The following is a 127,078-nucleotide window of genomic DNA, read 5'->3' as shown; positions in this document are numbered from 1 at the left end:
CCAAGTAAACATACGTACTATGAACGTACTTCCGTCTGTAACGGAATGTTATTCTATGAACGCACATCCGCCACCTAAGGGGACCGTTACATTACTTTCCCTTCGGAGAAGACTCATCCAGAGTCTTACTCTTGGAATTGAATGGGTAAGGCAACTCCGTTCCGGCAGTTGTCATCATCCCAACGCTGCCACAATTTATAACGTGTGACTTTAAACAAGACCAGCAGATCCCTTCAGAGAAAAGCATGCTCGATCCTGACGGGTCCGCTGGTCTTCATATACAGTAAATTTTCAATCCACACAGAGCCCGGGTTTTGCTAATCTGCATATTACAAAACAAGTAAACATACGTACAATGAACGTACTTCCGTCTGTAACGGAATGTTAAACTATGAACGCAGATCCGCCGCGTACACGTGATTTTCGTGGTAAACTAGTATCAGACTGATTATGTTTGCATTAATTTGTTTGCTGTTTTGCGAGACGTTCGTGCTTCATCAAAAGTTCTTACATTGATATAAAGAGTAATAATTTAATGAGCACATATATGAATTGCTATGATAGTTTACAAGTGTATATGGTAGGTAATTTTGCATAACAAACACGCGGTACGTTCGGGTAACAAATTGCATCTTGTTATAGATAATAACATGTCATAATACAGCCGTGCCTTAATTACACTTCTATTAACGCACGCTTATTCTGATTCTGAATCACACAAAATCTGCATGAAACTTCCTCGTCCAACATAAAATGTGTTTAAAGTTTTAAACATTGAAACATCTAAGTGCACTAACCGTCGAAATTTTTAAAAAAAATGCCAAAATTCAATAGAAAAATGGTACAAGAAAGGTGCACTTTGACTAAAAACACAGTTTCAAGTCACGTAATTCTATTTGCACGTTGTAAACAAGCAATCGTTCAGCTTATACATTCAATAACCTCTTTGTTAAGGCATCTATAAACATAGGTTAAAAACTAAGAGAAGCTTACACGTTTGGCCTCTGGGTAGGCGTATTTATATTGCACGAAAAGTGATAAACTTACTTACCAGGTGAAAATATCCTCCTAAAACACCAAAATATCTTCGAACACCGCCATTTTAATCCGCATCACACATTTCCCTCACTTCAAATTCGGAAAACACAAAACACGTTGGACCCCCCTGGACATTGTTCTGTCAAAATGACGTAGTACCCGGATGGCCTTCGTCGATTAGAGAAAGCGGCCGAAGGACGGGACCCTTCGGAAAAGGGTTGTAGACTGTTTAACTCGACAAGGATACCAACAAATACATTACTTTTTAAGTTGAAACTTTTTTTTTAATTGCAGATTATGTCATATAGGTGTATACATTTATATTGGAGGTGCTTTGAAACACAACTGTGGGACCAATTAAAAATAGCTTCAACAACAATAAACGTGAGGCTTTATTGGAAATAATATGGAAAACAAAAACAGCAATATTGCAACTTACTTAATGTTTTAATGAAATTTTAAATAAACTCGACCAAGTGCAATAATAGACATATATCAATAACGCATGTATGATAAATCTTAAACTAAAAAATAAAATAGAAGAGCAAATCGCGTTGAAAAGTAATATGCACGAAGCCAACAACAGAAAATGGGAAATTCTGAATAACGTGAACACATATCTACAGACACAAGTAGCTATAACATATATTATTATTTTTAATTTTATTTTTATAATATATAATAATTTTCGTAATCTATACCAAAAAAAATATCTCCATTTTAGTGTGTGTGTGTGCATGTGTGCGTGCGTGTGTGTGTGTGTGTGTGTGTGTTTAACCATACTGAATCTACAGTATTAGAACCGACTTGAAATAATGAAAGTAACCACTGCTTCGCTATTTCAATTACACGTTAATCGTATGTCAAACCTTATGTTGATAAATTTTGTTTACTTCAACAGAAGTACCCAATTTCACCAATATGCATATCTACCTAAGTAGTTGCTCCCTGGTTTCGTCTTCTCCGCCACATAGCTCGCATGTTTAAGATGCAGCAGTATGATAACCGCTAAATTTCACCACGGAGTTTTTCATACAATGATTCTTTTTAAATTTTAATTTCCAATATCATAATTCGAGAAGATCCCGTAGTTTTGATTTTGATGTGTTTTTTTTTTTAAATTAAGCAGTCTTTAAAGTTCATGGATATATAAATTGTATTTCCTTTTTGTAGAAATGATAATGTATTTTTCTGCGATATTATGACCATCATCGTTGTGTTGTTCTTAGCTTGTAAAAGTGGATGTATTTTTAAAATTTAACGGAACTAACATGGATGATGGGAACCAGCTTTGCGCTCATTATTACTGTCAAACGAAGTCATGATCAAACCAAGACAGTTAAAGTACTACATGGAATGTATCTTATTTGCTCTTCCAAATGATCATCCTTCTCGGTTTTTTAAAGGTCAGAAACATTCAAGTACTCGCAATTATTCCAAGCCTCGAGGTGGCACCATGTGCAACACAAAACGTGGCTTAATAGAGGACAGTTCATCACACGTGTAAGTGTTTCAGTTAGTTCATGACCTAGCTTTAAGAAGATGACGAATATGTTTATATGTTTATTTTTTCATGGACAGCCCAAATAGTCAAATATTTAGATTTAGTTACTCTCCACTCAAACAATAAAACAAAATGATATTTGAACCTGACCGAGATATACTGCCCATACACATTTAACCAAATTTGATGATGATTGGACAAAGGCTTCTAAAATATGATTAGACAAGACCAAATTTCGGTAATTTCAATAATTAAAGGGCAATAACTCTTGTGTGAAAAAAAAGCTGTATGGCTTGTTAAAGGACATTCTGACCGAATTTGGAGATGGCAAAGGTGGTTTTATTTTATGTTTTGTTAACAGTATGTTTTACAGAAGGCACGAATTAATTGATGATTTTAAACGTATGAATTTTATCTTATAAATTTCGATCTAGCTGACCAAACCTTTATTTCCAAACCAAGTTATGTGCGTGAGTATTTGATCTTCTGTCAATAAGATCCAAAAAGAAAAGGGCAGTAGTTTCTTGGATTTCGACCTAGATATTTCCGGACAAACAATTCGTAATCCTTAACGTTAATCATTCAGCTACGGATGAATACATAATTATAATTTTAAACTGATTATCAGACAGAGGTAACCATCTCCAAATTTGTCACGAAAGAGACTGGGAATGCACGAATCTCTCTCGGAAACTGACATATCCGGAATAATCATATAATAAGCAGCCAGGTCAATATTGTAGGAACGATAATCCTGTTTTACTGTCAAGCCTTTAAGACATTTTAAATTTTGCATTAGCAAAGTTTTCGAAACGGAAATACTGGCTCTCGAAAGAAGTAAAAAGTCAACTCAAATTAACAGTTTAATTATCGCGCAAAGTTTAAAAAACAGTTAAATAGACATAAAAAACATCCACAGATTTCTTAAACAAACTATATAAGAGAAACTTTATGCATTTAAATTAATTTACAGGGTCATACAATGGATGTTTTCTTTTTAAAAATAAGGTATTGAATTGTATGAAAATTAATTGAAAAGGTACATGTTTAATGTTAAACTGAAAAATAACTTCACAATCATAGAACATAAAGAGATCATAAGGGGTACCGTACAATGTTTAAATATTGAAATAGTAGAGAGAAATATTATGTTAATAATTATGTATGACCAAAGTGCAGATGATCTGGAGTATTTTAGTATTTGAGATCAATTTATCGTGGAAAATGATGAAAAGGCAATTAAAGTCAGTGGGAATTTTAGTATAATACTAAATCAAGAATATTAAAAGAAAGGGATAAAATTATTATTAAAAATTATAATTGAGTGGTTATATGGAGGGTTAAACATCCAAATAAAAAACAATTTACATGACACTCAAATTATAAGCCCCTATTTTTAGCAGACTTCATTACTTCCTGGTTTCGACCAATATATCAAATAATATTTCTGAGAGTAAAATATCAGCTGGCAATAATATCAGTCATTCATTCGTAACTTTTGAATTAGATCTTAACATCAACGAAATTAATTAGAAAGAAAATCCAAACAATTTGTGGAAAACTATCAAAGGGTGTCATTAAAAATGGCACAATTTAATATTGCATATTAAAAACAAAAGAAACAATTAAGAGAGAACAGAAACTAACGAAGGAAATTTACCAAAAAGACATACAATAAGCAAATAATCCTAACAATCGTTTAAACAATATGTCAAAATGAAAGAATAATCACTAGAAGACAAAAACAAACAGCAAGCTTAAGGCCACCTTATTAGATCTAAATCAGAATATTTAGAAGGTTTTAACGGTTAAACGAAAATATTTTGGATTGACAAGTCGTTTCATTTAAATTCCTTAAATTATCCATATATCAAAAAAGCAAAGAATAACTAATTCAATACCATACAAAAAGATAAAGACGCTTCATCTTTATTAAAAATAGATTAAAAGATTGGCACAAAATCTATAGCGAATAGAATAAAACTAGTTATTCAAAGCGAAGTTCATAACTCTGAAACAGGTTTCATGAAAGGCAGATATATTGGGGATAAATCCGATTTATATATGATATTTTAGAACATGAAGATCAATCCGATGACACGTGCCTTCTACTTTCTGCAGACATTGAAAAGGCGTCTGATAGCATTGATCATGAGTTCGTGTTTAAAACTCTACTTTAATTTTGGGAACTCTTTCAATAAATGGATTAAATCATTTTATTATGATAAACATGCTTGTATAATTACAACGGTAATTCGCAGTCTTTTTACAATAATTGTGTTTGCCTTTTGTAAAGACAAAGGAAAACAAGAGCCGTCGTAAGACAGCGCGCTCGACTACTCCGCTTTGACTTAGAATACAATAAACATGTAATAATACCAAGCTTGGTCTTTTTATGTCAAACCTAACTAAACTTATTCGATACATAAGGTGACTTTGATGCTGCCCTCCCACCAGCCCGCCCAAACAATGACGCAAGTCATTCAAATAAGTTGATTTCCCATTATGAAAATGTGGTTAAGAATATACAAATATGCCTTTCAAAGGAAATTAAAAAAAAATAATTAAAAAAAAAATCAAGTGCCATTATTTGTATTTAGGCTTAAAACGGAGTTATGTTTCTTGTTGTAAGATGGTCGTAAATAATTTTGAAATTTATTAAGTGCATTTAATGAACGTTATAGAAGTTTTTTTTATTAAAATCCCAACTTGCCCTTAACTTTTACTTGACTAAAACTTAAACCTAAGTCAATCAGGGGCCATAACTTGAATTAAGGATATGGAGTTATGTAACCTCATTAGGTGATGGTCCTGAACAATTGTGTGAAGTATTTAGTCAATTGAATGAAGCGTATAGAAGTTATTAAACAATATCCCAACCTGCCCTAAAACTTTAACCTAAGTTCCATAGTCAATCAGGGGCCATAATTTGTATAAAAGATAATATGGAGTTATCTAACCCCATTATGTGATGGCTCTCAACATCTGTGTGAAGTATTAGGTCAATTGAATGAATGGTATTTGAGTTTTAAGTGAAAATCCCAACTTGCCCTAAAACTTTAACCTGCCCTAAAACTTTAACCTAAGTCAATCAGGGACCATAACTTGTATTTAGGATAATATGGAGTTATGTAACCTCATTGTGTGATGGTCCTTAACAACTGTGTGAAGTATTAAGTCAATTGAACAAAGAATATAGAAGTTATTAATAAATATTCCAACTTGCCCTAAAACTTTAACCTTAAGTTCCATAGTCAATCAAGGGCCATAATCTGTGAAAAGAATAAAAATGGAGTTATCTAACCTCATCATGTGATGGCCCTGAACACCTGCGTGAAGTATTAAGTCAATTGAATGTAGGGTATTGGACTTATAAGTGAAAATCCCAACTTGCCCTAAAACTTAAACCGGACGCCGACGCCGACGCTGGGGCGAGTAGTATAGCCCACCTATTCTTTGAATAGTCGAGCTAAAAACAACATTGACATTGTTTGGAAATATATATGTTCTGTGACAGGTTTCGAATTTCGGAAAGAAAATATTCAATTTGAGATTTTTTTTCTTAAATTAATGCCTAAGGCAAAGGAGTTGGTATTAGTCAGAAACATCAAAATTTCAGTTCAAGGTAGAGTGGATTTGTCATAAGTAATTTTAAAGTAGTTAAATCGCCTGAGGTGTTATCTGACGATTGACCTCTAAGTTAGACATTCACATTGAATGTAGGTGGCTGAAACATGTGCTCTGCAAGTCAATCCATATGTTTCACATTTGAGCAAAGTTACTTGAAATCATTTTACCAGTTGAGGAGTAAATGAGCGGCAATGGATAGGTGATGGGCAGATATAAAAAACAGGGAAGCACGTGCTTGCATGGAATTTTATAAGCATTCTTGCAATGTGAGAATCTTGCTGGACACATCAATCTGGTAAATAATTTACAAAATATATCTTACCTTGGTGTTTTAAACTATATTTATATGACTGAATTGTATGATTAATTTGTTTACATAATGTCACATCTTTACCTCAGCTATGGCATATGTATTAATCACTACAATACTGTCAGCATGTAAAATCACACCTGACAAAGCATCAGTCCTCATCAATGATGATTTCATTACATGTGTATCAAGTTCCAGGTTTAGTATTTTTATTGGCAAAATGAAAGTTATGCATGACGGCGCCGACGGTAACGATGACACCAAAACAATATCAATACTCAAAAACAGACAAATTATAAAATGTACTCAAAAGCACTTCAATACCTAACACTGATTCCCCCAGCAAAGTACTCATCAAAGATGACGTGATACACCGTGTTGACCTCCACCTCTGCTGGGTGGATTCCCACGATCGTGCCGCAGAGACCAAACGGTACAGAGAAACCCTGCCGCGTGTTCACAACTCGGTCAAACAGCTGGTACTCTGTGCTAGAGTCAGGGATCAGGGAGCCGCTTGTTACTATTGGCTGAAAGGGTAATGAATATTTTTAAGAAATGTGAAGATATAAATATATTTATATAAACATACTTTAAACTTTGAAAGAGCACAATTTAAACTTAAGTAAGGTATCATAAAAGACTCTGTAGACCATTGTGTTTCTTAACCTGAATTTCGCCATACTACATAACTACAGCAGTATCTTTTCAAATTATTCACATACATTTTAAGGAGCGCAACCAATAAAGACCAAACCCCTTGAACAGAAAATTTGGCTTAACCTGCATCTTCACATTACAGACAACTCACCCTGTACAGTAGATGTGGCTTAACCTGCATCTTCACATAACAGACCACTCGACCTGTACAGTAGATGGGGCTTAACCTGCATCTTCACATACCGGACCACTCACCCTGTACAGTATATGGGGCTTAACCTGCATCATCACATAACAGACAACTCACTCACTACAGTACATGTGGCTTAACCTGTATTTTCACATAACAGACCACTCACCCTGCACAGAAGATGGGGCTTAACCTGCATCTTAACATAAAAGACCACTCTCCCTGTACAGTAGATAGGGCTTAACCTGCATATTCACATAACATACCACTCACCCTGTACAGTCGATGGGGTTTAACCTGCATGTTCACATAACATTCCACTTACCCTCTACAGTAGATGTGGCTTAACCTGCATCTTCACATAACAGACCAATCACCCTGTACAGTAGATGTGGCTTAACCTGCATCTTCTCATAACAGACCAATCACCCTGTACAGTATAATGTGGCTTAACCTGCATCTTCACATAACAGACCAATCACCCTGTACAGTAGATGGGGCTTAACCTGCATCTTCACATTACAGACCACTCTCCCTGTACAGTAGAAGGGCTTAACCTGCAACTTTTCATAACAAACCACTCTCCCCGTACCGTAGATGTGGCTTAACCTGCATCTTCACATAACAGACCACTTACCATGTAAAGTAGATGTGGCTTAACCTGCATCTTAACATAACATACCACTCTCCCTGTACAGTAGATGTGGCTTAACCTGCATCTTCAATAAACAAACCGCTCTCCTTGTACAGTAGATGGGGCTTAACCTGCATCCTCTCTTAACAAACAACTCTACCTGTACAGTAGATGGGCTTAACCTGCAACTTTTCATAACAAACCACTCTCCCTGTACAGTAGATGTGGCTTAACCTGCATCTTCACATAACAGACCACTTACCCTATACAGTAGATGGGGCTTAACCTCCATCTTCAAATAACATACCACTCACCCTGTGCAGTAGATGTGGCTCAACCTGCATCTTCACATTACAGACCACTCAACCTGTACAATAGATGGGGCTGAACCTGCATCTTCACATAACAGACCAATCAACCTGTACAGTAGATGTGGTTTAACCTATATCTTCACATTACAGACCACTCACCCTGTACAGAAGATGTGGCTTAACCTGCATCTTCAAATAACAGACCAATCATCATGTACAGTTCATGGGGTTTAACCTGCATCTTAACCTAACAGTACACTCACCCTGTACAGTAGATGGGGCTTAACCTGCATCTTTACATAAAGTACCACTTACCCGGTACAGTAGATGTGGCTTAACCTGTATATTCACATAACATACCACTCACCCTGTACAGTAGATGGGGCTTAACCTGCATCTTCATTTGACAGAACACTCACCTTGTACAGTAGATGGGGCTAAACCTGCATCTTCTCATAACAGACCAGTCACACTGTACAGTAGATGTGGCTTAAACTGCATATTCACATTACGGATGACTTACCCTGTACAGTATATGTGGCTGAATCTGAACCTTCACATAACAGACTACTCACCCTGTACAGTATATGAGAGTTTACCTGTATCTTCACATTACAGACCACTCACCTTGTATAGTAGATGGGGCTTAACCTGCATTATCAAAAAACATACCACTCACCATGTATAATAGATTGGGCTGAACCTGCATCTTCACATAACAGACCAGTCACCCTGTACAGTAGATGGGGTTTAACCTGCATCTTCACTTTACAGACCACTCACTCTGTACAGTAGATTGGGCTTATCCTGCATATTAACAAAACATACCACTCATCCTGTACAGTAGATGTGGCTGAACCTGATTCTTCACATAACAGACCAATCACCCTATACAGTAGATGTGGTTTAACCTGCTTCTTCACATTACAGATCGCTCACCCTGTACAGTAGATGTGGCTTAACCTGCATCTTCAAATAACAGACCAATCACCCTGTACAGTAGATGTGGCTTAAACTGCATCTTCAAATAACAGACCACTCACCCTGTACAGTAGATGTGGCTTAACCTACATCTTCAAATAACAGACCACTCACCCTGTGCAGTAGATGGTGCTTAACCTGCATCTTCACATAATTGACCACCCACCCTGTACAACTGATGGGGTTTAATTTCCATCTTAACATAACAAACCACACACCCTGTAGAGTAGAAATTGCTTAACCTGCATCTTCTCATTACAGACCACTCACCCTGTATAGTAGATGTGGCTTAACCTGCATCTTCACAAAATACCACTCACCCTGTACAGTAGATGGGGCTGAACGGCATCTTTACATAATAGCTAATGACCCTGTACAGTAGATGGGGTTTAACCTGCATCATCACATCACAGACCACTCACCCTGTAAAGTAGATGTGACTTAGCCTGCATCTTCACATTATAGACCACTCACCCTGTACAAAAGATGTGGCTTAACCTTCATCTTCAAATTACATACCATTCACCCTGTACAGTAGATGGGGCTTAATTTGCATCTACACATTACAGACCACTAACCTAGTTCAGTAGATGGGGATTAGCCGTGAATCTGCAGATTACAGACCACTCACCATCTACAATAGATTGGGCTTAACCTGCATCTTAACATAACAGTACACTCACCCTGTACAGTAGATGAGGCTTAACCTGCATCTTCACATCACATACAACGTACCCTGTACAGTAGATGTGGCTTAACCTGCACCTTTACATAACATACCACTCACCCTGTACAGTAGATGGGGCTGAACATGCATCTTTATTTGACAGACCACTCTCCCTGTACAGTAGATGTGGCTTAACCTGCATCTTCACATAACAGACCACTTACCCTTTACAGTAGATGGGGCTTAACCTCCATCTTCACATAACATACCACTCACCCTGTGCAGTAGATGTGGCTCAACCTGCATCTTCACATTACAGACCACTCACCTTGTACAGTAGATGGGTCTTTTCCAGCATCTTCACATAACATTCCACTCACCCTGTACAGTATAATGTGGTTTAAGCTGCAACTGCACATAACATACCACTTACCCTGTACAGTGGATGTGGCTTAACCTGCATCTTCACATAACAGACCACTCACCTTGTACAATAGATGTTGCTTAACCTGCATCTTCATATTACAGATCACTTACCCTGTACAGCAGATGGGGATTATCCGTGAATCGGCAGATTACAGATCGCTCACCATGTACAGTAGATGTGTCTTTACCTGCATCTTCACATAACATTCCACTCACCCCTAACAGTATAATGTGGTTTAACCTGCATCTTCACATAACATTCCACTCACCCTGTACAGTAGATGTGGCTAAACCTGCATCTTCTTATAACACACCAATCACCCTGTACAGTAGATGGGGCTTAACCTGTATCTTCACATTACAAAACACTCACCCTGTACAGAAGATGGGGCTTAACCTCCATCTTCACTATACAGACCACTGACCCTGTACAGTAGATGTGGCATAACCTGCATCATTACATTACAGACCACTCACTTTGTACAGTAGATGGGGCGTAACCTGCATCTTAACATAACAGTACACTCACCCTGTACAGTAGATGAGGCTTAACCTGCATCTTCGCATAACATACAACGCACCCTGTACAGTAGATGTGGCTTAACCTGCACCTTCACATAACATACCACTTACCCCGTACAGTAGATGGCGCTGAACCTGCATTTTCATTTGACAGACCACTCACCCTGTACAGAAGATGGGGCTGAACCTGCATCTTCACATAACATATAACTCACCCTGTACAGTAAATGTGGCTTAACCTGCATCTTCACATAACATACCACTCACTCTGTACAGAAGATGTGTCTGAACCTACATCTTCACATAAAATTACCCTCACCCTGTACAGTATAAAGGGTTTAACCTGCATCTTCACATATCATAACACTTACCCTGTACAGTAGATGTGGCTTAACCTGCATCTTCACATAACATACCACTCACCTTGTACAGTAGATGTGGCTTAACATGCATATTCACATAACAGACCACTCACCCTTTATAGTAGATGTGGCTTAACCTGCACCTTAATATAACAGACCAATCACCCTGTATAGTAGATGTGGCTTAACCTGCACCTTAATATAACAGACCACTTACCCTGTACAGTAGATGGCGCTTAATTTGCATCTTCACATAACAGACCACTCTCCCTGTACAGTAGATGGGACTTAACCTGCATCTTCACATAACAGACCACTTACCCTGTACCGTAGATGGGGCTTAACCTGCATCTTCACATAACAGACCACTCTCAATGTACAGTAGATGTGGATGAACCTGTATTTTCACATAACAGACCACTTACCCTGTACAGTAGATATGGCTGAACCTGCAACTTCTTATAACAGACCAATCGCCCTGTACAGTAGATGGGGCTTAACCTGCATCTTCACATTACAGACCACTCACCTTGTACAGTAGATGGGGCTTAACCTCCATCTTCACTATACAGACCATTCACCATGTACAGTAGATGTGACCTAACCTGCATATTCACATTACAGACCACTCACCCTGTACAGTAGATGGGGCTTAACCTGCATCTTAACATAACAGACCACTCTCCCTGTACAGTAGATGGGGCTTAAACTGCATCTTCACGTAACAGACCACTCACCCTGTACAGTAGATGTGGCTTATCCTGCTTCTTCACATAACATACAACTCACCATGTACAGTAAATGTGGCCTAACCTGCATCTTCAAATAACATACCACTCAACCTTTATAGTAGATGGGGCTTAACATGCATCTCCACATAACCGATCAATCACCCTATGCAGTAGATGGGGCTTAACCTGCATCTTCACATAACAGACCACTCCACCTGTACACTAGATGTGGCTTAACCTGCATCTTCAAATAACATACCATTTACCCTGTACAGTAGATGGGGGCTTAACCTGCATCTTAACATAACAGTAAACTCACCCTGTACAGTAGATGGGGCTTAACCTGCATCTTAACATAAAATGTAACTTATTCTATACAGTAGATGTGGCTAAACCTGCATCTTCATATAACATACCAGTCACCCTGTACAGTAGATGGGGCTGAACCTGCCTCTTCACATTACAGACAACTCACCCTGTACAGTAGATGGGGATTAACCTGCATCTTCATTTTGCAGACCACTCACCGTGTACAGTAGATGTGGCTAAACCTGCATATTCACATTTCAGACCACTTACCCTGTACAGCAGATGTGGGTGAACCTACATATTCACATTACAGACCAATCACCCTGTTTAGTAGATGGGTCTTCACCTGCATCTTCACATAACAGACCAATTACCCTGTAGCGTAGATGGGGCTTAACCTGCATCTTCACATACTAGACTACTCTCCCTGTACAGTAGATGTGGATTAACCTATATCTTCACATAAAAGACCATTTACCGTGTACAGTTGATGTGGCTGAACCTGCATCTTCTTATAACATAACACTTACCCTGTACAGTAGATGGGGCTTAACCTGCATCTTCACATTACAGACCACTCACCTTGTACAGTAGATGTGTCTTTTCCTGCATCTTCACATAATATTCCACTCACCCTGTACAGTATAATGTGGTTTAATCTGCATCTTCACATAACATTCCACTCATCCTGTACAGTAGATGTGGCTAAACCGGCATCTTCACATAACATTCCTCTCACCCTGTACAGTATAATGTGGTTTAATCTGCATCTTCACATAACATTTCACTCACCCTGTACAGTATAATGTGGTTTAAGCTGCAACTTCACATAGCATACCACTTACCCTGTACAGTAGATGTGGCTTAACCTGCATCTTCACATAACAGACCACTCACCTTGTACAATAGATGTTGCTTAACCTGCATCTTCATATTACAGATCACTTACCCTGTACAGCAGATGGGGATTATCCGTGAATCGGCAGATTACAGATCGCTCACCTTGTACAGTAGATGTGTCTTAACCTGCATCCTCACATAACATTCCACTCACCCTGTACAGTATAATGTGGTTTAACCTGCATCTTCACATAACATTCCACTCACCCTGTACAGTAGATGTGGCTAAACCTGCATCTTCTTATAACACACCAATCACCCTGTACAGTAGATGGGGCTTAACCTGCATCTTCACATTACAAAACACTCACCTTGTACAGAAGATGGGGCTTAACCTCCATCTTCACTATACAGACCACTCACCCTGTACAGTAGATGTGGCCAAACCTGCATCTTCACATAACAGACCACTCACTTTGTATAGTAGATGGGGCGTAACCTGCATCTTAATATAACAGTACACTCACCCTGTACAGTAGATGAGGCTTAATCTGCATCTTCACATAACATACAACGCACCCTGTACAGTAGATGTGGCTTAACCTGCACCTTCACATAACATACCACTCACCCTTTACAGTAGATGGGGCTGAACCTGCATCTTCACATTACAGACCACTCACCATATACAGTAGATGGGGATTATCCGTGAATCTGCAGATTACAGACCACACACCCTGTACAGTAGATGGCGCTTAACCTGCATCTTCACATAACAGAGCACTCACCCTGTACAGTAGATGGGGCGTAACCTGCATCTTAACATAACAGTACACTCACCCTGTACAGTAGATGAGGCTTAACCTGCATCTTCGCATAACATACAACGCACCCTGTACAGTAGATGTGGCTTAACCTGCACCTTCACATAACATACCACTTACCCCGTACAGTAGATGGCGCTGAACCTGCATTTTCATTTGACAGACCACTCACCCTGTACAGAAGATGGGGCTGAACCTGCATCTTCACATAACATATAACTCACCCTATACAGTAAATGTGGGTTAACCTGCATCTTCACATAACATACCACTCACTCTGTACAGTAGATGTGTCTAAACCTTCATCTTCACATAAAATTACACTCACCCTGTACAGTATAAAGGGTTTAACCTGCATCTTCACATTACATAACACTCACCCTGTACAGTAGATGTGGCTTAACCTGCACCTTCACATAACATACCACTCACCTTGTACAGTAGATGTGGCTTAACATGCATATTCACATAACAGACCAATCACCCTGTACAGTAGATGGCGCTTAATTTGCATCTTCACATAACAGACCACTCTCCCTGTACAGTAGATGGGGCTTAACCTGCATCTTCACATAACAGACCACTTACCCTGTACCGTAGATGGGGCTTAACCTGCATCTTCACATAACAGACCACTCTCAATGTACAGTAGATGTGGATGAACCTGTATTTTCACATAACAGACCACTCACCCTGTACAGTAGATATGGCTGAACCTGCAACTTCTTATAACATACCAATCACCCTGTACAGTAGATGGGGCTTAACCTGCATCTTCACATTACAGACCACTCACCTTGTATAGTAGATGGGGCTTAACCTCCATCTTCACTATACAGACCATTCACCATGTACAGTAGATGTGACCTAACCTGCATATTCACATTACAGACCACTCACCTTGTACAGTAGATGGGGATTATCCGTGAATCTGCAGATTACAGACCACTCACCCTGTACAGTAGATGGGGCTTAACATGCACCTTAACATAACAGACCACTCTCCCTGTACAGTAGATCGGGCTTAAACTGCATCTTCACGTAACAGACCACCCACCCTGTACAGTAGATGTGGCTTAACCTGCTTCTTCACATAACATACAACTCACCATGTACAGTAAATGTGGCCTAACCTGCATCTTCAAATAACATACCACTCAACCTCTACAGTAGATGGGGCTTAACCTGCATCTCCACATAACCGATCAATCACCATATGCAGTAGATGGGGCTGAACCTGCATCTTCACATAACAGACCACTTACCCTTTACAGTAGATGAGGCTTAACCTGCATCTTTACATAACATACAACTTACCCTCTACATTTGATGAGGCTTAACCTTTATCTTCAAATAACATACCACTGACCCTGTACAGGTGATGAGGCATAAACTGCATCTTAACATAACAGTACACTCACCCTGTACAGTAGATGTTGCTTAACTTGCATCTTCACATAACAGACCACTCCACCTGTACACTAGATGTGGCTTAACCTGCATCTTCAAATAACATACCACTTACCCTGTACAGTAGATGGGGGCTTAACCTGCATCTTAACATAACAGTAAACTCACCCTGTACAGTAGATGGGGCTAAACCTGCATCTTAATATAAAATGTAACTTATTCTATACAGTAGATGTGGCTAAACCTGCATCTTGATATAACATACCAGTCACCCTGTACAGTAGATGGGGATGAACCTGCCCCTTCACATTACAGACAACTCACCCTGTACAGTAGATGGGGATTAACCTGCATCTTCATTTTACAGACCACTCACCGTGTACAGAAGATGTGGCTAAACCTGCATATTCACATTACCGACCACTTACCCTGTACAGTAGATGTGGGTGAACCTGCATATTCACATTACAGACCAATCACCCTGTTTAGTAGATGGGGCTGAACCTGCATCTTCACATAACATACCACTCACCCTGTACAGTAGATGTTGCTGAACCTGCATCCTAACATATCACACCACACACCCAGTACAGTAGATGTGGCTGAACCTGCATCTTCACAGAACTTACAACTCTCCATGTACAGTAGATGTTGCTTAACCTGCATCTTCAAATGACATACCAATCACATTGTACAGTTGATGTGGCTTAACCTGCATCTTCACATAACAGACCACTCACCCTGTACAGTAGATGTGGCATAACCTGCAACTTCACATAACAGACCACTCACCCTGTACAGTAGATGGGGCTTAACCTGCATCTTCACATAACAGACCACTGACCCCGTACAGTAGATGTGGCTTAACATGCATCTTAACATAACACACAACTTACCCTGTACAGTAGATGTGGCTTAACCTGCATCTTCACATTACAGACCACTCGCCCTGTACAGTAGATTAGGCTAAACCTGCATCTTCACATTACAGAACACTCACCTTGTTCAGTAGATGGGGCTAAACCTGCTTCTTCACAAAACAAACCACACACCCTGTACAGTGGATGGGGCTGAACCTGCATCTTCACATAACAGACCAATCACCCTGTACAGTAGATGTGGCTTAACCTGCATCTTCACATAACATACCACTCACCCTGTACAGAAGATGTGGCTTAACCTGCATCTTCACATGACAGACCACTCACCCTGTACAGTAGATGTGGCTGAACCTGCATCTTCACATTACAGACCACTCGCCGTGTACAGTAGATTTGGCTTAACCTGCATCTTTTTATAACAGACCATTCATCTTGTACAGTAGATGTGGCAGATTCTGCATCTTAAAATAACACACCACACACCCAGTAGATGTGGCTTTACCTGCATCTTCACAGAACTTACAACTCACCCTGTACAGTAGATGTTGCTTAACCTTCATCTTCAAATAACATACCACTCACCATGTACAGTAGATGGGGCTTAACCTGCATCTTTACATAACAGACTACTCATTCTGTACAGTAGATGTGGCGTAACCTGAAACTTCATATAACTGACCACTCACCCTGTACAGTAGATGGGGCTTAACCTGCATCTTTACATTACAGACCACTGACCCTGTAAAGTAGATGTGGCTTAACCTGCATCTTCACATTACAGACAACTGACCCTGTACAATAGATGAGGCTTAGCCTGTATCCTAACATGACATACCACTCACCCTATACAGTAGATGAGGCTTAACTTTCATCTTTACATTACAGACCACTGACCCTTTACAATAGATGGGGCTTAACCTGCATCTTTACTTTACCTGCATCTTTACATAACATACCACTCACCCTGTACAGAAGATGGGGCTTAACCTGCATCTTAACATTACAGACCACTCAGCCTGTACAGTAAATGTGGCTTAACCTGCATCTTCAGATGATAGACCACTCACTCACAACAGTAGATGGGGCTTAACCTGCATCTTCAGATGACATACCACTCACCATGTACAGTAGATGAGGCTTAAACTGCATCTTCACATTACAGACCACTCACTTTCGATAGGTTAATAATTAGAAATTGATTATGTCTACGTACGTGCATTAGTCAGCTGACGACAAAGTGATCAATGAACCAGTGTTAAATGTACCTGTGCTCAAAACGAAATAGGACACTTCTTCATTAAAACAATATTTTTTTAATATTTAAGCATATGACTTTATGACTTAGCAATTGTTGAAATCTTGAACAGATTTTTTTTAGGAAAAGTTTAAATGGGTAAACCAGAAACTCCAAATTCCAAATGTTAAAATAACTCTATTCATATTACAATCAGATCAAGGTCATGTTTAAAACAACTTCCACCTCTTTTAAGTATATCATTTCGCGACATATCAAGCATAGAATGAGTCTGGTATTGAGTCTGTCTTTCTTTTCAATGTCACTTAAGCATATCGTCATGATTTTGTTTTGTCAATATGACCTGTAGTAGGATTGGTTATATACCAAATATAATACACTCGACAAAATTTATCTGATCCTCATGACCACCATTAGAATAATTCAAAGCTGTATTACTTTCAAATACATCTTCCGACCATTTCGTACTGGTCTTTTCGATGAAACATTTGTTAAAATCTTGGTCATTTACATACAGAGGAAAATGCTTGTTTCCGTGTACGATCGTAATATATTTCACCGAGTGAGCACCTGAAAATGCATTTCACAAGTGGCGTAACCACGAGCGAAATAATCCCTTTTGGTCTCCATGAGGTGAATTTTATTGCTATCTTACACTGAAACAAACTTTCTTCTTTTTATTTTATGCCTAAAATCGGAGTCACTTATTAATAAGTCATTTAATTCCATTTTTAAGGAAAACGTGCCGCACGTAACGTCATTCCGGAAATGACGTCGTGAAATTGTGTCCCAGCTCTGTATGCGCTAATGTTTGATTGGAACAGAAAGAACATAAAAGGGTTACCTGGAATCCAACCAGGATATTTCTGGACAAACTATTAGTTATCATTAACGTCGACAACTCAGCAACGGACGATTACTCAATTATACCTTCGAATTGACGAAGGCAACCATCGCTAAACGTGTCACGAAAGTGACCGGTAATGCACGATCGCTCTCGGAAAGTGATATTTTTCCGTAAAAAAAACTTATAATCTTTATGTATTCCTGTCAAGCAAACGATCCAGTTTAAACCATCAAGTCGTAAAGATTGTTTTGGCAGTAGCGAAGTTGTGCAAACGGAAATAATGGCTCACAAAGGAGGAAAAAGTCAACTCAAATCAACAGTTTAATGATTTCTTAAAGGTTATAAAACAGTCAAATGGACATAAAACTATCCATAAAATTTACTCAAAAAGGCTAGCCAACTCAATGGCTGTGTCTTAAACAACCTATAAAAGTGAAACTTTGTACACAGTCAAAACATTTTATTTAACCTAACTGCGTTGTACAATGGAAATTCTCAATGCAAAAATAAGATATTAATTAGTATGAAAATTCATTAATTGCACCCAAACATATATTACTCTCATCAATACTGCTAAGAATTCCTTATCAATAAACAAATAAACTGATTTACAAATACTAGATAAACACATGAAACACTACAAAACAATAATAAGACGGCTAGAAACACACTTACTTTCGCCTTAGCCATGCAACTGGCTAAACATGGCCATTTAAGTACTGATCGCATTTTTACTTGCGTTCATGGTGAATGAACGCAGTAGGGCACCGGAGCAAATTTCAGAAAGCACACTTGCACTTCTTGGTAATATGCTCGCTTGCTCTTCTGCGTTCATATAGCATAAACACTCCTTTACACTTTTAATTATTATTCGCTATGATTTAAGATTAGCCGTTTCTTCTACAATTGAATATTTGTTCTAAAAGAAATGAAACTGAAAATATACATGTGTATAAAAGAATATCTGATATTTGTAGCGCCGTATATCATTGGTTAAATGATATCGCGCTTATCCAATCGGAGCGCAACATTAAAATAAAGAATGACGTCATGAACTTCAAACATCATCTTTATAAAGGACAAGGCAAATGGAAAAATATTGCCATATTAGGCATGCTTATAGTCAGCCATGTTTTTAACATGCTTTTTTGGTTCAAAACAAACGTTAAAAACATTGCATGATAATGGCACAGACACAAATGTTATGAGGATAACTTGATTTTTCCTCTAGATTTAAAAAAAAACCCATAAACTATCAAAATATTTGTGCAAAAAGCATTAAAAAACACAACTTTATTGATGAACAAATCAATGTGATTAGAATTAGGGCTATTACTTTTAAGCAAACTTCCATCCTGAGGAAGGCACTTTTAGATTGGACAGTCACAAGTTTATTTAGTTAGAAGCAAGCAAAAAACGAACATGAACCTCCCCAATAAAATTACTTTATTCGCCTTCATGGGGTGGGGTGTATGTTAAACTGGAAGAGGCGTAAACATAAAAGATGAATATGTGAACAGGCGGTGTTTTTCTCTCCATATTATGAGTTTTTTTTATACAAGAACTGAATTCCTTTTTATTTGTATTCATAAAATATTTTCTACTTGTGACAAAAGTAGCACTTCTGGATCGGACTAAGTAAATGATAAGTCTTGATATATGTAATTACCTGAATTGTGCGACAATTATTGCATATTGCCAAAGTTAGTAGCTAATCTCCTTTTAGGCTTTTTTGAAGAGCTTCCTGTTGTTATAGGTGGAGTTGTCTTCTCTTTGGGTAGATTTTTCGGACCTCCTTTTGAAGAGTCAACTGTCCCATGAGCTGAACCACCTGCTAAATCTTGGCTTACATTTTCAGATGTTGAAACAGAAAATTTTGAATCTTTATTTGAAGAGTCAAGTACACTTGGTTTATCTTCCTTTGCTATTTTTTCCTCCTCCAATTTGGAAGAGCTCTCAAGTGATGCAGAACCCTTCCTGTTTTTCTGTGGTTTCTGTTTACGGGTGACCTGTAAAATCATAAAACAGTTTGAATGAAAGTCTTAACTCTTGTACATTACTGGAAAATATCTTTCATGGTTATGCAAAGAGAAGAGTGACATGTTCAGACCAACAGCTGCTTGTAATTGATAAATAAACAAATTGACTGTTAACAGTTAAAGGACATTTCCAAATTCACATTTAATCAAAAAGTGATTATTCACAAAATTGACGAAATAACATGCTGTCGTTACACGGTGTAAGTCCCAAACACTGACAGGCCTATCACTCCTGCTGGCCTGAGAGAAAAGGGACTGTACGTCTATTTTTGTCCCCGGTTCAGGAGATTGACCTCCCATGTTTTGAGGGACAGGGGAAGGTACTGTGGTGAGGATAGCGGCAGCATGTGAGAGTGATGTCCCTTGTTTATCTGTTTCTGAGCCCTCTGGTGGCATAGAGGACTGTTTCCACATGCCCTCAAACTCTGTGTTGGCTGCAGAGTTGTTCTGGTTTTGTCTCTGAGAAAAACACAACAACAACAACAACTCGTTACAACAATTGTGAAACAAAAGTGTCTTATTCCTTTTCACCAATATTATATTTTAATAAAATGCAAGCATTATTAATTCAATAAATTGTTATTGACAAGTCAAACTGAAATGCATAAAAGAAATAAAGTCGTGTCATAGCTAGATTTGTAATTTTCTTCGTTTGGCTATTTTTCATTGCATACCATGTTAAAGTCTTCATTACACAGGACGAATTAACTAATATTTATAAAGAAATCAATGAAATACATTTCCTACCTGTGTATTGGCTGCCTGAGTCTGCCTGACCCCTTGTACACCTCCACCATGACCCCCATTCTTTGCCAAAACCTTGGAGAGACGGGGAGCAACAATCTTGGGGGCGATGTTACCACCGTTAAACACACCGCCCTGGTGGGCCTTGCTAACATGGGTCTGAAAATGATATATGGTGAGATGAATATACAATCATTAAATACATAATCAAATTGTCATGTTTTGTTCTTTTTGTTTTAAAGAACAGACAACAATGTCTCAAAATTTTATAAAATGCTTCATCTATGCTTTTGTGTCCTTACTTTCAATGCATGTTACCAATAACAAATAATTATTTCAACCAATGCAATCATGCCCCGGTAGGCTGTCAGTCAGTCCGTTTTTTTGTGTGTCTCGGATGAACCTTATCCAATTCAACCTGAATTTCTCTCAAACTGCAACCAAATGTATAGCAGCATGGGAAGGTGTTTTGCACATAGCATTTATGCTCTGACATCGAAAGTCAAGGTAACACTTCAATAAGGGATCAGTTAATACCTATACTGACATGGCTAATTCAGGGGGATTAAACATGGTCCTAAGGCAACTATTGTTTAGGATGTTTTTACTTTTCTGCCTTAATCTTCCTTAAACTTTACGTTAAATTATCTGCCCCTGTCGTTCACTCACTTCAAGCTGTCGTCCATACTGCTGCCCCTGTTGCTGCCCCTGTTGCTGGTGGTAACCACCCCGGTTCTGACGGTCATATTCTGTGTTGCTGGTCTGGTGACCACGTTGACCGCTGTTGTTACCTGAAACAATAGTGCAAACAATTGAGGAAAAGTTACTGTCAGAACTATGTCATGTTATAAACTGCCTTTCATTTGTTAAGTCACAAATATTCTAGTTTTCAGAGTATTGACTTTAGATTGCTTTCAATACAATAACTCTGATGACATCAGCCAATTGCATGCCATAAAGTTTTAACTATAACAGGCAAACAGAATTTCAGGACATTTTCTATATGCATGCAACCCAAAGCAAATGGCAGGATATTACAATTTTAAGAAATATATTACAAATATAACTCATGTTCATGTGTTTGTTTCTCTTTTTTGTGTTCAATGCTATACCTGCCCTGTTGTCATGGTAACCCTGGTTTCTCTGGTGACCTTGACTCTGATTGCCTCTGTTGACCCCAGACTTCCCGCCCCAGGCATCAGTGTACCTCAAATCACTGCTTACATTCATGAAATGATAAAAGAGTTGTAAATGTAAGTGATTATTTCAAGTCCCCCAAAAAAGAATATTTCATACACTTTATCTACCAATTGTCCAAAATGAATTTGTACAATACAGTTTAATGTTCTGTTCTAGATGGGAAACCATTTCGTTTAAAGCTACAGAAGCAAGTGTTGGAAAAGAGCCATTATTGAACTGAAACAACTGTGAAACAAAATAACCTACCTGGCCTGGTTCTGTCGGTGAATCTGTCCCTGCATCTGTTCAGCTGGCATCTTTACCACTGTGGACGGCCGCGCCCCATTTTTCCTCTCCCCGTGAGTCAGGTTGAGCAGTGCTGAGGGAGGCATACGGTAGCCTCTACTTGTTGAGTTCCTATGAGATGGTGAAATTATGCAACACTTTAGTCGAGGTTTTAACCAGGGTAGGGTGGCCTTTTTACAATAATTGTGTTGGCCTTATGGAAAAGACAAATACAACGTGGCCATCGTTTAGAAAGATGTATGCTCTACGACAGGTTACCTACCTTTCAAGGCGTTTCTTAAAACTGATGGTTATGCATTAGGCAAAGGAGTTGGTTGTGGACAGAAAAAATAAAATTTCAATTAAAGGAAGAGTGGATTTGTGTCAAGAAATTTCAAAATTCTTTCAATAACTTCAGTAGTTATCTGACATTTGACCTTCACCTTAAAGGTAGGCAGCTAGAATGTGTGCTCTGCAAGACAGTTGATATGTTGAACATTTGTGACAAGTTACTTTGCAATTGTTTCATTATTGGGTTATGGAACGGCAATGAAAGAGGGGATGTTCCATCTCTGAAAGTCTACAAGCGTTCTGCCTTGCTAATTATTCATAATGAGAATTATTTGGACACATCAAACTCATAATCAATTTTCTTGACATTAGTATAAAGGATTGTGTGATTAATTTCTTGATGTATGTACACATTATCATTTCGGCTATTACACGCTTGTTTTTAATCACATATAATACTACCAAGGAATCGTTTGTAAACACGTAAAACCACACCTGGCATGTCACTAGAAAAACTACTTATCAAAGATGACCGCATATAAAACGTGTATTAAGTTTCAGGTTAATATTTTTTCATATTTTTATTGCCTAGATGAAATCAATGCATGAAGAAACTCCTTTAATACCAGACACGTACATGCACTCAAACGCAACGCCCTACCTGATACTGATTCCCCCAGCAAAGTCCTCATCAAAGATGACCCCATACACCGTGTTGACCTCCACCTCTGCTGGGTAGATGCCCACGATCGTGCCGCGGAGACCAAACGGCACAGAAAAACCCTGACGCGTATTTACAACTCGGTCAAACAGCTGGTACTCGGTGCTAGAGTCAGGGATCAGGGAGCCGCTAGTTACTATCGGCTGAAAGGGTAACGAATAGACTTGAATAGTAAATTAAATGCAATGGGGAAGACATATAATTAAGCACTGTCAAATTCAGTACTTCGAAATTGTATAATTTAAGCTTAGGTATGTTATCATCAACGGCTTTTTACACCATTGTGTTGCTTAAACCTGAATCTTGACTTACTTATCTGATGGATTAACCTTAATCTTGGCTTACTTATCTGATGGATTAACCTGAATCTTGACTTACTTATCTGATGGATTAATCTGAATGTTGACTTACTTATCTGGACGATTAATCTGAATGTTGACTGACTTATCTGATGGATTAATCTGAATCTTGACTTACTTATCTGATGGATTAACCTGAATCTTGGCTTACTTATCTGATGGATAAACCTGAATTTTGACTAACTTATATGATGGATTAACCTGAATCTTGACTTACTTATCTGATGGATTAACCTGAATCTTGACTTACTTATCTGATGGATTAATCTGAATCTTGGCTTACTTATCTGATGGATTAACCTGAATCTTGACTTACTTATCTGATGGATTAACCTGAATTTTGACTTACTTATCTGATGGATTAACCTGAATCTTGACTTACTTATCTGATGGATTAACCTAAATCTTGACTTACTTATCTGATGGATTAATCTGAATCTTGGCTTACTTATCTGATGGATTAACCTGAATCTTGGCTTACTTATCAGATGGATTAATCTGAATCTTGGCATACTTATCTGATGGATTAACCTGAATCTTGACTTACTTATCTGATGGATTAACCTGAATCTTGACTTACTTATCTGATGGATTAATCTGAATCTTGGCTTACTTATCTGATGGATTAACCTGAATCTTGGCTTACTTATCAGATGGATTAATCTGAATCTTGGCATACTTATCTGATGGATTAATCTGAATCTTGGCATAATTATCTGATGGATTAATCTGAATCTTGGCATACTTATCTGATGGATTGATCTAAATCTTGGCTTACTTATCTGATGGATTAATCTAAATCTTGGCTTACTTATCTGATGGATAAACCTGAATCTTGGCTTACTTATCTGATGTATTAACCTGAATCTTAACTTACTTATCTGATGGATTAACCTGAATCTTGACTTACTTATCTGATGGATTAACCTGAATCTTGACTTACTTATCTGATGGAATAACCTGAATCTTAACTTACTTATCTGATGGATTAACCTGAATCTTGACAAACTTATCTGATGGATTAATCTGAATCTCTACTTATTTATCTGATGGATTAACCTAAATCTTGGCTTACTTATCTGATGGATTAACCTGAATCATAACTTACTTATCTGATGGATTAACCTGAATCTCTTCTTATTTATCTGATGAATTAATCTGAATCTCTACTTATTTATCTGATGGATAAACCTGAATCTCTACTTATTTATCTGATGGATAAACCTGAATCTTGACTTACTTATCTGATGGATTAATCTACATCTCTACTTATTTATCTGATGGATTAACCTAAATCTTGATTTACTTATCTGATGGATTAACCCAAATCTTGACTGAATTATCTGATGGATTAACCTGAATCTTGACCTACTTATCTGATGGATTAACCTGAATCTTGACTTACTTATGTGATGGATTAATCTGAATTTCGACTTACTTATCTGATGGATTAACCCGAATCTTGACTTACTTATCTGATGGATTAACCTGAATCTTAACTTACTTATCTGATCGATTAACCTGAATCATGACATACTTATCTGATGGATAACAGTATTATCTTTTCATATCATTGCCAATCAATTTAAGGAGCCCAGGGCTTAGAGACCACTTACCCTGTACAGTAAATGGGGCTTAACCTGCAACTTTACATAACAGACCACTTACCCTGTACAGTAGATGTGGCTTAACCTGCATTTTCACTCTCTTTTGTCTCTTCTTATTCACCTCCTACAAACACAGATTAAAATTAGTTTAAGCCACGGTTTGTGCATAATATCATCAAACACACTCTTTCAATATTTGACACTTAATGCTTTAAAATGTTTTAGATTGACCAAAATCAAGCTACATCAAACAGTAAATATATATGAATATTTTGACTACTAGGTTAAACACCAAGAGTTGTCACTTTTATTATTAACGTAAACAAGAAGTGTTGAAGGACATTGGGCTTGACTATAATGCTGCTATGTCTTAGAAATGAAAACAATACTGATGCAAAAGCATGAAAAAAAGTAAAAATAGCAAATTAAACAAAATTGCCGCAATGCTACGAAACCAGATATAATTGATTAACTGAAGAACTAAAGCCTTCATTGTAAGAGTCAAAGTTACAATGTTTTTTTTCTATTTTAGTAACAGTGGCCTTGACCTTGACCTAAGTGGCCCTAAAAGCCATCCCAATGAAGACCTCCATAATCTCTTCCTTCATGTACATACCAATTATGATGGCAATATTTCAACTATGACTTAAGTTGTTCAATACCAAACGGTTATCTAGTTCTAGTAACAGTGACTTTGACCCTGGGAGCCCCAAATGTAATCCACAGAAAGGTCTCCTTGAACTCTTCCTATATACCAAGTTGGTAGCAATATGTCAACCTTAAGTTACTGTATTCAGAACCAATCATATTTCTAATTTTAGTAACAGTGACCTTGACCAAGACTCTCACGGCCGCAAACACAATTCCATTAAAGGTCTCAATAAACTCTTCATGTATACCAAGTTTGGTTGCAATATGATAAACCTAACTAAAATTATTTAATACCAATGGCGAAATTGACGCCCCCTCCTGGAGGCCCAACTGAACAACATCGTATTTCATTCGCAAAACTGGGTCTCACTGTGTTAATGAACAGTATTTGAAATCCGAGTTAATAATCAGTTGCCCAACAATTTTAAACAAACTTTTCCAGTTGATCAAGGGCCAAAATTTGTATTAGGGATAATATGGAGTTATGTCACCTTATTGTGTGATTGCCATAAACAACCGTATAAAGTATTAAGTCAATTGAATGAAGGCTATAGAATAAATTAGTGAAAATCCCAAATTGCCCTAAAGCTTTAATCAGACACAATGTGCCCTAAAACATTTACCTATGTTCAATCAGGGTTCATAATTTGTATTTAGGATAATATGGAGTTATGTAGCCCGATTTTGTGACTGTTTTTTTCTCTCTCAGTCAGACAAGGGCATAGCTCTAAAATCATTAAAGCATGAGTGATGGGCCTTGCTACACTTATGTACATTGTCTCTTGTAACATGTGTACCAATTTTCATATGAATATCTTGGTTTAATGTTTTTGCATGGCACTTTCGACAACAACAACAATCCTTTGATAATATATTGACTTTTTTTCTAAGATTTCTTTTAGAACTCACAGATTCAATGTTTTGTAAAAAAAATATTTTCTGTCTTGGAATGCCAATTTTCCCCAAAAGTAAATATGCTGAAAAAGAGATCAGATAGCAGTTTTTGATATTGGATAAGAAAATGGTTATATTTACAGTCATCGAAATTAGACTTTTGGATTAACAAGCCTGAATTCTAATACTATTGCTTGGCATCAAATTTTTTAACAAGCCCTACTATATAAAATTCAGAATTTGAGCAAGCCCGAAAGACATTTTTTACAGTGCAGGGCTTGCGGGCTTGTGTAAATTTCGACCACTGTATTTATGGCTTAAAGCTTAACAAATGCTTTAGGAACAATACGTTTTTCTGCAGTTTTCCAAACAATTGAACCTGTTCTTTTGTAAATCATTAATTATATGAATGAAACCGAAATCAGCTGATTCTGAGACGAAAACTAAGAAATTGTCAAAATTATCAATCTGTGAGAATGCAGCTTGAAGCCTTCCCGCATTTTGCATCAGTGACTAGTTAACAGAATAATAACAAATCAGCCAGTAACTTCAGTCACTGAATTTATCAACACCTACCACAGTCTTGTCCGTCTCTTCTAGTAGAGCTTTTATAACGCCCTCAGCCATGATGTCAGCTCCTGCCTTCTGGGTTTTCACATTCGTACACTCCAGACCCTTGACATATTCCTGGACATTCTTAAGCTTGTAGCCACTGAAACATGATATATGAACATTATTCACTGTCAAACTATGTTGGCTTCAACCAGTGAAAATACCATGAGGCTCAGCCAATTCAAGCCAAGTGGATGCTTACATTCAGTGGAAAGAAATCAGTCCTTTACATTCAGTTTGAGCAAACTAGGAAATCCAGTCAATACTGTAATAATATATATCAACATTATTCAGTGTTACATGTACATAAGAAACTAACATAATGAATTAACATGCTTGATGTCAGCTGCGGGCTTCTGTGGCCTGTTCACTCCAGTCCCTTGACAAATCTTGGATATTTTTAGCATTGTCTATGCTGTAATGCATTCAGATTGTAAATATATAGCAAAAACAAGTGACATACCTGCTCTCTGGAATCACTTCATTCTCGTAAAAATCGTTCTGTTTCCGATCAGATTTAGAGATGATGTCAAACATGTCAGGAAACCTGAAAAAACAGGAATCTGAATGTGAATTATGCTCAATTGTTTTAACTGAATTTTAATGTCAATAATTTGCTTGGTTGAATATTTATATGTCTAAAAATGACTCTCCATAAATGGAGGTAATAAAGATAAATATAATGCATCATATTCTGTGGCCTAACTTCACCCTTTCTTTCTGCAGTCCCTTTGTGTAAAACTTTGATAAGTTGTCCACAGGTTTTAAACATGACTCCTGGTGGTCAATAATTAAACCCATCACCAAGTTCTTTACAGTTTGTCTTAAACCAACTTACTTTTTCATATAATCCCTGAGGGTGTCTACACACTTGAAGGAGTAAGCCCATTTTCCGTCCTGCAGCCTTGTGTACCCTGGCACCTCCTCTTGTCTCGTCGTAAACTTTAGGTTCAAACCAACATTTATCCTGCATGTAGAAAAATCAGATTGGGATACCGAACAGTCTTTCCTAGCCTTATTACTGTGTCATATATTGACTTCCAGGCTTGTGATCTTATATTGTCCAGTTAATGCAGTGGTTATTGCATTTCTAACCGAGGTGCCCAAGGTTTGACTTTTAGTTTAACTCTCAGCCAGGGTGTTTATGAGTTTTGTTTGTCGCTTGACAAGTGGGTTTTCAAAGGGTACTCCTGTTTCCCCAACAAAAACAAGACCACACTATCACGTCACATAGATGGAAAGAAAATAATTTAATGCAATGGTAAAAAAATTAACAGTTTTAAAAATATGATGGTAGATTGATATTTAATCTAATATAATAGTAAAAAACATGGTCTTACATAAAGAAAAGAACAGTGAAATAATACTGGTATATGTAACTCTGGGGAATGGACCTTTAGCCAGTACAAATAAGTGTAATATAAACAGTTGTACTGTATAGTAGTAACAAATGGACTTTATGTACCTGTAAGGGTTCATTTGTTCCTTGGCAACCTCCTCGCAGCCCACAGTAACAAAGATGGTCCCTGTAAGTCGGGACAACAGGTTACTGCTGATTCCCAGTTTCTGAGCCCCCACAAAGGCAGAGACATACTGGATGTCAAAGTCCTTTATAGGGAGAAAAATATAGATGACAATCAGGAACAAACGTAACAATATCATCAATGAATTATGTAGATGGTCATATAAGTTGGAGGAGCAAGGGGCTACTGATTCTCAGCCTTGTGGCCACCACAAAACCAGGGATATACTGGACATCAATGTCCTTTAAAACGGAAATTCAGAAGCAAAAGATTTCCATTAATATGAAATGACCCACTTTCTGTTTGCTGGGCATTAAATTGAAATCTGTATTGCATGAAAGAGAATATAAGAAATCAGAGAAACATTTTTTTAGAGATGCTAGAGAGGTACCTACATCATATTGTTGAGGATATCAGCTATGCTTGGCTCCACTAAATATATTCTTACATCTTTTCTCCTTATCTGTGAGTCCACTTCACATGCATACAAGATACAACATTGTGCATTGTCCTACCTTCATGTTGTTAACAATATGCGCCAGGCTGGGCTCCTCCAGGATGGAGAGGTTGATTCTCACATGTCCGCTTTGCATGTCAGTGTCCAACACCTCCCCCTGACAGCCGTAGTGGGGCCAGCCCAACATGAACACCTGCACGTAAAATCAAGGATCAAATTTCAAAAATAATACAAATAACTATTGCATAAAATCATACAAATTATGCTTGAATAACGCTCATGCAAGACATATTACAAGAGTAACTAGGGTACTGGTTTCTATGCCACAAGTTAAAATATCTTGGCTCTGATTGGAAATCTGATGTGATCTGACCACAACATTTTACTCTGCTGAATTATTGGAAGTATCAAACTAACGGCTGAGCAATGACATATATCATTAAGTCCCATAATAAACTACAGTTTTTAACCAAATAAAATGACTATGATTTCTTTTCAGCTTAGCCATGTCCAAGATATTTTACAGGGTGGTAAAGTAACAAATGTATGATTCATTCAAATAAAAATGCTCACAAGTTATGTATGTTTAACAATGACTTATAATGCTCACAAGTTATGTATGTTTAACAATGAATTATAATGCTCACAAGTTATGTATGTTTAACAATGACTTATAATGCTCACAAGTTATGTATGTTTAACAATGACTTATAATGCTCACAAGTTATGTATGTTTAACAATGACTTATAATGCTCACAAGTTATGTATGTTTAACAATGACTTATAATGCTCACAAGTTATGTATGTTTAACAATGACTTATAATGCTCACAAGTTATGTATGTTTAACAACGTCTTATACTGCTCACAAGTTATGTATGTTTAACAATGACTTATAATACTTACAAGTTATGTACGGTTTAACAATGAGTTATAATGCTCACACGTTATGTATGTTTAACAACGACTAATAATGCTCACAAGTTATGTATGTTTAACAATGACTTATAATGCTGACACGTTATGTATGTTTAACAATAACTTATAATGCTCACAAGTTATGTATGTTTAACAACGACTTATGATGCTCACAAGTTATGTATGTTAAACAACAACTTATAATGCTCACAAGTTATATACGGTTTAACAACGTCTTATTATGCTTACACGTTATGTACAGTTTAACAACGTCTTATAATGCTTACAAGTAATGTACGGTTTAACAATGACTTATAATGCTCACATGTTATGTATGTTTAACAATGACTTATAATGCTCACAAGTTATGTACGGTTTAACTACGTCTTATAATGCTTACACGTTATGTACAGTTTAACAACGTCTTATAACGTTCACAAGTTATGCATGTTAAACAACGTCTTATAATGCTTACAAGTTATGTACTGTTAATAACGTCTTATAATGCTTACAAGTTATGTACGGTTTTTAAAAATGACTTATAATGCTCACAAGTTATGTACGGTTTAAAAATGACTTATAATGCTCACAAGTCATGTATGTTTAACAATGACTTATAATGCTCACAAGTTATGTATGTTTAACAATGACTTATAATACTCACAAGTTATGTACGTTTAACAACGTCTTATAATGCTCACAAGCTATGTATGTTTAACAATGACTTATAATACTCACAAGTTATGTATGTTTAACAATGACTTATAATGCTCACAAGTTATGTATGTTTAACAACGTCTTATAATGCTCACACAGTATGCACGGATTAACAACGTCTTATAATGCTCACAAGTTATGTATGTTTAACAACATCTTATAATGCTCACAAGTTATGTACGATTTAACAACGTCTTATAATGCTTACAAGTTATGTACGGTTTAACAACGTCTTATAATGCTTACAAGTTATGTATGTTTAACAATGTCTTATAATGCTCACAAGTTATGTATGCTTAACAACAACTTTTAATGCTTACATATTATTTATGTTTAACAATGTCTTATAATGCTTACAAGTTAAGTACGGTTTAACAATGACTTATAATGCTCACAAGTCATGTACGATTTAACAACGTCTTATAATGCTTACAAGGTATGTATGTTTAACAATGTCTTATAATGCTCACAAGTTATATACGATTTAACAACGTCTTATAATGCTCACAAGTTATGTACGGTTTAACAACATCTTATAATGCTTACAAGTTATGTACGGTTTAACAACGTCTTATAATGCTCACAAGTTATGTATGTTTAACAACGTCTTATAATGCTCACAAGTTATGCATGTTTAACAACGTCTTATAATGCTTACAAGTTATGTACTGTAAACAACTTCCTATAATGCTCACAAGTTATGTATGTTTAACAACGTCTTATAATGCTCACAAGTTATGCATGTTTAACAAGTTCTTATAATGCTTACAAGTTATGTACTGTAAACAACTTCTTATAATGCTTACAAGTTATGTATGTTTAACAATGTCTTATAATGCTCACAAGTTATGTATGTTTAACAACATCTTATAATGCTTACAAGTAATGTATGTGTTTAACAACTTCTTATAATGCCAACAAGTTGTGTATGTTTAACAACGTCTTATAATGCTTACAAGTTATGTACTGTTAACAACATCTTATAATGCTTACAAGTTATGTACGGTTAACAACGTCTTATAATGCTTACATGTTATGTACGGTTTAACAATGACTTATAATGCTCACAAGTTATGTATGTTTAACAATGACTTATAATGCTCACAAGTTATGTATGTTTAACAATGACTTATAATGCTCACAAGTTATGTATGTTTAACAACAACTTTTAATGCTTACATATTATGTATGTTTAACAATGTCTTATGATGCTTACAAGTTAAGTACGGTTTAACAATGACTTATAATGCTCACAAGTTATGTACGATTTAACAACGTCTTATAATGCTTACAAGGTATGTATGTTTAACAATGTCTTATAATGCTCACAAGTTATGTACGATTTAACAACGTCTTATAATGCTCACAAGTTATGTAAGGTTTAACAACGTCTTATAATGCTTACAAGTTATGTACGGTTTAAGAACGTCTTATAATGCTCACAAGTTATGTATGTTTAACAACGTCTTATAATGCTCACAAGTTATGTATGTTTAACCACATCTTATAATGCTTACAAGTTAAGTACGGTCTAACAATGACTTATAATGCTTAGAAGTTATGTATGTTTAACAACGTCTTATAGTGTTTACAAGTTATGCATGTTTAACAACGTCTTATAATGCTTACAAGTTATGTACTGTAAACAACTTCTTATAATGCTCACAAGATATGTATGTTTAACAATGACTTATAATGCTCACAAGTTATGTATGTTTAACAACATCTTATAATGCTTACAAGTAATGTATGTTTAACAACGTCTTATAATGCTTACAAGTTATGTATGTTTAACAATGTCTTATAATGCTCACAAGTTCTGTGTGTTTAACAACATCTTATAATGCTTACAAGTTAAGTACGGTTTAACAATGACTTATAATGCTCACAAGTTATGTATGTTTAACAACGTCTTATAATGCTTACAAGATATGTATGTTTAACAACATCTTATAATGCTCACAAGTTATGTACGATTTAACAACGTCTTATAATGCTTACAAGTTATGTACGGTTTAACAACGTCTTATAATGCTTACAAATTATGTATGTTTAACAATGTCTTATAATGCTCACAAGTTATGTATGTTTAACAACAACTTTTAATGCTTACATATTATGTATGTTTAACAATGTCTTATAATGTTTACAAGTTAAGTACGGTTTAACAATGACTTATAATGCTCACAAGTTATGTACGATTTAACAACGTCTTATAATGCTTACAAGGTATGTATGTTTAACAATGCCTTATAATGCTCACAAGTTATGTACGATTTAACAACGTCTTATAATGCTCACAAGTTATGTACGGTTTAACAACGTCTTATAATGCTTACAAGTTATGTACGGTTTAACAACGTCTTATAATGCTCACAAGTTATGTATGTTTAACAACGTCTTATAATGCTCACAAGTTATGTATGTTTAACCACATCTTATAATGCTTCCAAGTTAAGTACGGTTTAACAACGACTTATAATGCTTACAAGTTATGTATGTTTAACAACGTCTTATAATGCTCACAAGTTATGTATGTTTAACAACGTCTTATAATGCTCACAAGTTATGTATGTTTAACCACATCTTATAATGCTTCCAAGTTAAGTATGGTTTTACAATGACTTATAATGCTTACAAGTTATGTGTAGGTTTAACAACGTCTTATAATGCTCAGAAGTTATGCATGTTTAACAACGTCTTATAATGCTTACAAGTTATGTACTGTAAACAACTTCTTATAATGCTCACAAGTTATGTACGGTTTAACAATGTCTTATAATGCTCACAAGTTATATATGTTTAACAACATCTTATAATGCTTATAAGTAATGTATGTTTAACAACTTCTTATAATGCCAACAAGTTATGTATGTTTAACAACGTCTTATAATGCTTACGTGTTATGTACTGTTAACAACATCTTATAATGCTTACAAGTTATGTACGGTTAACAACGTCTTATAATGCTTACATGTTATGTACGGTTTAACAATGACTTATAATGCTCAGAAGTTATGTATGTTTAACAACGTCTTATAATGCTCACAAAGTATGCACGGTTTAACAACGTCTTATAATGCTCACAAGTTATGTATGTTTAACAACATCTTATAATGCTTACAAGTTATGTATGTTTAATAGCGTCTTATAATGCTCACAAGCTATGTACAGTTTAACAACGTCTTATAATGCTAACAAGTTATGTATGTTAAACAACATCTTATAATGCTCACAAGTTAAGTATGTTTAACAACGTCTTATAATGCTTACAAGATGTGTACGGTTTAACAATGACTTATAATGCTCACAAGTTATGTACGTTTAACAACATCTTATAATGCTCACAAGTTATGTATGGTTAACAACCTCTTATAATGCTTACAAGTTATGTATGTTTAACAACGTCTTATAATGCTTACAAGTTATGTACTGTTAACAACATCTTATAATGCTTACAAGTTATGTATGGTTAACAACGTCTTATAATGCTCACAAGTTATGTATGTTTAACAATGTCTTATAATCCTTATAAGTTATGTACGGTTTAACAATGACTTATCATGCTCACAAGTTATGTATGTTTAACAACCTCTTATAATGCTCACAAGTTATGTATGTTGAACAACGTCTGATAATGCTTACAAGTTATGTACTGTTAACAACTTCTTATAATGCTTACAAGTTATGTACTGTTAACAATATCATATAATGCTCACAAGTTATGTACGGTAAACAACGTCTTATAATGCTCACAAGTTATGTACGGTATAACAATGACTTATAATGCTCACAAGTTATGTACGATTTAACAACGTCTTATAATGCTTACAAGGTATGTATGTTTAACAATGTCTTATAATGCTCACAAGTTATGTACGATTTAACAACGTCTTATAATGCTCACAAGTTATGTACGGTTTAACAACGTCTTATAATGCTTACAAGTTATGTACGGTTTAACAACGTCTTATAATGCTCACAAGTTATGTATGTTTAACAACGTCTTATAATGCTTACAAGTTATGTATGTTTAACCACATCTTATAATGCTTCCAAGTTAAGTACGGTTTAACAATGACTTATAATGCTTACAAGTTATGTATGTTTAACAACGTCTTATAATGCTCACAAGTTATGCATGTTTAACAATGTCTTATAATGCTTACGAGATATGTACTGTTAACAACTTCTTATAATGCTCACAAGTTATGTACGTTTAACAACGTCTTATAATGCTTACAAGTTATGTACTGTTAACAACTTCTTATAATGCTCACAAGTTATGTATGTTTAACAATGTCTTATAATGCTCACAAGTTATGTATGTTTAACAACATCTTATAATGCTTACAAGTAATGTATGTTTAACAACGTCTTATAATGCCAACAAGTTATGTATGTTTAACAACGTCTTATAATGCTTACGAGTTATGTATGTTTAACAGCTTCTTATAATGCCAACAAGTTATGTATGTTTAACAACGTCTTATAATGCTTACGAGATATGTACTGTAAACAACTTCTTATAATGCTCACAAGTTATGTATGTTTAACAACATCTTATAATGCTTACAAGTAATGTATGTTTAACAACTTCTTATAATGCTTACAAGTTATGTATGTTTAACAACGTCTTATAATGCTTACGAGTTATGTACTGTTAACAACATCTTATAATGCTTGCAAGTTATGTACGGTTAACAACGTCTTATAATGCTTACATGTTATGTACGGTTTAACAATGACTTATAATGCTCACAAGTTATGTATGTTTAACAATGACTTATAATGCTCACAAGTTATGTATGTTTAACAATGACTTATAATGCTCACAAGTTATGTATGTTTAACAACAACTTTTAATGCTTACATATTATGTATGTTTAACAATGTCTTATAATGCTTACAAGTTAAGTACGGTATAACAATGACTTATAATGCTCACAAGTTATGTACGATTTAACAACGTCTGATAATGCTTACAAGGTATGTATGTTAAACAATGTCTTATAATGCTCACAAGTTATGTACGATTTAACAACGTCTTATAATGCTCACAAGTTATGTACGGTTTAACAACGTCTTATAATGCTTACAAGTTATGTACGGTTTAACAACGTCTTATAATGCTCACAAGTTATGTATGTTTAACAACGTCTTATAATGCTCACAAGTTATGTATGTTTAACCACATCTTATAATGCTTCCAAGTTAAGTACGGTTTAACAATGTCTTATAATGCTTACAAGTTATGTATGTTTAATAGCGTCTTATAATGCTCACAAGTTATGCATGTTTAACAACGTCTTATAATGCTTACAAGTTATGAACTGTAAACAACTTCTTATAATGCTCACAAGTTATGTATGTTTAACAATGTCTTATAATGCTCACAAGTTATGCATGTTTAACAACATCTTATAATGCTTACAAGTAATGTATGTTTAACAACGTCTTATAATGCCAACAAGTTATGTATGTTTAACAACGTCTTATAATGCTTACGAGTTATGTACTGTTAACAACATCTTATAATGCTTACAAGTTATGTACGGTTAACAACGTCTTATAATGCTTACATGTTATGTACGGTTTAACAATGACTTATAATGCTCAGAAGTTATGTATGTTTAACAACGTCTTATAATGCTCACAAAGTATGCACGGTTTAACAACGTCTTATAATGCTCACAAGTTATGTATGTTTAACAACATCTTATAATGCTTACAAGTTATGTATGTTTAATAGCGTCTTATAATGCTCACAAGCTATGTACAGTTTAACAACGTCTTATAATGCTAACAAGTTATGTATGTTAAACAACATCTTATAATGCTCACAAGTTAGTATGTTTAACAACGTCTTATAATGCTTACAAGATGTGTACGGTTTAACAATGACTTATAATGCTCACAAGTTATGTACGTTTAACAACATCTTATAATGCTCACAAGTTATGTATGGTTAACAACGTCTTATAATGCTTACAAGTTATGTATGTTTAACAACGTCTTATAATGCTTACAAGTTATGTACTGTTAATAACATCTTATAATGCTTACAAGTTATGTATGGTTAACAACATCTTATAATGCTCACAAGTTATGTATGTTTAACAATGTCTTATAATCCTTACAAGTTATGTACGGTTTAACAATGACTTATCATGCTCACAAGTTATGTATGTTTAACAACCTCTTATAATGCTTACAAGTTATGTACTGTTAACAACATCTTATAATGCTTACAAGTTATGTATGGTTAACAACATCTTATAATGCTCACAAGTTATGTATGTTTAACAATGTCTTATAATCCTTACAAGTTATGTACGGTTTAACAATGACTTATCATGCTCACAAGTTATGTATGTTTAACAACCTCTTATAATGCTCACAAGTTATGTATGTTGAACAACGTCTGATAATGCTTACAAGTTATGTACTGTTAACAACTTCTTATAATGCTTACAAGTTATGTACTGTTAACAATATCTTATAATGCTCACAAGTTATGTACGGCAAACAACGTCTTATAATGCTCACAAGTTATGTACGGTATAACAATGACTTATAATGCTCACAAGTTATGTACGATTTAACAACGTCTTATAATGCTTACAAGGTATGTATGTTTAACAATGTCTTATAATGCTCACAAGTTATGTACGATTTAACAACGTCTTATAATGCTCACAAGTTATGTACGGTTTAACAACGTCTTATAATGCTTACAAGTTATGTACGGTTTAACAACGTCTTATAATGCTCACAAGTTATGTATGTTTAACAACGTCTTATAATGCTCACAAGTTATGTATGTTTAACCACATCTTATAATGCTTCCAAGTTAAGTACGGTTTAACAATGACTTATAATGCTTACAAGTTATGTATGTTTAACAACGTCTTATAATGCTCACAAGTTATGCATGTTTAACAACGTCTTATAATGCTTACAAGTTATGTACTGTTAACAACTTCTTATAATGCTCACAAGTTATGTATGTTTAACAATGTCTTATAATGCTCACAAGTTATGTATGTTTAACAACATCTTATAATGCTTACAAGTAATGTATGTTTAACAACTTCTTATAATGCCAACAAGTTATGTATGTTTAACAACGTCTTATAATGCTTACGAGTTATGTACTGTTAACAACATCTTATAATGCTTACAAGTTATGTACGGTTAACAACGTCTTTTAATGCTTACATGTTATGAACGGTTTAACAATGACTTATAATGCTCAGAAGTTATGTATGTTTAACAACGTCTTATAATGCTCACAAAGTATGCACGGTTTAACAACGTCTTATAATGCTCACAAGTTATGTATGTTTAACAACATCTTATATTGCTTACAAGTTATGTATGTTTAATAGCGTCTTATAATGCTCACAAGCTATGTACAGTTTAACAACGTCTTATAATGCTAACAAGTTATGTATGTTTAACGACATCTTATAATGCTCACAAGTTATGTATGTTTAACAACGTCTTATAATGCTTACAAGTTGTGTACGGTTTAACAATGACTTATAATGCTCACAAGTTATGTACGTTTAACAACATCTTATAATGCTCACAAGTTATGTATGGTTAACAACGTCTTATAATGCTTACAAGTTATGTATGTTTAACAACGTCTTATAATGCTTACAAGTTATGTACTGTTAACAACATCTTATAATGCTTACAAGTTATGTATGGTTAACAACGTCTTATAATGCTCACAAGTTATTTATGTTTAACAATGTCTTATAATCCTTACAAGTTATGTACGGTTTAACAATGACTTATCATGCTCACAAGTTATGTATGTTTAACAACCTCATATAATGCGCACAAGTTATGTATGTTGAACAACGTCTGATAATGCTTACAAGTTATGTACTGTTAACAACTTCTTATAATGCTTACAAGTTATGTACTGTTAACAATATCTTATAATGCTCACAAGTTATGTACGGTAAACAACGTCTTATAATGCTCACAAGTTATGTGCGGTTTAAAAACGTCTTATAATGCTCACAAGTTATGTATGTTTAACAACGTCTTATAATGCTCACAAGTTATGTATGTTTAACAACGTCTTATAATGCTCACAAGTTATGTATGTTTAACAACGTCTTATAATGCTGACAGGTTATGTATGTTTAACAACGGCTTATAATGTTCACAAGTTAAGTACGGTTTAACAATGACTGATAATGCTTACAAGTTATGTATGTGTAACAACGTCTTATAATGCTCACAAGTTATGCATGTTTAATAACGTCTTATAATGCTCACAAGTTATGTATGTTTAACAACGTCTAATAATGCTCACAAGTTATGTACAGTTTAACAATGTCTTATAATGCTCACAAGTTATGTATGTTTAACAACATCTTATTATGCTTACAAGTAATGTATGTTTAACAACTTCTTATAATGCCAACAAGTTATGTATGTTTAACAACGTCTTATAATGCTTACGAGTTATGTACTGTTAACAACACCTTATAATGCTTACAAGTTATGTACGGTTAACAACGTCTTAAAATGCTTACATGTTATGTACGGTTTAACAATGACTTATAATGCTCAGAAGTTATGTATGTTTAACAACGTCTTATAATGCTCACAAAGTATGCACGGTTTAACAACGTCTTATAATGCTCACAAGTTATGTATGTTTAACAACATCTTATAATGCTTACAAGTTATGTATGTTTAATAGCGTCTTATAATGCTCACAAGCTATGTACAGTTTAACAACGTCTTATAATGCTAACAAGTTATGTATGTTTAACAACATCTTATAATGCTCACAAGTTAAGTATGTTTAACAACGTCTTATAATGCTTACAAGTTGTGTACGGTTTAACAATGACTTATAATGCTCACAAGTTATGTACGTTTAACAACATCTTATAATGCTCACAAGTTATGTATGGTTAACAACGTCTTATAATGCTTACAAGTTATGTATGTTTAACAACGTCTTATAATGCTTACAAGTTATGTACTGTTAACAACATCTTATAATGCTTACAAGTTATGTATGGTTAACAACGTCTTATAATGCTTACAAGTTATGTATGTTTAACAATGTCTTATAATCCTTACAAGTTATGTACGGTTTAACAATGACTTATCATGCTCACAAGTTATGTATGTTTAACAACCTCTTATAATGTTCACAAGTTATGTATGTTGAACAACGTCTGATAATGCTTACAAGTTATGTACTGTTAACAACTTCTTATAATGCTTACAAGTTATGTACTGTTAACAATATCTTATAATGCTCACAAGTTATGTACGGTAAACAACGTCTTATAATGCTCACAAGTTATGTACGGTTTAACAACGTCTTATAATGCTCACAAGTTAGGTATGTTTAACAACGTCTTATAATGCTCACAAGTTATGTATGTTTAACAACGTCTTATAATGCTTACAAGTTATGTATGTTTAACAACGTCTTATAATGCTGACAGGTTATGTATGTTTAACACCGGCTTATAATTTTCACAAGTCATGTACTGTTAACAACATCTTATAATGCTTACAAGTTATGTACTGTTAACAACATCTTATAATGCTCACAAGTTATGTACGGTTAACAACGTCTTATAATGCTCACAAGTTATGTATGTTTAACAACGTCTTATAATGCTTACAAGTTATGTACTGTTTACAACATCTTATAATGCTTACAAGTTATGTACGGTTAACAACGTCTTAAAATGCTTACATGTTATTTCGATTAATGAGATCTTATAATGCTTATACATGTTATGTACGTTTAACAAGGTATTGTAATGTTTACCGTACACATGTTATGTACGTTTAACGAGGTCTTATAATGCTATCATGTAATGCTTACAATATGCCACATCTAACTATGCCTTACCTCAGCCTTTTCTGGCATGTACTCTGACAGAGTTGTAAACTGACAGAAGCCGGGCTCATGTACTGCTATGTCCTGCAAACAAACAGCAAAACCATATCAATGGGAAAAACATGTAATGTAATACTACACATTCCCAATGTATAAATCTGCCATTTTCAGGCATGTACTCAGAGAGAGATTTGAGTACTGGCAGAAACCAGGCCAACATACAGCTTGTCCCAAACTGAGGCATAAAATATCCTGAAATTGTTTAATAACTGTTCAGTTAGTAAGGACAACTGAAGCATTTCCCACAACCCATTAGCACTGTCATTACCAGGATCTTTATTACTACTTGGAACACATGACTCTGCAAGCTAGCTCCTGAGAACCATTTCATTACAGGTTTAGATCATAGATTGAAATGTCATATTGTCCTTATTGATTGTGCTATGCATTCGCATAAATTGAACTTTTAACAAAAGTTGGAAACAATTACGGATACGCCATTTGTAACATTACTAATGATTTAAGGTTTATGAAAGAGAGGCCAAGGAGTCTGTCAATACTTGATCTTACAGATTACGAAGTCACAAATGACTTCCTGCTTGTACAGTTGTCTGAACCCAAACCTGGTATGGGCACACACGCAACATTGCCATAAACACAAATATAATTATTAAGGGTATCTATCAGGAGCACAGCATCCATGGTGCACTTGTTCAGAATTCCCTACCTTAACAGTTGCCTGTACCCTGGTTGGGTCCACACACAACAAGGAAGACTTCTCTAATCAATAAGGGTATCTACCAAGAGTAAAGTATCCTTGGTGCATTTGTTAAGGAATCCCTACCTTGACAGTTGCCTGGAGAGCAAACGCGACAGGATGGACCCCAAACTGTTTCTCCATGGTGGTTCGTCCATGGGAACCAAGAATGTACCTGGAATAATCAGTACAACATAATACACTTCATGTATAACAGTATATGTTGTGAACATACATGTATAAGTACTTGTGAAAAACTGCAGAAACAAGCTCAGTAGCCAAAATTTTAAAAATAAACCCCTTTAATGGCACTTAGTAAACGCCAAGACATAGAACGCACACAAAAAATTAACAACATCATACTACAAGAAAACCTCGGCATATTTTGCTCATCTCTCAGCATAATGACAATAATAATGACTCAGTGCCTGCAGCCAACTTCAATATGAAATATTTAACACCTTTGCACAAGCCGTAAATGAAAGACTTACTTTCTGCCTGTCATGGGCAGGGCCCGTAGCAATATGTGAGTCTGTCCAATCACCACACCCAGTCGATCATGGTACCTGCAAGGAAATCAACATACACATATCTTACATGTACCATACCAGTCCCTGACATTCATGTTAAACTGTTGTCCAAATGAAACTATAAAACTAGAGCTATCATTGGATGTGAGCATTACTCCCATAACACCACCTTCATGTAAGGAGAAGTCCCCTTGGGAGTGATTTATCCTCCTTGAATGCCCTATTTTGATGAGAAAGCAGCAATTACGTTTATGGTAGACATTCAATATGTGTTATCAATATAGCCAGCCTGAAGGACGTACAAGAGAACTGGACAATGTGATACCCATATGGTCCATACCACTACACGGTTGTGTGAGGGTATAATAATACCATAATTATTTTTTTTTGCTTCTAATGTTCTATCATAGACCACATCCTGTGGGGTAAAATCCTCTGGAATTCAGACCTTAATCCCCTGGCAAGCCTGTTAGAAATATGGCATGTATGGGCAGGTAAATGAGTTATTGGAAAGGACAATTGTGATGTACATGTAGTTATCTTTGCTTATAAAACAGTGCTTCAAGAGGGATTCAGCCACAAGATGCGGAGATGAACCTGGAATTGGTGTCTCTGACTTGTAAACATGCACCACTCATTCTCATCATAGAACCCCTCTTGCAGCACTGGAGACCTACTGCATCAAACTGATCCTACAAAAATACTAGAAATGGCTTCTTATTAAAACCAAGATTTAGATTAATTCAATCAACGCATTCAATTAAAACTTTTATATTAGTTCTTGAAATATTTGTCCATAAAAAAGTAGGGATAGTAGGGCTTTTTCAAGAAAAAGTAGGGAAAAGTAGGATCTTAACAAGCAAGAGCCGTCGTAAGACAGCGCGCTCGACTTTGCCGCTTTGACTTAGAAGTGAATACAATAACAATGTAATATTACCAAGTTTGGTCTATTTATGTCAAACATAACTAAAATTATTCAATACATAAGGTGACTTTGAAGCTGGCCTCCCACCACCCGAAAAATGACACAAGTCATTCAAATAACTTGATTTCCCATTATGAAAATGTGGTAAAAAATATACAAATATGCCTTTCAAAAGAAATTAAAATAAAAAAAAATAAAAAAAATCAATGACCATATAGTATAGCCCTCCTTGTTTTCCCTTTGTAAAAAACTGGTTAAGAATGTAAAAAAGTGCCTGTCAAAAGAAATAAAAAAAATATATATTCAAGGGACATTATTTGTATTTAGGGTTAAAATGGAGTTATGTTTCTTGTTGTAAGATGGTCTTAAATTATGTTGAATTTTATTAAGTGCATTGAATGAAAGGTATTGAAGTTTTTTTATTAAAATCCCAACTTGTCCTTAATTTTTACTTGCCTAAAACTTTAACCTAAGTCAATCAGGGGCCATAACTTGTATTAAGGATATGGAGTTATGTAACCTCATTGGGTGATGGTCCTGAACAATTGTGTGAAGTATTAAGTCAATTGAATGAAGGATATAGAAGTTATTAATAAATATCCCAACCTGCCCTAAAACTTTAACCTAAGTCCAATAGTCAATCAAGGGCCATAATTTGTATAAAAGATAATATGGAGTTATCTAACATCATTATGTGATGGCTCTGAACAACTGTGTGAAGTATTAAGTCAATTGAATTAATGGTATTGGAGTTTTAAGTGAAAATCCCAACTTGCCCTAAAACTTTAACCAAAGTCAATCAGGGGCCATAAATTGTATTAAGGATAATATGGAGTTATGTAACCTCATTGTGTGATGGTCCTGAACAACTGTGTGAAGTATTAAGTCAATTGAACAAAGGGTATATAAGTAATTTATAAATATCCCAACCTGCCCTAAAACTTTAACCTGAGTTTCATAGTCAATCAGGGGCCATAATCTGTGTAAAGATTAATATTGACTTATCTAACCTTATCACGTGATGGCCCTAAACAACTGTGTGAAGTATTAATTCAATTGAATGAAAGGTATTTGAGTTTTAAGTGAAAATCCCAACTTGCCCTAAAACTTTAACCTGCCCTTAAACTTTAACCTAAGACAATCAGGGGCCATAACTTGTATTAAGGATAATATGGAGTTATGTAACCTCATTGTGTGATGGTCCTGAACAATTGTGTGAAGTATTAAGTCAATTGAACAAAGGGTATAGAAGTTATTTATAAATATCCCAACCTGCCCTAAAACTTAACCTGAGTTTCAAAGTCAATCAGGGGCCATAATCTGTGTAAAGAATACTATGGAGTTGTCTAACCTCATCATGTGATGGTCCTGAACAACTGTGTGAAGTATTAACTCAATTGAATGAAAGGTATTGGACTTATAAGTGAAAATCCCAACTTGCCCTAAAACTTTAACCGGACGCCGACGCCGGGGCGAGTAGTATAGCCCACCTATTCTTCGAATAGTCGAGCTAAAAGGTAGGGAAAAGTAGGAAAAGAAGGGCCCGCTTGAAACCCTGTTAAATAATAATTCTATGTGAACCCTACACCCCAATTACATAATGTTATAAATCAGTTACCCCACCCACCTCTCAGCTATGGTGTCTTTCTCCTTGTACCAGATGTTAGTCATGTTGTCATCGGAGGTGTCACTGTGTATTTTAGGTTTACTTCCCTTTGCGCCATCATTTACTTGGCTGAAGCTAAAAAAGTGTTCAGATAGATTAGTCCTTATTGCTCTCCAGACACATTTCTCTGATCAGGGTCATCCAATGGCCAGAACATTTCTTCAATGGTTTAACAGTTAAGGGTATTTATATCAGTGGTTTGGAGTCATGTCGCTTATTACAATTATAATGATTCTCTCTTACTTAATTACATTTAATATTAAATGGTCAATTGAAAGAAATATAATACATTTCAGACATGTCTACTATGGACCACAGTATTTTGGTCAACACTGTACCTGTATTTGTCGTCACAGACGGCCACAACTTTAGCCTCATACAGGTGCGGCCAGCTGACATAAATCTCACGACCCAGATATTCCTGGGCAATCTGGTCAATCGACGGCACTGATTCTGAGGCCTTGATATGTAACATTGTGTTGAAGCCTCGGCTGTTGGCTTGGAACACTTTCACACCTTCTTTGCTCAACTCGGCCTGTAAGAAACATTTGTCATAAACATATGACATATAAACAACCATTTAAACACGAGGGTCAAGATGGCCCTATAGCACTCACCTGATCTGAAAGGGTTCTAAAGTAATGAATAAGACAACATACTGGATGACTTCAGCACATACGCTTCAGGTAAAACTATATAAAGCCCTGTTTTTCGTACAGCTAAAAAAACGTGAACAATTTGTATTTGTCTAAAATGATACCTGAAAAGCCATAGCTGCCAATTCTCTTACAGTGATGTATTTTGAAGACATACTTACCCTATGTGGTATATGTCTTAGTGTTGGGAATCCTGGGAAAAACACGTCCAGCCTGGCCCCGGGCAGTATGCCCATCTTGAGCCGGGCAGGGTCAATATGGTGGTCATCTTGATGCACCTTGGTTAACCTGGAAACATTGCAGAAAAGATACTGCATATCAGCTATGTAAAGCACAACATGTACCAGAAAGTGCAAACTGGCTATGTTGCAATGTACAAGACAGGGCTTACTGGCTATGTTACAATGTACAAGACAGGGCTAACTGGCTATGTAATAATGTACAAGATAATGCTAACTGGCTATGTAACAATGTACAAGACAATGCTTACTGGCTATGTAACAATGTACAAGACAATGCTAACTGGCTATGTAACAATGTATGAGACAATGCTAACTGGCTATGTAACAATGTATGAGACAATGCTAACTGGCTATGTAACAATGTACAAGACAATGCTAACTGGCTATGTAACAATGTACAAGACAATGCTAACTGGCTATGTAACAATGTACAAGACAATGCTTACTGGCTATGTAATAATGTACAAGACAATGCTTACTGGCTATGTAACAATGTATGAGACAATGCTAACTGGTTATGTAACAATGTATAACACAATGCTAACTGGCTATGTAACAATGTACAAAACAATGCTAACTGGCTATGTAACAATGTACAAGACAATGCTAACTGGCTATGTAACAATGTACAAGACAATGCTTACTGGCTATGTAACAATGTACAAGACAATGCTTACTGGCTATGTTACAATGTATGAGATAATGCTAACTGGTTATGTAACAATGTATAACACAATGCTAACTGGCTATGTAACAATGTACAAGACAATGCTTACTGGCTATGTAATAATGTACAAGACAATGCTTACTGGCTATGTAACAATGTATGAGACAATGCTAACTGGTTACGTAACAATGTATAACACAATGCTAACTGGCTATGTAACAATGTACAAAACAATGCTAACTGGCTATGTAACAATGTACAAAACAATGCTAACTGGCTATGTAACAATGTACAAGACAATGCTTACTAGCTATGTAACAATGTACAAGACAGGGCTAACTGGCTATGTAACAATGTATGAGACAATGCTAACTGGCTATGTAACAATGTACAAGACAATGCTAACTGGCTATGTAACAATGTACAAGACAATGCTAACTGGCTATGTAATAATGTACAAGACAATGCTTACTGGCTATGTAACAATGTATGAGACAATGCTAACTGGCTATGTAACAATGTTTGAGACAATGCTAACTTGCTATGTAACAATGTACAAGACAATGCTAACTGGCTATGTAACAATGTATGAGACAATGCTAACTGGCTATGTAACAATGTATGAGACAATGCTAACTGGCTATGTAACAATGTACAAGACAATGCTAACTGGCTATGTAACAATGTACAAGACAATGCTAACTGGCTATGTAACAATGTACAAGACAATGCTTACTGGCTATGTAATAATGTACAAGACAATGCTTACTGGCTATGTAACAATGTATGAGACAATGCTAACTGGTTATGTAACAATGTATAACACAATGCTAACTGGCTATGTAACAATGTACAAAACAATGCTAACTGGCTATGTAACAATGTACAAGACAATGCTAACTGGCTATGTAACAATGTACAAGACAATGCTTACTGGCTATGTAACAATGTACAAGACAATGCTTACTGGCTATGTTACAATGTATGAGATAATGCTAACTGGTTATGTAACAATGTATAACACAATGCTAACTGGCTATGTAACAATGTACAAGACAATGCTTACTGGCTATGTAACAATGTACAAGACAATGCTAACTGGCTGTGTAACAATGTACAAGGCAATGCTTACTGGCTATGTAACAATGTATGAGACAATGCTAACTGGCTATGTAACAATGTACAAAACAATGCTAACTGGCTATGTAACAATGTACAAGACAATGCTAACTGGCTGTGTAACAATGTACAAGACAATGCTTACTGGCTATGTAACAATGTACAAGACAATGCTTACTGGCTATGTTACAATGTATGAGATAATGCTAACTGGTTATGTAACAATGTATAACACAATGCTAACTGGTTATGTAACAATGTATAAGGAAATGCTAACTGGCTATGTAACAATGTATAAGGAAATGCTAACTGGTTATGTAACAATGTATAACACAATGCTAACTGGTTATGTAACAATGTATAAGGAAATGCTAACTGGCTATGTAACAATGTATAAGGAAATGCTAACTGGCTATGTAACAATGTATAAGACAATGCTAACTGGCTATGTAACAATGTATAAGACAATGCTTACTGGGTATGTTACAATGTTTAAGACAATGCTAACTTGCTATGTAACAATGTACAAGACAATGCTAACTGGCTATGAAATAATGTATAAGATAATGCTAACTGGCTACGAAACAATGTGTAAGATATTGCTAACTGGCTATGTAACAATGTATAAGATAATGCTAACTGGCTATGTAACAATGTATAAGACAATGCTAACTGGCTATGTAACAATGTATAAGACAATGCTAACTGGCTATGTAACAATGTACAAGACAATGCTAACTTGATTAGTAACAATGTATAAGACAATGCTAACTGGATATATAACAATGTATAAGACAATGCTAACTGGATATGTAACAATGTATAAGACAATGCTTCCTGGCTATGCAACAATGTATAAGACCATGCTTACTGGCTATGTAACAATGTATAAGACAATGCTTACTGGCTATGTAACAATGTACAAGATAATGCTAACTGGCTATGTAACAATGTAAAAGACAATGCTAACTGGCTATGTAACAATGTATAAGAAAACGCTTACAGGCTATGACAGAATGTAAAAGACAACACTTACTGGCTATGTTACAATGTACAAGACAATGCTAACTAGCTATTTTACAATATACAAGACAATGCTTACTGAATGTACAAGACAATGCTTACTGAATGTACAAGACAATCCTTACTGAATGTACAAGACAATGCTTACTGAATGTACAAGACAAAGCTTACAATGCTTACTAAATATACTAGACAATGCTTACAGAATGTACAAGACAAAGCTTACTGAATGTACAAGACAAAGCTTACTGAATGTACAAGACAATGCTTACTGAATGTACTAGACAATGATTACAGAATGTACAAGAGAATGCTTACTGAATGTACAAGACAATGCTTACTTAATGTACAAGACAATGCTTACTGAATGTACAAGACAATGCTTACTGAATGTACTAGACAATGCTTACTGAATATTCAAGACAATGCTTACTGAATATACTAAACAATGCTTACTGAATGTACTAGACAATGCTTACTGCATGTACAAGACAATGCTTACTGAATCAACAAGACAATGCTTACATAATGTACAAGACAATGCTTACTGAATGTACAAGACAAAGCTTACTGAATGTACAAGACAATGCTTACAGAATGTACAAGACAATGCTTACTGAATGTACAAGACAAAGCTTACTGAATGTACAAGACAATGCTTACTGAATGTACAAGACAAAGCTTACTGAATGTACTAGACAATGCTTACTGAATGTACAAGACAATGCTTACTAAAGGTACTAGACGATGCTTACTGAATGTACAAGACAAAGTTTACTGAATGTACTAGACAATGCTTACTGAATATACAAGACAATGCTAACTGAATGTACAAGACAATGCTTACTGAATGTACTACACAATGCTTACAGAATGTACAAGACAATGCTTACTGAATGTACAAGACAACGCTTACTGAATGTACAAGACAATGCTTACTGAATTTACGAGAAGATGCTTACTGAATGTACAAGACAAAGCTTACTGAATGTACTAGGCAATGCTTACTGAATGTACAAGACAATGCTTACTGAATGTAAAAGACAATGCTTACTGAATGTACTAGACAATGCTTACAGAATGTACAACACAATGCTTACTGAATGTACAAGACAATGCTTACTGAATGTACAAGACAATGCTTACTGGCATGAGTTGCCCATGTAACTAATACTGTATCCATGAAAAATACACTACTTGATGTCGTTACCTGGCGTGGTTGATAGCTATATCAGGGAACGCTTCGGGCAGTATGGAGGGATAGGGTTCTCCGGGCTCCTCTACATATTCATACAGCAGATGTGGCCCATGACTGTTACGGGCCTTTTCATCTGGGGTGAGCAGATCACACACGGACCGTATTGCCTCCAGCAGTCGGCGCTGGGAAAAAAGTCTCAATTTGTTGAAAACTACAAACCAGACTTTAACCTACCTTAAATGTAGCTGTTAAGTGTTCAGTGCCTAGAAATAGCCCAGTGGTCAGTTTCATTCAAGTTTCTGAATAGTTGTAACCTCAAAAAACTTTTATTATACTATTAGGAGCATAACAGATGTCAACATGTAGTTTAAAATTCATTCTTCCTTCACTTTGTTTTCAACTTAAATACTGGATGTGTTAAAGTTCAAATGAGCCAAATATTTAGAAAAATATCAAAAATATTATACAAGTAAATTTTATTACTAATTACGACAAAGATCTTAAATTAAACATGTAAGTGTGATCTATAACATTTCTTAGGTATTTCATTACTATTTGGAAATAAGACTTATAATTAAACGTGCCCCAGCACCTGTAAGTGGGATCTGTATCATTTCCTTGGTACAAGGAACAATGGTTAAATGCCTCATACCTCATCGATGAAGGTTATGAGCACAACAGCCTCCCAGTCCTTTTGTTTACCGTTCAGATCCGTCTCAAAGTCCAGCGGATAGAACTCGATCACTGGCGATGTGGCGTTAGTCATCAAGTTCTGAGATGGTAAAATAATAAAATATTCTCATGTTAAAGTTGTAAACCCAATGCTGAGTATCAAATAAAAGCACTGGCAATGCTTTTTCGGTGATAATTGTTGGGTCTTAATCCACAATTATCTGAAATGCGTCTAAATACAATCAGATTGAGCTTTATACAGGACTTGATACCCATACTATATCCATTGTGAACATGTCTACCAAATTACATAATTTACTATTAATTTGATCAGCAATTTATGTTTTAATGATAATGAAAACAAAGATGCAAAAGCAAAAACTTCACTATACACCTACCTGGTAAGGTACAGGCAACAGTTCTTTACTAGCGACAGGCAACACGGCCATCAGCTGCTCAAATGGATTGAAGGGTGTGCCAATGTCAAAGGTCAAATCCATGTTTACAAAGTCCTTCACGTCGCTCATGTAGGGCGCGTAGTGGTGTGGGTAAAACCTGTATTGAAACAGGAATTCAGTATCATTCTGTCATAAAATTACAAAATAAAATCATATAGGCGCCATGAAGGTTGTTCCAAGGTGAAACCTTAAATCCATGTGTGCACAAATATTCTACATTACTCATGTACGATGAATAGTGGTGGGTGTAAAACCTAGATGTCAACACACATCCAACAGAGCTGTTACTACAGCTCCCATGGCAGGGCTTTTTTCTAAATTACCCACGGGTCCAACTATCGGACCAATTTCCAAAGCAAAGTATATGATATTTTTCCCAATCTTCAGAAAAAAATCACAATCAAAAGTAAAAAACAAAAACAAAAAAACTTCTAACTGTAAAATTTCAAAATTTAGGCATATTTTGCGATGCAAATTTTCCCAAAATGTCTAGGGACTTCTTCCCAAAATGGGCAGAAAAAGCCCTGCATGGATCTGACTGTAAAGGACCAATTCCCAAAGCCAAATATAAGATATTTGTCTTAGTTGGACAAAAAAAAATCCCAATCCAAACTATCTGTGTAAGATTGTCCAATACAGTATCAAGGACATCCCCCCAAAAAACAACAACAACAACAAGAATATCACTGGACATTCCAAAACCTTGATGCATACCAAGCGAATAACATTTTTTCGGAAACTAGTTAATTTAAAACTCAAATTTTCTCAATTTATTTGTCGGTCTTTTTCCCAAAAAGGACAGAAAAAGCCCTGTCCAATATGTATCATTATAAATTCATGCGATCAAATGATATCAGCAGCATAAATGTCCAAGGTAAAATCACTGTCATTCACATTATTTCTACTGCTTGTGTACATCATGCAGTGTGGGGGGAACTAGGACCTTGGAACATCTTCGAATTTGTGAGACTGAAAAGCCATTTATTTTCCTATTAAAAGTCATTGTAACTGGATAAGAAATTCAAAGAAGCATTCAGTGTTTTTTTGGTCCTTTTTGAGGATGAAATTCCGACCATTCCACTCCTGAAGAAGTATATATATTTCCCTTGCCCAGGTAAAATAATACTCCTTAAAAAAGTGTGTTTTTCTAGGAGCATTGACCTCTTTACATTTAGCATTGTAGCAATATAGTGCCATTCATGAATATTAGGTTTGTAGAATAAAAGTTGAGCATTATATGGATCATGTTAGTATAATTATTTACCTTTTTGCTAAAACGACACCATTTTTCTATTATCAAAGGGCCAGCCAACATTCCCTTCAAAGTCTAAAAAACAGTGGCACTATGATGCATTAGATTATAAGACATCAACTAAAAGCACTGATCCCTACATTACAATTCGCGATAAATTACTTTTTATTACCGGTACTCAAGTCTTACCAGAACATGTGCATGCAATGAGAGTCTTATTTCAAAGAAAATACTACAAAAAAAAACAAGATACAAAGTTGCTTACCAGCTCCAAGATTGGACCCCTTGATAGTAGTAGAGCAGGATCCACTGTATTCCCCTCACATAGCCTTCAGCCTGGTCACGCAGTACCTCACTGGAAAATACACAACAATATAGTACATCAGCAAGGCATACTTTTGGGAATAGGATCCATGATATACCCTGTACATAGCCTTCAGTACCTCACTGGAAATTACACAACAATACAGTACTTCAGCAAGGCATATTTTTGGGAATAGGATCCACAATATACCATGTGTACATAGCCTTCAGTACTTCATTGGAAAATACCCAACAACACAGTTCTTCAGCATGGAAACAAGTAAGAAAGGAAATATCTGTAAGCCTTAAAGGTGTAGATAGAGATTGATATGTAGGAATACTATCCACCGTATTCCCCTTACATAACCTTCAGACTGGACATGTATTACCCCACTGGAAAATACACACACATTTACAAGTTCAGAAAGGTAATATTGCAAGTGATGTCAATAAAATGTTAAGGTGTCAATACATAATGAAAACAAAGGTTTGAGAGCAGGACCCACTTTATTCCTTCTCCGTAAGGTCCTCCTCCATTGCGTATGCCTTTTAAACATTAATATCATATGTTACCCAAATCAAGCTTTCTCATCTCCCCTTATACCTACAGCATGACTCTCTCATACCCAAGTTTCATCTAGTAATAGTGGCGTTTGGGGTGCCGGGATATAAAACCATCTCCCTCCCCCCCAAACTCCTTATACTTACGGCGTGACGTTCTTATACTCCAGTTTGGTCATGTAATAGTGGCGTTTGTGGCGCCGGAACTCATCATCCAAGATGTCCTCCTCTGAGTAATCTTCAGTGTCTTGGTCTTCTGGAAAACCATGTACATGTACAAGGATTGTTCAGGGACTTTTATTAGGTAGTCTGGATGTATAGTTGCCATGACAACAAAAGTATTATTGACTTTGATCAAATCTGTCGACTTTAGAAAAAATAAATTATATTTACCGCATGACAGCACCATACTTTGACATGCATTTGCAATGCATCTGAACACAAGCAACAAGAACTGATACAATCAAATAGATCAACGGACTTGCTTAGTATTATTTATATTTCAAGCTTTAAAAGTATTTTAAAAAAATAACAATAATATTCTTTCAAATGCATTTTAAATTGATGGGTAACATCCTATTTGTTAACTGTAATAATTTAGTGCAGAAAGATCTACACTTGCACACCAGGCTACAGTGATATGGAATGTAACAACAAAAAATTATATCCAATATGATAATCCGTAATTTCAGTTTAAATTATGCAATATTTAAATGAAAATTTAATGGGTATATAACATATGTGTGTGTTGTCAGTGGCAACATGTCTACCAAATAGAATTCAAATACCTTCAATGATGTTTGAGTTTTAGCCAAGATGATATATTTTGCTCAAAGAAGCAAACAATAACGCAGTATTGTAATTTTCTTTTTCAAAAAAGGGCCAAGTTTGGTTCCTAACAAACATACCTGAATAATCATCGAGCCTTGGTATGAGTTCGTTTCCCAGCTCCTCATCCTTCACTTCCTCCCTATTCAAAGTATTCAGGGCAAACTGGTTCCCTGCATGAAGACGTTCCACAGACTTTTGCTGCAATATGAAAATATGTTGAAAACATATTTCAGTTAGATTGTAACAAGAAAAGTTCCTTTTACTCACCAATTTAACTGAGGACACTTTTTCCCCTCATTCACGATTAATTGCAATATTTTTTAATAAATAAAAATTCTTGGCATATCTATTTTAAACCTGAGCTGGAGGTCATCTTACACAACACATCTTAAATTGTCATTGTCACTAAGAAGCTTGAACCCTTTCAAGCCCCTGTTATGTTCATGATTATTGTGTACCTGGTTTTTGCCAAGTTTCCTGGCCGCTGATAAAACCTCGGACTGCTCGGCACTGGCCCCTGCTTTCTTCCCTTGAAACCGCTTAATGTCTCCAGCTTGTTCGGATAATGTTTCAAAGTCAAACTGAAATATATCAATTTGAAGGAAAAGACAAATCTCAAGTAATCTATATAAAAAAATTAAGATATAAAGCCCTTGGTCAGTGTATTATCTAAACTGAATAAAATGAACTCATATGATGGTGATTCATCAGCAGTTAGAGCTTTCGCATGTCAAAAAAAACAACTTAATAATCATTATTAATAACAATATTACATGTTATCATTGCATTTTTCGTTTTACTGAAATATCCATTTTATATTAATAATTTAAATAGAAGGACTTTGTTTCTTTATTCTGTAATAAAATACCAGTATTGTTTAAACACCAAGGTCAAGTCAAGAAACTATTGATTGCCCTGTTACATTATATAACAAGAAACCACTGGTGTTGAAACTTACCTCCCTCAAAGCTATCAGGCACTACAGGGGTATAAAACTCACCTTTGACAAAGCTGTTAGGTATTTTTCAAATCTCTCAAGGTTCAATTTGCCTCCGTTGTTTATATAACCTGAAAATGGTTAAATCATGTGTTACTAACATACTGTTAGTATGTACTAGCCATAGGTATCCTACATGTTATAACACTTATACCATGTCAGAAAGCATTTTCTTTGTCTTTCTTCATTCATTCATTCCAAGTCATATCAGAACGTTAAACAGTAGGCAGAGCTCTTACTGTGCAATAAGAAGCATGCAAATACATTACAAGGATATTTAATTATATGCATGGTAATTATTGAACACTCTCCTTGAAAATATTGCACAAAAAAGTTTGTACATCTACTCCGCTCACAAGTTATACCACTTGCGCGTCACACTCATGTATAACTCAAATACAGTAAGTATTTGCAGTTACTACTCATTCAAATACACATGTATGATAAACAATTGGTTAACAATTAAAAAAGGTTCCAAAGATTCTTAAAGTTTATGCATTGCATTTTACTCTTAGACTCGAAAAAGCAATGAAAAATTATCCTCAATTGTTCCAGCATTCCTTTAAAAAGTCATATAGGCTATACATGCCTAAAAGTACAAAAATAGTTTAAAAGCTTTATTAATGTTCTGGGGCCTATTTCTATTAAGTTTTTTGTACGTCTAAGTCTTATTTTAAAATCTTATTTCCGTTTATTTGATACAATTTTTGGTGAAAAACCACTAGTCAGAATAAAAAATAAACACAAAGTTGATAAAATAAAAAAAAATCAACTTCTTTCCAATTTTTGTTTATTGCAGTTACTAAAAGCATCAATGAAACAGACGAAACAGAAGATACTCTAACACTTTCATCTTACCGCCACATTCTGGTAAAACCTCGATGTATGTCTTCCATAGGAGGGGTAGGGCATCTTGGTTAATGTGGAGGTTGGGAAGATGGGGTATGAAATCGTTCCCAACCAGGAAGCCCATCAGAACCCAATCGTCTATCACATTCTCAAGGTTGTACTCAAATTCTTTCAACCGTCCCTTGAGGTCGGAAAATTCAATGTCGAGATACTCGCGAAACAGGGATAGATGCAGGAGTTGAAAGGTCGTCTCCTCTGGTGTCTGAGGTCTGAAACAGGAAGAATAGAAATTGTCAATATGATTGAGAAAAAAGGTATAAATCGGAAGCTGGTATGAACTAAATCCAGCTTAAGTCTGTTTAAAAGGAGCATGGACATGAGGACTTGTGTCCTTTTTGTTAGACAGAGGGAACATTGTCCGTGGACCTCTTTGGTGAGAGGTAGAACTGGGAAAACTACTAGACAACTTTTAAAGAAGATTTATGGATGGTTATGCTACAGACTTCACACTTGTTATTACATCAACTTGTTGATCCAAATATCAAATATCATCAGGGGTAGAGAAATATTTTCACTGGCTTGAATTGTATCTGCCTTACCATTATTGTAAATAGTTTTTGTTGTATTTGATACCTGTGTGCGGGGTTGAGTAAGTAAGAAGTTGTAACACTTTACCTTTTGGAAGATCTTTGCTTGGACTTGCCTTCAAAACGGACCTCCTCTCTCAGCAGAGAAAAATGGGGCTCGTGCGTGGCCAGGCCTAACATTATCTGAAAAACAATACAGTGTAATATACATCCAGGTAGGGGGGCAGGTTCATTGCCACGCCTGACATTATCTGAAACACAATAAGTGTAACATACACTATATAAAGGGACTAATGTGTTGACAGGCATATTTTTATCAGAAACACAATACTGTGGGGGCTCGTGGGGCGCCAAAATTTACAGAGACTACGGTACTCACGAGATCAGCATCGAGCCCGTACAGGCAGTGTCGGGTGTTGGGGTCGTAGTTGGGATCGGCCCTCTCCGTCCGGATAAAGTCCATGATCTTGTGTTCACCCTCACCTGGGGTCTGAAATTCAATTCCATTACAGCAATATGACTGATTATATATGTTGGCCGTAAGGTTGTAAAAGATTGAAGAATACTTTACCTTGAACAAGGTTATAATTTTATAATCAAGAGTCACACAATATAACCAATATACATTATATAAACATAAATTGGCAATTAACAGTTCTGCTTTCTACTAAAGGATTAACTTATAGTATACAATCTTTGCTCCGTTTTGAACTACAGGCAAGCCCCAGCCTACCTCATGCCCGGACAGATAGACCCGTACACCCTTCCACAGCGGGTCTTGGCTCACTTTCTTCACAACAAAGTATTTCAGCTGCTCCTGTAGTTGAACCATGAATTCTGTACCTGCATGTTAGAGGGAATTTATTAGTTTGATAATCATAACATATCATGTCATCGTTGTACATTTTTTTATTCCATAAGCGACTTTTAAGTAATAAATAATTGTCTATCTGCCAGTCTCAAATTCAACTTTCTAGTGACATAAAACAGACTTCAATATAAAATACATCATGATTGAATTATGATTTTTGAGCTATTAATGTTTTTGTATAAAATGAAAAATATCACTATAATTTGTAAAAAAAGGATCCAGTACTCCGTTGCCATATTCACTAACGTCTGAAGTCTGAGTTTGAGACTCTGACTAAGGAAAACAAATTCTTAAATGTCATATTAATCATCTTTGATGTATAGTTAATTGTTCAAACAAAATATGTTTTCATTGGATTATGTCAGTATTTTTATGTGTTTCTGACAACCAGAAGTTCATCTCCGTGACGGAGTCTCCGTGATCAGAGTTAGCGATGATGATTTGGGCTCACATGAGAGAATGGGAATATGTAAATCTGGCTTTGATTTTGATGAGTTCGAGTGAACTGCATGATTTCATGACCGGGAGTATTTTTATTTAAACTCGGCAGGTCAGCTGGAAACAAAGCCCCGTGAATGTAGGGGAAAATAACGAGCATTGAAAAACGGACTGATGCTTTAATCATATACCATTTATCTCGCTAAATTACATGACAGGACCCACAAACTGTTACATTACATGTTCAATATAAGCGAAAGTGCGATAAACAAAGAAGGGGTTGACCTGAAGGGTGTACAATAAACAGTTTCGTCTGCGACTGGGATTCCACCCTGCTTCATGGGCGCACATCAACACGGCGACTCTGGTGGCGTTGCACGCGAAGTACAGACCTAACCACTCAGCCATGCCAACATTTTGCTGCTCAGAAATACACAGGTCATGATTTTTATAGTGGCAGTTAAAGATGGCTAATCTGCTGCTTAAGCCATACATGTGGTGTGGGGGTAGCAGCTAGAGGTAAATTGCCAATGGGAGATCAGCCATTCAAGACAGGCAACCGAACGTCTAGAATTGTTACCCCTAAAGGCCGGCAAAATTCATTTCGTTGCCGAGGCAGACCCTTTTTCCGACGTGTCTGCCAGTAATATAAGAAACCTCCAAACTCCAAAACCTCCATAAGATGAATTTAGCGCCAACACCCATTGATATAAGCAAGCTTCAATTTAATGCACAAGAGTGTGATGCAGTAAAATTAGACACTATATTGAGTGGTTTTATTAAGGGGTTTCCCCTGCACAATTTAGGTCACAGGTCATTACACAATGTTAGACATTTAGGATCAGCGTTAGCTCAGCGAAATATTGAAACCCCAAAAATAAATACGGAAACTTCACGGTTGCCAGGCATTTTGATGGACTAATATAGCTATATGGCAACAAATTTCAGATGACCCATCATCAATCTTTTCCGGCGAAGGAGTCGATTAACGGTTTCATTGATCCTACTTGATCCTACTTGACACCAGCTCAATACACAAGGGTATTGGTGAGGCAGTGCACATGATACAACGACTGGGAAAAATTGCAAATTGTTCAAAATTGACAGTAAAAATGTTTTCAGACTGTTGCTGCTTAGGTCAGATGATTTTGAACTGCTTGACTTTAGGCAAAAGGAACACTATTTTTAAAGTATTTCTTTTTTGCCGCATCCATCAGTTATAGTACTTTTGTTTTGTTTTAAAGTTATATTTTTGGAGTACAGGGTCATGAATCGAATGACATCAGGTGAATTTATTAATTGCCTTGACGATTTGCTTAGTCACAATCATTTCCTAAGGGGGAAAGGGCAGAACAAAACTATGTTCTATTGTTGAGACTTTTTCAGGATGTTATCGCTTATATCCGTGTACAATTCCGGAAGACAAGACTGTAGGACCCGCTGAAATTTTATTTTCTGGGTTTAGAGTTAAATTCCAATTATATGACGGATAGAATACCTCGAGAAAGATCGGTGATATCATAGAAAAAACCTTTTGTGCTTTCAAAAAAAACAACAACAAAAAAAACAACAACATTAAGAGCGATTTTGATGTGCTTGGATTTCTTTCGGTCTCAAGACTGTGTGTCTGTCTTTCACGATATACTTTGGGTGTCTAACAAGGATCTAGAGTTATTTTCTGACAGCGCTTGGGACGGATGCTTAGGTTTTGTGATATATTTTCAATAAAAATGGTAGCCAGTATTTTGGCACTAGACTGGTTTGACCAAGAACATCACATTGCTCGCACTTTTTCCAATTTTAGTTGCAATTTCCGTTTGGGAGGATAAGCTCATAAATACAAGTATACGGTTAAATTGTGATAATGAGGCTGATGTTCAAATATTGTCTGAAAGCATGTTAGTGGAAAAATTCAATTTGTGATGCGTTTTCACGCTTATAGCACGAAAGGTTTCGGCAACGGTCCCAAACGCATGAACGCATACCGCGACAAGTTTCCAGCCTACTTTGGACAGTCTACAACATCGAGCTGGTAAACTTCTTGAGGCCGGAATAGCTTTTTATGTATTGCTCCTGGATAAGGAGGAGCTAGCCATGACAAGTTCAACTTAATGGGAGACGTGAATAATAAACCACAGTGAGTGAAAAGGACATAACGGACAGTGAAACCTTGAGCGACCTAGGTTAGTTGCAAAGATCTATCATTATTCAACAACAACAAACTGATTAAACTTGTATATTTAAATCAAATGATTGAACAAAAAAATTGAAATTAAATCGTGAATGTGGCGAGTTATTATTTTTAATCATTTCCAGAAAACGTTGCATCTTTTTCAATGACAAATGAGGCTGTCCTTAACAAGAAACATGACGGGACCTCGAGGTTCGAATGGATGACATTTCTTAGTCAACAGTTTCGTGCTATATAGGGAATACGGCCATATCAGCAGTTCCGTTTCACCTCTGAGTCGCCTCGGGTCATTTTTTAAGAAAGTAAATGACAGCGAGGAGACAAGCTTTTGTGTATTCCGCGGTGGTAATGGACTGCGAAATAGATCGCAGCTGCTGGTTTAAGCCACGAGCGCCAAGCATACTTGGCAACTCACGTGCGAAAGTACATGCGGGCGAAGAACAAGGACACAACATGTCCGTTTTCTGAGGAAAAGTGCCAAGCGTCTGTCATTACTGAATACGTGGACATTTTTATGCGTGTTGTTGTTGGTTAAATGTTATTGTGTTGTTGTTTTTATAAAAATACAGATTCTAACGGTATAAATGTTACATCGTTTATGCACACATATTCATTGAATATTGATAATTTAATGTTGCTGAAACACACTTCAATAAGCAAAGGCGTTGTTCAGGATACTTCATTAAACATTTAGGGACTGTTTTTATATCAAATGGGTATGCAACATTTATTTAGGTTATATCACTTTGGGAGATCATTCAATGTGTTTTATCAAATATCAGAAAAATCTTAAAGAAAATTTATCAAAAAAATGTTGAAAAATAAGCGGGCGATATTTTCATTCTAAAAAGCACTCCTCGTTGCTATGGTAACATCAACATTACACCGTGTTCTTATATTGTGAATATTCAGTTATAGTTTCAATTTATAACCAATAATTAAATGACATTAAACTCGCAAATGATTACTGTGTTCGTTTTTTTTTTTAAATGTTCCAAGAATCGTTATGGTGATGTTCTTTGATATTGAAATTTGGCATAAAAAACTTTTGCATTTCATTATAATTGGTATTTTTAGAACATACAGATATTGTACTTTGTTCTTTTGCAAAAAACAACAAATTTTGATAAAATATGCTCTATGGGGCGTTTTTACATGCTGGCGGTGATATATTCAATGTCAAAACTAAATACTTTATACGAGTTTGCCATCCTCGTAACAAATTATTCACGACTTGCATATTGGGCGTCCAAACAATCGCCATAAATGTAACAACACGAACCCCAAAGAGAGGAACATTGTCATGGCAATGTGCTGTAAATGCTGTTAAGGATGGTTTGCTTATGAAAAATGTAATCATTTCTATTATTGGTGAACTAAATGCTATATTATGTAACCAGTTAATTTATGCGACTAGATAACGTGCTTTTCATTCTATTTGCACTATGTACACATGATAGAAATGTTGGCCGGCAAGTGAACATCATATGGTATTATTCATTGCTTATTGCTTCGAAATTGACTAAGCTTCAAATATTATTGCCGCATACATAGCAGGAGTAAATTAATTTAATGAATTTCAGGGTTGGTTCGTTTTTCAAACGTCATTCCTTATACATAAGTTATTGAAAGGTTGCCGGCGGGATAGACCTTCGAATAACAGCCGCGTGCCTGTGTCAAAGACGATAATGATAGCTATTTGTTCTGTCTTAAATACTGCAAGTTATAACGAATATCAGGCGTATCTGTTCCACGCAATCTTTATAGTGGCTGTCTTAAACGTTACATTAGTATTCGCTCTCAACCCAATATGAGATATATTCGTAATTTTATTGATGGGAACAGGAAAGTATCGTGCATACGGCCCTTATGATCACTAAGAAATTATTCTTTTATGTTCAATCTAAATTTATGCAAAAAGCTACAAAAGCTAAAAATTATAAACCTATTCTTGTCTGGACACAGGATAACTGAATTGAAACACACCCAATTAAATAGCTTGGCGCGTGGTGCTGGGCCTTGGATGGCAGGAACTTTGCCGTACCTTTGAGACGGACGTTCTGTTGAGTACCCCGCTACCATCTTGGAGGTAAAGATGTAGAGTCAAATTTAATATTTAGTTTCAAAAACGTCTTAGAAAGAGTTAAATTACGTGAGTACTGCGTTCCCATCTGCCGTCTATGTATTGGTTAACATTTTACTGAGTCGTGTGTGGATCAGTGCGTGCAATAATAAGGCTATAGACGAGAAACGTAAGCGTGTAAATAGTTAAAGACCATTGTTACTGGTGGTTGTGACATTTAGACCGCCGACAGTTTATATCGTGCTGATGGTGTTCATCTAAAATCGAAGTACTAGGACATAAGTTTTATTTGGATTGTCTGTTGGATGCCATTTTGAAATATTCAAATTAAGGGGTAAATTACTTACGATCCCAGGTCTAATAATAATTTCAAGAGTAGGTGAATTGTTTGGGGAATTTGCTGTGGCTAATTCAGCTAGCTGAGAGTAGGACAAGCTTCACTATATATATTATATCATGCAATAACAATTTAATGCAATTTCATTTTCGCAATTATGTTTGTTGCCAACTGGTAGCTGCGGTTGGGGCTATAGTGAATTGTGTATAAATTGTCATGGGTAATGAACACTCAATATGAGTTATTTGCCCTTATTTCGGCTGATTGGAATTTTAACAGACTTCCTGATGCTTTATGCATAACCCTAGCAGTTATGTTTTCTGCGGCCACACGATTTCTATTATATTTAAACATAATTACGTGTTCGGTTTTTATTTACTGTCTTTATCGAATGATATAAAACCTGTTATGAGATCATGTATGTCAATTCCTGAGGTATGCTGTATGTTTTTTTTGTTAAAAGAAGTGCAACCATAATAAAGTAAATTTTAAGTGGAATTAGTGTTTGTAAAATAATTGAACTTATTATATAATTGTAAAACTTTGTATTGGCAACATATATCAAGCCAGTTTTAGCATTATTGCGTTTGTAGTTAAAAGTGTACGTTGAAATAAAGATTTGAAGTTTTGAGTCTCAAATCTCAAACTCAACCTCATTTATCTTCATCGTGGCCTAGTGGTTAAGCGTCTGCCTACGTAGGTTCGATCCCTGGCCGCGCCATACCAAAAGTCGTTAAAAGTTTGTAAAAGTAGCCCCCTTGCCTTGCGCTCGCCTTTTAAAGTACTGGTTTAACCCAGGAAAGTTGTACTCCATGTATCGGTGCTTTACATCGAGCACGTAAAAGAACTAAGGGGTCTCTTCGAAAAAGAGCTAGAGTATCGCACCCGGACTTCCTTGTATCCCACCTCTGTCTCCTCAGCAGGCTGTCCCTTCAGCAGAAACAAAGGACCCCGTTGGTAATAAGTGCTTGCACTTCCACGGGTTATCCTTGACAGCAAGGTCTAAGGAAATACATACATACATGAACATACATAAGACGTTAGTGAATATGGAACAAGGTCGGTCTCCTCCCAAAATGGCCATTTGGTCATATAAGGACATGTATTATTCTATATATTCACAATAACTTGGGTAATGGGTCCAGGATCTATAACATAACCGACTATATTTTACTTCGTACGTTATGGGATTAACTCCCACAAACTATATGTCGTACCTGGTTTTATACAGCTGGGATTAAAGCGTTTCTCCGTCGGCAGGACCTCGCCCTTTTCCCGTGCACGCTTCTCTAGTTCTTCAGCTTCCCGTGCTTTCCTGGTATAAACATGGACAGCTGGGGGTTATATCTAGATTACACTTGTAGCATAATCTTGAAATCAGCTATAAGCTGTTGTAAAATAAAATTGATTCACTTCAAAGTCATTTTTTTCAATAGACACAAGTACTAAGCAAGTATTCATAAAACGTCTGAAGTAGTTTCCTAACTTTTAAAAATAATATATACATTGTAATGTCATGTTTAAAGATGTGTGAACATGTTTTAATATAAGAGAGTATTTTCATTTAAGTTAAAAAAAATAAAGTATTCAGAAGTTATCAAGTAATAATATCTAATGACCAGTGTGATACTTAAATTAAGAATATGATGAGGAAATGACTTAACATGTTTACTGAATAACTGATCTGGTGTCTTTTCTAAAAAACAACAAGAGAACCTTTTTCCCTTTTGGGGCTCACAAGACCATCGATGATAGGCAGACAGAGCTTTCCGTCAAATGAAATCATCAGAAAGACGGACATTTGTACCACTACTTAACTTCCATCATATGGAATTAAAACTCGACCTTTTTATTAGGGATGGCAACGAGTAGTAAAATTAATACTCGAGTACTCGGACGATCGTTCGATCGAGTACTCGGGTACTCGATTACTCGGAAAAAATGAATATGTGTTCGCAAAGACAAGATTGTGTATACATGTATCGTTAATGACGTATATTGTGCGTTGGTCGTATTATTGGTCATTTTCACCTTTAAAGTAATCTTTCATTACGTATTTTTACTATTTTAACAAAAAATGATATAAAAAGAAAACTAATGTTGTTTCAGGCTTTTAATTTGTCGTATTCGTTTCATTTTATACAAGTATGCACTGCAGAAATGAACAGCAATCAGAATTACAATGAACGAAAATTAATAGCATACATATAAATAGTGAACGAAGTTCAGTTGTTGAGATGTTTACTCTACAATTTATTTATTTAAATGATAGTTTTTCGTACTGTGTAATTCTTGTTTACCTCATTAATATTCATAATTCTTGATTTAAAATATCAACCAATCAATTGTGATAATCATTGCAAAAATAGTTAAAATACGCCCATTAAGTAATCAATTCTCGTAACGGTCCATACTTTTCGCTCGTTAGTGTCCATTGTTTGGTGGAAGGTCTCAAATTGGTATACAATAGAATTGTGTAGGTAAAAGTACAGCTATCAAAACTTCGCAAATTGACATCAGTGCTAATTTGAAATAGGGGTCCTTTGTTGACAGTTTGCAACAACTGTCAACTAATTGATTGAGGTCAATTGTGTACACAGCGGGGATTAGAGGGACCGTAAATTGTCCTCTTGGCAACTAACCAGATCTGATATTTTGTCTGTAAATCGTGTATTTGGTGATTTTTATAGATTTAAAAAAAAATCCGATTACTCGAGTAGTGATTTGGTACTCGAGTACTCGGACGTTGATCGAGTACTCGGATACTCGTTGCCATCCCTACTTTTTATTGTTAATGATTGCAATACAATACATTACAACTGTATTTTAATTTCGCTCATGCATGCAGGATTATGTATGGGAATCTGGAAGAAATCTACTTGTCCCCAACACGAGAAGGAAGGGGGCGGGGCATTTATCAAGTCTTTGGAGATGGCTGCTTCTAGACATTAGAGATCGCTGCCTCAGGACAGTAGAGGTGACTTCCTCTGGACATTAGAGATGGCTGCCCATTGACTTTAGAGATGGCTGCTTCTGGACATTAGAGATATATGCATCTGGACATTAGAGATGGCTGCCTCCGGTATTATAGATGGCTGCCTCTGGACTTTAGAGATGGCAGCCCATGGACGTTAAAGATGGCTGCCTCTGAACTTTAGAGATGGCTGCCTCCGATAATAAGAGATGGCTGCCTCTGGGCATAAGAGATGGCTGCATCTGAATGTTAGAGATAGCTGCATCTGGACATAAGAGAGGGCTGCATCTGGACATTAGAGATGGCTGCATCTTGACATTACAAATGGATGCATCTGGACATTAGGGATGGCTGCCCATGGACTTTTGAGATGGCTGTCTCTGGACATAAGAGATGGCTGCCTCTGGACATTAGAGATAGCTGCCACTGAACTTTAGAGATGGCTGCCTCTGGTAATTAGAGATGGCTGCCTCCGGTAATTAGAGATGGCTGCCTCCGATAATTAGAGATGGCTGCCAATGGACATAAGAGATGGCTGCCTCTGAACTTTAGAGATGGCTGCACTGAACTTCAGAGATGGCTGCTTATAGACATAAGAGATGGCTGCCTCCGTTCATTAGAGATGGCTGCCTCTGGACTTAAGAGATGGCTGCCTCTGGACATTAGAGATGTCTGCCTCTGAACTTAAGAGATGGCTGCACATGGACTTAAGAGATGGCTGCTTTGGATCATTATAGATGGCTGCCTCCGGTAAGAAGAGATGGCTGCCTTCGGATATTAGAGATGGCTGCCTCTGAACTTAAGAGATGGCTGCATCTGGACATTAGAGATAGCTGCCTCCGGTAATTAGGGATGGCTGCATCTGAACATTAGAGATGGCAGCCTCCGGTAATTAAAGATTGCTACCTCTGGACATTAGATATGGTTGTCTCTGGACATCAGAGATAGCTGCATTTGGACATTAGAGATGGCTGCCCATGGACTTTAGAGGTGGCTGAATCTGGACATTACAGATGGCTGCCTCCGGTAATTAGAGATGGCTGCCTCTGGTTTAGAGAAGGATGCATCTGGAAATTAGAGATGGCTGCCTCTGGACATTAGAGATGACTGTCTCCGGACATTAGAGATGGATGTCTCTTGACAATAGAGATGGCTGCCTTTGGACATTAGAGATAGCTGTTTCTGGACATAAAAGATGGCTGCCTTTGGACATTAGAGATGGATGTCCCTCAACATTAGGGATGGCTTCCTCAGGCCTTTGGAGATGGCTGCCATATATATATATATATATATATTATGCAAATTTCATTCAGAAGTATTATTAATTTCATCATGAATTTCATCAATAAAGAGTTGAGCTGAAGAAGGTGAAAGTATTTAAAAGGTGAATAAAAAATATATATATATTAAAACTAAAAACAAACAATATTTCGGCTATTCGTTTAAATTGCTAGGTGCAGAGGTGACAACACTATCTATTTCAGAGGGAGCATCAATCTTGATATCATTTAGCTTTTGTTTTGATTCTGGTCAATATACGTGAAAAGAATGCTAACAGTTTGTCTTTTCATCGTACAAAATTATCATGAAAATTGAAATCGTAATGATTGGCTGTCAATTACTATTTTTTTGGCCTCAAAGCAGGTCCTAAAATGCCCCGAGAAAGGAAAAAGGGGATTCCCACCTGGGGTACTTACTCATTGCCTCTCATAATGGACATATAGTTGGTTTATGCCCAGGAGACTTACTCAGGAGTGATTCATATCATCCGTAAGCTGTTTCCAGAAGGCTTGCAATCGCCAATGTCTTATCAATGGTAATATGCTTAAATGTGATGTAAAATCATCTCTATTGCTCTTTAATAGATCTTATATTTAAAAGTTAAATACAACAACAAAAAACATAGTGTTTGCTGAGCCGATCGTGACTGTCACATTGAAGCTTCTACTTTTTCTGTGAAATAAGTTCTGGACTCAAGAATACTATTTTCCAACAATCTATTAAATACGCTTTATTAAAATATCAAATATAAAAATTAATACTTTATAATGTGCATAATTATGTATACATGTACATCCAAGCTCACCTAAAACTGTTTCCCCGCTGATGATTCATCTTGGCCTTTGGAGCGACACCATCCACCGCGATGAAACACACCTTCTGTGGCTTGATCATTCGGAACAGAAACTAGAACCAGTCAACATAAGTGTGAACCAGTCAAATTTAATATAAATGGACACCAAGTTAATACAGAAATGCTGTCAGTAACATTGCTGTCATGTTTGAAAATGTAGATAGTTGCAAGTGGATACAAACACATACTAATCACATTCAGATAAGGTTTCTGCTCTAAATGCAATGACAAAATACTTTGTTTTTTGTTGTTGTTTTTACTACACAGAGTTATGAGTCTTGCTCTATACGTGCATTTTGTCTCTTTCAATATGTATACCAGGTTGCATTTGAATATTTTAACGGTGATTGGGTAATAGCTAAGGTATATATTTTGCTCGTGCACGACCCCGTCAACGACACCAACAGAAATGTTATCAAAAGATTTCACCTTATATCCTTCGAAAAAATAGTCAAGCTAATTTAAAAACCCACTAGCTATAGCAAACTTACCTCAAGGTAGTACGTGATAGCGGCGAAGATTTTCTCCTTAGTGATGCGAAAGTGAGGGTTGTTATCTTCGGGATGGGAGCAAACGTGAATGATGCCATTCATATCCAGATATAGATTGTCAAACTCAGGAAGCTAAAGTCAATAGCATAGACATGTGTATAAAATGCAAACATGTTATTAAAAGCAATAACATAACTATAAGGCCCCATCAAGATTAAGTAATAGGCCTGACCAAGTTGATGTTTCATTCTGCACACACTAAATAATTTTTCAGAAAATGCCAAATAAAATGCCAAATAAAATCAAAGAACGCGAAGAAAATTACCCTTTTTTCAACCAAATTATCACAACAAAGGTGCAATGTGGGCTTTTGCTCTACTGGCATAGCTCTGATCACTTTGAAGGGTTTCTATTTGGTTTAGCTGAAAACATTGTATGTTCAACATGTGACAACAAAAGGTGTAGTTAACAGATTAGCTGGATAAAGCATTTAATTATGTGTCAGCGACAGGAGTTCATATCCAAAGTATGAACATATTAGTAACAGTCAATTTACTGAACCCGCAATTCACGTGAACCATATGTTTCAAAGGGCAAAGGAAGACAAACACTACACTAATACACAACTATCTGTAAAAGTTATCTCCCTTAAATTAAGACCACTGTTTCAAGGGCAATAATTCGATCATACATGGCTGGATATATAACTGTTGTATATGTTTAATTAAGATACAATAACCAGAAGGCTAGATTGACTCTAAATCGCTCACCTGAGCGAAAGTTTAAATCCTGTATTACCAATAAACAATGCCAAATATCTTAACTCGATGCCTTTTGGTTTCAGACAAGAAGATTCTATGTTTTCTTTCTTTGTATCGCTATGTAACACAGGTGTGACCATCGGGGCGGGGCCAATGTTGAACACATGGGCATAATTTAACTATTATTGGTAGAGGACCACATGCCAATTTTACACACCAAATATCTAAGCTGGATATTTATTCTCAAACCTGTACGAAAATAATGTCTCCAGTCTTGGACTCTGCTCAATAAGTTTATCAGCACTGAAAACTTCCGTACTCTCTAAACTGGGCTCATCAATATTGTGGCATAACATAAACAATTTGTTTTGAAATTTCTAATCGTATTTAGGTGACCTTGAGGAAGTAAAATTGATTAGTTGTAGAACAACGCCGGTTTGTGGTGGTAAAGAAGACCAGGTAAGATTGTTCATTAAAATAATCCTGAAATTGAAATATATTGCTACAAGGATAAGAACAAGATGACTTCCTAGTATTATTGTTTCCATGTGTGTATTTGGTTTCCTTCAAAGTGTCACCGTTAACCAAATAAACACGACAGTTTATAATTATGGAAGGTATGATCTGAGAGCTCTGTCACAGAGACAGCGCGTTTGACTTTTCCGCCACTTTTTAATTTAAGCGTTCCATATGTTTTTTATGAAACATGCATATATCACTATTAAATTAGATAACATGCAAAACCTAACCCGGAATTTCTAAGTCAAATAATAAACGGGCAAGCTTTGCATTATTTGCACGATAGAGTTATCATACTTGATTGTACAAATTGTATAAAGTTTCAATGCAATACATCAAGTAGTTGCTGAGTTATTGAATTATATGTGCTTACATAATAAACTTTAACCAGAATTTTTAAGTCAAACAATAAAGAGGCAATATTTATCTTTAACACAAGAAAGAGTTATCTAACTTATACAAGTAGGTTGGACTGGTAAGTACCATTGTATGAATCATTAGTGCACTACAAAAAGTAGTTAACCTGGGTATGACGCCGACGCCGACGCCAGAGTGAGTTGTATAGCTATCCTTGTTCTTCGAATAGTCGAGCCGAACATGTAGTACTAAAGAATACACAAGTAAAACCGTATGACAGTTATCCGTATACACCTGTCAGTTTCAGTCGTGACAATTCGGCCATCTTCGGCCACGACGGGTCTGACCTCCTAAAGAGGATTCAAGATATACGATACTGCGATGAGGCCGCCAGCGTTTAACTCCATTATCATAACGCTAAGTAGACCCATTCGATAACGTAAACAATGTATACAATCGTTCAATTAAGGTTAGATTTATATTGCATCATACAGACATTAACCATAGCCCAGTGTGTGTATACCAAGTGATATATTGCGTCATATATGCTATGTCGGAAGGCAATGTTTTGCTTCGAATGAAGACTTTACACAAAGATCACTTTTCTATTTCTTCACCATTTTAAATAAAACATAGCGCAGTCTACTCCGATTACGGAGCCCCGCCTTCGGTCTTTTACCAGAGTTTGATTGAAAGTGTAGTTTCTTAAGTCACTTCATCCTTTTCACAACACGGTCATCAGACGAATCAATGTTAAAACATTATTTTGGAAACAGGTTTGTCAAAGTGTTTGATGAAACTAATCACTTTACCAACTCCGGTAAGAAAACGAAGGCGTGGCTCTTTAAGCGGCATAGACTGCCCTTTGTTTCATTTAAAATGGTGTAGTTAAATAGAAGTTATCATTGATTTAAGTCTTAATTTTAATCAAAATGTTGCCTTCTGACGTAGCATTTATGACGTCATTTATCACATGAGGGATTTATCTCAGGTGTAGGGCAAATGCGCCCTTCAAAATGAATTTCAAACAAACGCAAATAGTTCTTCTAAATAAATAATAGGTGAAAGAGAATGGTTGTGTCATACAAACGATCAAACTAAATTGGATCGACTCTAGTGCAACTTGTATGTTTTAATGTATTTAGATATGTTTTCACTGGAACAGTATTTGTTTGAATACAGCCGAAGTAGCATCTTTTGTAATACTCATTATAAATACTCTGCAATGTGCCCTTCTAACAGAACAAAATGGCCGATCAGATTTTAGTCGGCCACTTTGACAATTTTAACCGTATGAAGTTGATTTTCGATAACGTAATTTTATGTAAGTACCTGGAGAGAGCATCTATTTTTCAATAATGATCACTGAACTTTTATAAGAAAAAAAAACACATTAAAACTTAAACAATAATAAAATACCGAACTCATTTTTACAGACGTTTGGTTTATAGAGCTGTGAAAATCATAGGTTCGTTACATGTCGTACCTATTATGAAGTTATATGACTTTATCGATGCTAGTTTAACTCAGCTTACAAGTCAAAAATCGCGCGCAACAGCAGGTATATTTTCGAGATATATATTCATCCAGATACTGTTTTTAGGCTAGGAAATTGTGGGTATTTCAGATAACGCACAGGACATTGCCACAGGTAAACCTAAACCTGTCGCAACGAATCTTTAACTCTCACAATATATAAAACATTATTCAGTTACAACTTAATTTTGATTCATTTCAAGTATGTAACCGGCATGAACAGATGTAATGTTAATGTATTCCCAGTTTTGGTAGTTGTTACCTATGATTTGACAGGAGTTTCAAATTGTCTCCCTTGGACCAGCTTCATGATGTGTGTTTATATTCAGCAGGCAGACAGAGAGAAATGTTAGTTGCCGTAACAGGTTTAGTTTAGTTTGTATCATATTATTTAACAGTTTCTTGACAGCCAGGCGTGAAACATTCACACAATCGTTATTTTCTCGGAAAACTTGTGAAATGGTTTTCAAGCTTTATATGTGTTTAATTTGTTCTTAAATGTATATTGTTGCCATGTGATTGTGTAGTTATTTGTTATATGTGCTTGTAAGTATCGGCCAAAAGATACCTGTAGTACCAATCGTGACATCATTTATTAATAATTTATTTTTTCATTTATGTATTTCAGGGCTCGTTTAAAATACTAGTTTATGGAATAAACATAGAACGTAGAACCCTATCATTTTGCACCAGTCAATTGTAACCACGCCCCCCCCCACCCCCGGGTGTATATCGGGGATAGCGGGGAAAATATGCCGTGCTTTTACCTTCCAGGTGGTCCCACAGTGCCGAGTGAGTGCGGTGGTTGTGTCTTCGCGTTGAAAATAGCGGGAAAAGGGCCTAACCTAAGATGTCCCTGGAGTGCGGGTGCATTTGGTGGGGATTTTCCCTGCAATGTGTCCCCGCAGGGCAAGGATTATACCCGGGATTAGCTGGATTGAAAGTCAAAATTCTCGCTATTCGCCGGACCCGGGGGGGGGGGGGGCGTGGTTACAATTGATTGATTTATTATCTGATAAAGGTTTCTACCTAAGTTTCCATAATCAATTATATTGTCTTTCTTTTTTTAACAAAGATATGTTTTGTGTGCACCGTAAGAATATTTTTCTACGCTCTCGTTTTTTTATTCAGTTTCAAATTGAGTTTTATTCAAACAAGTTTCTACATTTGTGCTTTTATTGCCATTTTAACAGTACAGGATGACCAAAAAATTCATTTGAAGTTAGCCTCGATAGAGGAGTGGGTGGGGTAACCCGATGGCTCTTCCCAGGAGGAAAGGCTTTACACGAAAAGAACAACTCATATTTACTTGTATTAATTCTTTTATTACGAAAGGGCGACATTTAGTGGACCAATCACCCGGAATGAAAATAAATGCAGTGTTTGCTATTAACATGTTAACAAAAACCACAGAGTACTCAAATGTGAAATGTGTTAAATATGGAAGCAACAGAAGCAACAGACCCAACACAACATTTAGTATAATCATACTAAACGACAACAATATTCGCTACCAATTTGATGACTTTGAAGAAATCCTCTCTGATAAAAGAACGGACATGTTGATAATTGCAGAAACTAAGTTTGACAATTCTTTCTTTAGCAACATTTTGCAGACAGAAAGACACCGTATGGGACGAAGAGAAAGAGACGCACAGGAGGGGGGGTTTTCTTCCGAGATGATCTCTTTTTCAAGAGGAGACATAGAGACATTGAAAGTAAGAGTGTATGTGTCCCAAAGTAGACATGAACAAAAGGAAGTGGGGTATTTTATGTGTGACCAAACAACCATCATTGTCTGATAGCATATTCGAAATAGCTATTACTTAACTGTTTAGACGAATTGTACCCAAATTTGAACACGTGATATGTATGGGCGACATGACTTGTTACCTTCTTAGAAAAGACAAATGCCTTTTGTTTGATACAATTTGTGACATTTTAATCTTACTAATATTGAAAAAGGGCCCACTTGTTTTGCTCAAAACCACAATCTATCACATATTTATTTAATACTCACAAAGAGTAAAAAAATAACATTTAGGGAAAACCATAAGTTTCAACTATGGTCTTAATGATTGTCGTTATATTATAGCTTCTTGTCTCAAAGAACATTGTCTTAATAAGAACTAAGGATTTTTTATATCCTACATTTGTTTTGATCCTGCAGCTTTTAACCATGATTTGTCTTATGTAACTTTTCAGGCTTGCCATCTCTTTAATGATGTCAGTGATGTGTACTGGGCTCATGAAACTTTGTTACATCAACTGCATCAATCAAACACTAATAACCTAAACGTCGGCATCCACCTAACACGAATTAACAATACAGGAAAATTGTTTATAATACAAGACAAGCTAAATATCATTACTTTAAGAACAGAAGTAACTTTAACTGGAAGAACAACATCAAACTAAGGAACCAAAAACACGTTGTTTTTATCTCAAAAGAGCAAGTCGGATAATACAATTAAACTCAGGACAACACAAAACACATTCATCACATACAAAACACTATAAACTCATTTTACATAAACAAAGCTTGAAATATTGGTAAACGTTTAGATTAATAATCAGCACCAAAGTTTACCAGCTATTGAAATAATAAACAAAACATCTTCAAATTTGTGTTTCAAACTGTCCATGAAAACACTGTCAAGAAGGTTATCCACAATCTCAACCCTAAAAAGGCTAATATGGTCGACCGAATACTACGAAAAGCAGAGAATTATATTCACGCAGGAAAAGAATCACTAACTACATCCTTTTGCAACATGGCAAACACAATGATAAAACTCCCAACTCCCGCAAAACCACAAACATGAACGAGTGACAAAGTGACAACCTTTATACAAGAACGATGACCCATTTATTGAAAAGAATTATTAACCAGTCAGCATACTACAATCTCTTTCAAAATATTTGAATCATATATGATCGGTTGGTTCTTCAACATTTTCATCCCGTATCTTACTGATTGTATGTCAAACGTTGAATGTCACACTACATCTTAAAGCCTTGTGGAGGTTAGCTCAAATAACAACAGTCATGTAGGGGCCATACTAATAGACTTGTCGAACTCTTTCGACTGTCTTTCGCCTCATCATTCACAAACTCCAGTATCATGGTTTCACAGATAAATCATGTGCCCCCCCCCCAAAGGTTACCTCTCAGTAAGAAAACAGAGTCATATAAGGATACCACACAACCACACGACACCACATTATCATGGGTACCCAGGGGTCCATACTAGGGCGACTGATCTTCAACATCTTCAAAAGCGACATATTTCTATTAACCAGCATTACCAGCATTACCCATCGCTACAATTATTCTGATGACTACACAATTTCCTACTAGCACCAACATTTAGATGTAGTAAAGTCAACATTAGAAACAGAAAGCAATTAACTCCTTGACTGGTTCTCCTTTATTCAAATGCAAGCAAACTCGGATAAATTTCAAGTTATATCAATTGGCAAAATAACACATAATGAAATTGACTATATTTAGCAACATAGTATCATGTGCTTAACAGGTCAAACTTCTAGGAGTGGAGCTAGATTACATATTAAAAATTGACACATAAATATCACAAGTGCAAGAGAGCCGGAATTCAACTGAACATTCTTCTAAGACTAAGCAAATTTCTCTTTGAAAAGAACAGACTTCTTTTTTTTAAATGATTTATCAGATGCAATTTTAACTATTGTCCTATCATTTGGCATTTAAAGCGCTGTAATTCGTGATTGTGCAAAGTAGCAATACACAACACTGTTGGTGTTGAATTCTTATTGGTTGTAAGGAATTCATACCTGTTTACGTCATTGACTACCCTGACGTTTAATTTGATGACAAATCTGCTTGACCTTTTTTCGACCTTTGAGTAGGTTGTAGGCTAGGAGAATACGAACGGAATATCACGAATATTTGACATTAACGGAATTTGCACCTTTAGAAGTGTTTATTGATTGGTATTAAGAGGAAAACTAGTTGTAGTATTTATTTATTATATTGGTACTTATATTTGTGAATATCATTACTGTAATCAGGAGAAAAAGGAGAAAAGAGGGTGATTTAGCTTAATTTCTGTTCCCCTAGTTTGTACTTTGAAAGTTGGAAAAAAAATTATTTATTATATTTGACCATTGAGAAATGAAATTGTTTTGTGATTAATTTCTGTTCTGATTTGTATTGCGTTATCCAGACTTAGATTAAAAATAATTTACTAAATTAATTTATTTAACTTTGAAGTTATTTAATTTCTGCGACATTTATAAACAAATAAAAAAATGATATTGTTAATCTATTTTGAGATTTGACTAAATTATTTATTGTATTTTGTGAACTTGATCGATTAATAATTGAGTATTATAAAATTCTTAGTACTGTTTATTTTTATTTATTCAATTTAATTTGAAGATTGATTATTTATGGCGTGCATGTTTGTGTCTAGATTGGCAATTACATTGTTTGTTGATCCACGGTCGTCGGCATACAGCCTATAGGCTAATTAGTATTTGATTAAAAACATTGAGTTAATTCAATAAAATTGTTTCGGTTTGATTTATTTGATTGTTTATTTCAATTTGATAAATGGACTAAGTTAATTAATGGGGTGATATCAGTTAAATTAAATTAATTAAACTTATTAAACTTAGTTCATTTCTTTATTAAGGTGTCACCTGAATTATTCCTACATCATGATTTTGTGTTGTTGATTTATTTAATAAATGGATTTATTACACATAGGGGTCATTTACCTGAATAACTGAGTGATTTGTTTTAGGAAAAGGGGACAGTGAGATAGTTTCTAGGAAAATTGTGCAATGTGACTATTAATTGTTGTAGCACTTTGGATTATTGTTATTCAGTATTAGTGCTTTAAAAGTGAGCGATAATGCACATATAATTATGCTTGTATAAGTTGTGATTTTGTAGATGTTTAATAGACCTTCATTGGTGAACATGATTGCACATGTTATTATGCAGGTTATTTATTTAATCATTGTGACTACAGATCAGTGATTACTTTTTTAAGATGAGTTCACCAGAAGAAGTTGATGAGAATTATATGATGAGGCTGTTGGTGATTTTGCTGTTTCATCAGAATGACTTCAAATTTTCGAAACGTTACATAAACTGCATTAAACCGGAGATGGAAAGCCATAATATATCATCTAAGTATCGAAAGCTTTTGCGCAAGAATCGGAGGATGACAATAAACCACCTAAAAGTGATGTTAAGTCTGGGACATTTTATGTTTCCGAAATTATCTAACTTTTACGGTGAGGAAGGAAAAGGGGAAGTAATATTGGAGACATTTAAATATGAAGTTGAGAGTCAAAAGACTGCTGGTGTTTTACCCAGATCAGATAATGCTTGACATTCAGAGAGCACGGAAGGGTGATGCTGGAGAAAGAGATAGGCGTTTGTTCTAGTGCCTCACTGAATTTTATCGTGAAACAATTTAAGAATGAGCATGACACTCTTGAAACAAGAGAGGAAGTTCTACTCTTGTGGCAGACTGCAATATATATTCGATAATACTGTCAACTTAAATGCACTTAAAGGATCCGACAACAGCTTTTTGAAAAAAAGTATTATAGTCTTGACTTGAGAAAGAATAGCAGCTAAGAGCAGAAGAAACCATGCAACGCAATTATTCATACAGAAAAGAGAGAGAATGAACCATAAAAAAGAGTGGATGAAAAAAGATGAAGGACATGATGAAATAGCTAATGACAAGATAGACAGGCTTTAAAGAAAGGAGGATGATAGAAAGCCATATGGACGTGGACAGACATGGTATCGAGAAAGGTAAGATAATAAACCAAAAGGCAGCATAGGACAAGGAAGAGGTAATGTAATGTCACAATGACTTATAGAAGGCAAAACCGTTTTTCCAACGAGCTTCGTGTGCAATGTGACGGGCCATGTTTAACACAACTGCCAAATCATACTGGCACAGATGGTTAGCAAAAGCGAAACGTCATTCAAGATTGCCAAGAGGAGTAAGTGCTTAGGCTGTGGGATGGAACCCGAAATGAGATTATTATTTCATTAAATAATAGTCCAGTGTCTGAGTTTTTTGATACTGTTAGTTGTGTCTCTCTAGTGTCTGAAAGTTATCATAAAAGTTCAATTATTTTGTATTGAAATCCAACCTCTTCATTATATCTTAAATATTGAATGAGATGATGGAAATAGTTTGCTATTATAGGCCTAATTTAAGCTTATATGAGTACAGGTGAAAGGTAGCCTAAATCTACTACACACTCTTGTCTGCTTTATTTTCACCAGATACGCAGTATTTTGCCACCACTCCAAAACCTCATTGTTACACATATTTCAAACGAGCTATTGAATAAATGCAAAGAGAACTTTGGCAAACAATATCTTTCTGACTGGCTCTCATATCCCATGGCAGCTTAAGAAACATTGCCATAGGAGAAAAGAATTAACACGATGAGGGGAGGATAGCTGTAATTGAGAGTGCCATAAGTCAAAATAAAAAGGTTAAAATAGCTGGATATGCTTACTTGGAGATGGAAAATCTAACCACTACTACTATTAAATATAAAAGACAACTAGTGAAGTTTTATATAACGAATGTATTGTTCACTATAGAATCACTACAACACTTCAGTCACACCAGGGAGCAAATTTTGAGAGCGAACTAATAAGGGAACTCATGAAAGTCATTAACATAACAACGAAACACAACTTCAAACCATCCTAAAGGCAACGCCGGACCAGAGCCCTTCAACAAGACACTGCCCAGTATGCTTGAAACTCTATGGGTCAAAGAAAAGTTTGATTTGCAGAAGTACTTGAGCTCATTGGTGTTTCCATTCAACAGTACTCCACATGAAGTGACACGTGTCTGGCCACACGAATTGATATTTGGACGAAATCAACGACTACAAATCGACACTGTCTTAGATAATACTAGACCAGAACAGACAAGGAATAAGAACACTGCAAAGTATATAGAATACCTTAAGAAGAGGATGCAAACTACCAAGGAGATTGTAGATAAACATGCCGATAATACGAGATCATAGCAAAAGAAATACTATAACTAAAGTGGAAAACAGATAAAAATATAAAAATATGGATATATAGAGTCCTTGTGAATAGTGTCGATAGTAAACACAAGATATAGGACATGCATGAATATGAAGCTGATGTAGTCGAAGAAGAATCAATACTCGATTTAACTGTCTACAAGGTGAAATCACGAGAAGAAGAGAAAAGCGTGCATCGCAGTTTATTGTTCCTGTTGGATTATCATGACGAGGTAGCTGAGAATGATGACGATGTTGAATTCGTTAAGAATAAGGTATTTGTAAAATATAATTAAAAGGATTGATCAATCAAGGACATTGAAGTTAAGAAGAAAGAATAGACTAGTAATGGCACTAAATACTTTGACAGCAAAGGCGTATATTACGTTCTCATAACGTATATCGGTGGAACGCCCACAAACCTGAACCTGTTACAAGTGGATATGTATAGAAGACGAAGTGGAACTTGATATGAAAGTTAAGGTTGAGGATACTGATCTATTAGATACAGTTGATGCCAGCGGTTAACATAAACAGCAAGAAGACAATGCATTTGAAGACGTGGGTATGGAACAGAAAGTACACACCCAAACTAGAAGTTTAACTCTTAGCGATGATGTGATGAAGATGATTAAGACCCTGAGCTAGAATATGAAGCAATACAGGTCGCTTTTTTAAATCTGTTTTTTTTTAAAATAAAGTAGTGATATAGCCTATAGGCTATTAGGGGATATTCTAAGTATGTGATATTTTTTCTTTTGAAGTTACATGATGTGATGTTGTTTTAATAGAACAATATTGAGTTGATAAAATGTTACCGTTTGTTTTAAAATCACAACATATTAAATAAATATGTTCATGTATGTGCGTGCTGTAACTGAAGCGAAATTGTGTAGACGCAATTTATTTTTGCTTGGTATGAGTATACCATGTATCCAAAATCCATAATTAAATTAGTTTGATATTTTGTCAATTTGGCACATATACAAGGAGTTGTAGGTGCGTTTGAGGCGTTGGTGCTAATATGCAATGCGAAGTTGCAGGGTTATAAAGGTTGTATATTAGTGTCTACATTAATTTGGAGGAAGTGTAGCAAAGTTTATGCCTATAGTCATTTGATATTTAGGAAAAGAGAGTAGTAAAAGCCAGCACATTATATTGTATTGTACATAATATGTTGACATGAAAATGACCTGATTTTTCATGTATACATAGGCTATGACGAGGAAAGGACAGGAGTCATTTGAGAAAAAAGAGAAATATGTAACCAGCTTGAAAATGCGTAATGTGCATTTATTTCCAATTCTTGTAGTTGTTGAACATGGTTTGACAAGAATTACAAACTGTATCCCTTTGACCATAAGGTTTTTTTTAAATGTGTTTATATTAAGTTAAGCGTATGATCATTTCCTGCATTATCTTGGTTTTGATTCTGATTAATATATAATTGGTTATGTGACATTGTAACATTGTGCAGTAATACATTAGTTTTATAGGAAGCGCGCACACCCATTGAATCAAAGTATTTCTTTTATGTGTTTGTCATTTGTGGCTGATGAGGTTAGTTTTGTATCTATATTTTTTTTGGCATTTAAAGTGCGTTACAATTGCTATGTTTGTTTACGTTTCAATAATATTGTGTGTACATGGCTGTGTTAATATGCATTTTGGTATAGTGGCATATTTATAATTATCTAGTCATGTATTGCATTAATTATAATAAAGAGTCACGACCTCTATCTTTTTCATTATTATTAATGTTGCAGTAGATATTATAACACACCAACAGAGAAAGAGAGACATTGAATTGGCTTAGAAAATCCACAATCGGTATGATATGTGTAAACTAGTGAAATGGTTGGCATCATTTATATGTGATTTATATTTTCTTATATGGCTATTGTTGTCATGTTGTATGGCTATTTGTTTTCTGGTTTGTTCGTTTCGGCCTCTGGGTATCTGTTATACTAATTGTAATCATGTAATCATTTATGTATTCAGGGCTCGATTATTCTACTGGCAAATGGGTTTAACATACAACGTAAAACCCTATCGTTAACCCTAAATGTAACCACCTGTTAACTTTCATACTGTATATATTCCTTTAAATTATCGATAATTAAAACTATATTTAGATTTTTTTGTTGAATTTTTCCTATTGTTAAAAATTACCTCACCTGAAACTCTCGTACAACTTCTGACAGACACGGATATCTTTCCGATATCCATTGGTAAAATTTCAGAACTCCCATTATCTTGTCAGATCATTAATTTATATAATTCACTTATGAAGGTTAAAACACAATACGAGTTTCTGTTTTCATTGACAACTATTGAAATTGAAATATGTAGTAAAAACTACACCGAACCTCTTTATTAGGATACACACAACTGATAGTAGTCAATGTTTAACGCAAGGACTCCCTTTACATCGTTTGTCAAAATATATATATAATTTTAAGCAGTAGGGGAGGCTTTGAGGCCGATTGAGAAGATGTCGGCGAAAGGGAAAACACCGTGTGCTGGCCTTATTGTAATTGATATAATTTGTTTTTCTAAAAATGAGATAGACATTGAACACAATAATGTGTCAATACCTTTTTTAAATAGTATGTTGAATATTTCTCCTATTTGTCGAAAGATTTTTAGTAATAAAAAATCTAATGAAAATATAATGTCTAGGGCTACTTCTTTAGTGGCTAATGTAGATTTTTGGATACAATACATTCATTTTAACTTGAGAATTGCGTTTGAAAATCGAAAATAAAACTATCCGAAAGACTGCTCCACATTTATTTTCAAGGTTACAAAGTTATAGAATTAATATTTCTTTAAAAATGACTTATTTCTGACGCAAGTGCGTTGTTGCAAGCTATAACAGAAATGTACTCCACAGAATGCTGACGCGGCCTTACTTCCTAAGAACACAATATGCACGTAGAAGTCATGTAACAAACAACATTTATCCATGTAATGCAGGAAAATAAAAGTCTAGAATACATTTCTTACTTATTAACTCACTGTTAATTTTACTCAATTTGGAGTATATCATTAAACATGTGACACCTAATATAATATAAATATAATTTTATCTATATCCGGAATCTTCTCCCCATAGTAACGAATCTAATCATAAAATATCAAAGACCAAACGTAGCCAGTGATGACACATTATAATTATTATCGCTATGACCTCATTGAAGACACACTCGGCTAATCATATAAAGGCCAACCCACTTTAACACAATATAGGTGTTTTCAAAGTTAGATTTTCTAGACCAGGCCTTTTCGAACCGGGCTTTTGTGGTTCTTTTTTGTTTTTCACCTATCTCCTTAAATAATGCACCTTTTGAGCTAAAAACCTTAAGGGACTTGATCATGGTCTTTAAAATTCACCTTTTACGGATTGTTTTTAATACGAAAGTGAGGAAAATCATTACTAGTGTTTAGACTAAGAAACTGACGCTTTGAGCCGTAAAACAAATGTTGATATAGGCTAAAATATTGTCCAAGAAGTTCAAAATTTTGAAAGTGTTTCTAACGTGATTCAACAAAAGGCTAAAGCGTGATTGTTGATTGACATTATAACGTGATGATTTTTTTTCAATTCATGTTTAATTTCTCTATGTTTAGAATGAGTCCCTGTGGGCGAGTGGTTAAAGTCTCGTCATTTTTTTTTGTCTTGACTGTACCGGCGTGGATTCGCATCCCAATTAAACCAGATTTTTTTTATCCTTTTCTCTTGAGGTGCCGTTTTCACTCAAAATATTTACTTGTTTCTTATATTATCTCTTCCAATGTTGGCCCATACAAATAATAATTACTTACGAGAGAATGCAACATCTAAGAATACAATGAGAAAACAAACTTCTTTGTTCATTGGGGAGGGTTTGCACGCCATAAGTGCATCCCACCCAAGTAGTCCACCCTCTAACGTCAAACATAGATCCGTCTATGCATGTTCGTTCAGCTAGGAGTTATTCCCTTGTTTATATATCTAAAATGCTGACCGAACGACGGGCAGGCAGGCAGGCAGGCAACACTTGGGTATTTTTTCTGGAAATATTTTCATTTTTTTCCTTTGATTTTGTCACAAACATAATGATGCATATATCATTTATATTGAAACAAAATTGTCAGTTTGATGCACATATTTTCATTAATTTTAATTCGTTTAGAAAACAATCGCAATAAATCAACTGCTAAAGCACGTATTCCATTTTAATAAATGTATTTATAATGTTACAAAGAACTGACGTGCTGTAAGAGGCTCTATCTGCTTATCTACAATTATAAAATGAAAACGTCTGGGAAACTTAAAATGATTATATAAACAGCAAAGTAACAAAAAGCCACTTTTGAATAAAAATGATATAGATATAAATGTCACTAGTCTGAATTTAATATTTCTTTTATCACTGAATATTTCGTTTTGATACTATAATTATAATAACACAAAGAGTTAAAAATGATATTTATATAATATAACATAACATTTGGATGGAATAAATGAAATGGTTACCCGAACTGGTCGTTCATATTTACATATCGTCACCTTAGTGCAAGAACGCAATATCCGCTTCTATTTCTTTATGCAGTTATTGAGTTATTGCACAAAGGTGACGATATGAATGCAAGAATTCATGAATGACAATGCAAAAGCACGAATGAATAAAGAGATGATGAATCGTATATAATACAATACAAGCAAATGTAGAAACACTCTGTGTCGCTATGTTCACTCTCTGACAACAGGGCGATGAACCTGCTGGAAAACGTCCATCGACCAGGGCGTCCATCCACCTGAAAACAGAGAGAAAACACAGAAGCAATATTTATGCGAACAACTATAGAAACAAGCTCAGTAGCAAAAAAGTTTAAACATAAACCCGGTTTAATGACACTGGGTAAATGCTAAAGACATAGAACATAAAACCAAATAACCACAAACAAGAAACATGAATAAAACTAAATTAAAATAAACAATTACAAACTGAATTTCTTAAATATAAAATGAAAAGCATATTTCTTCTGAAAAGTTTCATGTAACAATGAAACATTCTATAAAAAGACGAGGAACTGTCTCAATTTCCAGACAAATATAGCAAGACTTCAAAACTATATTACAGGCAAAATAATGAACGTGAAGGAATCGAGTGTATATAACATCATTAATTCACAAATTACAGACGTCCCTGTGTGACGGGTCAACAGCAGTACTTGAAATATGTTAACATACAAGGGTTTCATCATGAATTTGCTGAAATTGAAATTTTCTTTATTTGCTGATATAAAGGTTCCTCACATAAATATTTCCTGCTGTTTGGCTATATTATGAAGGAAGGAAGTAATAATTTTTTACGCCGGACAAAAAAAGCAAACAATGTCCAATAACATCACAGAAAATCAGATAAAACTCTGGTGTACGACCATCTCCACCAGCAGACTTATCAAAATCATTAATAGGTTTTTTTTTTAAATTTCTTCCTTTGAAATAGACCTATCCAGATATTTGACTTTAAGTAAACTAGTAAATACATATGATTTAAAGTTTCATCAACGGGCTTGAAGTTTGATAAAAAAAACACATGAAAACACGACCATCTGATGGATTATGCAAAGACTCATTCTATTCAATAGCAGGGACCTCACTTATCCATGCAAAAAAAAACACAAAAAAAGAATGATTCCCATCAGAATTTTATTTTTTATTACTCATTTTCCATTTGACCAATTACAAGTTTAATATCGAGTTTAACCATTGTATCAGTTGGAAATGAAAGGTCTTCAGTCTTATATCAACTTATATCAACATGAATGGCTGTTTAATATATATCGTTTAAGTTATTACCATTTAAACATGTGTCGTTGATGATGAACAGCAGCAAAGGATCAGACTTTGAAAGCTATGAGTGTTGATCAGTTGTGATTTGACAAGAACAATGTGGTTTTATTCTTGAGATAAGTTGAATAATTCTAAACCTGGACAGAATTTTGTGCTGCAATTTAAAACGTATGATGAACATTTTTTGAGAACGGACTGCGGTCTAAATATACAAGCACCCGCCTTTAAAGGTTTTTATGTAACTTGTCTTCCAACACTGGTCTCTCGTGTGACACTGAATACAGAGTGGATTAATGGAATAACGAAAAGGGTTCATTCTCAAAACGTATTGATAAATAATTGTCCAGAAAAAAGGAAGTATTGAATAATAAATTAAGAAATGAAATTATAATCTGTTTTAATAAGTATGAATGATAGTAATGATGATTTCATAGATGAAAGCGAATTGTATGTTTGGTTAAACACAACAACAGAAACAGCCTTTAAAGAAAATGAGATGCACAGGTCATATTTTTACCTTTTAAGAGCGACAATGCATTGGTCACTGAGGTGATATGCTTGTATATTTCGGCCTCTGGCCATTTTCTGTACCCCATCCGGCACAAAATGCTTGGATGGTAGGTCCAACTTAAATTAGTTGAAAATAACCTATTTGCTAAAATAACGGAACAATAATTGACTGGATAGAAACTATGTATTACAGTGAAATCTGCTTTAAATTTATAAAAGCATTTACTAGCAGACGAAAAACGAATATTCCGTTAGGGATAGCAATTATTTAAACCAAACGCTTCAACGCTTCAACAAATTTGAACAATATATGAGTAAAGAAAAGTAGAGACTTGTAATAAAACCAACTATAGCTGGGTACGAAAGTTGAAATTTAAACCAATAATGAACATTTATAAAGACAGTATAAACATGAAACTACCTGATTTAAATGTTTAAACTTACGCTCTAAACGTGGCAAAATAGTGACTTTTATAGAGATATATACATGTCGTTTTATAACTTGTACTTAAGGAACAATGAAGCGTTCATTTAATAAATGAATACAGGTGAAAGTAAAGATAATAATATTTGAAGTGAGAGAGGTAGGTATAAAGGAAACTATATTTAAATTTCAGCAAAAAATACTCATAGTACAACATTCAAATATCATTGTCCATAAACAGTTCAAATCTTTAGGAAGCCTGGCTAAAACGGGGTACATTAAGCCAAAGCCGTGGTACATTTGTACATAAACGGGATTTAGCCGTGGGGGCTCTTAGACGCCAGAAGGTCCTCAAGATGAGATCGAGGAATTTCTGTTCTCTAAAATGCTAAACCTGTTTTTGTCAGAAATGTCAATAGCAGTGTCTTTTGGTCCTAGCCTAGCCACATATTTATTACGCTTCTTCACGCTCCTCATTGCTTTCCTCACACTGCCTTGCCCTCTCCTCTCAACATTCATCTCCCCGACCTCCTCCGCAGGAAGGTCCGTCACTTACTCGTCCGATAGCGTGGAAACCGTTGTATCCGCCTCTGAATTACCCACCAACACGGACTTTATAGGACCCTCCATCACTGCCTGAACAACCCCATCTTCCTTTAACACGTCGCCGTCCCAATCAGGGACGTTGGTTGCGAAATGTTCTGCGAATCACTGTCCACATTTGGGCAGTCGCCGCATGTGCCCCAGACTTTTACATCTGAGGCAAAGGGGTGGCACGACCTGGGCAGGGCACAGGGACTTGCTGGCCGTAAACAAATCCTTCTATGTGTGGCAGACATTTGGACATTAAAGAACTCTCAACCTCGTCTCAAGCTTAAATCCACATATGTATCTTTTCTCCCACTCCACACTCAAAACAATATATTTTGAGCACATTGTCTTGACAACCCTATACCAAGCATGTGTCAGGAGCTAGTGCACTGTGAGCTCCACCTTCTGTTGCCTCAAATTTATGCAACGAAAAGTCCTGTCGGTAATACAAAAGTAAAAGTCCCCTTTTTAAAGAAATTTTACAAACGTCAAACTAAAGAATAACGGACCGGCACAAGTAACTCCACCCTTGTTATGACATGATCAAACATAGGGTCGATTTCCACCTTCCGCAATAACTGGGCCACATAAAATGGTGTAGCGCCAGTGTGCCTGGTCATACAGGCCATATTTACATCGTCCCCCGCCCCATTCCCGACGAGTGGCGCGCAGATATCCGCCATCGCTCGCTAAATGCTAGAACAAAAATATATTCTGACTAGAATATATACCACCCTTAGCCAAAATGCCGAAAGACACTTTTTAATTTTAAGGTATCATCACCACTAATAAGGTGCAAGTGACTGTTATATACGTGTCATAGTCTTAAAAGGTATCATTATAAACAATTTATATACTAATATTCAAGTTTACGGTACAGTTCACGACGGAAAGGGTTCTAGTGTAAAGGGGAGTAAATCATGCTAGTTCATTTTATACATATGACATATATTTATACATCTTCTATAGCTCTTGTTTTTTTATAAACAGACAGGTTTAAATATTCTTTAGTTCATATAATATTGTTTTACTCCATATTGAATTTTATAGTTATACTTTTTAATTTTACTAGATATAACATGTAAATATTATTGCAGTTTTATTGGTAGTAGTTCACTAATGTAAATTAGTGAATATGACCCAATGGTGGTCACCACTTCTAGTTAAGTTCAATGCAATATTCTGTTGAATAAAATATACTATGTAATATTCTGTTGAATTAACTATAAAACTACATTTGTTTATGTTTCAATAGATTAGTAATAAAATCTTCGAAATATTATCTAAGTAATTGCCCCACACTTGGCCATTTGCCAAACTGCAGGTAAAGTAGGTGCAACACAAAAAACACCAGCCTTCGCTGGTACCTGTTGGTCCGTTTGGACATAATAAAATCTTAATTGATAGAAAATTGATTATAAACAAATGAAACTTGGAACTTGGTACAGGAAGCGTGTAATCCAAGTGAATGTTTCCTTCCTTGAAGCCCCGGCGTTGACCCTGGGTCTAACCGAGGATGCTCGTTACCGACCCGTGCGCCGAGCATCCGAACAGAGCGGGTACACTATATTTTACAGACAGGAATCGAATAGTCTAAATAGCAAAACATACGATATACAAACGTTTTATTTGGAGCCTACTCGTTAGTCATTAAACATCAAAGCCGACAATATAAATGACTAAATACAGACGTACTTCACAAGCTGTTTAACAGCGGGAAACTGGGAGTGAAGCTTAACCTTCATCTTATATTAATCAATCTACTTCGGACATAAAGTTTATAAAGCTTCTGTACTCTAAATGCAGTCCCCGATAGCCTAGTGGTAGAACGTTCGCTTCGGTGCGAAAGGTCGAGGCTTTACACTCCGACCGCGTCAAACAGAAAGACGTTTAAGTGTGGTACCAGTAGCTCCCTTGTCTAGCATAAAAGGGTAAGTACTTGGAAATCGATGTACTAAGTAGTTTATCCCGTGTATCACACTCACTTCTACCTCATGTCGCTTATGGAATTTAAGTCGTGATAGCGTCATGGCTGAACTAAGCCATAATACAGCCAATTAAGCGGGAAAACCTTGATACACTAAAAACACCAAATAATATAAGCCCTGATAGGTCTGTTTTAAAGTGTTCTCTTTGGGTGCTTCACCATTAGATTTTGTTTTGTCAGACATGCAAAAAGAATAATAAATTATTGTCCTTGTACAAACATGCAATGCTATTGTGGTGTTCCTTTCTTCAGTTGTGGCCAAGAGTGTTGGTTTAAAACCTATTCATTTCAACGGTGATTTTTCAGTATGTTTTTCTAACAATTTCAAAGATTAATTTTCTCCAACATTAACTCAGCACAAAATTCACTACATTCTTTTGGCAAAATCCCTCAGTAGAGTTAAAAGGCTATGCTACTAATTACCATAATTTGTACAGACATAACTCTACCAAAGTTTTATATTACTTAGAACATTATTCATTTCACAGACAAGGTGACTTTTAGATAACAGTATTTCAGGTAATAGGTAAGTACAGCACCAAAATACAGGTGTTTCCGGATTGAACATTTTGAGATCCTGTCTCCAGTGTTATTGCTTATGAGGCCATCTGTAGAAAAGTGAATCCGTGTCTTTACGATACCTTTACTTGTCCGTTAATCATGTCATAATCTGTCCTTTTTGTGTTGATCTTAATACCTGAAAATAACTCTAATACATATTTCCTGTTACTTTTATGAATATATTGTGTTTTATTACAGATGCTGTTGTACACCTAGTTGACAGCAGATGTAATACTAGTACTTGCAAGCACGCTTCAGAGGATGTCACCCTTCAACTACTGTTCTGGTTGGAAGGTCACCTGCTTGAGCACTGATGATCGACTGCTTATGATTCTGATGAAGCTACGTGTGAACTGTAGGGACTTGGATTAAGCTGTACAATTCAATAAGTGCAAATCCAGTTTTTCAAATGTAATAAATACCTGAAATTATTTACTGCATGGACTTATTTTACGAATGTTGAAAGGTGATAGAATTCCTAGCCAACTAAAATGCAAACATCTTTAGAAGACTTTAGGTCTGCCAGGAACGCATTGAAAGCTACAGAGGTTGTTCAAGATGTTCCTACGGACTGCATAAAGTAATTATAAAAGTAAACAAACGAAAAAAAAACGTTTCTATCAGGCAGAATACACTTTGGAAAACAGGAGGCAGCACTTTGTTTTAAGATTGGAAGAGATCAGTTCATGTTTAGAAAGTGAATGAAATGATTAAAAAACTATGATATCTTAAATAAAAAACCAGCCCTGTACAGTCATTTTTCTCCCACCTCAGATAAGTAGATCCAATAATTTAACCATGCTAGAAATTCTTATCTTGCCCACAGGCGAAGATAAAATGCCCGTATGGAACTCCTTTTTAATGGTCGCCACATTGTAATTACCTCCCTTGTTGAAGACTGGCGCCTGTAGCACCATGGAAACCTTGCCTTGTGGCAATATTTAGATCGCTAATTTATTATTTCTCGCTTCAAATGTCACTATAAAACAGTTTTCACGCACCTTTTAAGAAATAATTCTTCACTCTCCTCAGAACAATTTGACTGTTAACATAATCCGAATCACTGCGCGCATATCCATGACAACCACGAATTGTCATATATCCATACGCATTTATTTTCACTAAGCACAAAAGAGTTCCAGCAAAAAAAATACATTTTTACTTAATTTTGTTTAACTGAGGTGGGAGAAAAAGCATCTACCATAGTGCTCGTGTAAGATAGGTTCATCCCGACCCTCGCGCATGGTGTTTTGCGGAAAGTCGGTAAACCTCGTTTCCGCAAAACACCTTACGCTCGGGTCGGAATTAACCCATCTTACACTTTCGGCCATGGAAGATACTTATAATCTACACAAAATAACAACAGGTGTGTTGTTGCCTTTTCAATCCTAAGGCAAAATTGTTCATAATAAAAATGTTTTTTATTTTGTTTTCCCATGAAAATATCAATGATCTGCTAAAAGGTGTTTATGGACATTGTATTGCTTACAATACAACTGTAAAACTTGTGTTTCCTGTGATGAAATGTGGAAACATTCAGCTGTGATTTACATTCTTAAATATTAAAAGCTTTATGGTAATATTGCAATTGCGGCTATGTAGTTGTTGCTACCATCTTTTTAAAGATATTTGTATTTCTGTAAGTGATTAAAAGTACTTTTATCAAAATTGTTTTTCATTGAACAAATGTCCTCGAGAAACCACCGAATATTGTTAATTGAATAGAATGGACACTTTAGGTACACAAATATTTTAATATTGTCGAAATTTGCTTGACTGTTGTCCAAACTTCTGTATAAATGCTAGATCAGTTTTAGATATATTGAGTTTTTTTTTTTTTTAATTTGGGAAGATAATAAATTGCATTTTAGTGGTGGTTTGATCATCGTTGTTATGTTATAACATAAGCAGTAGAATCCACTTTTTAAATAACATTTTATCATTACAAAAAAAGATACTCGAGTGTAGGGCTCGATCCACTTTCCCGCGGATTTGTTTGTCGACATTGCTAATCTGAAACTACAGAAGGATTTACCTGAAAAACAGTATTCGTAAATTTTTTAGAAAAATCTATATGGGCATGACTGCTGGAAGCTAAAATTGTCGGGGCGACAATGAGAATATGAAATTTTAAATTTTGCATTTTTGCCCCGCCACATGACGCAATTTTGCACCGCCACATGGCCGCGAAAATGCGAAAACTCGAAATCCTAGAAATCAGCAACCATACTATTCCTTCCAACAGATACATACGTGGAACTGATAACAATAAACATCTACATATCATTAGTCATGCTTTTCCCCCACCTCAGATAAGTAGATCCAATAATTTAACAATGCTAGAAATGCTCAATTTGATATTTTCACTGCAAAGTAAGGAGTGAAAATATCAACTTTCAGAACTACTTTTAAAATCCTTTGTAGTAAGTTCCCCTTGATCAAAACAGAACACTTCACTTTGAACCAGAAAATGTTGGCAAATTTAAAGAAATGTTTTATAAATTTAAATAAATATATATTTGGAAATTAATAACTTACCGTTAATTACCGGTTATCCCGTTTTTCAAACGTTTTCTTGATCTTGAAGCTGAATGTTCGAACATTTGCTATAATACTAAACAAATTACAGACGGAAACAAATGTTCGAACCTAAAAAGAACGTTATATCACCGTTCAAATGTATTTTGAACTGTTTCTCGTTGTAAAACGTAAAACGAGCTTCCTGGAAAATTCACATAACAAGTTACAGATAATATGATATTTTTTTACTCCACCCACTCCTCAAAATATGTCAACAAACTAGCGTGGTCCTCATCATTACCTTGAAAACGACCTGTCTTCAAGCAAAACAGACTGGTCTCTGACAGTAAGATGACTGAATATCCATGTATCATGAAACACACTCTAAAACTAAAAAAAAAATGTTTAAAACCCAATGATTATCCGCATTTGTTTTGCAAACACATTTGACCTTCCAAATTTTTTTTTTTTCATTATTTCATTAAATCGCGGCGTAGTAATTTGGTTATGTTTTCATGCCCCGCTTAAAATAAACGTGTTTTCGTTATTCCATTTCTTTGTCCAACATTGCCTTCACCTCCAAGGAATCAACACGGACTAGCTGACCTGCGTTGTTATGAAAACACGTGAGCGCGTTGTCATAGATTACGGTCGTGTTGGCAACCACGAGAAGAAGCAACCCGATCTCGGTTGTCCGCCATATTTTTCCGACAGTGCAGGGCGTTACGACGAGATCTTAATATTTATCAATAAATTGTATGCGATAAACGCATTATTTTCATAATTTCAAAGAAGGAGCAAAGAATAATGATGAATATATGTGTAAATCTAATTGTTAATATCATTCCCTGAATTACAAAATTATACCAAAAGAAGTAATTGGAGGAGTCTGCCATTCCCCCTCGACACAGGTGAATGTTTTCCCGCCATTAGTCACGTGATATCCGGCCTGGCAGAAAAAGCGTATTCGTGCGCCATTTTGGTTCAGATTTCTTAACATTGATCTGCCAATCATGTCGGGTGGTGGACGACATTCTGTGGAAATTAAGAGTTATTGAGTTATTTCTAACTTCGGTTCACAATATTGAATACAAATATGGTTTAAACGAATAAATTCTGAAACGGAATTGAAATTTGGAACGAAAATAAACTCCTTGCCATAGAAATCACAATTATGAAACGATTTGCGAGAAATATTTTCAGCATTAGGCCGATTGTTCAGAAATTGGCAAATATGTTAGCGTCTTCCTTTGCGAATAACCCCAAAGGGATTAGCAGTATTAAATATGGCACAAAATCCCACTTAAATATCCGTTGTCATACATATATTTTTGTTTCAGCAAACATATTCTCATATTATTTCGAATAAATTGCCAAAAAAGGATTTCATACAAATTTTCAAAGGTCATTATCATATTTATCTAAGTGCACTGATAGTCTTAAATTGCTGTATGCTTACAGTATAGCTCCTCCCGAATAAGCTTATTCTAACGTCTAAACATAATTCAGCTGTGAGTCCTTTAAATTGTGGATTTGCACATTAACAGATTTGTGTTACGTTTAAAATGCTAATTTTAGTCGTTTTGGTTCTCTTGGAATGTTTCAACGTATGACGTCACTTTTTGGAATATTTAACTTAGGTTTATCGATCGAAAGAAAACTTTAGCAAATTTATATTTTAATTTTATTTTTAAGAGACTTGTCTTTCATAATGCCAATATGAAACTCTTTGATCACACAGTTTTAAACCGCTTCATTAAGGCAGGCTTGGAGTGATATTCATTGTTTCAAACAGTAATTGCATAAACTCTTTGAAAAATATGCATAATTTATTTTGGATTGTATTCTTTCGTCTGCAAATACATTTGGGATCCCTTATCATAGCGTAATTTCGGGTTTACCTGTTATTTATTCTTATCAATTGTTTAATTAAATTTCCACAAGTTATTGCATACTTGGGATATGATATACCATTTACATGTTTACTTTATTCGGGATTGTTTGGATAAGTGTAAGGTTGTGCATACAAACTGGTTTAAACCCCCAGTAAATTGACATTTTGCTGAACGTACCCACGAGGTACCTAACTATCCTAGATGAACACCCCTAGTTTAATGTATATAATATAATATAATATAATATAATATAATATAATATAATATAATACAATATAACATAAAATAATATAATATAATATAACAAAATATAATATAATATGTGGTGTGTCGTTTGTGTCTGTTTCTAGGATGTTTGTATGACTGTTCTGTTTTATTGACGTTGATCGTGTTCGCTTGAATGGCGTTTATGTTTAAAATTTCGACTACTGGACTTGTTTCAAAAGTTCTTGGAAACACATTTTATTATAAGTTAGCTGAAAGAATCATATAACAGTAATGCTTCCGAACGCGTACGTATATGCATTAAGGAACAGCAGAGTTTGACCCGGGTTCGGATATATATTTAGAAAGTTGTGCAAATACTAAAGCTTTCAGCTTATTTCTGGATTTTGGGGTTCAGAGACGGTACGTGTATCATATAAGAATTTTGTTCATCTGTTTAATGTATATTGATGTTTTTTATAAAAAGTATAGATAATATATTTGAGTGCGAAAGCATGAATACATGCTTAGACTAAAGCTGGCGCCCCTTCCTGAGTTGAGCGTTGAAAGAAATTCATTATAAAATGATACAACGTTGTGTAGTATAAACCCACAATGTACGATAGGAATAATAACTTTGAAATATTATTACCTGTATAATGGCAGCGGTGGTCGGTGGCGGAACAATGTTAAATACCGATTGTAGCAATTGTGTGTTATCAGAACAAGGAGATCATTTTCTCATCTATATCGTGAACTCGCAACATCCCTGGATACGAAATCACAGTTTTAAACCTGTTCATCCAAAAAGGCGATGCATCACTAACAAAATAAATAAAAGTGACCCGATTTCAGGAATGGAACTCAATGATCTGTGCTTAGAACTCTGCTCGTGTTGATGGTTATAAGACACTTTTTTTACCCGTGGTACCCATCCACATTCTTGCAGATGACTGCATACCTATTACTATGTGAATCGGGATCGACCTGTAGCGTTTTATAAATTCTAATATATCGTAACCGCTTTGAAAAAGTAGTTATTTAAGTTTCGGTTAAGCTTCTTTAAAACGAATTCTTCCACCGTAATAGACCAAAGGGGCCCGGTGTGTTGTTTTGAAATATCCCTTTGACCATGCCCCCCCCCCCCTTCGATTTGTTTTAGAAAAATTCCAAGGCTTATTCATAATGGTGGGGAAACTGTTAATAATAACTCTTTATTAGAAATTTTATTCTGTTTACTTTGTAAACGGTAAAGACTTGCCCCTGTATTTCCCCATATTTGCTGAGATGACCCTGTTCAAGAGGTCATAATTTTGGCAAAGCGCCAGCAAACTCTATACTTTTGGGCTTTCCCTGTAAAGTTAATACAAATCTTTAAGAAAATGTACACTTTTATCGAAAATAAATGCAAATGTAAACACGCTAATTTCACCGAAATTTTCCAAACTAAAATGCATTATCCCGCTATTGCATTATCAATTTAAACGTGTACCTTTGAAACCATATATCTATTACGATACCTGTAAAATAGAAGTCAAATGTCGTCCAACAGAGCCGCCCAAATAAAAGTTTGTTGGTAGTAAATCTATCATGGTTATTATTCAATATTACACTGCCATTTAAGGCTATAGGCATAAGTATCTTCTCGTACAAACTTAACGACACAATAGGATTTTAAACATAAGGATGTAAGCCTTGTGCAGACATAGCAAAGAAGGTGTTTTGGGTAGCGCTCCTCAAAGCGTTCATCCTAAATTTGAAACGTGTACAATTTCAAAATGGTTTGACCTGTTGAAATGCTCAAGAAATTTATCCCCGTTTAGAAAAACAACATGCCATGCACATTCAAGAGAGATGAAATATCATTAGCGATTGAAGGATAACCTCCCTTTGTTGAAAACGCGCAACATCCTAGATTACTATTATCAAGATTATTTAAGAGTTCATCTATACATGTATAAACGAGGTAATGTAAAGTTGACAATGCGCCTCCATGTCTCACGTATTTAAGAACTAGTATCTTCGGAATGCCCCCTATGCAGCCTCACAAAATATTTTAAACCAGTATAAGCAGATACTTACACACGTAGCATTTTCCCTGTAAATTCTAGAGGTCCTAGCTTGAGAAAGATGCCTTTGTGTCATACCGCATCAAATGCAGTTTTATGACTGAGCATGGTGACATACACATAACTGTTACATTAAATCTGGTGGTACACAGTATATTGGAGGTTAAAAGCGGGGGACTCTTTCGAAAATATTACTAAACCAAGGCATCAGGGATACGGGTCTATTGCTGCTTGGGTCGGATTTGAGTTTCCCCTTGGCATTGTTTAATGGGATCAGTTAACTGTTTTCCATTTAGCTGGGCATTCTTCTTTAGGAAAACATTAAAAAGCATGGTAAGTGCAGATTGTACGCCCTCGCCGCCATATATTATATATTTATTCAAAATATTGTCTATCTTATTTTCTTAAAGGCTTATTCGCACGCTGTACTTTCCGTGGTGGAATCCACTGACAGGCACTCCCTTTTTAGATCACATTTGCAGTTTTAAGCTCTTCCAATTTCATATTTTCACTTTCCGATAGTTAGTCATTTGCTCTTTTTTATTTTTTTAAACCGTGAATGACCTTTTCATCAGTTTATGTGATTTTATGAACTATAGACATTTATGCGAAAAACTACAGAAACGAGCTCAGTAGCATAAAGTTTAAACATAAACCGGGTTTAATGGCACTGGGTAAACGCCAAAGACATAGAACATAAAAACAAAAAAATCACAAACAAAAAACATTGAAGAACAGTACAAAACTCCACAAACAGCACAGCGCATACATACTATATATAAAAAAAACTATAAGTTAATTGCATATGTATTGCACTATTCCATGTTTCTACGTAGTAGTTTCCAGAATAATTTGTAGTCTAACTCAGCCGCTGAGCATCATAAAGCACCTGATTTTCACATTCTTTGTTTGTTTCTCTATGTTCGTCGGAAGTCTCGTTTTGCTGATTTGTAAGTGCAACAGGATGTATGGTTGTTTTTACTTGGGCGTCCCTCAACAATCCACTGTCGAGGATAAACCTGGCTTTGTATGAGCATCTTTAACATCACGGTCATAGTAGGGTTTAGCCCATTTATTGATTTTACTGGGCGGTAAATTTATTGATTTTACTGGGCGGTAAATGACAGTCTGCATTTTTCAGTGTATTTGTTTTAAGTCGTTTAATATGTCAGGGTCTCCGTCGTTTATTGATATATTACTAAAGCCCTGATGTATTTCGTCCGTATACATATGCATATGAACCGCTGTACATTTGTGCCACGCCACACAGTTCTTATGGGGTGGACACGGCCTACATTGAGGCGTTGCTGATATGACGAAATATAAAGTCATATGGTCCTATGTTATTGCATTGTTTGTAATTTAAAATTTGCCAATCTATCGATGAATGCACGTTGAACAAGTACATGATCGATTATTTTCCTGTCGGTATGTATGTTCCTTCATTTAAACAAAAACTGTGTAAACATAGGTTTTGCATAACATATATTTTTGAAACGATGCCCTACATGCCTCATATTCTTCATCATACATTGCCCATCGGTAATGTCTCAAGAGCAGATATTACCTAACACCAATTATTTCACAATGATTTTGCAACTTTATGTTGATCTGTTGGAATCACAGGAATGTGTCTCGATGTAATACTATTGTATAATAAAGGTACCCCTTGCACGAGTGCTGAGAGTTTTTCAGTTAAATTTTGATCGTCACGGGATTATATAATAAAGAGCTTGTAAGCCACATCGATATTTGTTGGTCTCTTAATGAGCAGGGTTTTCATTTCGTTTTGCACTGATTCGACCATATTACACATTAAATGTGAAGTGTGATATTTATGCGCTTTACTGCTGCCACCACCGTTTGTACTTAATGACTTGGTAGAGCCATCTGTAAGTTTATGAGAACAAAATTTGTTTAAGTGTTTGCATGTATGTTTTTGTTTATACTGGACAGTTGGATCAATTTATTTCAACAATGACTTGGCTAAAGGGTAACCGTAGAGGGTAATATTGGTTCTTTATGGTCTAACATTCAAATCAAGTGCCAAACACCAATCATACCAAACAGTGACCCAATGGATAACTAAATGCATCTTAGTAGATTAAGACCGGATGTTCAAATATACGTTGTGTGTTTAATGGCACGGAGTAAAAACTCATTGGTATGAAATACATTTTAAAACACAGGATAATCCCAAAGACGTAATAAAAGAAAACAACAACCAAATAAGTAATTTCGTAAGTTATTGTTTATATTTGTGACATCTGTCTAAATAGAACAGAAACTCTTAAATTATAATGAATCGAACAGATTATACCTGGCACTAAATAATAAACGTAAACATCAAAGAGACATACACTTAAGAGACATTTTTAAGCGCAAATATTGGTCAGATAAATGCATTACTGCTGTTGTTTTTGCGACCAAAAGTGCTTAAAATAGCTGACATACCATTACACACCCTCTCAATTATACCGTGTTTTAAATTATCTGCCCGTTGATAACGTCACGAGGGCATAGCCGATAAAAAGCGCTATTTATGCGAGATGATCAATTTTCAGTGGTGGAATACGATAGAAGGTACAGAACAGATTTGATGTCTTTTAGAATATATATTTAGCAAATATTCGGCTTGTCATACATATTGTCAAACATATTTTCGCGACTTCCATGAATGTTTAGTTATAAACATTGATCAAGCACAGTCGCCAATATATGTTTTCTCACCATATTTCAAACTTTAATGTTATATTATGGTATTGGACACATGTTTAAATATCAATGTGTTCTTATTCTTCAATTTCGTCTTCTTTTTGCAGTCAAACAGAATCTGTGGGTTCCTGAAATCAATACATCTTGCTTTGAGGAAATAGGATAAACATTAACATTATGGGCCCGAATGTATCAAAGCTCACCGGGCTACATCTAGTTCTCTACAAACAATCATGGTTAACAACATATTGTAGTGTTCCACCGGGCCTATTGAATTAATCTTTAAATACAACTCTTAATTAACTCGATTCCCGGCATACACTCTGAATGGAATTTAAACACCAAACAGGTAAATGGTAGAAATCCTGGTGACAGCTGTAGTTTCAGACTGGGGATCTCTTTATTGCCCAGTCAGTAAGAAAACAAAGATGAATGTAAAGTCCAAACTGTTTAATAAAATAAAACAAGCCAAATAGAATTTACAAATCTAAATTAATATATGATACAAGCCTGTGAAAATCAAACAGTTAAATATCCAAAATAATACATGTACAAGTATTTCATGTATAGTTAGCTTATTGAATTTAAAATGACTAACAATAATCTCTAGAATGGTCTGCAATATTTACAAAGAAATTCAATAGTTTGACGGAGACCCCGCGGGTAAGAGAGCCAAAGCCTATATTGTTGACTCAAAATCCGCAAATTTGACAGTTCCGGCAAATAATGCCTAACACAAAATTGACGGAACTACTATTTCCCACAAACTGACTATATTCATCAACATTTGAATGCTTATAATATAAAACAATTAAAATTACTTTAAAGTAATCAAATGATCTTACAATTATATGCATAAAGTAATAAAAGGCAGAGTTACCAAGCTGTTTACAAATGTCAAAATGGTGACTTTTCGTTTGAACTACACAGATGCAAATTCATCAAATGCAAACGTCGGTGTAATTCAGACGATCGCGAAATAATTGATGAAATAAACCTGAACCGAGTTAAATACTTTCCTAAATATGCTCACACTTTAAAGGAAGAGATTTCTTGGCACATAAAAAACAATATTCCATAAAAATGTATCTTTAATGTAGAGAAGGGGCAACAACACATCCAAAATTCAAACATAGAAGTGATGACAGACGGTTAAATATTTATTCATTTTTGGTAAATTAAAACAATTGTGGTAAATCTTATTTGGGAGCAAGAGTGTATCTTTAAATATGTTATGAAATTTGGTCATCAACAATTAATGTTTTGCATAAATTTCACGCAGTTTATATTTGCATACATTCTCTCTTTACTTCTTTTATAATTACATATTATTAAGCAAATACTTATTTTTGATAGTATTTAAGCAAGGGTTGTGCTTGAAATGACAAAGATGTCAGATAGCCTTAAACATATACCAGGCATTTCAAATATGATGTAGGAGGAAAATATACAGAACTACCATGACAAAATAGAACGTGTGAACCGTGAAACAGATATGATTTTTTGGATGAATACTACCATTTTTATCATGGTGTGTTATGCATATAATAACTAGACACATATATAACTATATACATCAAAATAGACCAAGTACGTACAAAACTATTAGGAGGTCATTCGTAAATTCCTACATTTTACATATTTAAAGGCTGAGGCAAGGTAAACTGCGATTTGTATATGTTTTGAAAAAAAAAACCATTCATTTACTTTGAGAAGTATTTAACCTTGCATGTCATCTTAATACATGTGTAAGCTACTTAATTCAATTCTTGTTCTACTCTATGCCATTGTTCCACGTAAATAAATAAATTCATGTATGCTTATATTAAACGAAGGCTGTTATATGAGTGTTTTGAACAGCCTCGTATGTCAATGCCTGTATATAAACTTTATATGATTTTTTCAAAATAAAATGTGAATTACGTTGTGTTTTGTAATAAACAATATGACATTATAAAGTAAACAATGTAGTAGTTAGGGTTTATTAAAATCAAATAATTAAAATTCTTATAATTGTTACTGCAAATGCCATCCGACTCTTCAAAAGTTCACTGTTCAGGAACCCGCACGTTTTTAACACACAACATTTTTTCATGATCTCTGACAAATAAAGCCGTATCGTATCTGGCAGTCTCTATCGTACCAATATTCCCCGACCCTTCGGATACATGCGTTTTCATCTGGTTGCCCTGGTTGCCAAAAGGTCATGGACACTCGTGTGCCGTCAGAAAACACGAACTCGCCCACGTTGGAATCAAAGCGACCGTCTATCCATACCTGTGTGCTAGAGCCTTAGAACATAAAATTTAATTGAAATCATTTTGGAAATATATTGTGTCTTTAATAACATAAGATCATAAATTGTGCTGAATATGTTTAAACAGCCGTGCGTCAACACTCTTGAGTTTGTGAGCTTGTTTGTGTGTTTGCGTTTGGATTATATGGAGAGAATCTGGATGATATGAGCTGGTGGCGTGATTTTGGACCTTCGGATATAATAATAACAAATACAATAAATATTAATAAAAAAAGCCCCCGGCCCCCATTTGTTTCTTCAATATGTCTTCATGTTTACAAACTTCTTTTTTTCAAAGACGGTCATTGGAGGATCATTATTTTGACGATTTATGTCATGTGTCAGTATTGGTTCGTTAAATAGCAATTAACTTAAACACCCATTTAATCAAACAAAGCAAATGTATATCAGAAGGCAAAATAAATACGAGGAAGCTCTTATGTCGTTGTTAGTCGAAACGATGTATTTGGATATTGATTAATTGTAAGAAATAGTATAAAAAGTATGCTTTATATTAATAAAACTGCGGAAAGAAGAACATAAATAAATCTCACTAGTTACCGGCCATTTCGCTGTCCAACTTGTTCTTGACCTCCAAAGAATCGACACGCATGAGCTGACCTTCGTTGTTATGACAACACGTGAGCGCGTCGTCATAGTTAACTCTCGTGTTCGTAACCACGAGGAGCTGTAGTCCGAGCTCTGTCGTTCGCCATGTGTTTCCGACAGCGCATGACGTTTCGATAACGTCTTAAAAAGTAAAATAAAATGTATAAAAAAATATTATTGAATCAAAAAAAGAATATAATAATAAATGTTGTTGATACAAAAATCATAATCAAGTATATACATTTATTTAAGTGATGGAATCCAAGTTTGAAGGAAAATGCAGGAAGAAAGAATAGGCCCAGTAAGCGTAAAAATGACGTCAGCATATTTATTGACATTCCTTACGTACTTTCACATGCTAATATACTCACAACATGGACAGTGTAAGCAAATTTATCGAAGAGATTATCAATGAAAATGACAGCTCCTCGGTTAAAACCTTTACCCTCATTGGACAGATTGAAACGTTCACGTGACTTGCAACGTGCTCTCAAAACATTCCGCGCTATCTTTAAACTGGGACACTTAGCTGAGACAGCGCGTAAGACAACATTATTGTTTCGTAATGATTTGTAAAAGGTAATTCCACATTGTAGCTCGTAATTGGCAATTTTAGGCTTGTTTTTTTTAAGAAATACAATGTACTGATTATGGGATCATCCGGTGTCTTGTCACTTTAAAGTATAAAATAATACCACATGAAGTGAAGGGAGGACGTTGCCATTCTCCGTCGACACAGGTAATTGATTTTCCGCCATTAGACTGGTGATATCCGGTCTGACAGGTAAAGCGTATTACTGAGTCGTTATGGTTCAGGTTTCCTAACATTGCTCTTCCCAACATGTTGAGTGGTGGTAGACACTCTGTAAAAAACGTTGACTATGAGTTATTATTTAGAACTGTTATCCGCACATCATAATTCAATTATACCTAATAAAATACCAGCATCACTGTACTGATAAAGGACAAATTTCACTCAAATATCTACAACTTTTGTCAATAACCCTTTTCTTGATATATTTAAGACATTGCATTTCTAATTCTGAGTCCCAAACTCAGGGTCTAGACATAAGTGAGTATGGCTTAGGATCACTGTTCATGAAAAAACTCAAGTCTTACTCAGACTCACACACAGGGTCCAGACGTAACTGAGCATGGCATAAGATCCTTGCCTTTTCACGATATCAAGTCTTAACCAGAAACACACTCTTGGTCCAGATGTAAGTTAGTATGGCAAGGATCCTTGCTTATCAACGATATCAAGTCTTACTCAGACTCTCACTCAGAGTCCAGACGTAAGCGAGCATAAGCCTAGGATCCTTGCCTATTAACGATATCAAATCTAACTCAGACTCTCACTCAGGATCAAGACGTAAATCAGCATAAGCCTGGGATTCTTGCTTATCAACGATATCAAGTCCCAGTAAATTTACATTTTAATAACCGTTCCAAGGCGGTACCTCATAATCGTTGATAAACATAACTCATATTTTATATATAGTATGTATGCACTGTGCTGCATGTGGAATTTTGTGCTGTTCTTCCATGTTTCTTGTTTGTGATTTTAGTTTAAATGTCTATGGCGTTTACCCAGTGCCATTAAACCGAGTTCATGTTTAAACTTTTTGCTACTGAGCTTGTTTCTGTAGTTTTTCGCATAAATATTACTCAGATTTACAGTCTTGTTCCAGACGTAAGTTAGTATGGCAAGGGATCCTTGCTTATCATCAATATTAATATATATGCAAAAAACTATAGAATCATGCTCAGTAGCAAAAAGTTTAAAAATAAACCCGGTTTAGTGGCAATGGGCAACGCCAAAGACATAGAACACAAACTCACAAACAAGAAACATAGAACAGCACACAACTCTACAAACAGCACAGTGCATAAATACTATATATATATATATATATATATATATAATTGGTATGTTTATCAAGAATTGTTAGGTACCGCCTTGGAACGGTCAGTAAAATGTAAATTTACTGGGGGTTTAAACCAGTTTATGTGCAAAAACCTCACTCTTATCCCAACATTCCTTAATAAAGATAAAACGCAAAAGGTAAATCTTATCAAAGTATGCATTAACTTGAGGAAACTTATCAATAAATTATTATTAAAAATAAAAGCGACTATATGCTATTCTCTCCTTCCAAATGATTTGAAAATGTAAAATATTTGAAGAAAATTAAGTCACAGCCAAAACACTTGGAGTCAGTCAACACGTGATCGCCAAAAAGGTTTTAAAGATAACATGAATTAGCAAATTCTTCATAAAAATCAAAGCACTGAAAGTTTAGATATGAAAGGATGCTATATTCAACCCAATATTTTGTTTCAGGTATTCATATTCAAAAAAACAAGAAGGCAAGTTATTAAGTTGCAATTGTGTAGGGTAAAACTGGCATTTAATCTCAGGTGTATACGTACGTGAACGTAGGCAAATACATGGCGGATATTATACTGTAAATGCTATGCCATATACAAAAAAAAAATACCATTTCTGGTCATTGGCGTAAGACAAACACAGTACGTGATACAATGTATTTTAGCTGGGGAAATGGAATTTTCATATATTTGTGCCTAATGATTAAATTAATATGTCTCGCCACTTAATGCATGAACTAATTGCATCAATTATGAACATTGCTATTAGTTTTACTTTAAGGGGTTCATTTATGTTCTCTACAGAGGCAAGCTGATCACTGAAGTATATCTACTTTAATCATAATCTTGTAGGATATTATCCATTTCTAAGCATCCGTCAATATCCATAATCCATTAAACGTGACCGTTCTAAAAAGCCGCAATAATAAAATATTTATTTGGACTATAATTAGGGGAGCCATTTCAGATTGTTGGCATGAATAAATAAAACAATGGCTTAAAAACGAATGTTCAATACTACCTGTTTTTCTGCAAGTGTAGCTATTCGGGTCGCATGTATCCCATTCCTGACAATTGCATGAAACGGCACCCTTAAAGAAATATCATAAGTGAAAAGTATTTATTCAATTGTATAGACATAATACAAAACTTTTTTCACAGTCACTTCTCAAAATGCGTATGATAATACGTAGAAATATTTATCAAGTATGCGGACGGAACACAAAGATACATAGTTGAAACGGGTTGCAAAGTCAAATCTAGAGATGTGTCAGACTTGTATAATTATGGAGATGATAATACGCTTTCTGATTGTTATAAAAATCCTGATGCAGTTAAGATCACTCTAGACGAATAAAGTTACACTTTTTACCCTGATAGTTCTAAAGCAATTTTAGTTGGCTCAAAGTCTGTCAAATAAATTTAATATATATACTTACGCTGTTGTTTGTGAACAGCAAGTTAAACTTTTAGGCGTTAAGATGGATAGTTGATTACATTTCGATGCCCATATTTCTTAAATGTGCAAAAAGCAGTTAAGCAACTGAATATCCTTTTAAAGACCAAACAGATGTTTGATAATCAATACTAAGCTAACTATTGTTAAATCTTTTATCGGATCCAATTTCAAATACTGTCCTGTCGTTTGACATTTTTGTAGAAAGACCGACACAGAAAAATAGAAATATATCCAAAAACTGAGCTTTAAAAAAATGTTTAACGATTACACCTCAAATTAGGAAAATATTCAAAGATTAATTTTCCCAACATTACTTTATTCTGGTAATTGTATTGCAAAATCAACAAAGTAATTGGCAAATTGTCGAAATTCAATATTTTATTTAATTTCCCCCAACACATTTTACCCCAAAAAACACAAATTCAAATGTCAAATACGATTCCATATCAAGAAACTTGTAGTTTTACTCAAACTTCTTGTCTCTCTGCTTAGACGTTCGGTTACCTTCTGCATCATAATAGCTCTGCGATCTCCTTGCATACGATAGAGATTTCCAATACTTACTTCAAACCACCGGAGGTCTGAATGCGGCAATGCTACGATGACGCTGCAGATGATATTTTGTAATAACAGATTGTGTTTTAAAAATGCAAATATCAAAACCCTTGATTCAAAAGGCACACTCGGAATTGAAAAACAATCCAAAGCCGTTGGTCAGGAGATAAGACTGCAAGAGTAACCAGAAAACTTCTTAAATTAAACACAATCGAAAACAAAATTGATGATAAATCAATCATAACATATTATTTATAATTACACATGATGATATGTGTCTTAACCAAGACACGTGCAACATGTCAATACTTGCATATGTGAATGGAACAAAAATAAGTATTTTACGATTTTTTTTTCAATCCAGTTTAAGTATGTAAATAATCATAATTAAACTACAACAATATAAAAGCATTTGTCTTTTTTAATATTTTTTATTAATATTATTTAATTTATTTAAAAATAAAGTTTGAAAAATTTGGTAAAAAAATTTATTTAGAAAAAATACATTAACACTATCAAATCTTACCTTCAATATTTATATGAACAACTTCAGAAACAAGTGCACAAGTCGGAAACAGATTAACCAAAAACATCTGGCGGCTGTGCCGACGAGAGCCGTGCGGACGATATTATATTACTACTCTAAAGGCATTAGCTTGCAGGTTAGTCATATGACCTGTTGCGCGAAGTATCTTTCCGAACTTAGTTATGGTAAAGAATTGAATACGCCGTATAATATGAAAACATAACACTATTTGTGACATAGGGAACATAATGCAATTTAACATCCTTAAATATTCTGACACGGAATAATACTTATTAATAGCCGTCTTACGAACAGGTCATGAAGCTAAAGTCTTAGGGTAAGGGTAAGACCTTTATATCACACGTTGGTTTATTTGAATGTGCAATAATACGCAATCTGTTTTTGTTGGCTTCATTTATTTTAATTTCAATTGGGATATATATATATTTAGGACTATTCCATTTGGTAGAATTTAATTGTTTGACTTTAAATTTTATTTTAGTTGTAATTCATTTAAGATCGATTTTTGTTTAAACAATTGTTTTTTCAATATTCAATTATTTAACTTTAATTTATTTTAATTTTAATTGCATGTAATTCAATTTATTTAACTGATGATTTAAATTGTGTTAATTTTCATTACATTGTCTCAAATTTTCACTTATTTAACGTATCGTGTTGATATTGTAGGAGTCGCAATGATGTTTGTAAATGACATAGTACTAGTATACCGCTTATGCCCTTGACCAGGTGCTAGGGAACGCCGAATGCTGTTGGCATATATATTTGAAATATATCGCGTTCTTTCTTGTACTGTTTTGAAGTGTACCGTATCGTATTAGAAGTATGGAAGTGCAAGGTATTGCAATGATTATTCAGGGGTAATTTGTTCTTAACAATACGGAGATACACCCAGACATATTTATATATCTAGACATCGGATACACCCGAGAGTGACACCAACTAATGACATCGATTTAAATATTACCTTAAATAATTTTTCTTTTATGTACTCTTAAGAGAAATACTTTTTACTAATATTCATCTGCTATGATTTGAGAAAGTATCATCATAAAAGGGAATTATTCAGTTACAATTATCCGCCATTAGCTTTATTTGATATCACCAAAGATTGACTGCTCTTAAAACTGTACTAGTGATGATTATCCATTAGTAGAGTTTTGAATAATAGATTTTTAAAATTCATTAAAAGGTCAGATATGCTAAGTGAATTTCAAACTGGTTTTAGACCGGCACATTCAACAGTCGATAACATGTTTGTTTTGAATATGCTTATACGACACCTGTACACAAGAAATTGTTATGTGCCTTAATTGACATGAAAGGTGCCTTTTTAGTTTAAAATACATGTACATAAAATACAAAGAAACTTCTGAAATGTAGTTAGGAATATGTACGAACAAGCAAAAAGCTTTGTAAAAGTAAATGGAACAAAGTTGGAATATGTCTCTTGCTGTGTTGGCGTCCGGCAAGGAGAAAGCTTAGATCCTTTACTATTTCCATTCTTCGTAAATGATATACATCAATATTGTCTGAATAACTTGGATGTAAATGGTAGTGTTATTGATAAACATGAACATGATTACAGATGTATCGATTGTTTTTAGTTGTTTGTACTACTTTAATGCTGACTACTGTTATATTGTCTGAATCAGCTAGAGATTTACATAAATACCCTTTATGCTAAGGAATACTTTTACTTTGGCGCCCGTAAACCAGCATTTTTTGCACTCCATCGTCGGTCTGCTGTGCTGAGTTACTGCACTTGAACTTGTAAATAACTGCATTTACGTAATGTTGATTATAATTTTTATATAAAATTTGCACACTTCATTTTCTAAACTTGGTTGACAGTGGATTTGTTGCATCATATAATCGATTACCTTAATTTTATAAATATTAAGGCCATGAACGTTTTTTTGATATGTGACAATTTAATGTATATTCTTGTTTTCTTTTGAGAAGTGTCAGAAACCGGTACATGGCCTGTTCAATCATGCTTTATTTGGATTTGGACAAAACATGTGCGCCGAGAGATGACTTTGCATTTGTTTTTCTTTCATGTAAAATGACTTAAACGCAAAAGAAAAACAAAATTATGGCAAACACTTAGAAAGACTTCACATTTCAACTTTTGTCTTTAGCTCCATTTTAATAAAATGATTCAAATATGAAAACAAAATGATGATTGAGCGCGGTGTTGTCTTTCAGCTTACCCATAATTTTATTTTAATTTTCCTTCAACAATAGGTATTAATGAGAACGTAAAATATAGTTGCAGTTACTTTTTTATGAACTTTATAAACTTTATTGTCGTTTTAAACATTCAAATCAAATGATAGTTTTTTAGAGTTACAGATGTGATTTTGACATGACGTTTCTTGTCAACAATAATATTTTTTTTTAAATAATAAATATGGTAATAAAAATGATAATAATAATTATTTAAAGTAATAATAATAATAATAATAATAATAATAATAATAATAATAATAATGATGATAATAATAATAACAATGATAAAGATAATAAGAAGGAGAAAAAGAAGAAGTAGAAGAAGAAGAAGAAGAAGAAGAAGAAGAAGAACAGAACGCTGTTTGCTGAACTATTTTAGAACTGTCGTCTGTCCTTTCTTTCAAACGCCCATGGGTGTATACGGAACGTAAAAGTAACATTTGATGGACAATATAGTAAGAAAGTATAACTACAACCTTACCTCGTGATTGAAGTTCAATAACTCGAGTAATGGATGAAAAAACTATTACCTGTACATCAGCAATAATTAGTGAATTTATTAAGAGGGCGAATATTCTGGCTATCATTCTCAATATTTTGTATGCGATATTTATATTAGAAATAAAATGGCACAACAGAAACATAGAATATAAAAATATATGTGAACATCTTCACATCGAATATAGTTTATTGAATTATAAAATAATACCACAAGAAGTAAATGGAGGAGTCTGCCATTTTCCGTCGACGCAGGTGAATGATTTACCGCCATTAGTCACGTGATATCCGGCCTGACAGGAAAAGCGTATTCGTGCGCCATTGTGATTTAGATTTCCTAACACTGATCTGCCCATCATGTCTGGTGGTGGAGGACACTCTGTGAACAATATGGATTTTGAGATATTATCATTATTTGAATATTGTATGATGGCGATTTTGTGTAATTTCTGACTTTGCCTTAATTTCCATCACTGGCGGTATTCGTTACGAAATACACTCATTTCCTATGATCCTATAATTGATCAGAAATCCGTTTTCAAGATTGATATTCAACAGTTTGAAGTCAATGGCATTATTAAATCATTACACGGCCGCCCCGATAGCTCCGTTCGCTTCGGGTGCGGGAGGTAGCGGATTAAAACCTCGGCCGAATCAAACCGAACGAGATTAAAATATTGAACTAGTACTGGTAAGATGTACTGCGTGTATCGGTGCTTAACACCGAGCACGTTTAAGGAACAAAAGGTGTTTCTCAAAGAGCTAGGCGTGATAACTCGGATCTTTGGTATCTCACTTTTTTTTTAAGTTTTTTAAAATCTGGATTTGACTGGGAAATTCAGATCATTCTTCTCATGTCACTTATGGCATTAAAAAGCAATTTAAGTCGTGATAATGTCACGGCGGTGTCAGGCCATAATTCAGCCAACTGGCGCGGGCAGACCTTAAATTACCAAAAAAGAGTTATGACTTTATAGGAAATAAGAACCATTTTCAGTGTCAAATAATTCGGAGTTACGGTTCAGGCACTTAAACCGTAATGTATGTTAATTTCGAGGAAAACGCAAGCTGCCAGAAATTAAGGATGCTAGTTCATCATATTATCAAAAGAAAGACAGTGATATTATTTCAGTTAATTTTAATTTTTTGAGTCATGAAACTACTTCCGTTTTTCATAATTCGTTTCCTACTTTTGTTACAATTCAGGAGCACCACCACGTTCACAAAATCGAGCTGATTCACAATCTTGCTTCAGGAATTTACCACTCTCGACTTTTAAGTCAAATATGTGCTTGTCTAACCCCTTTCACGTACTCAGGAAAAAAATAATATTTTCAGTTTGATGAAAAAGGCCAAATGTTCTGAGGAGACAAGCTGGATAATTCAAATTTATAATATTTTGACATCATATGACTTTGATTTATATCTGAATTATTTATTGGTCTGTATTTAGAACTGCCTGAATAAACTCTGATGTCAAAATTTTGCTTCTGGTCCAAAATACGAAGTAATGTATTCGAAATACGCTAAAATTCATTTGTTTCATCTTTATTTACAGAAATATAATAATAATTTAATGTTTATCTTGCACAACAGCGATAAATAATGATAAGGAGCCAAATAACGGGATCATGAATTGAACAGCTTAAATGCAGATCATTCCGCCGCTTTCAGGACGGAGCTCCCAATCGCTTTGGGCTGACTAACCCATTTTCATTTTGATGTACCAAATAACCAGCAGGTGAAAAGTCCCTTGGTCCGAAGCTGCCAGGCCAGGGCAGCACGTTCTTTCAGGGTGAATTAATGACCATTGTTTGTTCTAGAAATTTGTGATTGTGGTGTTCAAAAGTAATCTTCTTGCCAGTTGATTGAGAGATAGTTTCCTTTCAATGATTACAGCACCTGCCAGGCAGCTTACTGGTAGATCATCCGTGAACCTACGTTCATATGGGATTGTGGGTGAATAGGACAGGCATTTCATAACCCTGTTTAGATTTCAGATGTTTATGGAACTGTATGGATAGTATGTGCGGATTATCCTCAACCTAATTCTGAAAAAGCTGTATATACAATGATATAAACACAATCTAAATCATTAATTGACATGTTACATGTTATTATATTCACACCTGAACTTCCATTCCTTAAATGAGTTGCTTTTCAGCAATTGCGTTTATCAATCGATGAACGCAACATCTTCGGATATGTTCGGATCGCAATTCATCGCATAACAATAATTATACATGAACACCATTGATCTTGTTATTGTTTGTATTGTGTCAGCAGGTCCCGCGAAACATAAATTAACATTTTAGAAAGTGTTAATTTATTATATTTTAAATGTATTGTTGTGTTTAAATTTTACGTTTAGAAGTTATTTCAAGTGGTTGATCTTTTCCCGCGTTATTGTGACGTTATTTGATAAAATGTTTTCGGTTACAGTCGGGTCGTTCTATTTACAGAATGGGTAAGAAAGGATAACTTAAAGGTTTTCTGATTTTGTTTAACAATTATTGAAAGAAATAATGAACTATTGGTGTAAATATAAGTAATGAATTGCGGGATTCATGTCATAATCGGGGATATGAACGCCATTTGGCTAGTCAAAGTACGCGTGGAGTCCTTTGGACTCCAAACACTTTGACGAGCCTAATTGCTTTCATACCCCGATAATGACATCAACCCCGCAATTAATTCCTTAAATAAATCATCCGTTCTTGCATTTTGCGATACTTGGAATGAAACACCAAAATATGCCCAATAGCACCTCCTATTTGATTCAGCTTTTGAGAAGGCAACTTTCTTTTTGTATAATGTTGTTCTATAGTTAGCAAAAATATTCTCTTTACTTATCCCCTGCAAAAATTAAAAATTAGTATATTTGATATCTGCATAAAATCAATTTTAGAAATTGTGTTTGTTTGCAATAAAGTACCTTTTTTCATTACCATATCATCTTTGTACATAGTGTCATTTGAGTATTTTTGTTTAATTTCGCTTGGAGAGGACGTTAAAATTAAGACAAATTTATTATGTGTATTTAACCATAGATTTCTGAACAAAAGTAATTTGCTTTTGTTGCATCATGCTATGCATGTATTTCCAAGAATTCGAAGCCCCTTTTGTTACATTGTACGAGGGGGAGTCAATAAGTTCGTGAACGAGCGTTTTAAAAAAACAAATGCGCGTTTTCGTGTAATGAAATTTAATATACACAATAACAAATATGTTTTCAAAACATGTACAAAAAATAAATGTGGATACAATAACAATTACTAATATAAATAAAAAATACAAAATACCCATCTGCAATACCACGGCGCACTTCGGAACAATGTCATGACGTTGACGTTATGGGCGTTACTGTTTCTCAAAATACTCTCCACTCTCTTGGACACATTTCTGATGGCGGACGACCCATTTCCGGTACACCTCTGTAAACCATGTCTCGGACAGGGACGCGAACGATGACTGGACTGCGCTTCAGAGCTCTGCCAGACATTCGAAACGTCTTCCGCGAAGATCTGCCTTCAGCCGGTGATCCATGAAGACAAGGAACATCACTTTTTTCGCTGACTTGATGACCTTTGCTTTCTTTGGTGGCGGTGATTAGGGTCGTTTCCATACCATTGACTCAGCTTTTGTTTCAGGGTGATAGAAGTGTAGCCATGTTTCATCGCACGTGACGATTTTATTTAAGAAATGGTCGCCTTCTCTGGCGTGACGTGCCAGAAAGCACTGTGACGTTTCCACGCGCACGTTTTTTTTCATTTTCCGACCAAAGTCGCGGCACCCATCGTGTTCACGAACTTATTGACTCCCCCTCGTACATACCGATGTCATTATTGATTCGAGCCTTTTAAACGTGTGCATGTGTTTTGTTTTGTTGAATTAAGCATTTTAATTTCCTGCTATTCCGAGTAATCTAAATTACTTGTTTGCTGCTTAACATCAAAGAGAATCAAATAGCGTTTATTGTTTTTACTGTTGACATGCAATTTAATATAATAAAATGTTTTAAGTCCTATCTTGTAATTTCAAAACGTTTCGATTTCCCTAATGAAGGATACTTATTAAATCCCCTATGAATCGATCAGATGAAAGCATAACTACTAAAGAATTTACAATGATTCGAATATTATTCAATTCTTAATTACTTTTTCACTCAATATTGTAACACGTTGTATATTTAAATAAAAATAGCTAAACACCATTAAAACTACCTTTGAGTACAAACATCTCATAAGAGTGTTGAGAGTGGTCTAGAAGTATAGGTGTCCGCATCTCACCCAAGAGGTTCTGAGTTCGATCCCCACCAAGGGAACTTTCTGACGGCCTCTCAAAACGGACACCAGTACTGACTCGAGAGAGATTCGATTAGGTATCAGCTTTCTTCACAATCGAGCTCAAAGAAGTTAGTATAAACACAAATAAAAGTGAGGTTTGTGCACGTAAACTGGTTTAAACCCCCAGTAAATTTACATTTGACTGACCGTTCCAAGGCGGTACCTAACAATCCTTGATAAACAAACAAACTAGTTATTTATATATAGTATGTATGCATTGTGCTGTTTATGGAGTTTTGTGCTGTTCTTCCATAAATCTTGTTTGTGATTTTTTGCTTTGTGTTTTATGTCTTAGTACCCAGTGCCATTAAACAACCAGGTTTATGTTTAAACATAAACGATTTTTTCTATGATCACGAGTGAAAGTAAATACGATCATACACTGAAAAAACAACAACACATTTTCTGTTTCTTTTATGCTTATTTTCGGAGTTTAATTTGTATCTTAATTTATTTTCTAAATTAACCCCTTTTTATGAGTGTTATTTACGCAGCTTCCCGTAGGAAGCATATCTCTAAAAGTTATAACTGATGACGTTGCTGTAAATTTTCTATTTTCTGTAAAGTTGAGGAAAGGTTATCTGATATTATTTTTTATAGTTCATTGTTTGCTCGGTTTTAAGTGCAAACATTTTTCTGAGCAACAACTAATGAAGTTTTCTTTGTGCATCTATGTTCCAAAAATGACGAAAGCATATTTTATATTAAACAGGACATGAGTGCATTACCAATTCACTACGCTGCCATTAATTGAACGAACGTGTTAGCATAACAATTGCGGATACTCATTTGATATGAAAGGTTTTTCTTAGTTTAAGAGTGTATTTTAAGAGTGCATTTCAAGATACATGGACATTCAGTCATCTCACTATGTCAGAGACCAGTCTGTTTTGTTTGAAGACAGGTCGTTTTCCAGGTAAAGAGTGAAGACCACGCTAGGTTGTTCGATTCATAACAAGATTTAAGGCGTGTGTGGGGTGTGGGGAACAATTTCTAGTTAATCTTAAATTGATGTGTAAATTGTCCCGGAATGTTCGTATTACGTATTACAACGACAGACAGTGAAAAATATATTTAAATGATGATATAACATTCTATTTATGTTCGAGCAGTTGTAATGTGTCTGGTATGAAAGCAACTGTAAGAACATTTAGCTTCAAAAATCAAGAAAACGTATGAAAAACGGGATTTCAATTTTTCTAATAAACGGTAAGTTGTTTATTTCCAAATAAATCTTTATAAACTTTTTAAATTTCAAATTATTTCTTTGGCAACATTTCATGGTTAAAAGTGAAGTGTTTTGTATTAATCAAAGGGGAGTAACTACAACGGAATTTAAAAGTAGGTCTAAAAGTTGATATTTTCACTCCAAATTTGCAGTGAAAATATCGAATAGAATTTTTCACTGTCTTGAAAAAGGCAAACATATTTGTAGTTATCTGTTATTGAAAAAAGGAAATTTAGGTATTGTGACAGCATCCTTATCACGTGTAAAACGTTATACTTAGTCCTAACTAAAAGAAAGTGTATCGTGTGCAATAAGCATATGCTATAAGCCGGCATACACAGGGCTGTGATACAATTAAAACGACGTCATGGCGCGTTTTTACCTGAAAACTATCAAATTAAATAATTTTACGGTAACTAATAAACAGAAAAATGTTTTTGTTTCAGTGTAGATTTGCATTATATGTCAACTCGTAAACACCCAAAATAACTATTACTCTCGTGCCAACGCCAGTCCTTTAATATTGATTTTGGTCTATTTAATGTATACAAATTTAAATTGGTACAAAAGTCTCCAAAACCAATAAGTACATGTACATGGCTTTAATAGTTGTTTAGTTATGGCGTTTTGTTAAACGGAAAAAATAACGAAAGGCAAGCGTAGCCATTCATTCCACAGCGCATGTATGCAATGTTATGAACAAACAACCTATTCTTGAATATAATCTTTTCTATATGATTAACAGTTAACTTATGAAAATGAAAGTAAACTTGCAATACAATAGAGGCAAGTCAGTGAGTGCATCGTATGCAAACTATTTCAAAAGAAACTGTTATATACTGGTGACCACTGACATTATATTTATCATCAATATTACTGGTTTGCATTGTATTAAAATATTTTACAAAGAATCCGAAGAAACCAGCCGTGAAGAATTAACATCGTTTTCTGAATGATGAAAAGAATATATTATTAGGTAATACAAGCAATAGTTCATTCACAAAATGTAAGGATCCGATATTGAAAAAAATACCACGGTTCAATGTGAAATGTTTCAATTTATTGGCAAAAACATTGGCACCTTAATTACCAAACCATTTTATTTTATGTTAATGCCGGTTAGACTTTTATGAAACGAAAAACCCAGACATGAATTATTCACATTATGAGCGATTGGAAACTAGTGACATTATCTCATCTCATTGAAATTGACGCGATGGTTGACAACGAACGTTTGTTTTGAGGTTTCTGGGCTTTGTTTTGTTGTTGAAATATATAAAACAGAGATGTTTATTTTGTGCAACAGGTATTTTGTAACATCAAACAAAATAAAAGAACACACCAAAAGTTATTCTATCATAACGAACTATTGATGAGATTCGTTTTAGCGAATACGCTGAATATTGATTATAAGATTAAATGTGCATTTATTGTAAACAAATAAAATATATTGTTCAAGCCTAACACTAGCAATGGGATAAATTCCTAAACAAAAACGCATACCTTTGATTTTGCTATTGATATAAAGATGGAACTTATGGTTTTAATATCGAGCCTTTGTTCACTAAATCACTCTATTTAATTGCATGAATATTTCATCATAAAATGCAGACAATGTTTGATGATATTTAGGAAAATGTGAATGAAATATCAAAAGATATAATAGATATAGAGAGCTTTATTGTTTTTGCAAACTTAACGTCTGTAACATTAATTAACCTCCGTATATGAAGTATTGAAACTATCAGAATTTATCATTAAATCAATTTACTAGTTCTAGATGACATTTGAACCATTTAACAATATTTGCACAAAATTGCATTTTTGAATCCATTTTATGTTTTGTATTTTTATTTTGTTTCACATATGCAATGCTTTGTGTATTTACAGTTGTCTGTAGTGAGCTACCAGACACAATTACTTGTGCATGTAATCGTAACATCCCTTACTAAGAAAACGCAGTATAATATCGCCATACAGAACTGCTCAAAGGCTTTGATCCAGTTCCCACACAGATGCTTCCAAACGGGCGATTTACCACTAACGAAACCGGCCAGTCATCCAAGTGTGGTTTCCGGTTTCATGTTGCGTGGCTCAATGATATAGGCTTGGAACTATTTTCTGGCTATATAAGTAACGTTTCAGCCTTGGAACTTTTACCAAAACATGTGCCGGTTCTTATCGTTTCAGTATTAGCTTCTGAACAACAACAAAAACATCGATACATTTGAAATTCACCTACAAAAACACAATATTCTTTAACACAAATGAAACATTAAAATGGATCTGGGTTTTCCAATAAACCTAAGATACATTTCTCAGCATGACATGCAAATGCATGTATAAAAATGCATTTATTAACTTGGTCAAACTTAATATAACTTATACTTTTGTTTTTCGTAAATATATTACTGAATAAAAATGGTATCCCAATGTGCTAAGATAGAATATTGAATTAATAATTTAACGAAAATAAACAACAGCTATACTTTTTTTTACATATATTTTATCAGTGGTTTATAAACAACTTAACTCTCTAAAAGTTCTAACATGATCATCTTATAAATATAAACAATATTTAAAAAAAAACACTGAAATTAAATGAACGTTTTTCTTCCAAAAATAAAGGAAGGCGCACTTTTTCCGCGAAATACGACGCCTTTTTCAGCGAAAACAACATTATTGACGCATTAAAAATAAAATACGAAAACAAGAGAAAGATAAATATATATAAAATATAGGTGAACGATTTCACAACACGCACTTACAATTACAGGTTACAATTTTAAAGCGATAAACGAAGAATTGATGGAAATATTGTTTATTGTAGCTGGAAAGCAAAAAAGTGAGAGACGGCACAATATTCACGTCAGTGGTAGTTTCAAAAATGTTTCGAATATTGAAATAGTAAAAACAGTCCCTGGTTGGGCATATGCTGTATTATATGTATACCAATTTTCAGACATTAACTCAAAATTCGCTCAGGTTTCTCTTATGTTTATACTTAAAACATATTTTGCGAAAGAAAACTAATAAGAAATTACCAATAAATTAGATAATAATACTAAATGCTAGCCATTAAACAGTAAAAAAATCAAATGTTATATACTTGATAGCCGATACTATTATAATAAATTAAGAACCATTGTCTGTTTCATTGTAAGATCGCAAAATAGTTCACACCAAATCTATATTTCATTGGTAAAATATTGAATTCTGGTGATAAGAATTTAGATAAATTGTCGTCTTGCATTGTTTTGATTTATTTTCATACTATGTTTAACAGGTTAAAAAGACAGTTAATTGTATTGCTTTCATAAGCGTGCAAAATTTATTTATTTATTTTACTGTTAAACTACTCATACATTTAAGCCAATTCTCTTCCTCTATAACAAAAGTCAGCGTGAAATTCTATACTTATTTAACTGATAAATCTTCATCAACCACCAAAAGGCATAACAATAATAGGAGATACTTTGTCCAAAAAATAAATAAATAAATGTATAATTGAATTTTGAGATCTAATTTTCTTGAAATTTCAATCACAGTGAAAACTAATCAGAATTTACAATTAGCCACAAAACAAAACAACTTTACAAGCTTTGTCTAAGAACCTCTGTCTGGATCGCTGAAAACTCAAAAGTGCTTATCTTAATTTCATCGTTAATTTGCTACTTCAATAGCCTTGATGTGAAAATTGATTTATTCGTTAAAAGTAACAGGTTCTACTTAAATATACACATAACACACATAATTGTGGGGGGATGATTAATTGGATTTATCAGTCTCAAACTCGGGAACAAGTCATGAGTCAATATGAGCAAATACATAGAGTTTAGAGATTTTTGGATACTATTTACAAAACGGTACACTTCCTGACCATGAAATTAACGTTTCACACCATACACACGTGTTTACAACATGTTTTCGCAGAAAAACGGAAGATTCGTCTATTTTCCTAGAATTATTAAATCCATACATACTTTATATCTAGCCACCGGATTCATTCGAGATTGACACCAACTAATGGCATTGTTTTAAATATTTACTTTAATAGTTTTCTTTTATGTGCGCTTAACAGGTTCACTTAAATCTGTCTACTGCGATTTGAGAAAGTATCATCATAAAAGTGAATTATCCAGTTTCAAATATCCGCCAATAGCCTAATATGATATCATCAAAGATTGAATGTCCTTAAAACTGTACGTGTATTTATCCAAAACAAATATGGAGATGCATTATGCCAGATGTAAAACCTAAGTTACCAATGATGATCGATACCACCCGTTTATCTGCAAAAGTTGCTATCTTGATCACTTATTTCCCATTCCTGACATTTGTATGCATCAACACCCTTCAATTAACAACATTTATTAATCACAAATACTTATTGAAGGATGATAATTGAGTGCAAATAACTATGACTTCCCCGTTATCATCTGCTATTGTTTATTACTATTGATTAAACTTTAACACTGCTTAGTTGCTTTGATAAGCAATTTACTACATTTTAAAATAACAGATTGTTAAAATTCATTAAAAAGTCAGCTATGCTGAATTTCAAACTGTTTTAACACCGGCACATTTAACAGTCGATAACATGTTTGTTTTAAATATGCTTAAAAAACACTTGTACACAACTCGCAAAAAAGTGTTATGTGCCTTTATTGAACCGAAAGGTGCCTTTGATTCAATAAATAGAATGCTATGGTTTTAACTACATGGACATAAGATACAAGTAAACTTCTTAAATGTTTTTAGGAACATGTAAGACGGGCAAAAAGCTTTGTAAAAGTAATTGGAGCAAAGTTGGAATATGTCTCTTGCTGTGTTGGCGTCCGGCAAGGAGAAAGCTTATATCATTTACTATTTCCATTCTTTGTTAATGATCTGCATCAATATTGTCTAAATAACCTGGATGTAAATGGTAGTGTAATTGATAGACATGAACATGATTACAGAACTATTGATTGTTTTAGTTGCTTGTACTACTTTAATGCTGACTACTGTTAAATTTTCTGAATCAGCTACAGATTTACAGAATGCGCTATACCTGTATGAGAATTCTTGTTTGCAGTGGGATTTAACCGTTAATACCTCCAAAACTAAAACTGATATTTTATCAAGAAGTAGAATTTATCATTAAGCATTTTCTCTATGTAATTATATATGTTGTTACCGAATATAATTATTTACTTGTAAGTATTGCTAAAAGTTGTAAGTTTTGTTAAACAAAAGGACTGTATTGTAATGCAGGCAACAAAGACAATTCTTTGATTGCTTTAACAGTTTATAATATTTCTCAATATGTTGAAAGTCGTTTGTCAAGCCAGGTTGGCTTTCAATGGTAAATATCGTTTATTGAGATATTGTCAAAATTAATTTTATGAATGCATGGACCTATAGAACTATGATCACATGTAAGTGGACGTAAGTAAAGTAAATAATCAAGGTTCCCACTAACGTAAAATAATACATAAATTACGCAAACAAAATAGAACACACGCATACATTTTTTCACCCGGTACGAGATCGCGGGCGTCCGAAAATCATGGGGGCGAATATTAATTTAGTTGGAATCCCACACCGCGTTCTTAAAATAGACATAACAAATACTATCTAGTCCCATCGATTGGCTAAACCGCAGATTCTGTTCGGTGACGTCATTACAATGTAGACGGGTTTTAACTTTTTACGCCTGGCGAAGTGAATGATAATTATTATACACTAGGGAATTCTGTCAGCATCCAAAATGTCGATGCAATCGAGGCTGACAGCGTTTGGTTTACGGGAAAACAAATCCAAATCATCAAGTAATCCGAACAATGAACCTATGCATACTTCAGGCGATGGAACAACCAGTGTAAAGATAAAGAAAAAGTTTCCAAAAAGATTTCAGAATAAGTGGTTTGCAGAATTTTCGTGGATCAAATTTGACTCAGAACAAAGTCTAATGCATTGTTTGACATGCTTTAAACAGAATACGAAAAGTACAGCAAATGATTTTATAACTGGTTGTTATTTATTTCATACCCCAAAAATTGCATTTTACCCCCAATTTTTGGACCCAGGGGATAAGTTTACCCTTGAAAAAAATAGAAAGTAGGAACTCTGAAACAAACCTTCAATGACGGATTAAAGCCGGATTTTTTTATTTGACAATTCAATTTTGCAAGCCGATTATTTGATCTAGTGACCTACCTTTTCAACCAAGATAACCAATATTTGTACTGTTCAATGATATCGTTCGTACAAATAACCTGATCAAATTTGATCCATTTGTGTGAGGAAAATTTTATAAAAAAAAATCAGCTTTTCCTTAAATAAATGTCCCAGAGGCCTAGATGACACACTAAGCAAGCAAAATATAAATATCCTGAACATACAATTATTGGCTGTGGTGCTGACGGGTCAATGGTGTGTGTGCCTGCAGAAAAACACCCTAGTTTTTGCATTTTTTTATATTTCTTTCATGTGACTAAAATATCCTGCAGAAAAAAGAATTTAACGTTTAATGTTAGTTTTTTTAATTCATGAAAGTGGGAAAACTTTAACTCAAATTTTACCTAGTGACATAGTTTTTGCCCTGATATGGCCCATGTTCACAAATGTTCAAGACAACATGTTGGCAAGAATTCTGACAAAGTTTCCCAATAATTTGATAAAAAACTATTGACCTTATGACATGGATTTAAAACTTTAACACATAATTGCTAACGATCGCCCGCCCGCACCTAATACGACCGCTGCCTGTACAAACGGCCGCCCGTACAAACTCCAGCCTGCCCAATTTTCGCAATTCTATAACACGTCACTTCAGACGATATGCACGGCTTATAACGACTCACCCTTTAATGTAAATGAATACTTTAAACTTGGCGCCCGTCAACCAGCATATTTGCAATGATGCAATAACTTGGATCCGTCAAGGATGACATGCACTTCAAGTGTATGCTATATTTTATAGTATTTATTCAATTCTAAGTGGAAATCATATGCCGATGATGAGAAACATTCCATCGTCGGTATATTGTGCTGAGATACTGCACTTGAACTTGTAAATAATAAAAAATGATATAACTGATTTAGCTTAATATTTTGATATAAAATTTGCACACTTCGTTTTTTCAAACTTGGTTGACAGTGGATTTGTTGCATCATTTAATCGATTACCTTTATTTTATAAATATTAAGGCCATGTTATAGTTTACTTTGGGGAAGTGTCAGAAACTAGTACAAGGCCTATTCGATCATGCTTGACAGGAACAAATTAATGGCAAACACTTGCAAAAAGACTTTATTCACATTTATAAACATCTATTTTTCTTAGCGCCATCTTTATATGATGAATGCGTATATTTTTGATCTGTTTCTATGAATAAATTTTGAAAGCTAAATGATGATTGAGCGCGGGGTTATCTTTCAGTTTAATAATAATTTCATTTCAATTTTCCTTCAACAATAGGCATTCATGAGATAGTAAAATATAGTTGCAGTTAATTTGTTTTTATAAACGTTGTTGTCGTTTCAAACTTTCAAATCAAATAATAGTTATTTAGAGTTATAAATGAGATTTTGACATGAAGTTTCTTGAATATCCTTATGCAGCTGTACAGTATTCTTTCAAGTGTTTCAGTGAACTGGCTATTTCAAAAGTGTGTCAATATATTCTAACCTTCATGTGTTTTATTACACAATGGTCGATAATGGTCATTACAATGATAAGAAACAAATGTCACAACTATTCATAATTCATATATTCTAAGTGCATGCTCGACTTTCCCTTTCAACAGGGATAATATTATTACAAATTGCTATTTATTTACGTCAGTTATACAAGCTTTCTTTGTTTCATCCTTCACTATTTCCCAACTTGTTTTTATTCTTTGATCCTCAGTTTTCCAAAATAGTTGCACAATGGTTATAAGCATCAACAACTTCTTATGCTGCTTTTCAAGATAAACGACAAACAAATAAAAACAATATCACAAAAAATATGCTTTTGCAAGGGCCTCTTTCAATAAGATATCTTAGTTGTAAACCTAACGCTGCAGAATAATTCAAAGGTCACAATGAAACACTCAGTTTATAACATAACAGTCTGATTGTTGTGGCACTTTCACTAACAGTTCTCGTCATCATTTGGCATATCAATTGCTGTCAAACGCTCTGGATGTTATGCCAACAAAATGTTGTATAAATCTCATTATCTAAAGGTAGAAATATATCAGTTATTGTTTTCATATCGGAAGGTTTCATTTGCCCAGTATTGTGTTTTATTTTTGCACATGAATAATTAAGGTCAGTTATGAAGTCAGCAAACTCACTGATCAGTAATGTCTCCCCTGATATAATTAAGTAAACGCTCGAACGCTAAAATTGCTGAATTAAAAATGAACGCTACTAGGGCGGTAACAATATGAAACTGTTTATGATTTTCAGGATTAATTTGTTTCGTATAATGCGTAAGAAAGAAAACTGGCATCAACTTTCAGCGTAAGCTAAATGTTGCTCCGGTATATTAAAGATAGAAACGAGTGTAACAAGTAAGCAGACAACATGTTTCATCATCATTTATGTAGAGTATATCAAAGATAGAAACGAGTGTAACAAGTAAACAGACAACAAGTTTCATCATCATTTAGGTAGAGTATATCAAAGAAAGAAACGAGTTAAACAGGTAAACAGGTACCAAGTTTAAGTCAGCTAGGTAGAGTATATCAAAGATAGAAACGAGTGTCACAAGCAAACAAGAAACAACTTTAAGTTTCACCTAGGTAGAGTATATCTTCATCGAAGATAAAAACGAGTGTTACAAGTAAACAGGTATCAAGTTTAAGTCACCTAGGTTGAGTATATCAAAGATAGAAAAGAGTGTTTTAAGTAAACAGGACACAACTTTTAGCGTCACCTAGGTAGAGTATATCAACGATATAAACGAATGGTACATGTAAACAGGCAACAACGTTTAGCCTCAGCTAGGTATAGTATATCAAAGATAGAAACGAGTGTTATAAGTAAACATGCAACAACTTTCAGCCTCGGCTGGGTAGGTATGGAGTGGCGAAATGTGTAACACCATTTGGTATAGTTTCAGGTGGCAAAATGTGTAACACGATTTGAAAATGTTTTAAGAGGCAAAATGCTCGGTAACATAGACATTTGCATAATTTAGAATTTTAGTTACATGTGTAGTTTTATTAAACTGATCCTCAAGAAGCTACAACACATTGTTTATTGAACTGTGTTGCATAGGTTGGTACAAACACATTTTCATAACTTCTAAGTTCCTTTATCATATTTAATCAACTTTTAAACATAAATAATACTTCACAAACTGAGTTTTAAAGCTAGGCCAGCAGACTCTTATAACCATAAATCAGAAGGTATTAACCCTAACCCTGTTAGAGTGGTGATTGACTATACTGGTCGACACTAGAATCAACATTGACAATACAGTCGTATCAAGGGTGAATACTTTTACAAAAGCCGCTTGATCTTGGTAACAGTATATTTTCACTTTTGAACGCGCGCTATCTACATATTCTCTGCCTTACATTCCTGACATTGGGTATACCGAGAATACGGATGCATGCCCAAGAACCATGTTTGTTAAAACTGTCGAATCACCTTCAAGAATATATTTTCAAAGTCTGAAGTATGACCTTGACGTGTAAGGACTGTCAACCTGTTACCTTATAACTTTTAATGGCACGATTAGATAATATTTTGAGGAATAACAGGGATACAAACACGTTCTGAAAAATGTCGTACAGAACATAATAACGGTCTGCTGGTTTTGAAATATATTTCTGAACCACACTTAGCAAGCGGATGTGATAATATGCGTATATACGGTAATTTACTACACCACCACATACCAGTGATGACTCTATAATCACTGGGATCCTACAACTAGGTTTGAAGTTTGGAACTATAATAATTCGCTTCAAGGGGTCCGGATATTCACCTGAATTCGATTAAATAGCCTATTTTAAATAGGGTATTGGAATGTTTGTAAAATATTCCACCCCTAGGCCGCCATGATCTACACATTTAAGCTTAGTTATTCTTTTCGGAATTTCCTCATGTTATATAGGATAATTTTAATGGTCGTTATCAGTAAATATGTTATCAGTTAATAAAGAGTTGTGTCTTATACACCACAGTTTAAATTTATATGGCAATTAATTTCGCTTTTATAAGCCATAGTTTATGCATTACATATATTTTGAAACGATGCCCTACGTGCCTCATATTCTGCATCATACATTGCCCATCGGTAATGTCTCAAGAGCAGATATTACCTAACACCAATTAATTCACACTGACCTTTGCAAATTATGTTGATCTGTTGGAGTCACAGTAATGTGTCTCAATGTAATACTATTGTATAATAAAGGTACTCCTTGCACGAGTGCTAAGAGTTTTTCGTATAATTTTGATCGTCACGGGATTGGACAGATAATTGTATAATAAAGAGCTTGTAAGCCACATCGATATTTGTTGGTCTCTTAATGAGCAGGGTTTTCATTTCGTTTTGCACTGATTCGACCATATTACACATTAAATGTAAAGTGTGATATTCATGCGCTTTACTGATGCCACCACCGTTTGTACTTAATGACTTGGTATAGCCATCTGTAGGTTTCTGAGAAAAAAAATTGTTTAAGTGTTTGCATGTATGTTTTTGTATATACTACAATTTATTTCAACAATGACTTGGCTAACGTGTAACCGTAGAGGGTAATATTGGTTCTTTATGGTCTAACATTTAAAGCAAGTACCAAACACCAATCATACCAAACAGTGACCCAATGGATAACTAAATGAATCTTTGTAGATTAAGATGGGATGTTCAAATATACGTTGTGTGTTTAATGGCACTGAGTAAAAAATCATGGGTATGAAATACATTTTAAAACACAATATAATCCCAAAGACGTAATAACAACAACCATATAAGTAAGTAAATAAGTAAGTTATTGTTTATATTTGTGACATCTGTCTAAAAAGAAAAGAAACTCTTAAATTATAATGAATAGTACAGATTATACCTGGCACTAAATAATAAACTTAAACATCAAAGAGACATACACTTAAGAGACGCTTTTAAGCGCAAACATTGGTCAGATAAATGTATAACTGCTGTTGTTTTTGTGCTTAAAATAGCTGACATACCATTACACACCCACTCAATTATACCGTGTTTTAAATTATCTGCCCTTTGATAACGTCACGAGGGCATAGCCGATAAAACAGCGCTATTTACGCGAGATGATCAATTTTCAGCGGTGGAATGCGATAGAAGGTACAGAACAGATTTGATGTCTTTTAGAATATATATTTAGCAAATATTCGGCTTGTCATACATATTGTCAAACATATTTTCGCGACTTCCATGATTGTTTAGTTATAAACATTGATCAAGCACAGTCGCCAATATATGTTTTCTCACCATATTTCAAACTTTAATGTTATATTATGGTATTTGACACATGTTTAAATATCAATGTGTTCTTATTCTTCAATTTTGTCTTCTATTTGCAGTCAAACAGAATCTGTGGGTTCGTGAAATCCATACATCTTGCTTTGAGGAAATAGGATAAACATTAACATTATGGGCCCGAATATATCAAAGCTCACCGTGCTACATCTAGTTCTCTACAAACAATCATGGTTAACAACATATTGTAGTGTTCCACCGGGCCTATTGAATAAATCTTTAAATAAAACTCTTAATTAACTCGATTCCCGGCATACACTCTGAATGGAATTTGAACACCAAACAGGTAAATGGTAGAAATCCTGGTGACAGCTATAGTTTCAGACTGGGGGTCTCTTTATTGCCCAGTAAGTAAGAAAACGAAGATGAATGTAAAGTCCAAACTGTTTGGTAAAATAGAACGAGCCAAATTGAATTTACAAATCTAAATTAATATACGATACAAGCCAGTGAAAATCAAAAAGTTAAATATCCAAAATAATACATGTACAGGTATTTCATGTATAGTTAGCTTATTAAATTAAAATGACTAACAATAATCTATAGAATGGTCTGCAATATTTACAAAGAAATTCAATAGTTTGACGGAGACTCCGCGGGTAAGAGAGCCAAAGCTTATATTGTTGACTCAAAATCCGCAAATTTGACAGTTCCGGCAAATAATGCCTAACACAAAATTGACGGAACTACTATTTCCCACAAACTGACTATATTCATCAACATTTGAATGCTTATAATATAAAACAATTAAAATTACTTTAAAGTAATCAAATGATCTTACAATTATATGCATAAAGTAATAAAAGGCAGAGTTACCAAGCTGTTTACAAATGTCAAAATGGTGACTTTTCGTTTGAACTACACAGATGCAAATTCATCAAATGCAAACGTCGGTGTAATTCAGACGATCGCGAAATAATTTATGAAATAAACCTGAACCGAGTTAAATACTTTCCTAAATATGCTCACACTTTAAAGGAAGAGATTTCTTGGCACATAAAAAACAATATTCCATAAAAATGTATCTTTAATGTAGAGAAGGGGCAACAACACATCCAAAATTCAAACATAGAAGTGATGACAGACGGTTAAATATTTATTCATTTTTGGTAAATTAAAACAATTGTGGTAAATCTTATTTGGGAGCAAGAGTGTATCTTTAAATATGTTATGAAATTTGGTCATCAACAATTAATGTTTTGCATAAATTTCACGCAGTTTATATTTGCATACATTCTCTCTTCACTTCTTTTATAATTACATATTATTAAGCAAGTACTTATTTTTGATAGTATTTAAGCAAGGGTTGTGCTTGAAATGACAAAGATGTCAGATAGCCTTAAACATATACCAGGCATTTCAAATATGATGTAGGAGGAAAATATACAGAACTACCAAGACAAAATAGAACGTGTGAACCGTGAAACAGATATGATTTTTTGGATGAATACTACCATTTTTATCATGGTGTGTTATGCATATAATAACTAGACACATATATAACTATATACATCAAAATAGACCAAGTACGTACAAAACTATTAGGAGGTCATTCGTAAATTCCTACATTTTACATATTTAAAGGCTGAGGCAAGGTAAACTGCGATTTGTATATGTTTTGAAAAAAAAAACCCATTCATTTACTTTGACAAGTATTTAACCTTGCATGTCATCTTAATACATGTGTAAGCTACTTAATTCAATTCTTGTTCTACTCTATGCCATTGTTCCACGTAAATAAATAAATTCATGCATGCTTATATTAAACGAAGGCTGTTATATGAGTGTTTTGAACAGCCTCGTATGTCAATGCCTGTATATAAACTTTATATGATTTTTTCAAAATAAAATGTGAATTACGTTGTGTTTTGTAATAAACAATATGACATTATAAAGTAAACAACGTAGTAGTTAGGGTTTATTAAAATCAAATAATTAAAATTCTTATAATTGTTACTGCAAATGCCATCCGACTCTTCAAAAGTTCACTGTTCAGGAACCCGCACGTTTTTAACACACAACATTTTTTCATGATCTCTGACAAATAAAGCCGTATCGTATCTGGCAGTCTCTATCGTACCAATATTCCCCGACCCTTCGGATACATGCGTTTTCATCTGGTTGCCCTGGTTGCCAAAAGGTCATGGACACTCGTGTGCCGTCAGAAAACACGAACTCGCCCACGTTGGAATCAAAGCGACCGTCTATCCATACCTGTGCGCTAGAGCCTTAGAACATAAAATTTAATTGAAATCATTTTGGAAATATATTGTGTCTTTAATAACATAAGATCATAAATTGTGCTGAAT

General features: G+C 34.9%; 1 protein-coding gene across 4 annotated transcripts; it reads right to left on the bottom strand.

The window, feature by feature from the left end:
- Window positions 1-6,831: 6,831 nt before the first annotated feature.
- On the bottom strand, window positions 6,832-80,596 carry LOC128202680 (5'-3' exoribonuclease 1-like). Of its 4 annotated transcripts, XM_052903726.1 has the most exons (36): window positions 80,457-80,596; window positions 68,037-68,168; window positions 67,498-67,598; window positions 63,655-63,752; window positions 57,251-57,360; window positions 56,897-57,007; window positions 56,606-56,700; window positions 55,940-56,199; window positions 55,085-55,152; window positions 54,543-54,665; window positions 54,162-54,282; window positions 53,401-53,509; window positions 52,655-52,744; window positions 51,078-51,234; window positions 50,660-50,779; window positions 50,020-50,189; window positions 45,920-46,046; window positions 45,441-45,637; window positions 45,064-45,177; window positions 42,473-42,547; window positions 42,069-42,156; window positions 41,237-41,308; window positions 29,750-29,884; window positions 29,177-29,319; window positions 28,550-28,678; window positions 28,175-28,258; window positions 27,676-27,811; window positions 25,616-25,678; window positions 23,529-23,731; window positions 22,559-22,708; window positions 22,225-22,331; window positions 21,782-21,903; window positions 21,116-21,271; window positions 20,564-20,827; window positions 19,999-20,338; window positions 6,832-7,009 (listed from the first exon to the last, which is right to left on the bottom strand). In XM_052903726.1, the coding sequence occupies exons 1-35, from the start codon at window positions 80,529-80,531 to the stop codon at window positions 20,015-20,017; spliced, it is 4,629 nt and encodes a 1,542-aa protein (XP_052759686.1). In that variant the 5' UTR covers window positions 80,532-80,596; the 3' UTR covers window positions 6,832-7,009; window positions 19,999-20,014. The 4 variants fall into 4 exon arrangements, with proteins under 4 accessions (XP_052759686.1, XP_052759685.1, XP_052759688.1 ...); XM_052903725.1 differs by lacking the exon at window positions 6,832-7,009 and having other exon boundaries at window positions 18,638-20,338; XM_052903728.1 differs by lacking the exon at window positions 6,832-7,009 and having other exon boundaries at window positions 18,638-20,338; window positions 20,588-20,827.
- Between the last annotated feature and the right edge of the window lie 46,482 nt (window positions 80,597-127,078).

This window comes from Mya arenaria, chromosome 9, assembly GCF_026914265.1.
Source record: "Mya arenaria isolate MELC-2E11 chromosome 9, ASM2691426v1".
NCBI classification, from domain to species: Eukaryota; Metazoa; Mollusca; class Bivalvia; order Myida; family Myidae; genus Mya; species Mya arenaria.
Note: the sequence above shows the minus strand (reverse complement) of the source record. Positions and strands in the feature narration are given on the sequence as shown.

Coding starts and splice junctions, on each gene's coding strand:
- LOC128202680 (XM_052903726.1), bottom strand. CDS start 80,531: ATGGGAGTTCTGAAATTTTACCAATGGATATCGGAAAGATATCCGTGT. Junction 41,309..42,068: donor CTCTCCAGGCAACTGTCAAG/GTAGGGATTCCT, acceptor GTTTGTTTGCAG/GACATAGCAGTACATGAGCC. Junction 22,332..22,558: donor CACCGACAGAACCAGGCCAG/GTAGGTTATTTT, acceptor CATGAATGTAAG/CAGTGATTTGAGGTACACTG.